Below are 136,500 nucleotides of genomic sequence, written 5' to 3'. Positions count from 1 at the left end.
TGCTTGCTCGTTCCAGTCGGCCCTGCTTGCTCAGTCCCTGCTCACTCCAGCCCAAAGATTTATTTATTATTATAAATAAGCACACTGTTGCTGTCTTCAGACGCACCAGAAAAGGGCATCAGATCTCATTATGGGTGGTTGTGAGCCACCATGTGGTTGCTGGGATTTGAACTCAGGACCTTCGGAAGAGCAGTCATTGCTCTTCCCCACTGAGCCATCTTGCCAGCCCTCGAGCACACTTTTAAAAGCACTTGGAAGGCAGAGGCGGGTGGATCTCTGAGATGGAGGCCAGCCTGGTCTACAGAGACCATTCCAGGACATCCAGGGCTGCACAGAGAAACCCTGTCAAGACAGAAAGACCAACAAATGGACAGACAGAGTAGGGAGGGTTGATTGTGTCATTCATATGTTCATCCCTCACTGTGACACACAACCAGGCTTGTTTGCTTGTCTTTTTCTTTCAGCTCAAAGTCTTCCCTCATTTCTCTAGAAGGTGCCTCTGAAGTAAATGAGTCCCTGCTCTTGGGGGAATTTCTTCAGCACGGTCTTTCTGGTTGCTTCTCCCCATCTCTCACATTTCCCTGCATTTCTTGTTAAGTGGTGAGTGAATCTGGGGGATTAATCAGGCTCACGGAAGTCAGCTTGCTCTCAGGTGCTCAGCATCAAAGCCCAGGAAGCACACAGCAGCTGTCTTGGATGGTGGAAGCCTTTCTCATTTATGTTGGAACACTATGGCAGAGAAACTCCCTCCCATAAGTCCTGGCAGAGCTGTGTGCAGGACAGTAAATGCTTTCCTTAAACTTATTAATATACCAATGAGTTGGTTCCTCAGAATCCTTGCAAGATGATCATCTCTGTATTTAAGACTATACAGCTTTTCGAGCTGGGCAGTGGTGGCACACATCTTTAATCCCAGCACTGTGAAGGCAGGGCAGGCAGATCTCTGTGAGTTTGAGGCCAGCCTGGTCTATAGAGCAGGTGCCAGGACAGCCAAGGCTACACAGAGAAACCCTGTCTTGAAAAAACAAGCAACCCCTCCCCCAAATATATATAGATAGCTTTCATTATATTGGGTGTGCTTCAGCTCTTTGATGGTCCCATCTCTGACTGGAGGCAGAGACTTCTGGAGTGACTCCTGGATCCTTTTGATCTTCAAGAGTCTTTTTTTTTGGTCTTCAAGAGTCTTAGGTGAATTTGTTGCTATTTAGTGTGACAAGATACCCAAGCTGGGCTTAGTGGCACAGGATTATAACTCCAGGACTCAAGAGGCTGAGTCAGAATGATCGTGAGTTCAAGGTTTGCTTGAGTTATACTTTCTTTCTAGCTTAGGCTTTCTGAGCTAGACTTTTTAAAAAATAAATCAGCATGCAGAATCAGTGGTGGGCTGGGGATACAGCACAGTGGTAGAATGCCTGTCTTTTATGTGTGAGGCCCTGGGTTCAGTTCCTAACACCCAGAGAGAAATCAGTGACCTGCCTGCCTGCCTGCCTGCCTTCCTTCCTTCCTTCCTTCCTTCCTTCCTTCCTTCCTTCCTTCTTTCCTTCCTTTCTTTGTTTTTCTTGTGTTACTGAGGACTGAACCTAGAGAGAGCCTCATGCCTACTAGGCAAGCACTCTACCACTCAGTTAACCTCTATACACTAATAACTATCTAAAAAAAGAAAAGAAGGGGGCTGGAGAGATGGCTCAGCAGATAAGAGCACTGACTGCTCTTCCAAAGGTCCTGAGTTCAAATCCCGAAGCCACATGGTGGCTCACGACCATCCGTAATGAGATCTGACGCCCTCTTCTGGTGAGTCTGAAGACAGCTAGAGTGTACTTATGTATAATAATAAATAAATCTTTCAAAAAAGAAAGAAAAGAAGCCATCTAGGCATGACGACTCTTACCTATATTCTCACTACTCAGGAAACAGGAAAGGAGACTGTTGTGACTCTGAGGCCAACCTGAGCTACAATGTGACACTGTCAAAACGAAACAAGCACACAACACAACAACAAGAAAAGAAAAGAAAAGGAGTCTGTTCCCAGTGTTGACAAAAGGAATGGAGAATAAACTTAACCAAGGAGATATACGTTTTTACATGGAAAAATAGAGAACAATAACAAAATAAACTTCAGAGTGCACACATAAATGGAAAGACACCCCATGTTTACAGGTGAAATATTGTTACAATGTCCAAAGTCAGACTCAGCACACCTAGAATCCCAGCTTTCCTTTGGAAAGCCGATACAGGAGGACCAGAAGTTACATATCATAGCTGGGCTTTTAATTCCAGCACTCTGAAGGCAGAGGAAGGCAGATCTCTGTGAAACCAAGGCTGGACTGGTCTGTAAAGTGACTGCCAGGACAGCCAGGGCTACACAGAGAAACTCGGTCTTGAAAAAAACCCACCAAAACCAAAACACAACAAAAAAGGAGAAGTTCCATATTAAGTTTGAGAGCAACCTGGGTCACTTGACATCCTGTCTCAACAGCAACAACAAAAAACCACCACCAAAAAGACCCCAAAAGGTGCTTGTGCGTACACTTGAATGTGTGTGTGTGCGTGTGTGTGTGTGTAGACGGTTACCAGGTAAAGGTGCTTGCTGCCAAACCTGACACCCTGAATTTGAGCCCCTGGAACCACATGGTAGAAGGAGAGAGCCAAATCCCAGTGATTGTCCTCTGACCTCCACATGCATGCTGTGGCACACACGCATTTGCAAGTGCTCACACATACGTTTAAATATATGTAAATGTGATTATAACAGACTAAGATCTTCCCACAGGAAGGAAACAATCAAATCAATTTAGGGAAAGCAGAAGCTACAGAATGTGAGAAAAACCACAAAAAAATATAAAGAACTTACTAAATAGTAAGAAAAGAACTCAATAAAAACATGGGCAAAGGTAGGGCTGGAAAGATAGCTTAGTGGTTGAGAACATTTGCTGCTCTTCAGAGGACCTGAGTTTGGTTTCTAGAACTCACATGGCAGATAATAACCACCTGTAATGCTAGTTCTGGGGAATCTCATGCCCTCTCCTGACTGACTTCTGAGGGCTCCTGCAGGTTTGTCACACACACACACACATATATACATATATTCACACACACACACTATATATATATATATATATATATATATATGCATATATATGTGTGTGTATATATATACACACACACTATACACACACACATATATACATACACACACATATATGTATATATATATATTCTCTCATATATCCTTACCACAGTTGTCCTTCCCTCCTCCCTCCTCTTCTCCCAGTCTCCCCCAACCTCCCCTCTCCCCGAGATCCACTCATCTTCCATTTCTCTTCAGAGAAGTGGCCTCCCTGGGACATCAGCAGAACACAGCCTAACAAGTTACAGTAAGAATAGGCACAAACCCTCATATCAAAGCTGATGAGACAGTAGGTGGAAAAGGATCCCAAGAGCAAGGAAGAGTCAGAGAGCCCCGTTCTCATGGTTACGAGTCTCATAAGTACACAAAGCTACATAACCATAACATAGATGCAGAGGACCTAGCTCAGACCCATACAAGCTCCCTGATTGCTGCTTCAGTCTCTGTGAGCTCCCATGAGTCCTGCTTAGTTAATCCTGTAGACCATGTTCTCCTGGTGTTCCCTCTGGTTTCTACAATCCTCCTCCCACCCCATGGTGTTCCCTGAGCTCTGCCTAATGTTTGGCTGTGGGTCTCTGCATCAGTTTCCACCCGTTGCTGGAGGAAGCCTCTCTGATGTCAACTGGCCTAGGCACCAACCTATGAGTATAGCAGACTATCATTAGGCATCCTTTCATTGACGTTTTTTAGCTAGTCATGTTTGGTTCTGTCCTAGCTCTCTGGGCTGTCCAGTCTCTGGTTCCCAGTCATCCAGTGTCAGGCATGGGCTCCTTCTTGTGCAGTGGACCCCAAGTTGGACCAGTCATTGGTTGGCCACCCCCACAAGTTTTGTGCCACATTACCACAGCATACCTTGAAGGCAGGATGAACTGTGGGTCGGAGGTTTTACAGTTGGGCTGGTGTACTGGTCCATCACTGGAAGCCTTGCCTCCGTCACTGGAAGCCTTGCCTGTCTACAGAAGAAGGCTGCTTTAGTTCCCTACCCTCCATTGCTAGGAATCTTCACTAAGGTCTCCCTTATGGCTTCCTGGGGGCTTCCACTCTGGTTGTGGGGGATCTGATGCCCTCTTCTGGTTCCTGAGGGTTTCTGCAGGCATGTGGTACACACAAAATTTAAAAGTTTGTGTGTGTGTGTGTGTGTTTGTGTGTGTGTGAGAGAGAGAGAGAGAGAGAAAGCTGTGGGTGTAGATCAGTGGTAGAGTGCTTTTCTAGTGTGCATCATGTATCATGGTCTAGGCTCTACCTCAACACTATTGAGAAGAAAAGGCAAGGGTCTTAAGCAGAAATTTCTCTAGAGACATACAGATCTTGTCCTAATTACACAGGAGACTGGTTGAGCAAGATAATCACTTGAGCCCACGAATTTGGGACTAGCCTGGGTGAAATAGTGAGACATTCATTCCCTCTCCCTCAACAGACAGTAAAAAATGGCCAACAGGTGTATTGTAGGCATCCGATGCTTAAAAGATGGCACCGGTCTCCGGTACACCGTCGCTGTAAACAACACCACTGCACAGGTGCTAGCCCAAATCTGGTGCCAACCCCTCCTGAGCAGGTGCATGCAAATTAAGGTGCCGGCAGCCTGACCAATCCCAGGAGGACACAAAGCTTTTCCCTGTGCTGGGGTGTATATAAGGAGTCCTCCCTGGGTGTCGAGGCGTTCCTGCAATAAAGCTGTTGAGAAGAATCCGACCGTGTTGCATTTTCCTTGCCGGACAAGGTGGGCACAACAAATTGGTGGCCAGCACGGGGACCCAAGGATCTCGTGGATTCAGAACTCTTCAGCTGAGGAACGGTGGTACCAGTAAGTCTCCCAAATTGATCCCTGGTTAAAAGGGGGGATATGTTTTTCTCGTCCGTAGACCCAGTGTGGGTAGCTCTTATCCTTGTTTCGTTTTTTGTAATTTCTGGCTTCTGCTTTTGTTTGATAGAAGCAGTTAAGGCAGGTCAGAAAATTCTCACAGAACAAGAAAGAGGAAGATAGGAAACACATAAGCAAAAGAAAGAAAAGGGGCGAAAAAGAGAGAGAAAAGGAGAAGGGAGAAAAGGCAAATTCAAAAGGAAAAGGAAATAATGAGAAAGAAAAGGAAATGGCAAAAAGATATCCCTCATTAAAAGACTTAACAATAAGTTCAGCAAGTTCTGACTCCAGTGACACAGAGCCTGATAAAGATGAGGAAGCTGACCTAGAAGAAGAGGCGGCTCGGTATGAGAAGGATAGGTATGATCCAGATTGGTCATACAAAACCAATCCTTTAAAAAGGGGGGGGGGGTCGGCTGGAAAAAGAGGAAAATCGAAAGTGCCGACCGCTCTACCTTTTAACCCTGAGTATACAGGAAAAAAGGAATCCACAAAAGCTGGTAAACAAGGTACCTCATTTTGCCAGAGGTTTGGAAGGAAGTTGGACTGACTTTCCCTGTCTTCTTAGATGGCCAGGGACGACAGTATCATGAGCCAATAGATTTTAAAACTATTAAGCAACTGGCTGAGTCAGTCCGTACCTACGGGGTGAGTGCAGCTTTTGTAGTTGCACAGGTCGGGGTGCTTGCTAGATATTGCCTCACCCCGGGGGACTGGAATAATATTACTCGGGTTTGTTTGTCAACCGGACAGTATTTAGACTGGAAGCCCTTGTCCTATGAATATGCAAACAGTCAGGCATCAGCAAATTTAGCTACAGGACAAGATCCTCAGAGACATTCGGATGCAGACATGCTTCTGGGTTTAGGACGTTTTGCTTTAGATCAAACAAATTATCCTGAAGTAGTCTATGCCCAAATAAATGAGGTAGCTACCAAAGCCTGGAAGGCATTGCCGAACAAAGGCGCAGTCTCAGGCAATCTTACAAAAATCTTGCAGGGTCCCTCAGAACCATTTTCAGATTTTGTAGCACACCTCGTTGAAGCAGCCACTAGAATTTTTGGAGACCCTGATTCAGCTATGCCTTTGGTGAAGCAGCTAGTATATGAGCAATGTACTAAAGAATGCAGAGCACCCATTACACCCTATAAACATAAAGGTTTAGAAGTATGGATGAAGGTTTACAGAGAACTAGGGGGCCCGTTAACCAATGCAGGCCTAGTGGCAGCGGTAGTGCAGTTGGGCAAGTTTAGCAATGATGCTTGTTATAAATGTGGCCAAAGAGGACATATTAGAAGAAACTGCCCTGAAATTGAAAAAATGGGCCGCATTAGATAAACCTAGACAGCCAGGCTTATGCCATAAATGTAGGAAGGGAAAACATTGGGCTAATGAATGCAGATCTACAAAGGATATAGAAGGCCGACCATTACAAGCAGGATATGGTGGCACCAGGCCAAAAAACGGACAGCAGGGCCCATGTTCCCAGGGCCCTCAAATATATGGGGCTCTTCAGAAAGACCAGAAGAAACCTTGGCCATCTCTCCATCATCCGAGAGACCACGGAGAGCCACTACTGGCTCCGCAGGATTGGATCTCCACTCCACCACCAGACTCGTATTAACCCCACAGATGGGGGTACAGCCCATAGATACAGATTTTAAAGGCCCCCTTCCCAAAGATACTGTAGGACTATTGCTTGGCCGCTCATCTTCTGCTTTAAAAGGATTACAAATTACCCCTGGAGTCTTGTGCGTGCCTGACTGGCCAGGAAGAACAACGCTGCAACAGGATCCTTCCGCACACGTTTATTGGGAGAGCTTGATTGCAGAGGCGAAGTGACCCCAAGCCCAGAACTGGTGCTGCTTATATAGACCTAGGAGAGGCGTTCTCTCTCATCTGATTGGTTAACTTGTCTCTCATCTGATTGGTTAACTTGTCTCTCATCTGATTGATTAACTTTGATTAATTCTCAAAACCTCATCTTGGCAAAAGAACCTTTACTGCCTATGTATGTGTGGTGGCCAGCAGTAGCCAACTGCCACTCTGCAACTGCCACTCTGCAACGGTTTCCCACACTGGAGTGATTGATCCAGATTATATGGGGGTTGTGAAAATCTTAGTGGCCTCCCCCAGTGGCATTTCAGCTATCTCCCCAGGAGATAGAATTGCTCAATTATTACTGTTGCCAAGTTTGCATAAATATTTTCCAGCAAATAATAAAATAAGAGGAGAGAGTGGACTAGGTTCTACAGGTTCTCGGTTCACTTTCTTATCAATGGAATTAGGAGATTGCCCCATGTTAACTTCGGAGGTTGAAGGACGATCCTTTCTGGGGTTGTTAGACACAGGTGCAGATCGCAGCATCATCTCCACTCATGATTGGCCGCCAAAATGGCGTTCGAAAATCTCATCTCAAAGCCTCCGTGGTCTAGGTTATGAGACTGCTCCCCTTATAAGTGCTAAGGAATTGACTTGGAAAAATGAGGAAGGTAAGTCAGGGAAATTTTTTCCTTATATTGTGGATATTCCTGTGACCCTATGGGGTAGGGATGTCTTAACCAAAATGGATATTAGACTAACTAATGAGTATTCCCCACAAGCCCGAGAAATTATGTCTAGTATGGACTACACTCCAGGAAAAGGGTTAGGAAAGTCATTACAAGGCATGGCTATGTCAGTGCCTGCAAAGTTCAAACAAGATAAAAAGGGATTGGGTTTTTCCTAGGGGCCGTTGAGGGTGGTATACCCATTACTTGGAAAACAGAGGAGCCTGTATGGGTTCCTCAATGGCCTCTTTCCTCTGAAAAATTAGTAGCTGCCAGAGAATTAGTAGAGGAACAATTGAAATTAGGACATATTAAACCTTCCCAGTCACCTTGGAATACACCCATATTTGTGATTAAGAAAAAATCAGGCAAATGGAGGCTCCTACATGATCTTCGAGCCATTAATAATCAAATGCAGATTATGGGCCCCATACAGAGGGGTCTGTCCCTACTTTCTAGTTTGCCCAAAGAGTGGCCTATTATAATCATTGATATTAAGGATTGTTTTTTCTCTATTCCCCTTACATCCTGTGATAGCGAGCGTTTTGCCTTTACTCTTCCTTCTGTGAATAATGAAGAGCCTGATAAACGGTATCAGTGGATAGTTTTACATCAAGGGATGGCAAACAGTCCTACTATGTGTCAACTTTTTGTAGGAGAAGCCCTACAACCTGTCCGTAATGCATTCCCAAAATTAAGGATAGTATATTATATAGATGATGTCCTTCTTGCCTCAAAGAATAAAGAAAGTTTAGATGAATCCTATATTAAGCTAGTAAAAGAATTAGAAATGAAACAATTATTTATAGTTCCTGATAAAGTTCAAATGGGAATTTAGGAGAGTTCTTGGGTGCTTGAATTACTCCACATTTTATTACACCTCAAAAGATAGAATTACGTAAAGATCATTTGAAAACATTGAATGATTTCCAGAAGTTGTTGGGAGATATAAATTGGATTCGTCCATATATGAGGCTATCAAATCTTGAATTAATCCCTCTTTTTGATATATTAAAGGGCCATCCACAGCTTTCGTTACCTCATGCTCTCACCCCTGAGGCCTGAGTAGCATTAGAAAAGGTAGAAAGGTGTTTAGAAAAGGCCAAGCTGTATAGATGGAAAGAAGGAGAGGACATCCTCCTATGCGTTTTGAAGACATTCCATCAACCAACAGGAGTGTTGTGGCAGTCAGGTCCTCTATTGTGGATTTATCCTCATGTGTCTCCCAGTAAAACCCTTGAATATTATCCCATTGCTGTAGCTCAATTAGTGATTTTGGGCATTAAATCGTGTATTCAACATTTTGGAGCATCCCCTCAGAAAATCATTACACCTTATAATGCTAATCAAATACAGATCCTAAGTTCTTTGATAGATGATTGGGCCCTATTGCACTGTAGTTTTGATGGGGAATTAGATAATCATTATCCCAAAGATCCTTTGCTACAATTTTTTAGTGAACATCCAGTGATTTTCCCCAAAGTCACAGCATCTAAACCCATATCGGGTGCATTGGATATTTATACAGATGGTTCTAAAACAGGTGTTGGTGCCTATGTAGTTAATTCTCAAAAACCCGTTCTTTTTCAATACAATCCTGACACCCCGCAACTTACTAAATGTAAAATTGTGTTGGAAGTATTCAAAGCTTTTAAGGAATCTTTTATTCTAGCCTCTGATTCGGCTTATGTAGTAAATGCAGTGTGTGCATTAGAAATTGCAGGACCCATTAGACCCACCATCCCTGTGTGCACCATCTTATTAGAATTACAAAAATTGATTTGGAAAAGAACACATAAATTCTTTATTCAACATATTTGAGCTCACTCTACCTTGCCAGTCCCTATGGCTGAAAGAAATGCCTTAGTGGACGCTAGCACTCGCATGGAATTTATTTTTCACACCACCCCATTGGAGCTTGCAAAAGATTTTCATCAATTGTATCATGTTCCTGCTGCCACACTTCAGCAGAAATTTGATATCTCTCAAGCCTCAGCACGAGATGTGGTGTTACAATGCCCACAGTGTGTACAATTTCACCACCCTCCTCATGTTGGTATTAACCCTCACGGATTGATCCCTTTAAAACTGTGGCAAATGGATGTTACTCATGTCTCAGCATTTGGAAGATTAAAATATGTTCATGTTTCAATTGACACCTGTTCAGGTGTCACTTATGCCTCTCCTATGTCCGGTGAGAAATCCCGCAACGTAGTTGGCCATTGCCTAGAAGCCTGGACAGCTTGGGGAAAGCCAGATAGTTTAAAAATTGATAATGGCCCTGCATATACATCAAAATCATTTCAAACCTTTTGCAAAATAATGCAGGTTAGTCACTCTACTGGCCTTCCCTACTATCCACAGGGCCAAGGCACTGTGGAAAGAGCACATCGAACCTTAAAAGAACTCTTACAAAAACAAAAAGGGGGAATTGCCGATGGCCAGCAACCCAAAGAACAATTATCTTTAGCCCTCTTTACTTTAAATTTTTAAATTCTAGACGAACATGGTTGTTCGGCTGCAGATAGGCATGCCATGACCTCGCCTATCCTTAAACAGGATGTCAAATGGAAAGATGTCCTAACCGGAAAATGGTATGGCCCAGATCCCGTTATTTCGAGATCCAGGGGAGCTGTTTGTGTTTTTCCACAGGGTCAAGAACACCCGATTTGGGTACCAAAGAGGCTGATGCGAAAATTGCTCCCTCCGAGAGAGATATAGATTGTAATAGTTCCAGAAGGACATGTTTTTTAGCAGAGTGTTGGCAGGGTATACTGCTGTGGTTGTGAAACTTCCCACCTTTGTGCCTATAGTAGATTTTGAAATATTTGCCACCTATGCCCATTGGTGCTACTCACTGAGTGGTCCAATTTGAACCTCTTTTCCTCAAATCTTTGCTTCTGTTTGAGAATGAGTTCATTCACCAAGAAATTAGGATAGAGATGGTCAATATTGTCCACAACATAATTACACTTGGGGCATCTATTATTGTCCTCCAAACTCTGATGAATACACTTGTAGCAAAAGCTGAGGCCACATTTTGTCATGTATGCCTCCTCAGTCATATCAAAGCAGATGGGACTCTTTCTTATTTAATAGACTTAGTTCAAGAACAGGTTGAAGAACTGTATAAAGTTGTACAAGCTAATTTCTCTCAGTCACTTGAAAAGAGTCGCCTCTTATCTGAGTACCTTAAAGGAAATTGGTCAGCTAAAGCGGAGTAGTTGTCCAGAAAGCTGCTCCTCCAGATTGCCAAACTCAACAGCACTCAACTGGACCCTGTCACCTTGGGGGACTTCACCTCCTGGATCACCAATGCCTTCTCATTCTTTAAGGAATGGGCGGGAATGTTGGCCTTGGGGGCAGTGGTCCTCCTGGGTTGTGTCTTTTGTATCTGGCTATGGTGTCGACTCAAATGAGAGCATGCTCAGTATAAGGCAGTGGTGTACCAAGCACTGATGGCGATTAAAGATGGCGCATCTCCTAATGTTTAGCTGGCCTCTTTAAAAAATTAAGAATTCGCCCTAGGTCATCTGGCAGTTGTAATCACACAGATCCATGGTATCCAGTGACGGGCAACTTTCCTTATGCACAGACCAACCTAAGACACGGGGCCTGGAGTCGATAGGGTAACCCTATGATGGGTAAGGCTGTGACATGAAAGGATTGACCTAAGACAGGAGCCGTGGCCGATGGACAGACTTGCCCAGACCTAGTCCAGCATCATATTATTAAACGAAAAAGGGGAAGATGTAGGCAACTGATGCCTAAAAGATGGCGCCGGTCTCTGGTACACTGTCGCCGTAAACAACACCACTGCGCAGGCGCTAGCCCGAATCTGGCACCAACCCCTCCTGAGCAGGTGCATGCAAATTAAGGTGCCGGCAGAATGACCAATCCCAGGAGGACACAAAGCTTTTCCCTGTGCTGGGGTGTATATAAGGAGTCCTCCCTGGGTGCCTGGGGTTCCCGTAGCATCGAGGCGTTCCTGTAATAAAGCTGTTGAGAAGAATCCGACCGTGTTGCATTTTCCTTGCCGGACGAGGTGGGCGCAACAGTGTATGAAAAAGTGCTCAGTATCTTTAAGAATTGGAAAATTGAAAACAAAGACTTCACAAGGCATGGGGGGGGGGCAAGGGTTAACGGTAGCCTGCTTGCCTACAAGTGGGAGGGAGGCCCTGGCCTGCCTCTCCAGCACCACCAACATAACCAAACAAAATGCACTGAGATTTCACCTCACATCTTATTAGAATGGCTATTATGGGGGAAAAATGTTCCAGGGGCTGGAGAGGTGGCCAAACAGTTAAGAGCACTGGCTGTTCTTCCAGAGGACTGGATTAAATTCTAAAACCCACGTGGCAGGTGACAACGGTCTGTAACTTCAGTCCCAGGGGGTCTGGAACACTCTCTTCTGGCTTCCTAAGATAGCAGGCAGGTCACACGTGGTGCACAGGAATGTATGCAGACAAAACATACATACACATAAACTAAACAATCATTTTACCCCATACCTGATCAAATGCAGGGGTGTAGAGCCTAGTCCCACTGATACAGCTATAGCACAACTACTATACATAAGTTGTATAGTACTCTTACTATACTACTCAGGGATCATGGAGGAACAGGAAGTTGAACGAATGTAAGATCTGGGACTGTAGGAGATTGTCTCTAGAAACAAAATGTCAGACGCTACACCCATGAGGTCTCACCAACATGGCTGCCTAGATAGGACCTGAACGAGGACAGCACCAATAGTCATACTAACATGCACGGGACAAAGTCTGTGAGGTATCAACCCCAGATAAAAAAAATTATACAGGGAACTAACTAAAGAACGCAAGAGGACTGGCGAGATGGCTCAGTGGTTAAGAGCGCCGACTGCTCTTCCAAAGGTCCTGAGTTCAAATCCCAGCAACCACATGGTGGCTCACAACCATCCATAACGAGACCTGATCACCTCTTCTGGAGTGTCTGACGACAGCTACAGTGTACTTACATATAATAAAAAAAAAAAAAAAAAAGAATGCAAGAGCAGGAGAAAGAGTCTTTCCTGGGGAAGCGCACACCAACTGGTTATCTAATACCAAATGGTCAGCCCTGAAAACATAAAAATACATCATGTGACCCACTGTATGCTAAATCAATGTATTAAGGAATACGTGTGTGTGTGTGTGTGTGTGTGTGTGTGTGTGTAAATAACTAAAAACAGGTCATGAATTTGAAAGAGAGTAAGGGAGGGTACATGGGAGGTTTGGAGAGAGGAAAGAGAATGGGGAAATTATGTACTTATGTTATAATCTCAAAAAAAAAAAAAAAGCCGGTGGTGGCGCACGCCTTTAATCCCAGCACTTGGGAGGCAGAGGCAGAGGCAGGAGGATTTCTGAGTTCGAGGCCAGCCTGGTCTACAGAGTGAGTTCCAGGACAGCCAGGGCTGTACAGAGAAACCCTGTCTCGAAAAACCAAAAGAACAAAAAACAAAACAAACAAACAAACAAACAAAAACCCCTCAAAAGATCAGGATAATGAGGCACCGAGGATGTGAAGGAAAAGGGACTATTTTCACACTTTTTTCTTTTCTTTTCAAGTTTTGTTTATTTATTATTTATATGAGTACACTGTTGCTGTCTTCAGACACACCAGAAGAGATCATCAGATTCCATTACAGATGGTTATGAGCCACCATTAGTTGCTGGGAATTGAATTCGGGACCTCTAGAAGAGCAGTCAGAGCCATCTCTCCAGTATCTTCCCACTTTTTTCAAGACAGGGTTTCTCTGTGTAGCTCTGGCTGTCTTGGAACTTGCTCCATAGACCAGGCTGGCCTCGAACTCACAGAGATCTGCCTGCCTCTGCCTCCCCAGTGCAGGGATTAAAGGCGTGCGTCACCACTGTCTAGCTTAATTTCATACTATTACTGGGAATACAAATGAGTAGAACCATTATGGGAGACAGTTGATATAACCATATAAAATTCCATGTATATAATATACATATATATATATTATATATAATATATACCATAATATATGTAACCATATAAAATACTATATATATGTTTTATATATGTATATATAATACATATATTATGAAAGTAGAAGTTTCTTTCTTTCTCTCTTTTTTCTTTCTCTCTCTCTCTCTCTTTTTTTTTTCCAGACAGGGTTTCTCTGTGCAGCCCTGGCTGTCCTGGAACTCACTCTGTAGGTCAGGCTGGCCTCGAACTCAGAAATCCACCTGCCTCTGCCTCCCAAGTGCTGGGATTAAAGGTGTGTGCCACCATGTCTGGCAGAAGTCTGTTTCTATTTTGTGTGTGGACTCTACTTCTGCTTTCCACCATGTGGATTCTAGGGTGGTGGCAACACACACACACACACACACACACACACACACACACACACACACACACACACACACAGAGTGTATCCAGTGGAGCAAAGCCTGATGGGATAGGGGAGAGTTGAGAAAATCAAGGGTAGAGAGGAACCAATGGGGAACAATCTGCTTAACACACAATATACAAGAAAAAAAATTAATTAAAAAATTTTAAACAGTATAGAGGTTCCTCAAACAAACTGAAAGTATAATTGTTAACCAGGCATGGGGTTTCATGCCTGCAATCACAGCAGTCAAGATGCTGCTGCTGGAGGAAAATAAAAAAATAAAATAAAAATAATAAAAGGGAGAGAATTCCTCCCTTCCTTTTTTTTTGTTTTGGTTTTATTTTTTTTGTTTTCGTTTTGTTTTTGAGACAGTATCTGAAGCTATGCCTTAGGCTGGCCTCAAATTCGAAACAACCATACTGCTTCAGTTTGCCAACGGTGCTGCAGAGAGCTATTCCAGATGGATTTTTGTTTGTTTTGTTTTTGCTTTCAAGTCCAAGTTTACATGTAGTTCGGGCAAGCCCTGAACTCTGGACCTGTGATCCTCCAGTCTCAGTCTTAGTGTTCTGAGTGCTGGGATTGTATGTGACCGGTACCATGCCTGGCTCTTTTTTTTTTTTTGTTTTTGTTTTTTGTTTTGTTTTTTGAGACAGGGTTTCTCTGTGTAGCCCTGGCTGTCCTGGAACTCACTCTGTAGACCAGACTGGCCTTGAACTCAGAGATCGCCTGCTTCTGCCTCCCGAGTGCTGGGATTAAAGGCATGCCCCACCATGCCTGGCTCTTAAAGGACACACACACACACACCACCCCCATATATATGTTTCCATGCGTTCAGGCACTCCTGTGCATGGGGACATCTGCCCATATGTTTGTATGTGTATGGATGCCCAAGGCTGATGGTGGGTGTCTTCTGTGTATATTGAAGCAAAGTCCCTTGCTGAACCAGATTGCCATTTTGACTCTTTGGGCTAGCCAGTTTACTCTAGGGAAGCCTTGTGTCTGTGTTCAGATTAAAAGTGGGCTGTCGTGCTCCAGCTTTCCCGTGAATCCTGAGGAGCTAAACTCTGGTGTTCAAGTTTATACAGCAACGATTTTACCTGCTCCACTCTCTCCCAAGCCCAGAACAGAACTTTTTTTTTTTTTTTTTTTCCCCTCCAAAGGGTTTCTCTGTTTACCCCTGGCTGTCCTGGAACTCAGTCAGAGATCTGCTTGCCTCTGCCGCTGAGTGCTAAAATAAAAGGTGTGTGCCCCCAGCCACACCCCCAGGCTTTTCCTTTTTCAGATAACTTTGAACATGAATGGCGAGAAGGAGCGCTTGGTAAAAGTGTTTGTCACCAGTGGGAAGACAGGAGTGCAGTTGTCAGAATCAACATGGTGGAGAACCAACTTCCATTAGCTGTCTCTGGCCTACACAAGCATCACTGTGCACACACCACATACTCTAAATAAATAAAATAAAGTATTTGAAACACACATAAGAAATATGTAGGCATAGTAACTATCCCCTCTGTGTTGAACACATTTCAAAGCATCATATATTTGTGTATCATAAATATAAACATTGCCAATTTAAGAGACACGTGGGGAACTGGAGAGATGGCTCAGCAGTTAAGAGCACCCACTGCTCTTTCAGATGCCCTGAGTTCAATTCCCAGCAACCACATGGTGGCTCACAACCATCGGTCATGGGATCTGATGCCCTCTTCTGGAGTGTCTAAAAACTTCAACAGTGTACTCATATACATAAAATAAGAGGCGAGGGAAGCCGTGTAAATCCTAGACCCCAGGAGTAGACGCAGGAGGATCAAGAATAATCCAGGTACAAGGTGACTCCAAGGCCAGCCTGGGCCTGTCTCAAATAAAACAAAGAAACAGGAGAAATAAGAAACAGTTCTGAGGGGGCTGGTGAGATGGCTCAGTGGGTAAGAGCACCCGACTGCTCTTCCGAAGGTCCAGAGTTCAAATCCCAGCAACCACATGGTGGCTCACAACCATCCGTAAAGAGATCTGGCACCCTCTTCTGGAGTGTATGAAGACAGCTACAGTGTACTTGCATATAATAAATAAATAAATCTTAAAAAAAAAAAAAAAGAAACAGTTCTGAGGGTATACTCAGCAGCATAGAGCTGACCTGGTATGTTCCCAGTCTTGGGTTTCCTTCCTGGAACCAGAAAACAAACAAACAAACAAACAAACAAACAAACAAACAACAAAACCCCAAGAAACCCATGACTTCAAGTTCAGAAGGCGGGAAGTGAAAACCATTGTTTGGGAAGGGCCGGTGATGCTTGCTTTTGTCCATTTCTCGAGGTTCCTGGACCACGTAGTAACCTGTGGCTGTGTCTCCGAACTTCAGGTCTTCTTAGGGTGGGGTGGGGAGGTGGACAAGTGCTATCTGCGGATGTGACACCTGGGATGGCATTTAGGGCCCACGTGGGACAATCTAGAATGATCCCATCTCAAGATCTGTCACTTAATCCCTGCTCAAAATGCTTTGTCTACCTGGTAGGAGTCACAAGTTCTGGAGACTTCATGCTTCTCAACCTGTGGGACACGACCCTTAGGGGTCACATATCAGGTATTTATAGCATAAATAAATATAGCATCATAGCAGTAGCAAAAAATACAGTTATGAAGCAGTAACAGAACAATTTCATGATGGGGAGGGGTCACCACAGCATGAGGAAACGAGCTGGATGGTGGTGGTGCACGCCTTTGATCCCCGTACTCCCAATGGGGGAGGGGGTGGGCAGATATCTGAGTTCGAGACTAGCCTATTCTACATAGTGAGTTCCAGGACAGTCTAGGCTACACAGAGAAACCCTGTCTTGAAAAACCAAAAGGAACCATATTAAAGGGTTGCAGCATTAGGGGGGTTGAGCACACGGTGCTAGAGAAGAGACAAGAGGCAGGGAGGGAGAGCTTGGTGCTCTCTGAGGACTTGACAGGAAGGACCTTTCTGGGGCTGCTTTTCAACTCCCCCCAAGGCTGTATCCCTAGCACCAGTATGCGCTAGCCCTCCTCGCACTAGTCATTTCTCCAAGGGCGTTTGGTTCCTTGGGTTGGAAATCACGATTCAAATCCACATGTAGAGGCTGAGTCCTATGACTTAGTGTGGACAGATGTGAGTCACTATCCCCAGCCTCATACCCCTCCCCTTGCTGTGTAGTCCAGGCTGGTATGACATTTGAGACCCTTCTACCTTAGCCTACTGAGTTCGAGGGTGACAGGTATAAGCCACCACATCTGACTTGATCTTCTCTTGAAGGTCCATTTCCACTCTGGCTGTGGTCACTGGGCATAGCATTGCTTTTGTTGACCTCCTGAATATTGTCCCCAGAACCTGTGTCCCTCCGGGGACCTTTTCCTGCCATCTCTAAACAGTCCCACAGTATGTATGGGAGGATAGCAGGGCTCAAGGTTCTGCTCACTCAAGGGGAGTGAATGTCAGGCAGGCCTTTCTGGGGGCTCCCGTTGCTGGAATTCTGTGGGGCCTGAAGGAAGGAAGGGAGCTTGGTTTCCTCTTGACCCCACTCCAGCCTTGTCACTCCCCTTGCTGTCTCTGCTGCTTACATGCTGGCTTCTCCTCTGGATCTTCTTATGCAGACAATGTTGGCAACAAAAACACAGCCCCTGGTTTCTGCTTATTTCCTCCCAGGGCTGCAAGGCCAAAGCTATTTTGATAGGATACTGAAAAACCACTATCAGCTCCCTTCAATCACAATGACGGAACTCCCTACATCAGCGGAGACAGTGACACGAACTTTGCTGGCCATGCTTTTTCAGTACTGTTCTCAGAGCTGAAACCGGGGTTGGGCAGATGGCTCAGTTTGTTAAAGTCTAGGATTGTGACCAAAAAATGCAAAGTGAAAAGGGCAGTTTTGTGTATGATGAAATTAAATAAATACTGCTGATAAGATCCTTAGGTATAGGTATTTAGCCTTTTGTGTGACAAAGTGAGAAATGTAGCCTGGTGAGGTAGGACATGCTGTAATCCCAGACTTGAGAAGCTGAGGCAGGAGGATTGCAGCAAGTTCAAGGCTAGCCTTACATAGTAACTTCCTGTCCAGCCTGTGCTGTCTCAAAACCAAACCAACCAACCAACCAACCAACCAACTCCAAAAATAACCAAGTAACACACATGCCTCCCCCAAACCACAAACAATCCCCCAATACAGATGTGTGGCCCATGTCTGTAATCCCAGCATTGGGGAGATGGAGATGGAAGATCAGAAGTTCAAAGCCATCTTTGGCTCCCTATGCTCAGAAAGGCCCAACATTGCTTTTCAGTGGATGGAATCTGGAGCCCTGCTATCTTGGGCCATGCACCCCCAGGCTTTTTTAGAGGTGACAGGTTTAAGATAGAATGTAGCCAAGGCCACACAAGACCCTGTCTCAGAAAAATAAAAAATAAAGAGGGAAAGGAAAAAAAAGAAATGACCCTCTGATACATTATACCATGGATGGATCGTGAAAAAAAAAAAAGAGGAAAAAGGAAGATTATAGAATAATTCAATTTCTATGAGGTGTCTAGAATTAAAGAAAGAAAGCAAGCAAGCAAGCAAGCAAGCAGAGTACAGGTTGCTAGGGACTAAGAAGGATTATTGTTTAAGGGATACAGGGCTTCTTTTGGGGGTATTGGGAAAGTTGTAGAAACAATGTCAAAAGATTATAGTTAAAGATACTTTGAGTGCTACAAAAATATATACTTAGGAATATCAGTGGCTCAGAGTCTGTCCTGCTCTTTCTGAGGATCCAAGTTCAGTTTCTAACACTCACACCTTGTGGCTCACAACTGTTAACTCCAGGGAATCTAATGGCTCTGTCAGCTATGCTCCTGTGTGCATACCCAGACATACATGTAAGTAAAAACAATAAACGTAAACCTTTAAAAATTGGTTAAGGGGGCTGGAGAGATGGCTCAGTGGTTAAGGGTACTGACTACTCTTCCAAAGGACCAGGGTTCAAATCCCAGCACTCACATGGCAGTTTACAACTGCCTGTAACTCCAAGGTCTGACACCCAAACATAGACACAGGCAGTCAAAACAGCCATGAACATTAAAGTAAAAAAAAAAAAAAAAAAGGAAATGGTTAAGGGGTCAAAGAGATGGTCTAGTCAGTAAAGTGCTTACCACTTAAGCACAGGGGCCTAATTCTGGATCCCCATAACCCATATACAAACACCAGGCACAGCTAGACATAGTGGCACTCACCTTTAATCCCAGTGCTTGAGAGGCAGAGGAGGGTGGATCTCTGAATGCAAGGCCAGCCTGGTCTACAGAGCAAGTTCCAGGACAGACAGGGCTACACAAAGAAACTCTGTTTCGAAGAAAAACAAACAAAAAACCCCCCCAAAACCAAACCAAACGCCAAAATGAAACATCAAACAAAAACGGGCATGATGGCACATGCCAACAACGCAGGTTTGGGGGATAATTAGACAGGAATGTCCTCGGGTTTGCTGGCCGGCTGGTGTAACTGAATCTGGAAGCCACTCTGGGAGAGGAAAAGGAAGAGGTGTGGACCAACAATAGAGCTGGGATAGAGGAAGCTGTGCTGCAAGATCTCAGGGAAGGAGGGAGCTGACAGCCCGGCCCTGGGAGACAGACTCTAGCCCGTGTCCTCTGCCCACAACAAGGCGAACGGTGACTGCATCCACCTTCTTTCTTCCATCCTAGGTCTAGCACCTCTGGGATATACATCCACCCCTATCTAGATTTATATCTATAACATAACCATCTCTACTTTTCCCCCTTTGTCCCTGTCATAACTCTGACCTTTCTGAAGACCAGAAGCAGGAGGTGGAGAGAGGGATGCATTCTGGAAAGTTCCCCTGGTCTTTGGGTTGTTCTAGTTTCATCTTCCTCCACCGGCCTCACAGCCCTCACTGTGCTGGTCTGCCGGGTTGTGCCACACCGCAGCTTCTTGTAACCAGGCCTTTTTGTTTATTTTATGGAGAACACTGAGCGACAAGGAGGGAGCCCATTTAGCCTGGTCAGTAACCAGTCTAGGCTGTGCCAGCTATCCTCAGGCCTCCTCAGAAGGAAAAACCACTAGTAAATGGGTATGTACAAATGGGGCCTTTATTGGTACAGTCTGAGGGGCAGGCAGGCAGTATCAAGGACCCACTTCCCCTGGCTCCTGTCCTCAGCAGGATTAGCTCCCCGCTCCAAAGTGGGGCTGGGTAGGAAGGAGCTCCAGACTCAGGCCTGTGCATCTATGGGTACACTGATTACAGTGTTTCAGGAGAAGTCCTGAGCTAGGCCGCAGGCCCACTTCTGGGTTGGTTCCAAGACAGTAGAAGGTGAGTAGCGAAGGATGTGGTTGGTGTAGAGGGATGAGCAGGGCTCTCAAAGGTGACACCCAGCATTCCTCGGGGGTGGCGTTCCAGTCTGCATCTGCTCTGGCAGGACTGGCTAAGGCACAGTGGCTGGGCTGTGTCACAATGTGTGCTGGGATCCCAGGGCTCTGACTTCATCATTAGGACACGTGGCCAGCTGATGGTAGCACATGATGCTATTTTTTCCGCCGTGGGGCCCAGGAGTCACTGCTGTTGCTGTTGGGGGCAGCCTGCTCAGAGGCGGCTCTGGAATCCTTCTTAGAGGTTTGCTTACGTTTTTCCTCTCTAGTCTGTTTTGAGGACTGGAGCGGGCGGGGGGCGAGTAGGGTCTGCACAACTCGGATAGCCACCACTGCCCCGAAGAGCCCCCAGAGCAGGATGGGAGGCTCCAGGGGAGACAGCTGTGTCCGCACCCAGTTCAGTGTCTGAACTAGGCCATTGCTGGGGCTGCGGGCCCGGGGTGGACTCTTATCCTATGGAGACAAAACCAAGAAAAGCCCATGGGGTTCACTCCTGCAACAGGCAAGCACCCTGCTACCTCTCACAGTTCAGCTGGCTCCTTCATACCTTTAGTCCAAACTGTTGGAGCAGGGTTTCCAGTGTTGGGTCCCCCAAGGATACAGATGGGAAGAATTCCTCTACCCACTGGCGGTGCCACCACCGGCTGTAACAGAACTGGAGAGTCAGCATGTGGCTATAGCCCAGGCCCTGGCCCCACATCCATCACTGCAGCTTTACCTCTGATCCCCAGGCTTTGAGAACCAGTACTTATAGCGCTGGGCCCGCAGGTAGGTGGGTGGCCGTTCATGAAAGGGGTAGTTGGCAACATGGCTCTGGACTAGTCGGATCACTGTGGCCGGGGAGGAGAGGTTAACATGGATTTGAACTTGTCTTTCCCTTCCTGGCCCCTCTCCTGGCCCAGCCCAGCCCGGCCCAGCCCTCACCTGGCTCCTTGCCCTGAAGGAGGCGCAGCACCAGGCCGGTGAACCAGGGGCTGTGTGTATGTGGGCCAAGGGCTGCGAACCACATCTGCCAATCAAGGCGCGGCTGGTGAGGAGTCAGGAAAGGGGGTGGTCGGCTCACATTCCCAGGTTTGTACATGAATTCGATCTCCTGACAGAGAGACACATGGTTAGCTGGGATGGCTGGACTTGGTCCCTTTACCCATATATCATCTGGGAGGGCTCACTGTCCAGTGCTGTCCGTCATAGCTGCCCTCTAGGACCACTTCCGGCCGCCCGCCCACGCCAGTCATCCGACGGAAAAGGCCGTAAGAGTTGGCCAGCTGTAGGTGCTCCACAGAACCGAACAGGCGATGAGCCCCAGTCCAGAGATGCCCGTGGGTCCCAGGTTCCACATAGGAGTAAGGTACCTGCAGGCAAATGGGCGATAGCTCAGTGCTGTCCTATCTTCCCCCAACCCCAGTCTTCACAGGGTCACCTACTAGGCTGATCAGGAACAAGGCCACTGTCGCAGTGCCCAGGATGGAGAGCTGGATACCCGCAGAGAACTTCCGTGACCATCCTTGTACCTGGATCCACCTGGGGACGAGAGGGACGGGTGTGGTCAGAGCTGATCTGAAAGTGGCTTCTGCCTGCGGTCTTCGGGTACATACATACCTCCAGAGGACAACAAGCAACTCCCAGGCCAGGGAGGCTGTCCCTAGCCACACAGTTGGCAGGGTTACCGTCTTCAGCCACTGGGAGAACTGATGGAAGGTGAAGGCTGCCAGGGAGGAGAGTGTGATCAGGGACCGAGCCAGCCCTTTCCCTTAGGTCCCCACATTGGCACTCACTGGTTTTCGAGAGGATGATGTGCTGTTGCCAGTCAACCTCCAGGCCAAAGTAGTAGACAGTGCCGTAGGCCAGCAGGCCATAGACAGTCAGTTCCAGCAGTAAGGACAGCGCGGTCAGCAGGGCTTTAGGCCAGGCTATGGGTCGGACAGACAGTCACAGATTGGCTAAGGGTCTGCAGCCAAGGGACAGGGGCTCTTTGGCAGATGACATGGGTTTGGTTGTCGTGACAGGATGACTGACACTCACAGGTGGGCATCTTCTTGTGGCCTCTGAGACCAGGCTCAGCAGACAGGTGACGGTCATCCAGGAGGGCAGTGGTGAGCACCAGGGTTAGCAGGTTGAAGAAATTGTAGTTGCCAGTGATGATAATCAGGACTTGCAATAATGCCTGAGAGGAAGACATGCAGTCAGAGCTATGGAGAGGATGCTCTTGGGCTCCCGCAGACCTAAAGACCGACACTTTCCCAAAGGCCACAGCCTCACGTGGCAGTAAACACCTAAACTGGCTAACACATCCTTCTGCCTGCGATGCTTTCCCCCACAGCACCCATCACCCGACCACTCCCCACCCAGCAAGCCTCACCAGCCAGTAAAGGCCACACTCTCTTCTACCCACCTGAGCGTAGAAGGCAGTCAATCGTAGGCGGCGAATGGGAGCAAAGAACAGGGGTGGCACTGCGATCTCAATGAGGAAGGTGGCCACCACGCTGAGCTTGTGTAGCCAGACCGGCAGATGATGAGCAAACCAGGCAGCGGGTGTGGGCAGGCATTGCGTCTCATAGTGGTAGGTCAGAGCTGCAGGAAGCGACTGGAGGTCAGGGCTGCTTAAGAGCTTCTAGATCATCCCCCAGCTTCAGGCCCCGGGCCCTCACCAGTGAGTCCCCACCACGTAGGGCAGCGGCTGGTCAGCTTGACCACACCAGAGGCGAACATGAGTCGGAACAGCAGCCAGCGCACGAGCCAGAATGGGAGGTCTTCATGTGGTAAAGTTCCTGCTAATCTACCCTGGACAATCTTGTGTTTGGAAGGCCCCCTTAGCGGGGCTACCAGTATAGCCAGGAAGCCAGTCTCCAGCAGCAGGGAATCCCTATAGGGAGGGAAATATCCTAAATTTCCTATTTAGGTTGCTTAATAGGAACCTCCCAGGGTCCTCCCAGGAGAGGCAAACAACCCTGCCCAGTGGCCTCAGGCAGATTGCCCACCCCCCACCAGTCACTCACCACTGGAAATAAAGGAACACTTGGCCCACCTGTAGGGAGAGAAGTGGTCAGGGAGCCACTGTGTGTCTGCTGCATCAGGTGAGGCAGAGAGAGAGAGAAGGCTGAAGTTTTAAGTGTCTCACTTGCCTGGTAGGCTGATAGGTAGGCAACCCAGAGCAGCAGGTAGACGAAGGGGTGTCTCAGGGAGTTCAGGAGCAGGGCGCCCAGGGCTAGCACGGTGCCCAATAAGGTCAGTAAATCCAGACCTTGGGCAGTATCCAGCCCCAGTCTTGGTGCCTCCCACAGCAGCGTTGGTGTTTCCCACAGCTGCTGCCACAGGCCCTTGCCTTGGGGCCGCAGTGTTCTTCGAGCAGGAAGGATGCCCTCTGGACCATAGAGGCCTGTGGGAGGGTATGTCAGGGCCAAGTCTTAGACATCTTCCCAGACGAACATGCACATGAACTTAGGCCCCGAAGATGCTCCACCACCAGCTCCTGGCATGCAGATGTCCCAAACCCCCAACTCCAGGTTGTGCTTGCAGATGTTCCCATCCCAGGTAGGGCTTGCTCTGTCTACCAGATGCTCGCTCTCTCACTTTGGAAATTGTTGACCCCCAACACCAGGTTCAGAAGACCTGATTCTGGGTCAGCACCTTCTGTCAAGAAGAGCGCATCCCTCTCTTACTTGTCCACAGAGTCCAGGTAGAAATCTGCCACCCACTCCCCTGGGGTTTTTCCCCTAACCCTAGATGGGACTAGTAATAGTTAAGGGAAATCGACCCTTGTACTCCTTTTTCCTCCACTTTTGTTGCCCGCAAACTACCACCCCTTAATCCCGCGCAGAGAGAGGCCTGGACTTCACACCCGCCTCAGAGGGCAGAGTGAAGGAAGGGATGCTACCACGTCCACGTGTGACGATTCAACCTCTCCGCGCCCTCACCTGGGATCTGGGTGTAGAGGGACGCAAAGGCGAACAAGTAGACAGCGGCCACACCCTGTAGGAAAAGCTGCTGTGGGACCCGGGAGCTCGCCATGTCCGCTACGCGGTCTTGCCGAAGTAGTGTCCTCTAGTCTCCTAGCCGCCCCCAGCCCCGCCTCTGGCCCACGCCGCAGCCGGAATCCGTCCGTCCGGTCGGGTCACAGAGCTCCACCCAGTGCCAAAGAACTCACCGCTAACCACCCAGAAACTTAAGTCTCCTCGGCTCCTCCAGACCCCTCCCGCTAGACGCGGAGCCCCGCCCCCGGTGTAGGCCCCGCCCCCGTCGGGCCCGCTTCTTTACCTCTTCGAAACTGGGCCCGCCTGACGTCATAGGTGTGCGCGCAGTGCCCTGGCTACGTACTTCCGGGGCGGGAGCACCAAAATGGCGCCAGAACCAGTAGCGGGTTGAGCCATGGTTCCGGGCTTCTAGTCCCGTTCTAGACATGGAGGATGTGGAGGTGCGCTTTGCTCACCTCTTGCAGCCCATCCGGGATCTCACTAAGAACTGGGAGGTGGACGTGGCGGCACAGCTGGGCGAGTATCTGGAGGAGGTGAGGGCGGCGGGGGAATGGCATCGGCCTGGGCGCTCAGGCGGCATTGCCACCCCCCGCCTCCGGGTCTGTAGCCGTCTGGTGTGTCATCTGCAGTCTTGTTTCTTTCCTCACCCCCCCTTCAAAATCCAGCCTGCCTCTCGAAACCTTCAGCTAGATTCTCCTGGAGCTGTCCTTTTAAGGCCTCTGGTTTTCTTTGGGGGGATACAATACATTAAGAAGCAAACTTTTTGTTTTCCCCTTTTGGGGGCGGATTTAACCTGGGGCTTTGGACAAGTTTGGCAGGCACTCTACCACCGAGCTTTTTTTTTTTTGGAACCTGTTTTTCTTATTGAGCCAGGCGCCAAGGCAGGTCTTAAGCCCAAAGTCTTCTGTCCCAGTCTCCCGATTATTTGCGACTACCAATCAACCCTACCACGCCAGAACTCTTACAGTAATGGAGAGAGATCTGGTTCCCGAAGGAAAAGGGATTTTGTATCTTAGACCTCAAGCCCCGCCCACACGATCTTCCCGCAGTGCGACGCACCCATACCCCAGGCTCTTAATTTGAACCAGTTTTGTCCAGAAGGATCCGCCCCCTCCCCACCCTGTTGGTGGCCCAGCCCCTCGCTGTAATCTAGCCTATCAGCATTCCAGTCCTCCGTTTTGTTTTTTTTTTAAGTCTATTCAGTCACTGTCTGCCCCGTTTCTGCATGTTCACACTTTGGCCCAACACAATCGGATTCGACTACTGAATAGTTACAGGTCTCGTCTCGAACTGTAGTGGTCTTCGTATTTAAAAATAAAAGAGACGCTCGAAATGCCCTGTTGGGGAGATTTCTCGGTCTGACAGCTTCCTTTTTGAAACAGTGCTCTTAGGATTTCTATTTGACTGCTTCTGTTTTCTCTCTTAAGTGTCGAGCTTTTCCGGGTGGAGTCTTTTTTCCCTTAAAAATAGAAAATCTTACTTGTGTGATTTTTTTTTTTTTTTTAAATACAAGTTTTCAACTCCATGTGGTGGGATACACCCATACCGCTCTTCTTTGTGAGCTGTCCCAGATCTATTTGTTCTAGCCACTCCCTTGGCATGTGCTGGGATGTTACATGGGATCTTGGATGTTATTTAAAGTGGAGCTTTTGGGTTGTGGTTCAAATTCTAGTCCTCTATTTTGGTAAAGTGTTTCACTGTTTAACTAAAGGTGAAAATTAAGAGATGTGATAAGGCCTCATGTCTCACACCAAGTTTACCATTGAATTGAGTCAGTTATTTGGCAGAATATACTTCCTTCCCCACTATATCTGGTCTAGGTGTATTAGACCTAGATATTTAAAACCTTCTCATCCAGGCTCTTAGATTGGACACCATCCAGTCTGAAGAATTAAAACTGGAGACAGGGATGGGGGCGCAGGGACCTGGAAAGCTGCCTCATCAATTCAGAGCACTGACTATTCTTTCAGAGGACCCAGGTTCAGTTCTAAGCACCCACAGGACAGCTGTCTGTAATCCCAGTTCCTGGGGATCCAGTGCCTTCATCTGGCCTCCACTGGCACCAAACATACAGGTGGCACACAGATATGGATGCAGGCAAAACACCTACATCATTTTTTGTTTTTAGAAAATTTAAATCAGGGCTAGAGAGATGACTGGTTAAGAGCACTTGCCGCTCTTGTAGAGGACCTGGGTTCAGTTCTCAGAACCAAAAAAAAAAAAAAAAAGGTAGCTCACAATGGCCTGTAACTCTACTTCCAGGGGTTCCAGGGCCATTTTCTGGATCCATGAACCCCTGCAAGCACATGGTGCACACACATCTTAGAAAAAAAAAGTTATAGCCAGTCCTCAACATGGCATAGTTGTTTGCTTGCTGGTTTGTGGTCTGTCTTTACAGTATAAATCCTAGAAGGGTAGCGATTATGTATATGCTTTCTTATACTTTGTAGAATGTCTGCACAGTAGGTGCAGGATAAATACTTGTTAAATGAACATTTTTTTTTTTAAGATTTATTTATTTTATATCTATGAGTATATGGTAGCTATCTTCAGACACACCAGAAGAGGGCATCAGATCCCATTACAGATCGTTGTGAGAGCCACCATGTGGTTGCTGGGAATTGAACTCAGGACCTCTGGAAGAGCAGTCAGTGCTCTTAACCACTGAGCCATCTCCCTGGGCCCTGATGATCAAGCTGCACTGCACAGTTGGCTGAGAAACACCAAGAACAGTATTAAGAGGTCATACTGTGGAATCAGGTTTTCATAAAAGGATCTGTGGGCACACTTGTTAAATTTGTTTCCTGGCTTGGTCAGCCCTTCTGCTTCAGATAAGGCTACTTTCCTGCCCTTGGGTCTGTTTACATGATGTCTTTAATCTCAGTACTTGGTAGGTAGGTCAGTTCAAGATCATTCTTGGCTCCAGAATCCATTTGAAGCTAGCCTGAGCTATAGGAGACCCTGTTTCAATTTTCAAATAACAACGAGAAGACTATGCCACATCTCCTGATGCTTTGCTGTCCTGGCCCTGATGCTGTATATGTTCTTTTTGTTTTCCACATAATTACCAGTGTTCTAACATGCCTTATGGTGTTACTTTCTTTTATTTGTTCATTGTTATTAAGTATTATGTGCCAAGAATCACTTAAAATTAAAAGAAAAAAGAAAACAGATGTCAAGCAAAGCAAAGATTAATTCATGCTTTGATAAAATGTCTGCTCTCCAGGGAGGATGGGTATCAGGGTGGGAACCACGTCATTATTGCTTCCTACCTAGACGTGTCTATTTGACCTAAGCACTGTCTCTTTATGTTTCATATAAGTCAATGTAGCCTTTACAACAAAGTCTGAAATGGTCACTAGTGAGATGAAATGATTTGCTGATAGTAGACAAAGCTTCTCAGTTCCCCATCCTCTGTATTTGTGTGTTATCACAAGCGCGTGATAAACTGGAAAGAAAAGGTTAGGAAGTCATGAAGACTTAGACTGAGGGACATGGTTGTATTTGAGGTAAAAGGAGTTGCCATGTCTGGTAAGCTGAAAATTTCTATGTAGTGGGAACATGGGGCTTGCCTCAGTGGAAGGCATGAAAGTTCACAGGGGAAGGCTGGTAGCTGGAAGAGACTGTGAGTTTACATACCTCCCTTGGGGGATTTTAGAATTTCAGGTTTTCCCTCTGAGTGGCAGAAAGCCTGTAACAAACATGCAGGAGAGGTTAGACTGGGCCAGGTCAGCTGACATTAGAGAGGAACTTGAGGTAGTAGGGGACTGATCCAGATTGAACTGCCAGGTGAACAAGAGGCGCTGAAATCCTTCATTTTGGGAGGATAAGTGTGGATGCTCAGAAGCCAGCATGGACTTGCTCACTGGACTCTTATTTATAAAAATCTGGGTAGTTGAATAGGACAGTTGGACATAGGGGTTCGGGCAGTAGTAAGAGTGTCTGCAAGACTTTAAGTTCAATCTCTAATACTTTGAAGAACAATTCTGGGCTGTGTCTTTATTTGTTTATTTATTTATTATTTATAGATCTTCAGTAGGTATCTGTAAATGGAACCCCAGAGCCTCAGGGAGAAAGCTGCTCTGCGGATGGGTTTGGCACTTGTTGACATGTGTGGTTGGTAATTTGTCCAGGGATAGCTAGGTGCACATGGCAGAAGGGAGAAGTGGGAAAAACCCAAACACTGGCTTAGAGCCAGGGCTGCCAGAGGCCATGGAGGGCTGTAGAGAGGAACTACTTATGGTACCTGGTTCCTGAGTTTTCCAATTAAAGGATAGGGTGTACTGCATTTGTTTCTGTCATTTCCCTTCTCAGAGGAAAGGGTCTTTTTGCTGTAGTTTGTCCCAGTTGGCTTTTGACCTGGGTGGGTACAGTTTGGAGTGCTGATGAGAGAGCTGGTATGTAGCTTTGGCCATCATGGTCAGTATCCTTTGGGGACCTCCCTCTTCCAAAGCCCTTGGTCTCACAGGACCCAGGAACTGGGGGGAGTCACAAAGATCTAGCTTTCCTCCAGAAACACCCAGAAGCAACTGCAAATTCAAGAGTAGACTTGGAGCTATTTACATTTGTGGGTGATTGGTTGAGCTACCCCGGAAGGAAGTGAGTATAGGCTCCTGCCACACTGGTATCTTACATTCTTTGAGACTGTCTTACTATGTAGCCTAGGCACACCTTGAATACTGCTTCAATCTCCCAACTGCTGGGGTCACAGGCATGCCCCCGCTTACCGAGCCCAGCTTACTAACGTTCTTTCTTGCAGCTGGACCAGATCTGCATTTCTTTTGATGAAGGCAAAACCACAATGAACTTCATTGAGGCAGCACTGTTGATCCAGGGCTCAGCCTGTGTCTACAGTAAGAAGGTGGGTTCCACAGATCACTGACAGTTGTGCTTAGTGTTGAGCTCCTGGTGCCGCAGCAACGTCCATTTCTCTGTAACCTGCCTACCCTTGGCCACAGCTATCAGTGCCAAAGGAAACCTGGAGTTTACTGATGGCTTTTATCTTGAGACACATCCTATACATCCCATGCTGATATCAAACACTGCATATATCCAAGGAAGATGACCTCGAGTTTCTGATCCCTTCGCCTCTGTATTCTGGAATGCTGGTGTGACAGGTGTAAACCACCATGTCCAGTGTTTGCAGTCCTGGGGGCAGGGTCAATGCTAGGGCTTCATGCATGCTAGGTTTTGTGCTTCACCAGTTGAACTATGTAGCCCCATCCTATTGTTTGTTTGTTTGTTTGTTTTTTGTTTTTTTGAGACAGGGTTTCTCTGTGTGGCCCTGGCTGTCCTGGAACTCAGTCTGTAGTCCAGGCTGACCTTGAACTCAGAAATCCGCCTGCCTCTGCTTCCCAAATGCTGGGATTAAAGGTATTCACTGCCACTGCCCATCCGCCCTATTGGTTTTTTTTTTTTTTTTTTTTTGAAGATTTATTTATTTGTTATATGTAAGTGTACTGTAGCTGTCTTCAGACACTCCAGAAGAGGGCGTCAGATCTCATTACGGATGGTTGTGAGCCACCATGTGGTTGCTGGGATTTGAACTCTGGACCTTCGGAAGAGCAGTCGGGTGCTCTTACCCACTGAGCCATCTCACCAGCACCCCCTATTGGTTTTTTGAGGCAAGATTTTATTAGCTCAGACTGTCGTTGAGCTTGCTCTGTAGCTGAGGCTTGCCTTGAACTCCTGATACTCTTACCTTTGCATCTCAAGTGTTTGGATAACAGGCGTGTTCTATAATGCCCAGGTAAACTTGAGTTAAAATGGCATGAACAGTAGATGGTTCCGTTGGCAGAAGTCTGCTGTGTAAGCCTAAGGACCCGAGTGTGGAGCCTCACCATCCAGATAAGGAGCCAGGTGTGATGGCATGCATCTGTAACTCTAGCACAGCAGTACGGAGACATGTGAGACCCTGAGCTCACTAGTCAGCCAGCCTAGCTGATGAGCACTCTCCTCAGGTTCACCCGGGAAGACAAGGTGGAGCGTAGTTAAGGAGGACACAGAGGTTAGCCTGTAGCTTCCATAAACATCTGTACAATGTACATGCACATCTGCACGTTTGTACACATACAAACACATACAACACGTACTTACAAAATGGTATGGCCAAGCTAGAGGTATAGTTCAGGTGTATAGCACTTCTCTAGCATACATAAGGCCTTGACTGATTCCCTAACACCACAATCAATAAGTAAAGTGGCCAGGAAAAGATAGAGGGCCAGGTGTCCTGTGAGCTCTGTTGCACCTCATGTACGTGGTTATCGGGTATAGAGTGGATGTTCTGCCTTTTTTACCTCCCACGTGCACTTTGCAGTTGTGCTACATCATCCCTTAGAAATCTCACCCTATGTGGGACCCCTGGTTCTGTGGAGGACACAAATAAGCAAGTGAAAAGCTGGGTGGCGATGGTACATATTTTTTATCCTAGCTCTTGAGAGGCAGAGGCAGATGGATCTCTGAATTTGAGGCCAATCTAGACTACAAAGTGAGTTTCAGGACAGCAAGGGCTACACAGAGAAACCCTCTCTCAAAAACAAACAAACAAAAAAAGTGAAAGGTCTCCCCAGGTAGGCCCATCATGGGTTCTGTGGTGACAGGGCCATCATTAGAGACTCACGGCACCCTCCTGTGAATGGGGTAGTGTAGCTAGGAGGAGAAAGAAGCTGCAGCTGGCCTAGGGGCAGTGGGCAAAAATACCAGTGGGTACCATGTGTGAGGGTTCAGGCCTGCCGGGCATGTGCTGCCTGAAACAGTGGGCACCCATCGTGACATGGCCATGACCTGTGTCAAGGAGGCCGTGCTGCTTGTGGCCTGTGGAATGTGGGACAGGCTGTCCAGGTCATTCTGATGGGGCTGCTGTGATTTGAGATGATTTTCTGTTTTGTTTTTTGTTTTTTTGAGACAGGGTTTCTCTGTGTAGCCCTGGCTGTCCTGGAATTCACTTTGTAGACCAGGCTGGCCTCGAACTCAGAAATCCACCTGCCTCTGCCTCCCGAGTGCTGCGCCACCACCGCCTGACTGAGATTATCATTGTTACTGTTGTTGTTGTATGTGTGCGCTCTGTGCATGTGTGTGTACATGATGTGGAATCTCAAGGTGGATGTCTTGTATCTTTATCTGCACTTTTGTTTTTTGAGACAGGGTCTGTCATTTAACCTGAAGTTCACTGGTTCCTTTGGCTGGCAGTGAACTTGAGAGTCCCTCCTACCCCCACTTCCCCAGCCTTCTCCAAGACTGGGCTTACAAGTGTAGGCTGCCATGTTTGGCTTTTTAGCATGGAATCTGAGGATCCAAACTCAGATCCTCATTTTTTGCATTTCAGGTGCTTAGGGGTGTGTGTGTGTGTGTCTGTGTGTGGTGTGTGTGTGTCCACATGAGTGCAGGTACTCTCTGAAGCCTGAGGCATCTAATTCCCCTGGAACTAGAGTAGTAAGTGGTTATGAGTAGCTGGTGTGGATGCTGGGAGGCAAACTCAGGTCCTCTGAAAGAACAGCAATACTTTAACTGCTGAGACATTTCTCCAGCCCCAGAGAGTTATTTTTATGTTTATATTTCAGTGTTTTTGTTTGTGTATGCCTGTGCTTTGTTTTAGGACAGTAGCTTGCATGTAGCCTGGGCTGGCTGTGAATCTAGGATTCTTTTGCCTCTGTGTTTGAGAGCTGGAGTGGCTTGTAAAGGTTTTGTTGTTGTTGACTTTAGTTTTGTTTTTGTTTTTTTCTTTTTTGAGACATGTCCCACTCTAATCCAGAACTTACTGTATGGCTTCAAACTCCTACTTCTCCTGTTTCAGCCTTGCCTGTGCTAAAGTTACAGGCACATGCCACCACGCTGGGGAGTGAGAATTACTTAACAGTTGGAAAACTGGCTTGGCTTGTATGGAGATTTGGAGGTGACAGCCAGATTTAGTGTGTAATAAGTGTCTAATAAGAAAGGTCCCCACCCTGGGATATCCCCAAGCAGCATTTCCCATAGGTCCCTCCTTTCCACATCCTTACTGTGTGTCTCTGGTTGCCAGGTGGAGTACCTCTACTCGCTGGTCTACCAGGCTCTCGATTTTATTTCTGGCAAGAGGTAAGTATTAGAGGTGAGCCAGAAGGAAGAGGCGTTCGTCGTCTTAGCTGTGCCCTGCTTGCAGCTTGGGGTCTCTTGAAGCCTCTCAGGATGCTCTTGGTATGTTTTTCTCTCTCAGGCGAGCCAAACAGCTCTCCTTAGTTCAGGAAGATGGGAGCAAGAAGACTGTCAACTCAGAGACTCCCTGTGAAACAGAGAATGAGGTTAGTTGGGGCATGTGAACTCTGCCCTGGGTGCTTGCCTGGCCCTGCTCTCATGAGTACTTGTTGTCTCCTGCAGTTCCTGTCACTGGACGACTTCCCTGACTCCCGGGCTAATGTGGATCTGAAAAATGATCAGGCATCCAGTGTGAGTGTTCTGGCCCTTGTCTGGTGGGGAGTAGTCTTAGTGCTGTACCGTGTAGAATTCAGAGCTCTCCCCTCCCTGCCCACAGGAGCTGCTTATCATACCCCTACTGCCCATGGCCCTGGTGGCCCCTGATGAAGTGGAAAAGAACAGCAGCCCCTTGTATAGGTACAACACTGAGCTAGCATGGGGGAGGGGAGGACACCTGCCTGGGAAGGGCCTGCCTAGCAAGTCTGCTTTTGCCAACACAGCTGTCAGGGTGACGTCTTGGCCAGCCGGAAGGATTTCAGGATGAACACGTGTATTCCTAACCCCAGAGGCTGCTTTATGTTAGATCCAGTGGGAATGTGTCCTGTGGAGCCTGTGGTGCCCGTGGAGCCATGCCCCATGTCGAGGAGCCAGAACGGTAAGGGTTTGGATGTGGGAGCTTAGTGGGAAGGAAGGTGGTGTCAGTCTCTCTTTTGGGAGACAGCTGTGAGGTACCTTATGCCTGCCATCTCTAGTCTTAGAAGCTATCTCGTGCCACGTTCCTTTTCCACGCTGAATAGGTTGGACAGAGCTGTTCTCCCTCATCTTTCCTTGTACCTTGATTGTCAGCCAACAAGCCACAAGGTCACAGCTCAGCTCAGTATTGGGATCTGGTACCTGGTGTCCTCCTTAGTCCCAAGTTAAGGCCTGCTGGAGCCTGTTTTTGGCTGACAATCTAGGGAGACTCACTGGGTACCAGTGGAACCCTTGTAGGGACGGAGCTGACTCTGTCTAGTGTCTGTCTCTCCCAGATCCTGAGGACGCTGAGGAGCAGCCCATGGAAGTGTCTAGGAACGGGAGTCCTGTTCCTGTACCCGACATCTCCCAAGAGCCAGGTGAGAAGAGGGCAGCAGGGAGACTGAGCTGGCTGGACTCTGACCCTGGATGCTCTCGGTTTCCCTAGCCTGTCTACTTCCTGGTCATTGGCTTTTCGGGAACAGGCCTAATGGTAGCAGATGCTGTCAGTGCTGGGGCTCAGTCAGCGAGACTTTTCTTCTTGGGTCTTTTCTGGGTGAATGTAAATGGCAGTAAGTAATATCTGGGCTGGAACTGTTGCTTGGTTGGAGCACTTTCATGACCATAGACAAAGCTAGGGTTCAGTTCTCAGTATAAGTGAGTAAGTAAATAAGCAAATATACAAATATTTGCCAAGAAGTAAGGTAAACCAACCAGAGCATGCCAGTGTGAAGAAGAGAGTATAAAGTTTAGTTCAGTTTTCCCAATGCTACAGTGTAACGGGAGGAGAGAGAATGAATGGCCTGTCTAGCTCCTCTGAGTTGGCCATGAGCCTCCTACATGGGAGCTCCATCTGCTGCCTGGCCTCCAGCCTCTTTGGGCTAACTGGTTTCTTGGTTCCTGCACCAACATTTTTCTAGATGGTCCAGCGCTCAGCGGCGGAGAGGAGGATGCAGAGGATGGAGCAGAGCCCCTGGAGGTTGCTCTAGAGCCTGCAGAGCCCAGGACCTCACAGCAGGTGGGACACCAATGAGGCTGCAGAGCCCAAGCTGTCAACAGAGCAAGCCCTGTCCTGTCCTGGGCAGAGTAACATTACACTGGGCAACAGTGCAGTGCCCTTGGCTCCTGTCTACCACCTTGGTGTTGTCCTCTCAGAGGAGGTGCCTGCCCAGGAGCCTGGCCATCCTCCAGGTTTAATGGTAGCTCCCATATCCCTTCCCTCTGTAAGTAGAACGGCAGCCTCCATATCCCTTCCCTCTGTAAGTGGAACGGCAGTTGCTCCCTGAGGAGGGACTGGCTGGCATTCAAGGCTCTGATTCTGGTGACCTGTGATGTCAGCTGAATCCAAGTGCCACTGCTGTTCAGGCTGGAAGCAGAAAATGGGTCTGGAGGATTTTGCCTCCAGGTACAACCTATCCAGAAATAATTAGGAAGTCTTTATTGAGCACAAACAACAAAGAAAAACACAAACAAAACCCGTGAGGTGAGGTGAGATGAGGCTGGGGCTGTAGTTGAGGGGTGGAATTCTTGACTGGCCCATGGAAGCCCTGCTTTGAATTCCTAGATCTTCTGTAATATGAATACATTAAAAAGTAGCGTGCTGTAGGGATGGCTCAGCAGTTAAGAATGTTACTGTTTCTGCAGAAAGTCAAGCACCATTCCCAGCATCTACATCAGAGCTGGTACCATCAGTCACTCGAGCTCCAATGGGGATTTAGTGCTGCCTTCACGGGTTGTGCAGTCATGGGCATAGACTGCCCCCCCAACCCCCACCCCAGCTAGGCAGGGTCACTAAAGCTTACAATCCCCATACCCTGGAGGCTGAGACAGGATTGTGAAGTTTTAGGCCAGCTTGGTCTACATACTGAGAGCCTGTCTTGAAAACGATTCTACTGGTGAGCTGGAAAGACTGCTCAGTGGTTAGAACACTTGCTGTGTAAGAATGAGGACCAGAGGACAGAGTTTAGATCATCGGCAGCCACATAAATGTTGGGTGGAGTGTTGGGTAGCCTGGGATTCCTGGAGGCTATAGAGATAGGCTACCAAGAGCAAGCTGGCTAGCAAGACTAAACATGGGGGTGAGCTTTGGGTTTGATTGAGAAACTACCTCAGTGAATGTGGGGAAGACAACTGGGATGTTTCCTAACACTTCAGCTTCCACAGGCACCCACACACGTGTACACCCACACCCGTGTACCCCACATGCACCCACATGTGTACACCCACATCCAAGCAAAAAAAAAGTAATGCACATTATACACAAAAAAGAGGAAATTATTTCTTCTAAAACTGATCTGATGTATTTAGGAGGAAATAGTAACATTAATTGCAGATGGATATTACAGTCTATTCATTTAGTTTGGTTTGGTTACTTTGTAGCCAGGCTAATCTTGAACATGTGTGATCCTTCTGCCTCAGCTTCCCAAGTGTTGGGACAGGTATGAGCCACCATGCCAGGCTACCGTGTTTTTCCTTATCTGTATCTATGGTGCTGGGTATTGCACATGCTGGGTGAGCATCCTCCTATGGAGTTGCATCCCCAGCAATACTGTGCTTTTAAAGGAAGAGTTCTCCTGACGAGTAGTTCTCCTTAAGATTCTGTTGGTGTGCATATGTATGTGTGTGAATAAACATACATGCATGCATGCATGCATATCTGTTGGATCCCTTAGAACAGGAACACATTCCACCATGGGACTCAACAGAGCCTCTAAATCCTCGTACACATTGCGAGGTCACTGTTGAATCAATCTTTTTTAAAACTTCCCTGTGAACATAGTTCTATGTGGCCTGGGGTTCGAACACAGCTGCTTTTAGTCCCAGTCCCTTAGTAGGTCTTACCCTTCTACTGTCTTCCATTCCCAGACATTGATGTGGATCTCAGACGGGGGTAACCAAGTTCTTAATGGTGATTTCCTCCATGTCTTGGGTTATGCAGCCTTTGACTCATTTTCTGCCAGTCAGACCAACCCACGCCCAATAGACTCACAGCCAGGCTGTGATGGACCGATTTATTTATTTATTTATTTATTATATGTAAGTACACTGTAGCTGTCTTCAGGCACACCAGAAGAGGGCATCTGATCCCATTACAGATGTTGAACTCAGGACCTTCAGAAGAGCAGTTAGTGCTCTTAACCGCTGAGCCATTTCTTCAGCCCCTGTGATGGACTCTTTGATTGCTTCTTTAAGCGGACTTCCCCACTTGTTTGAGTGCTGGTGACCATAGTGTCTTGTACTAGGCCACTGTTGATTCCATCTCAGACTAGATGACAGATTCTCTCTTTCTCTTCTACTACAGGTCAGACCCGAGCAAGGGGTCTCTTCTCTCACCTTCTGTCATGTTCTTTTCCTCACTCCTATCCCGTGGGTTCCAGGTTCCTAGCTCTCAGCAAGGGCTCTTGAATCTGATTTGTACTTATTTTGCTTTCAGCCTGCAGGCTCTAAGCAGTGGCAAGTCAGTGCCTCTGTCGGTCCTTTCGCTTATCTAACCTGCTTGCCAGATCAGAGGCAGTGCTGCCATTTCTCCTTATACAAACAAGTTCTTGCTTGGCTGCCTTCTCAGCCTCGGGTGCGTTTCTTACCTCACACAACAGTGACCAGGCAACCTCTGCTGCTGCTTGCCATTAATCTCAACGTGGTGAGCTGCAGACTGCAACATTTTCTCAGACCTTTTTAGCTATTTTCAGGACCTTCACATTCATGTGGTGGACTCCGCTCATCAAGCAGGCATCTCCCCCATGCTGTACATGACGAGTGTCATCTTGACATGCCCTTCACCAGTACTCTAAATTCTAATGAGTCAGCCCAAGATGCAGTCTTACCACCCACAGCAAGCACCATGCAGTTGCTGCCATAGCAAGAAGACACTGTCACAGCACATGGGAAGGGACAGCTGTATTGGAATCTTACCTCAGGTGCTTTACCTCTTGGGCTCCTCTGCTTCAGTTACACGACTCGCTGCCCTGTCTGTCCAGGATCATGCGCTTCTCTCCATGTTAATCCTTTGTTCTGCTGCGTCCCCCTTCAGGCGTCTCTTTTGTTGTGTGGCATTCTTTCTGTGGAGATGTGAACAGTCTACTCATCCTGTCTAGGGAACTAAAAGCTGGGAGCCTAGAGCCACTGAGCAGCCTGCAGGACGCTCACAGGTTGGAGAGTGTCGTTTTCTGCAGTTCTGTTGGTCTCAGCCTCTTCCAGGCAGCGCAGCTTGTCTCTGCTTCTAAGCCTTCTAAGTGGCTGGGCTGTTGGAGACCCTTCTCTCCACAGTCTTTCCTGTTCATATCCTCTTGGGGAGGTAGGGCGCTAGTGAATCGGGTCAGTTTTAGAAACTTTCTGAAGCTCTTCAGGGTTTTTCCTGAGTGTAAGGAGCTTCCTTGCACAATGCAGTATTTCACCTCCCTGTAGAACAGCAATTCTCAACCTGTGGGTTACAACCCCTTTTAGGTATTTACAATCCATAATGGCAAAATTATAGCTATGAAGTAGCAATAAAAATAATGTTATGGTTGGGGGCCACCACACCATTAGGGAGGCTGAGAGCCGCTGCCTTAACGCCATCATGTTTCGTTTCCCCTTCACATGCTGTGTGTTAGCTTGACTCTGGGAGGGGCTGAGTAGCACAAGTGAGCATCACCAGAGCGTGGCTGAGTGCGAGGGATCGAGCTCAGGCCCCAGGCCTGCAGGGCAAGCACTTGGTCAACGTTTCCCAGCCCCAGCTCAAGGTTTTACTTCTTAGTCTTAGTCTTAGTTAGGCACTAAGAGGGCCCTTGAACCAGGTATTTGATGTGAACTTAAGCAGAACTTCTGGGGTCTTGAGAGCCTGGGTGGGCAGGGGTTGGAAGAAGAGAACTTGTGGGTTGTTTCTTGCAGAGTGCCGTCTTGCCAAGGAGATACATGCTGCGGGAACGACAAGGGGCCCCGGAGCCTGCCTCCCGGCTGCAGGTGAGAAATGCGAGGTCCCTAGACCCTTTAGACCCTTGGCACGTCTTTCAAAAACTTAAGCCTTCCCTGTGTCGCTCTGAACTGTCCCCACTTGTGTCAGCTCTGGTAGGGAGACCTAATGCTTTCCCCTTCTCAGCTTCTGCTTGTGTTTCCTGCTCAGGAGACCCCAGACCCCTGGCAGAGCCTGGACCCTTTTGACTCCTTGGAATCTAAGGTCTTCCAGAAAGGTAAATAGGATTGGTGACACCTTGCTTGAGTTGCCTTGCCTAGTGCTCCTGAGGCAATGGACTGGAGGTGGGTTCTGGATCCCTTTCCCTTGGCTACTCTTGAGGCAGTCCCTCTCTGCCTCCAGGGAAACCCTATTCTGTGCCACCCGGTGTGGAGGAGGCTCCAGGACAGAAGCGTAAGAGGAAGGGTGCCACCAAGTTGCAGGACTTCCACAAGTGGTACCTGGATGCCTGTGAGTGAGTATATGGGCTGAGGTGACACACCCGTTTTCCTGGGTGTTGGGAGCAGACCCATCGGGAACACTGGGGTTTTGGCCTGGCACTTGCTAACTACTTTCTCCCAGATGCTGAACACCCTGACGGCAGGAGGGCTCGGCGGAAGGGCCCAACCTTTGCAGGTGAGGCTTGGGTCCTGTGCACATGCTCAGAGAACAGTCTTTCTCTTCCTTCCCCAGCTCTACCCCTATCCTCCTTACCGGGGTCTCTTGAAGGTCTCTGTGGACTAGTGTGAGCTTGGGCCGGATGGGGAGTCCCCTTATAAGGTCTTTGTCTGCAGACATGGAAGTCCTGTACTGGAAACATGTAAAAGAGCAGCTTGACACCCTCCAGAAGCTGCGGAGACGTAAGGCAAGTACCCACAGTTCTGAAACCCCACAGGTCTCGGGCATGGGATATATGAGTTTCCTTACAGATGTTCTCTGGACAGATCAAAGAGAGATGGCTACCTGGGGCCAAGCAGGATCTGTGGCCTACAGAGGAGGATCGCTTGGAAGAGTCCCTCGAGGACCTAGGGGTAGCAGGTGGGTGCCTTTTGTTGGAGTGTGCGCGTGTTGTGTGGTCAGGGTCGTGTTAGTACTCGCAGCACGTACGGCTGGCTGAGCAGCAGCCTTGGTCATTTCTCCCATGTCTCAGCAGATGACTTTCTAGAGCCCGAGGAGTATGTGGAGGAGCCTGCGGGGGTGATGCCCGAGGAAGCTGCTGACCTTGGTAGGTCTGGACGGGGAGTGGCAGGAGGGGAGAATGTAGCCCCAGAGCTCTAGCAGCTCATGGTTGGACCTTTCTAGATGCAGAGGCCATGCCAGAGACCCTGAGATATGAGGAGCTGGTCCGAAGAAATGTGGTAGGCCTGGGTCACCAAGGTGGGAGCAGTGGGGACATCCTGGGCCCATGTGTGCAAGGGAGAAACCACTGGTCCTTCTGTAGGAACTCTTCATTGCCACCTCCCAGAAGTTTATCCAGGAGACAGAGCTGAGCCAACGCATCAGGGACTGGGAAGATACCATCCAGCCCCTGCTCCAGGAGCAGGTGAGGCGTGCTACTTGGGAACTAGAGACTCCTCCCACCAGCCTGGGGTTTGCCCAGACCTGTCTCTCCACTTGAAGCTAACATGTCCTTTCCCTCTGCAGGAGCAGCATGTGCCCTTTGATATCCATATCTATGGGGACCAGTTGGCTTCACGGTTCCCCCAGCTCAATGAATGGTGTCCCTTTTCAGAGCTTGTAGCAGGGCAGCCTGCTTTTGAGGTGTGCCGTTCCATGCTGGCCTCCTTGCAACTGGTAAGTGGCCTGGGACACAAGGGATGGGGCAACGGCCCTGGACTCTGCTGACACCTTGTTTCCACAGGCTAATGACTACACAGTGGAGATCACTCAGCAGCCAGGACTGGAGGCAGCTGTGGACACAATGTCTCTGAGACTGCTCACACACCAGCGAGCCCACACCCGCTTCCAGACCTATGCTGCACCCTCCATGGCCCAGCCTTGAGTGGACAGCACTGAGGCAGGCCTGGAAAGACGTACACCTGGAGGTCTTTGCCCCTAATGTGCTATGGGGCCATTCACTCCAGTGTTGCTTCCTGGCTGGCCTAGCCTAATAAAGTGTTGCTACCCCACCTGTTCACCCGACAAACTATTTAAATGAGCTGCTGGTACAGAGCACATGCACAGATTAAGTACATTCATTTAATGACGGCCTAGGCAATAGGAATAGTTCAGGGCAGGACACTGTGGAAGGCAGCTATGTGCCGACGTATACTCTCTACAATCTGCTCTGCTGACCTGCTGCGACCATAGTAATCAGTGAAAAGACCATCTGGGTTGAGCAGATAGATGGCAATGGAGTGGTCCACAATATAGTCCTGGTCCTCATCCTTAGGCCCAGCACTGTAGTATACACGGTAGTTGCGACTAGCATGGGCCACCTGTTCTGTAGACCCGGTCAGACCTAGCAGTCTCGGGTGGAATTCTTGCACATAGCGGGCCATGGCTGCCACGTCATCTCGTTCTGGGTCCACAGTGATGAAGACAGGCTGCACCAGGGGCAGGTCAGGCTCCGCCTCTAGCTTCCGCACCACCTGCACCAGCTTTTCCAGCTCATCGGGGCAAATATCAGGGCAGTGAGTGAAACCGAAGTACATCAGCACCCACTGGCCTCGGAAGTCGGCTTTGCATCGAGGCTGGCCTTTGTGGTCTAGTAGGCTGAAGTCACCCTGGCCCACAGCAGCCTGGCGCAGGGCCTCTGTACGCTGCTGTTGGCGCCACTGTTCCTTCTCAGCCCTTGCGGCCAGCCAGGCCCAGCCTAGCCCAGTCCCAAACAGGGCTGTGATCAGCAATCTAGTTCTTAGCCCAGGGCCTTGGCGCTGGCCCTGCCCTGACCAATGCCGGGTATTTCTGTGCAGAGTTTCACCTCCTGAGATCCTGAGAAGGGGTTTGAACTGAGAGAGCTTGGGCCAAGCTTTGGGCCCTAGAGCCAGTAGCATCACGGACCTGAAGCTCCTGGGAAAGAACAGAGGTGGCAAAAGTCAGAAAAGAATGGACAAGGTGCCTAGGCCTCCGCTGCTGGACAAGCATCTGCCCCACATTCAAGCAGGTTAGCGAGCTGCCTGCACTGGCTCTTCTCAACTCAGAACTGCTCTGCCGTAAGCTGCATGCAGTCCAGGCAACACCAAATGTTCATAGCTGGTTTGCTCTAACCTACTTCTTTAACCAGGGAGTCTCAGCCTCATGACCCCAACCTCGAGAACCCACACCACAACTGCCAAGCCTCCCTGTGGATTCTTGGAAGCACTGCGAATATGCTTTGCCTGGGCACTGGGATGCATGTGTCTATTTACAATAAATTGTTCTTTATAGGGAGGCTGTTGATCCTCTGGCTGACCACCTTTAAGAGGTAATCCTTTCAAGCTTTAGGGTCACTTCAGGGTAATCTGGGGCTCAGCAGAAAACAAATGCCTGCAGCTTGTTTTCTGTAATGTAACACAGCTCAGCCCACTGTGCCTTGAACTGTCTGACCTTCACCTTCCTGGGCAGACAGACTCCTCTGCACTTAGCTGGATGCTGTACCCTGCCCCTCTGCAGTCCCTCAGCCCTGCCTTCTCCCTTCATCCTTTTCGGGCCAGTGACTCTCCCCAGGGAAGGTTGTTTCAACTAGCATTTAGAGCCACTTGCATCCAGCCTACTGGGCTCCCCCAGTATGTTGCCCCCGTGTGGCTACAACCTGGATCTCTTATGAGATGGTCCAGGGCACCATCAGCCCTGAGCTGGGACCACTCCGAGAAGATGGGACTGGCAAATATTCACACTATGTCCATTTTCTGGGCCTCAGAAAGTCTCTAGCTCATGTGATGAGCTAGATGAAGCAGTAGCAGCGAGTATGAGGCCACATGTTAACAGCGTCCTCACCCAGTCCCACCCCTTGGGGGGAGGACTTGCCCAACTGAACTCACCTGGCTGAGGTGGGTTCGAGACTTAGGGCTGTGCGGTGGTCGGTGGGAGGACAAGTTCAGCAAAGGGTGAAGGGACCTTGAAGGGTGCTCGATCTGATAGCACGAGCGCCCCCTGGAGAGTGCGTCGCTGCTGACTGCTGAGCGCAGGGCCGTCTAGGTGCACGCGGAGCCAGGGTGTCCCTGCGCGAGCGACAGAGGCGGTTACCTAGGTCACAGCGGGCGACCGGAAGGGTTGTTTATGGGTTCCAGACAGCGCTTACCTCGGGACAAACACTGGCCCACGTCGACCAGTACCTCGGCACCCACTCCCGGTCTGATCGGCTGCCCCGCTCGGCTGCGTCCGGCTCCGAGGTCGTGCAGCACACGGGCCAGCGGCAGCGCTCGGACGCACTCCACAATGCCTAAGGGAGAAGGTGGACACTGAGGACCTACGGAAGGAGGCACGTGCCAGAACCAGGAAAGATCGGGAGAGGAAGTGGGTGGGACCTGGTGCCGGAGATATCCGGTCTCACCGTCTGCCGGTGCGAGCAGCTCCTCTTGCTCTCGGGCGTGAGGCAGCAGCTGCCGGCGTTGCGTGGGGCTCCCGGAGCACAATGCTTTAGCTAGGTCGGGGTCCACGCCCTGCGCCGAAAGCATCAACTGGAAGCGGCGCCGCGCAGAGCCGTCATCCAACGCCGCGGCCACTCGGGCGGCGCCTTGGTCTTGTGTTTCCGCCTGTCCGCTAAGCCAAAGAATGGCGCCTCCTGCTGGCGGGCGGGGTGGAGCTCAGAAGCTGCAGGGATTGAGAGCTCCTGGCATACAGACTGGTGGTCTTAACTCCAGCCCTCTCACCTAGCCTAATGACCAGGTCCCGCAGATCGGGCGGCCCCGCACCATCCAGGCAAAGCAACGCTTCTTCCACTTCCAGGGTATGGCCCACGCTGCGGCCCAGAGGGTTATCCATGGCGGTCAGGGCTGCGGCGACCTTCAGCCCCAGGCTCACTCCCACTCTAACCTGGGGAGGCATTATTCAGTATCCAGCCGGCATTATCAAATCCCATACCTGCTGTCCCTGGGTTAGGGTGTCAGCAAAGGCTTAGGTTAGAGATCAGAAACCAACACTGCCAGGCCTCAGAGGGGATGGGGGTGTTCTGGTTGGTCGCCCTAAGTGGCGGGGCTCTGTGGAGGATTTCCCCAGGTCCGCAGTCAGGACAGCTTTGGATAGGGTAGGAGGGCTGGAAAGAGGAATTGCCGTTTTATTCTTCCAGGACTGTTGAGTGGGCAGAGGCAGGGATAGGACGGAATGTGAGGCTCATGTCCCTTCATAGAAAGGACACTGTGGCCTAGCACGGCTCACCAACATCTTTGCCAGTTCTCGGGCCTTCTCCTGGTCTGGGAAGACTGCAGCTCCCCCAAACTTAACATCTACCACCAGAGCAGACAGTCCCTCCACGGCCTTCTTACTGAGGATTGAAGCTGCGGAGACCAGAAACATCATCCCAGGGTGTACTTGGGCACAGTAAGAGTTGTTTCTCTGAGAAAAGCGGCAGTGCCTAGTGGACTGTCAGTCAGTCAGGGTTCCCCATTTCAGGTCACCTGTAATGAGCGGGACACTGTCCACAGTGGCTGTCACATCTCGTGCAGCATACAGGATCCCATCAGCAGGAACCAGCTTTGCACTCTGGCCGACAATGCAGCAGCCGACTTCCTCAAGGATGTGCAGCATCTGCTCAGACACCTTCATTGACTTCTAGGGACGGACCCACCCACTGGCCCTGACCACTGACCCAGCAGAAGTTCAAAACATGGCCAGCGAGAGTCAGTATGATTCTGATGGCTAACCGGCCAAGGATCCCGCTTAGTTATGACAGACACATTAATTTGTACCAGCTAATCAGTGGCTTCTCCCTGTTCCCAAGTAACGATCCCGATCAAAGTTCTCTCGATGACTCCAGGCCTATTTACAACCCATGACCTTTTGAATAGTCAATGTTCTCTCTCATTAGTGACCCAGATAAATAACCTGTCCATTGATCATCCTGTGATTCGGGCCAGTGACTCCCTCAACCCAGATCATTGATCAGTTAGTGGCCCACCTGTACCTGCTCTGGGCTCTGGGTGACACTGAACCCAGGAATCGATTCCAGCTTATCCAGTGTGCCCCCTGTGTGTCCCAGACTGCGGCCGCTGATCATTGGCACCTGGTGGAGAGGGATGCTGACTGCCCCCACACAGGCCCTTAACCTCATATCACCTATCCTCTAGTAAGAACCTATCCTATCCTCAGATGAAATTACTTTAAAAAAAAGCAGTTTATAATATTTTAGAGCCTTTTAAACAGTTAATGAGGGTGCCCAATTGGTGGAAAGGGAAATAAACTGTACTTGGTGGGAGCAGTTTGTCAGTAGGTCAGGAGTTGGCACACACTCATCTGGGGCCCAAGTCTGAAGGACAGGGAGAGGAAGGCCCTGCTCTTTCTTTGTGGGGCCTGCTAGCTCTTAGAGGGTCCTCTTGGGTACAGAGGCAGCTCTACTCCATGGTGGAACTTGTGCATCGAGCGATAGGACGGCCCTGGGTTTTGTCTTTGAGAGCTTTGAGCGAGGCTGGAGGGTTGGAGGCGCCTGTGAGTGGGTCAGAGGTCTGTAGAGGACGTGGTCACTAACCTTACAGCCGCATGCAGCCAGGGCAGGTGCCAGAACCAGGCTAACCTTGTCACCCACACCTCCTGTGGAGTGTTTGTCAACAAGCTGCTGGTGCCAGGCCTTGGGCCACTCCAGTTGCTGCCCAGACTCTGCGAGGGCCCGAGTCAGCACAGATGTCTCTTCTAGGTTCATGCCCTGCAGCCGAATGGCCATTAGCATGGCCCCTAAGTATGGATATAATGAGCGAGGTGTTCACGCAGCCTGAGTTTTCTGGGGCCGTGATGGTGGTAGGGTACTGTGGATCCTTGAGGTGCATATGGGGCAGTTGGGAGGGGTGTCGGGGTCTAGTTACCACACACCAATTTGTGTGTCCTGTGCTCTTCCATCTATCACCGCGTGCACGAAGTTTCTGATATCTGCTTCTCTTAGATGCCCTCCATCTCGCTTCAGGCGGATCAGCTCAGGCAGCTGCCTAGGCTCCCCACTCCCTCCCCCTGAGGCCAAGGGAGGTGGTGTCCCTGGAGCTGCCATTGCTCCAGTCTGTAAGGGATATTGAGACACCGCTGGAACTCCCCACCTCCTCCCCATCCAGGTCTTTGAATCCATGGTCACTTGTCCGAACCTTGCTCTTACAGGGTCTCTGGCGCCCACCAGTCTCATGTTTTTCTCAATATCCAGCACTGTCCCATTCCCAACCCCACCTGGCTTCCATTTCTCGACCTCACAAACCACTCCCCCCACCCCGCACTCCCCCGCCCCCCCACGTCTAGTACCTATTCAGTTCAGGGGCCTTTACCAGTTTTCTGGATCTGGCTCGGTTCCGGCCTGTTATCCCTCAGTCCAGCGTGGACTTAGGTACAGAGGAGACAGTTCACTGTCCGGGACTACCGTTAGGGATAGTGGAAAAATAGGGCTGTCCCAGTAGGCGGCACTTGTCCAGGTAAGGCCAATCACCACTTAAGCTGTTCCCCACCTGCTATCTGGCTAATTGGCATTGCCAGAACCTTTAAGGGTCGGGTTTACAGAGCTCCAGACCGGAGTTCGCTTTGCGCAGTTCCCTGGGGTCTTGGTATCTATGGGTCCCGAGCACTGCTTGTCCTGTCCGACTGATCTCTAGGTTCAGATACCACTGAGACAATCGATGTTCGAACTCACCTCGTCCTCTCCTCCCCCACCCCTCCTTGCCCGCTTCGGAGAAAGAAAGAGAGACAGACACAGCACTGACTTAGAAAGCTTTAAGTAAACAACCGAGAGCCTGTGTGCGCGTGCTTGCTGGCATCAGTCGTCCACGTGGTACTGTATCATGGGGGCTAGGTAGTCTGAGTGTCTGATCCCGAAGCTCCAGCCACGAGGCTTCCGGTGCTGCGGATCCGGGAGACGAGGCTTCATACAGGGATGCCATTTCCCCGGGAACTTTGACCCATGCCTTAGACCTCAGACCCTCATCCCCTGCCCCCTGACCCTCGACTCCAGACCACCTTGTCCACGCTGTAGGATGCAGGTCCTGGCTTCTTGGTGTTCTCTTGGGGTGGCAGAGTCCGCCCCAGCATCGTGAACTGCGGGGCTCGAGTCTTGTAGATCATAGGATTCACTACGTGGTAGGCACAAGGGCCTGGGGTCTAAGGAGGACAGGATGGGTGCTGGGTACAGCCTCCGTTCCTTGTGATCAGCTGATTTTTTTTTTTCTCAAGCTAAAATCTCACTATGTACCCCAGGCCAGCTTTGAACTCACAATCCTCCTGCCTCAGTTTCCTGAGTGGTGAGGTGGCTGGAGTTCTGCACCACCCCCAACTTCACAGACTCTCTTGATTACTAGGGACTGCATATGCAGCGGGCAGACCCTTCCCCACCTTGCTGAGGTCCTCGAAGCAGCTGCCCACAGGGCTGCGGCTGTAGATGGAGTAAGTTGGGGCTGAGACTTTGCTTATGACTCGTGAGCCCAAGAGCGAAGGCACGGTGTAGGACCCAGGACCTAAGGAGGAGTCAGCAAGAGGGTGCATTGGTCCAATCTCCTTGCCTTTATGGCAGACTGTGGGTTGGGGTAAGGGAAGGTCCCTAGTGCTGGATCCAGCCCTTGAGGCCTCACCTGGGGTTTCTTGCTTTGCGAGGATGCCCCAGTTTCGGGGAGCGATGGTATGCCGAGGAGCGCTGGGGTGCGTCACATTTCTCGCGCGTTCTGGGTAGTACCTGCCTATGGGATGGACCAAGAGTGTGGGCCAGAACTGGGGTGGGGTAAGTTACGGGAAGCCTAGCCTGGGGTCTTGGCACTAGGGAGAAATGGGAGCCACAGTGAGGTTCGGGTTTGGGTATGGGTAGGAGGTTCCCGGGGAATTTCCTGGTGGGCGTTCTTGGAGGCAGTTCCACGTTGGGGAGACCCGGGCCCCAGGGTGCTGACCCGGTCCCGGAGTGAGGACAGGCGCCGTGTGGCTTAGACGACCGTAGATGGAGAAGGCCGGGGAGCCAGCTGTGCCGCGCACAGTCATGCGAGCAGGCACCAGGTAACTCGGCCCTGGTCCGCAGGTTGCATGCCGCAAGGGTGGACGCGAGCCGAAGGAGAAGGCGGGGGCTCGCGGCCGAGACGGGTCGTGCAGTTTGTAACCTGGGGGCGCATTCCCACGTCACCTCCCGCAAGACCCAGAGGCTGCCAGCTCCGTTCCCTCTCCCATTTCACCAACGCAGCTCCCGCACAGAACCTCTAATCTTCTGCCCTCCCTTTTTGCTTCGGGCACAGTTCTCCAGTTCCTTGGCCTCCTGGCACCAGTGTAGACCGCCCACAGTCCCACCTTCCCCTGCATCCGCCCTTGCTACCGGTGTTCGTTGGCAGCTTGTATTTTGGCCCCGGGCCTCTGTAGAGCGCCGCGATGGGGCCGCGGGGCCGATGTGGCCGCCAAGTGCCGACCCAGACTTCTGAGCCCATAGCGCTGGTGGGGGCGCTTATGGCTTGCAGCACCTGTGGACGGAATTCCTAGGAGACACACTCCCCCAGCTCCACTGTGGACCAGCAGGACCGAGGACAAAACTAACGCGTATCCCAGGGCACCGGAAAACAAACAATAGTTTCCCAGGATGGGAGGCGGGTGCGCTAGGGCAGGAGCGAGCTTCAAAGCAATCCATGGCCGCCTATCCCAGGCGCTTAGGTACCAGTGTTTAAATACAGGCCAAGTTTGAACCCAGACCGTGGAAAGGGAACGTGGAAGGGGAGTTTTGGGTTGGAAGAGGGGTTTTAGAGGTGTTGGGAAAAGAGGCCCTGGGGAGGGCCCTTTTAGGGGCACAGGGTGCTCCGAGGGAAGGCCTGGAGATGTACTAACCTGCTGTGGTGGTTACCCTCTTGGGGAAGCAAAGCTGGGGAGTTTGATAACCCTCTTGTCAAACTCTCATACCCCATTATGTCCCAGCCGGCTTCCTGGCAACCAGCCCAAGGGCTTGGCCCCACCCTCCGGGGCCTTCAGTACTATCTCCTGCTACTGTGGTATGCGGAGGAGCTCTGGGGTACATCTCCCGTTACTGCGGAGACTGGGTGCTGGTTGGCCATTAGGCTGGGTCCTAAATCTGCAGACAAGCTTTAAGAATAAAGGAATAATACAGAAAGCACTAATTATGTATCCACGTAAGCCCATGTAACATTTGCAAAACTAATGTTTTGGGCCAGAAAAAGAATGCAAATTGATTAGAGAGACTACAGTGCAAGACTTGACCGCATTCCAAAACATTCTCAATGAACACATTTTTTTTAAAAAAGTAAATTAAAAAAAAACCTTTGGTATCAAAACTCAAACCTTGAGTCATGAATGATAAAAAATACTTCAGAGGAAAACGGTATAGGATGCATCTGAAGTAGAGAAAAATGTATAGCCCTAAGATAACAGTGCCAATGAAAATTTTAATGACGTTTAGAATTCATTTTGCAAGCTGAGGGGAAAAAACAGAAAAAAAACAAACAAAAAAAAGGAAGAAGATAGAAAGAAAAAAAGCAAGCAGAGTAAACAGGTAGTTCCAGTATTCAGAGCTAGGGCACCGGCATGAGGATCTCAAGTTCAGGACCAGCCTGAAATACACACCGTGATCCTGACTCAACAAAAGCAAAAGAAAGAGCAACAAAAAGATAAAAAATAGCAGAAATGATAAGTATCTATTTGCAAAAGCAGGGTCTTTCAGTGGGCTTGATCAAGGTGAAAGTAATAGTCAATAAAAGATTAGATACCAAGCCAGCTGTGGTGATGCACACCTGGTCTCTCTCCCTGTTCTCAGGCCACAGAGGCAGGTTGGCTGTGAGTTCAAGGGCAGGCTAGTCTACATAATGAGTCTTCAGGGTCTCTTATGTATAGAATCTGCAAACCTTTGTTTTCTATTCCTGAGTGGGCCCGTCTTTTTATTTTCTTTGTTTTGTTGCTATAGCTAAGACTTCAGGAAATATGCTGAATAAAAATGGAGAAACTAATTATTCTACCTTGTTCCTGGTTTTCATGAAAACCCTTTTCTGTGTTTTTCTCTTTAGTATAATGTTGGCTGTAGGTTTGGCATACTTAGTGTTTATTGTATTAAAATATGTTCCTTCTGTCCCTTTTTCTTTGGGGATTTGATCATAATTAGATTTTGTTGAAGCCTTTTTGGGATCTGGAGATGGCCATGTGATTTCTGTCTTTGAGGCCATTTATGCTACATTAATTTACATATGTTGAACCATCTTAGGATCTCTGGAAAGAACTAACGTCTATTTTTGTTTTGTTTTTCTGAGATAGTTTCTCAGTGTAGCCCTGGCTGTCCTGGAACTTGCTCTGTAGACCAGACTAGCCTCAAACTCCTTCTGCCCCCAAGTACTGGTATTAAATTGGCCTGTCTTTTCTCTCTTTTAGTTTAGCTAGTGGCTTGTTGATATCGTTTTTGATATTGATACTGTATTTGATACTGGTATTGCTGGCTATTTTGTTGATTCTTTGTGTTGTTCTTAACTTTCTTTTTAAAAATATTATTTGCATGAGTGTTTTGCCTGAGTGCATGTCTGGGTATCATCTGCATGCAGCCTCTGAGGAGGCCAGGAGAGAGTGAGGGGTGCTTTGGGACTTGAGTTAACAGATGGTTGTGAGCCACTATGTGGTTGCTGGGAATTGAACCCTGGTCTTCTGCAAGCCCGTGCTCCTAACTGCTGAGCCATTTCTCCAGCTTATCTTTAAAATGTCTATTTCATTAACTTTTGTTGTGACCGATTTTATTTCTTCCTATTTTCTTTTTCTTCTTTCTTTCTTTCTTTCTTTCTTTCTTTCTTTAAAGATTTATTTATTAATATATCTAAGTTCACTGTAGCTGTCTTCAGACACACCAGAAGAGGGCGTCAGATCTCATTACAGATGGTTGTGAGCCACCATGTGGTTGCTGGGATTTGAACTCAGGACCTTCGGAAGAGCAGTTGGTGCTCTTAACCACTGAGCTATCTCTCCAGCCCATTTTTTTTTTTCTTTCTTGAGACAGGGTCCTACTATATATCCCTGGCTGTCCTGGAGCTCACTATGTAGACCAGGCTAGCCAAAAACTCACATAGATTCCCCCTGCCTCTGCCTCCCGAGTGCTAGGATTAAAGGCACGTGCCACCACACTTGGCAGAGGTTAACATTTTCTAAGCCTTAAAATTAGTCTAGAGATGGGATTATAAATGTCGCAACAAGATGTCTCAATTATAGATAATTTTATGTAAGAAGTTTCAATAATGGAGACAATCTGTACATGATGGACTTTGATAGCCTGCAGAGTTTATGTGTCTTAGAGGTTCTTCTGTATTTAGCTGTACATCTGACATTATGCATGGGCTGTGCCGTGCCATCTCTGCAGAAACCTTAACACTGCAAACAGATGTCCCTCATTTCTCTTATGGAGAGGGGTTGTCTTTAGTGAGCCCTGAAAGAGAGGACTCCTGGGGAGAGGTTGCTAATGCTAATCAGATCTTCCTGGGGCTCCCCTCTCCTAATTTTTGTTGTTTTCTTTGTGCTACCTATGCCATTAAAGTCAACACAGACCAGTTGTGTGACTACACAATTTGTGTAACCTATCTAGCCGTGCTACTTTTTAAAATTTCGTCTGTTAAGTGGTGAGTGCCAATGGCTGCCCTTTTGTGGAGGCTGGCCACACCTCCTTAGCCAGTTTCCTCACAGAATCCCCCTAGATCAGTGGTTCTCAACCTGTGGGTCGTGACCCCTTGGAAGGGGGTGTACCATATCAGATATCCTGAATATCAGATATTTACGTTATGATTTATAGCAGTAGCAAAACTACAGTTATGAAGTAGCAATGAAAATAATTTTATGGTTGGGGGTCACCATGACATGAAGAACTGTATTAAAGGGTCTCAGCATTAGGAAAGCTGAGGACCACTGCTCTAGACACAATGAAGTTTTGCCCTCTGTCTGACTCTGGCAAAGGCAGGTGCTTCCTTTTTGACAATACTAAGCATACCCAGCTCATCTCCTGTGCCCCTGTCCCCAACGTGATAATCCCCCAATGTTCTCATTCCTTATGGGTTTGTGTTGATCCCTGTGATAACGCCCCCCCCATCTGAGGGTCCCCTATGGCCCTCCTCACTCTAACTGCCCTGGATCTTCAGAAGCTAACAAAACACTCACCAGTCCATAAAGAGCTACAGGGGAAGGAGCCACTCTATGCATTGCTGGTCCTGCATCTCCAAACTTAACTACAAAAGCAGACAGAGCCCGAGACCGGGACAGAGAATAAAGACAAGGAAGTCCTGTGCCGTCAAAGTCCACCTTAAGATGTGGGGCTCACCCCATCCTCTTACTGTCACTTAATAGTTCTGTGGGAAGCCGGGATGGGACCAGGCCAGATGAGATACTTGAGGCTCAGCAGGGCCCAGGCGATGTGCCAGGGACACTCTTGGCACCCCCTTGATGCCTGAGTCAAAGGAGTCCTTGGGTCCATTGTTTCAGAGGAAGAGAAGGTCTACTTCTCATTGGGAGAGCAACCTTTATTCTGAGGGATCCCAGTCTCTTTTAGGCGTCTGGGTCCTACCCGGTATATAAGTTGTTTTTTCTGTTTTTTTTTTTTTTTTGGTTTTTGTTTTTTTAAAGATTTGTTTATTGTTATTTCTAAGTACACTGTAGCTGTCTTCCAACACCCCAGAAGAGAGCATCAGATCTTATTACAGATGGTTGTGAGCCACCGTGTGGTTGCTGGGATTTGGACTAAAGGTCTTCAAAAGAGCAGTCAGTGCTCTTAACCCCTGAGCCATCTCTCCAGCCCTCCCCCCCCCCGACCCCCCACCCTGGGGTAAATAAATTAAGACTTACTCCCAATGTGGATTTAAAGACTTACTCCCGATGTGGATTCTGGGATGTGTGGGTAGAGAAGGTCCCTCCTTTAAACAAACAAAACAGGTACTTAGGCCAAGTGGAGGGTCCACGTTCCAGCCTGAGAGAAGAGAACTGGGTGAGGACGGAAGTGTGGTTTGACTCAGACAGGAAAGGCAGGGGATTGCGGGGAGGGGTGGGGTGTACCTTAGAACTGACCTGGTAGAACACCTGAGCCAGAAAGGGTCTCTGAAGGATCCGGGCACATGTTGATGAGTGAGTGACTACAGGAGAGGCAGGCTATGTCCTGAGCTTTTCAGAGGCACACTGGCTGGGGTGGTACCTGAGCAACCAAGAGGGAGAAAGGAGGCCAGAGGGCTCCAGCGTTAGATGTTAGGTTAGGGGTGGAATAAGACTGGCCACAGGGAGCCGGGCGTGGTGGCGCACGCCTTTAATCCCAGCACTCGGGAGGCAGAGGCAGGCGGATTTCTGAGTTCGAGGCCAGCCTGGTCTACAGAGTGAGTTCAGGACAGCCAGGGCTATACAGAGAAACCCTGTCTCGAAAAACCAAAAAAAAAAAAAAGACTGGCCACAGGGAGAGAGGGAGGTACAGTGTTTGGGTTTTCTTCAGCCTTCTTCACTTTCTTTTTTTTTTTTTTTTTTTTTGTTTTTCGAGACAGGGTTTCTCTGTATAGCCCTGGCTGTCCTGGAACTCACTTTGTAGACCAAGCTGGCCTCGAACTCAGAAATCTGCCTGCCTCTGCCTCCTGAGTGCTGGGATTAAAGGTGTGTGCCACCACGCCTGGCTAAAACACTAGTAGCCTTCCTCACTTCTATTTTACCCTCTTGACTTGAAAACTATGTCATCTCTAGTTTTCTTGGAGCAATGCTTGGTAGCTGCTGGACAGGGGAGGGTGAGAACGGTACGTGTCCCAGCCACACCCAGATGGTCACTCGCATGACCCTCATCCCAGGCTCTCGTGTTCAGCCTGAGAGCCCACCAGAATAACTACCCCTACCCCTGGTCCCTGGTGGCGATGGTGGAACTGGCCTCTCCGGTTTCTGGTAATTTCATCAGGGCCGCATCATGTTGCTAAGACTCGAGATAACATCTCCCTGTGTGATAACCCTTCCTTGCCAGCGCTCCTGTGTAGCTTATAGGGTGTAGGGTGAACTTAGGCTGACGGGGGTCTGTAGGGCAGAAGGTAATGGGGTGAGATGTTGGCAGAGTATACATGAGCAGTGCCATTTGTCCCTCATACCCCTGTGCAAAGAAGGAAGGGGCAGGAGCTGGGACCACAGGACAGGCTGCTGCAGACCACAGGCTCTGTTGACAAGTCCAACTGGGTTTACTGACAAGCCTGCAAGCCTGAATGCAGGCAGGTATCCCTCGAGGGCCTGGAGAGTCAGTCCACCTTAACAGGGCTGTCCTAGGTGAGCTGCTTGCAATGCCATCTGTATGCCTACCCAGCAGCTCAGGCTGGGTGTGGGGCATGTATAGCTGCCACGCAGAGCAGGCTCTTCACAGCTGATCTGTAGTCCTCGCCATGCTCCTGGGTGCTCTAGAGGCTGGCGGGCCCCTCTGGGGCTGGGATGGTGATGACGGAGATGATGACTGGGAGGCAGCTGTACTCACCTTGCTGGCACTAGCGGTGGTAGCTACCTTAGCACTGGCTTTGCACTGGTTTGGCTCCAGGGAGGATCAGGAGACAGCATCAGCTCCAGGTGTGCAACCTGCTCAGGCAGGAGGAGCCAGGCAGGCCCTGCACCCAAAGCCCAAGGACAGTGAGGGGCAGAGAAAGGGACAGCAGATGCCAGAGGCTTCTGGAGATGGCCAGAGGAGATCTGCTGCAGCTAGGACCCAGGACTCAGGGCCATCGATAGACAGAAGTATGGCTTCAGATGCCCGGCTGCTGCACAAGACAACTGGAGAGGTGTCCAGCAGAGGGACCACCCCATCAGCCCTGGGAAAGAAAAGAAAGGAGCCAGCCAGGCCAGAAACTTCCTCCCCGGGCTACCGCAAGGCAAAGGATATTCCTGTCCCCATCATGATCCACTTTACTCCTCGAAGTCTCGACAGCAAAACAGAGATGCAGCTGGAGGCATCTGGAACCTATGGTAAGGGGACAGCTGGGCTAGGCCCTGTCCATACGGAGCAACAGGACACCACCAGCCCCTGGCACCTGCCTGTGGGGCCTCTTGGCCCTCTGGGAAGAGGCCTGGGAAGCTTGCGCCGGCGCCGGCGGCCCGGTGCCAGCTCAGGAGACAGACCCTGCCGTCCTCTAAAGCTGGATCCTCTCCGCCTGGGCACCGTGGTGAGTGTGTGGGATGCTGTGGACATGGCCGGTTCCTCCGGCCAAGACATCCTCACCAGCAGTCCCCCTGTAGGCCCCTCATCGCACCACGCAGACAAGGGGCTCAAGGCTCCTCAGGAGATGGGCCTAGCTGATGCCATGGTCAGCCAGCCTCAGGCAGACTCCTTCAAGGATGTGTGTGGGAGAAGCAGCCTCCGTCTCCCGCCCACCAGCACTGCAGGGTCAGGGGCTAAGGGTGCAGAGAGCAAGGAGACTGAATCCCCCTCCCCTAGGGAGACTCGGAGCATCCTGGTTAGTGAGGAAGCCAGGTCCCGGGAGGGTGGGGCAGGGGTTGTCACCAGCAACGTCAGCCCCTCCCAAGGTGCCTTACCAGAAGAGCTGCACTCTGAGGCTTGTACAGTGGACCAAGTGGCTGGCCAGAGCAAGATGGAGAAACTAGGAGAGGGCCACCTCAATGGGAAAGGGAGAGGGTCATGCCAAGGCAAGGAAAGTAAGCACGTAGCTGCAGAACAGAGCTTTGTGCCTATCATGGATACAAGGAAGTCCACGCATGGTCTCAGCAGCACCCCCTCCGACACCCTTCCAGCCTCTGCTCCTACCCAGGACACTGAGATGGTCCCATCCTCCACCACAGCAGTGCATCCCAGCCCCAGGTTCCTTCACACAGTCTCTACCTCTGCTCCTTTAGACAATTTGCCCCTGGACGTTAGCCAGGGTCCTTCTGGTGGTGACAGTCTCAGGGCAGGGCCAGCCCCATTCCCAACCTCAACTTTAACCTCAGCAGGAGCCTCAACTTCAGCTCCCACAGTGATCCTAACATCTCCCCCAGTATCACCCCCAACCTCAACTGCAGCCTCACCCTTAACCTCCCCAGCCCCAGCAGCCCCAACCTCAACTTCAACAGCAACCCCATCTCTAACATTACCTGTCTGCCCAGCCCCAGTTACAGCCTTAACCACAACCTCGACACCAACCCCATCCCTAACATCACCCCCAACCCCATCCCCAGCTCCAGTCACAGCCTTAACCCTAATCTCATCAGCAAACCCACCCCCAACATCACCCCCAGCTCTAGCCTCTGCCCCAGTTGCAGCCCAAGATCCTGTAGCAGACACTGAACCAAGGCCTATGAATGCGGAATCTAACGTGGGCCTCCCTAAGAGTTCCCCAGAAAGACGAATCTCAAATAGCTGGGGCAATTTAATTACTATGGTTCTTAGAAGCCACCCCTTCCCCAGGCAAGAAAAGGCCCAAGGCAGTACCCCAAGGGCAGATCCGGAGAGTCCTGCAGGGCCCAGCCCATCCACATACTCTGAAGATATACAACCAGGGTCCTCCTCTGAAGGCGCCATCTCCAGCCTCCAGGACAAACACAGACCAGTCTTAGTCACAGCAGTAGGTTCAGGGAGCCTAGCTGAGACTAGATGTGAAACACAACCAGTGAGTTTAGAGACTAATGCATCTCCCACCCCGGACCGGAGAGGGAATGAAACCAAGCAGAAGAGTCTAGACTTGCTGCCCCCGGCTGCAGAGCCTGTGGCTGCCCCACAGGTCCCTGTTTCCGCACAGCCCGGTCCTGTACCGCCCACTTCTATGAGGCAGGATGCTCAGCCCACCCCTCAGCCTCGGCAACGGAGGAGGAAACGCAGCATAGCTCAGAGCTCTGAACACATACTGACCCAGGAAGTACCCCAGCAGCCCCAGGGGCAGGTGCGAAAGGAGGGAGCCAGACCTACAGACGGCAGGGACATCCTCACAGAGAAGCAGAAAGAGACCCAAAAGCTTATGGCTTTTCTGCAGAAGCCTGGGAGTTGGGGAGTGGTGGAGGGGCCTCATAAGTACTGCTCACAGACCTTGCAGCCTAGCACGACCGTGGCGCCGTGGCCCCCAAAGCTAGATCTAGGGAGCTGCCTGGAGGTTTTGGCCTTCGCCCAGCAGCACGGAGAACTGGGCTTAGCCCAGGAGACCTATGTCTTGATGAGCAACAACTTACTCCATGTTCTGGGAGACCCACACCTCTACCGACAGCTGAGTGGAGCCGACAGGGAGCGCATCCTGAACCTGCGGACGTGCCGGGGCCAGACAGTGCTGGGGGTCCTCGTGCTACCCAGCCTTTATCAGGTGAGCCGCTCGGGGCTCACGAGGGGCCCTCCCAGCGAGGAAGCTCCTGCAGCCAGGTCTGAGCACTTGCATCTTCACACATACCTCCATGTATTCAACCCACAAGAGAATGTGTGGTGGCCCCTGACTCAAGTACCAGAGGAAGTCCCCCTTCGGGGCTGTGGCCTCTGCACTATGCATAACTATCTGTTTCTAGCAGGCGGCATCAGGGGTTCTGGTGCCAAGGCTGTCTGCTCCAACAAGGTGTTCTGCTACAACCCTCTGACCAATATTTGGAGCCAGGTTCGGCCCATGCAGCAAGCCCGGGCCCAGCTCAAGCTGGTGGCCCTGGATGGAATGCTTTATGCCATTGGTGGCGAGTGCCTATACAGCATGGAGCGCTATGACCCACGCACAGATACCTGGACCTTGAGAGCATCCCTCCCTGAGGGCACCTTCCCCGTGGCCCACGAGGCTGTGGTCTGCCGAGGAGAGATCTATGTCACAGGGGGTCATCTCTTTTACCGCCTGCTCAGATACAGCCCCATGAAAGACTCATGGGATGAGTGTCCCTACAGCGCCAGTCACCGACGCTCCAGTGATATGGTAGCGCTAGGGGGCTTCCTATACCGTTTTGACTTGTTGCGGGGTGTGGGTGCTGCGGTGATGCGATACAACACAGTGACAGGCTCCTGGAGCCGGGCAGCCTCCCTGCCACTGCCTGATCCCGCCCCGCTCCACTGCACGGTATTGGGCAACACCATTTACTGTCTCAACCACCAGGTCACGGCTACCTTCACAGTTTCGGAGGGGACTGCCCTGTTTCAGGCCAAGGAGTTGCAGCCCTTCCCACTGGGAAGTAAGGGGGTCCTCTATCCATTCACTCTGACTCTACCCCCTAAGACCTGGTTGCAAACCACAATCTGAGCACCGGAAGGCAGCCGGAACCGTGTGGCTGCTCTGCAGGGACACCCTGCGCTGGGTGGAACTGAGTGGACCTGGGGCATGGGAAGAAGCCTAGGGTCAGAACTGTTCTTGTGCCTAAAGCTTTCCCTGTCAGGTTAAGGGCTGTTAATTATGTTTGAAGTGATATTCCTTCTCCTTCCCTCCCCTTAGACCTCTGGCTCCCTCAATCCCTCCTGGATCCCACTACACCTTGCTGGGTTTGGCCCAGGACCTCACCTGCTTAGGATGTCTTAGTTTTATCACAGCCACTTCTGTTTGTGGGACCCTTTGGTACTCGCTAGAAACCTATTTGAATTTCCTACGTTCTCCCAAGACGGAAGAAGAAGCAAAGAGCTCCTCAGGAAATGTCGTCATTCTGGAACTCTTGCTATCCTGAGGCCATCTGGGAGTCAGGTTTGACTCTGCTGCTGGGTCTGAATGCCACTTAAATATCCTATCTCCTGACTGGACAATCACTCTACGGCCCACAGTCCCAGCCCAGACTGGCCCAGGACCACTTGGTACCTTGTGAGGTTATCTTAAACTTGCTCCACTCCCATACCACTCTTACAGGCTCCCCTCTAGACGAGCCCCGTGTTCTACTCTAGTTTTTTGTTTACTCTACTTTTTGTTACTGGTATGAACCAAGACAAGGCATTTAACCCTGCCTGGACACCTGTCATTCAGAAGGTCCACGGGGACAGGATCACCAACGGCCATCTGGCTTGGTCCCTGGGGCAGCCATGTTGGAAGTGACATGCTTCATCCACCGAAAGCCCGCTTTAGGCAGGCAGACAAGTCTGAGTGCTGTTGCCTGACCTTCAACCTGATTTACCCTAAGTGGGCCATTTTTTTTCCTTAAAAAAAATTACTCAAAATACAAAAAGCAATTTAGGGGCTGACGAGATGACTCAGTGTTTTAGAGAACTGGTTACTCTTCCAGATGGCCCAGGTTTGATTCCTAGAATCCACACATTGGCTCACAAGTATCTGTAACTCCAGTCCTAGGGAATCTTACACCCTCTTCTGGCCTCTGTGGGCACTGTTTGCATGTGGTGCACAGACATACATTCAGGTGAAACACCCGTACACATAAAATAATAAAATATTTTAAAAAGAAATCATTTATGATTATTGTGAGGGGGAATGCATGTGTCATGGCAGGAGTGCCGAGATCAGAGAACAGCTTTGTGAGTTGTTTCTTTCCTGAACCCTCTATGTGGAACTAGGGACTGAACTCGGGTTATCAATCCTGAGTGGCAAGCATCCGTATCTATAACCTTGCCAGCCCCATTTTGTTTCCTTTTCTTCTATGCTTAGTACAGCTGATACGGACAGGCGTTTGGCTCACTGAAAGCATTCCTCACACACTTTTCATCTTCGCTTACAAAGGTTGCTGTGAAGTGGGGTCAACTGTTGTGCAAGACAGAAAGGGGTCCTTTGGTTTGCGTGAAAATAAGTTTATTGAGAAACAAGTACCATGCCCTCGGCTACACGTCTGGGCTTCTGGACCCATGTCCCTGGCTTCGGCCCACAGGCTGCTGACAGATGGTGGCTCACTGCTTGCGCTTGGTCTCAGTAAGCAGCTCTTGCCAGTTCTTCTCCATCTCCTCTTTGCAGTTGAGGAAGGCGTCTTCTAGCCGGCGCATGGACTCTGCTAGTGTGGGGTTCGTACGCATGACCACCATATCATAGGCCATCCAGGTTGCCTGCACTACAACGACCAAACAGGCCCAGTTAGGCGACAGGTGCTGATGCTGGGGGGGTGGGCCGCGGGGCGCACTGTGCTCAGCTTTAGGGGCAAGACCCGGGAGACACTGAGTATACCAAGGAGAGAAAGCTTATAAGGTGCTATAATCCCGCCCCCCACCATACAACTTCTTGCTACATTAGCAACAATGTCACCTGCTAATATTTTAGAAGTCTTAACTTCTCAGTATTTGAGTCAATAACAGTAACAAGCTGGATGCTGGTCTGATATGGAACGGGAGGAAAATCACAGCAAAACATGTACCCTTACCTGGATGTCGTTTACAGCTAATGGTCGCTGTAATTTACAGCTGCTGGCTGTAGGGACGTCTAAGTCATCATTTTACACTATCCAAGCTTACATGCTCAGGTACACAAGCCGTTTCTAGACCCACAATATCCAAATTATATGTTTTCTAGTACTCAGTGATTGGAGACACCTATCTACTGTCCCTGACACCAGTAAGACACAGGGGTCCTTCTCCTGGAAAGGCATGGCTGCCTCACTGTTAGGCATCCTTGAACATTCACCATCACACGAGAGGAGCATCTCTGCTTTTTCTCCTAACAACTTGAGGTCGGCATTTACTGGGCATCTAAGTAAACACACGGTCCCTATGCAGATGCAGTGAAGTGAGTGCGTGACTCATGCAGCAGCATCCACTTCTGGTTCTTCCCTCCAGAAATTTAGCAGAACGTGGTCTGCCCCTCTGCATGACAACATAGCACAGCAGACATGTCCCCTTAAAATTCCTCTACCAGGGTAAAAAAAAAATATTGAATATGTTGGGAAGTTATATCACCAAGGAAACTAACCAGTGAGACTATATAGGAAAATGATTAGTGAGAGATGTGCATGTGTGTATATATGTAAGCAACGTCACCTCATCACAGACTTGGAGTAGTGGAAAGAAGCGTATATTTAGTTATAGGAAAATTACTAGAAGGCCGGGCATGGTGTGCACGCCTTTAATCCCAGCACTTGGGAGGCAGAGGCAGGCGGATTTCTGAGTTCGAGGCCAGCCTGGTCTACAAAGTGAGTTCCAGGACAGCCAGGGCTATACAGAGAAACCCTGTCTCAAAAAACCAAAAACAAAACAAAACAAAAAAACCAAAAAAAAAAAATTACTAGAAAAGGTAATGAGATCATGCATGGTCTCAACAGAGTGCATACGGCTCTACCACTAGCACCATCTTGAAGTCTTGAGTGGCACTTGGGACACTTCCTACAATGTAGATCACCGGCCCATTCTACAACACACTGATTTTTTTTTGTGTGTGTCTAGCAGGTTGGGGATCATTCTAGACAACCAGTTGAGAAGAACTGCTTAAAACTGGAAACTTTTATTGTAAAGTAAATAATTTAGGTGCTCAGGGTAAAGACGTAAGGTAAGAAGAAAAATAACATTAGGGGTTAAAAAGCTCAAAGAATGAATATCGTATAGTACCCCACAGCACTACATATGAACTTCTCTGAGCTCCCTAGGCCAGGCATTCTTTTATAAGGTGCAGGGATGAGCACACCCTTTAGAGATGCGTGGTGAAGCTGTCTTAGTCTCTTCCATTGCTGTAAGGACACCATGACCAAGGCAGCTCCAAAAGGAAGTGTGTAACTGGGGCTTGCTTACAGTCTCAGAGGGTGACATCTGTATTCTAAATACAAGGAGGCCCCTTCATGCCTGTAGTTACTGAGAATCATTACTAAGGTTAGCTGACCATATGGTTCGAAGCACTGTAAGGAAAAAGAATCAGTAAGACAGCAAGGCACCCTGTCATTTGCATAGTCCTCTTGTCTTCTGAGCCAAGGGAAATATTTTAGAATTTATAGACTAGGAGGCATGTCTATCTTGTTTTGTTTTGTAAGATAGTGTTTCACGTAGTTCAAGTTGGCCTCAACATTGCTATGCAGCTGAGGATAACCTTGAACTCCAGTCCTCTCGCCCTCTACCTTGAAAGCGCTCTGTGTGTGTGTGTGTGTGTGTGTGTGTGAGAGAGAGAGACCACATTGCACTTCAGAAGTATCTCTTGAGGTTTCGATTAATTTACTATTTACTGATTGCCATTTCTTTTTTTTTTTTTTAAAGATTTATTTATTGGTTATATGTAAGCACACTGTAGTTGTCTTCAGACACTCCAGAAGAGGGAGTCAGATCTTGTTACGGATGGTTGTGAGCCACCATGTGGTTGCTGGGATTTGAACTCCAGACCTTTGGAAGAGCAGTCAGGTACTCTTACCCACTGAGCCACCTCACCAGCCCCTGATTGCCATTTCTTGCTGCCGTTTGCTAGGACATCTCTGGCACCATATAGCAGGGTATAGAGTGGACACATCTGTGTTTCTGAAGTGCCCCTGATAAGTTGCAGTAGGAGAAGACAGAGTATCAGGAAACAAGTCGTCAGAAGCTGTGAAACATGCTGAGAAGGAAGTAAGCAGTGCGTGTTGTGACAGAGAAATGGCAGGCAAAGTTAAGACCAGCCCTATGAGGAGGCCACACAGAAAAGCAAACTGCTAAGACCATAGCTCAGGGAGACTATGTGCATGGTATTTTTAAGATCCCAGCACTGCCACCATCAATGAGGGAGGAGGAGAAGAAGAAGAAAGAAGAAGAGAAAAGGAAGAGAAAGAAAGGGGAAACAAAAAGGAAGAGAAAGAAAGGGGAAACAAAATCTCCTGTCATCAGCTATATGAGTTTGGCAGCAGATTTTCCTGAACCAACTCAAGTGTTCTGAGACTGAAGCCATGGTTGGTTATTGTGACTGTGGTCTTAGGAGAAACAGCCAGAACCAGCAAGCTATGCCAAGTCCAGATTTATGACCTTGCAAAGTTGGGCCATAGCAAATGCGTTTGGTGTCCAGCCGCGTGGTGGACTGGCTGCAGCGGTAGACAGTGGATGCTGACTTGGATGCAGAGAATATGCTGCTTCCCCAGCCAATGCTAAGCTCTTGGGGTAGTTTTGTAAAAGGACAGTGAGTCTGAAAGCTGGGATGATTCTCAAGAGAGGATCAGCCAATGTGTACAGCTCCTTGGGTGCACTGATTCCAGAACTGCCAATAAAAACCTAGAGAGCTATTTCTGAAAACATAGTTACAGCATTCTTTTCTTTTCTTTTTCTAGGGTGGGGGGCAGGGAATGAGAAGAGGTAGCATTACTGCTGGGGAATGACCCAGAGCATTGGACACATGGTTACCACATTCTACTACCAATTGTCTCATTCATAAACAGTGATAATAACTATATATATTCCCCCTAAAATTGTTATAAGTAAAAGAGATAATGTATTTAGAGCGTATGGGAAAAGACATCAACTTGGTATATAATTACCATATGCTGTTATTTTCATCACTATCAATAACCCAGAAGAGTACCAAATAGCTAGATCTGTGCAGCCTTCCTGTGGTCTAGCATTAGTTAGCAAAGAGAGTGGTCAAGCATCCACTTCTAATAGGAACAAACCCACAGAAGTACACGCAGAGAAAACTATGTAAAAGCCAGGTGTGGTGGAGCATGCATCTAATCCCAGAACTATGAGGCAGGGGCAGGGGCAGGGGCGTTTGAGGTCAGGCTGGTTGGTCTACACAGTGAATGCTAGGACAATCAGAGCTATTGTAAAACCCAGAGAGGAGCCACAGTATTGTTAAGGAGCCACTTTGTTATACATTGTTACTAATGCTCCATGCTGTACAGAATGGGTTTCTGTTTCCTGAGCCTAATGAAGCCTGTAAACTATTTTCAACCTATGCTGAACTGGTAAGCCCATGAGGTAAGCCCACCTCTTCCTCTTCACCTTGCTAACTTCCTGAACACCCGTGATGGCTCCCCTTCCACAGGATGAATTCGCACACTTATCTACCCAACAGGCAGTCTTGAGCCCCGAGTCCCCCACTCTTCTATTCAGGTGCATTTAATCCCAGAACTATGAGTCTGGAAGAGGCAGGGACATGGGCAGGGACATGGGCAGGGGCAGGGGTGTTTGAGGTCAGGCTGGTTGGTCAGGTGCATTTAATCCCAGAATTATTTTGACAGTTGTTTTCTAGGAACCTTAGCCCTTCTCCATAAAAAGGACCTCAAAAGCCAGTGAGGGGCTGCTCTCTGAAATACCATCTTAGGGGGAGACAGTTGTCTGGCCAGTTCCTTGTACACTTCTAAATACAGCTTGCTTTAATCCGACAGTGGTGGAAATGTTCCCCTCCCCCCAGATCTAACACTATATAGCGATCCCGTCTCAAATAAGCAAACAAAAAGAAAGAAAATGGAAAAAGGAAAAAAAAATCTAGAAAAAATTGCAAAACGGAGACAACCTTAACCAGCACCCAAGCACTCTGAAGTGTCGCCTCTCTGCCCTGAGAATACTTCCTGCTAAAATAGCATCAGTTTTTCTGCAGGTGTGATGGTTCATCCCTGTAATCCCTGGCACTTGGGAGGCTGAAGCAGGAGGGTTACCAAGTATTAGGAGGCCAGCCTGAGCTAGGGAGTGAGACTTCTCAAAGGAACCCAAACAAACAAAACATGCTAATGAATCGGTGTAGATGAAGGACCATGGGACACTGCACTTGCTGCAGATGCCAGAGGCCCTGGGTTTAACCTCCAGCCCTGGAAACAAAGACCTGGCAAATACCAAGTATTTAGGCTTAACAAAAATCCAAACAGAATATTAAGTAAATGAAACTGTTACTGCCGTGAACGAAGAAACATTTGAGAAAAGCTTGAAACCATAAAATAAGACAGTCTGAGGAAGGACAACTTCCTGAATGGTAAAGGTGATGGCGACAATGCCAGTGCCAACAGCAGCTGTGGGACACTATAGTCTGTTAAAACCTGATGGATTATACATCAGAGTAGTCAAGTTATCTTATAAGAATAAGAATGTCATGGTGGCCTGGTGTGGTGGCACACCTTCAATCCCAGCACTCAGAAAGCAGAGGCATGCAGATTTCTATGAGTTGGAGGCCAGCCTAGGCTACATAGCGGGGGGCCTCTTCCCAATTTATGGAGGCTGGGGCCTAGGGAGATGGTTCAGGGAAAATGCTTTCTGTGTAAATAAATAAAAAAAAAATCCTGGAATGGCTATGTCTATGATCTGAGCACTTGGGAGGCAGACAGCTCTCTCTGTCCAAGTTTAAAGCCAGCCTAGTTTATAAATCAAGTTCCAAGCCTGCTTGGGCTACATAGTGAGACAGTATTTTTAAAAAAGAGAAGAGGAGGAGAAGGGGGAGAAGGAGGAGGAGGAAGAGGAGAAGGAGGAGAAGGAGGAGGAGGAAGAGAAGGGGGAGGAGGAGAAGGAAGAAGAGGAGGAAAAGAAGGAAGAGGAGGAGGAAGAGAAGGAAGAGGAGGAAGAAGAGAAGGAAGAGGAGGAAGAGGAAGAGAAGGAAGAGGAGGAGGAGGAAGAGGAGAAAGGAAGAGGAGGAAGAGAAGGAAGAGGAGGAGAAAAAAAAGATAAACTATTCAAAAATTTAAAACAATATTTAATTTATGGTTGTTTATATATTGATAACATACTCTCCAGAGATGATAAATGGATAAATAAAGCTCTAAAAGACTATATTACTCCTCAAATTAGACAATTTGTATAAACATTTGTGTGGTTATTTGAAAGACAAACGTAGGCGGGCATGGTGGCACACGCCTTTAATCCCAGCACTTGGGAGGCAGAGGTAGGCAGATTTCTGAGTTCGAGGCCAGCCTGGTCTACAGAGTGAGTTCCAGGAAAGCCAGGGCTACAGAGAAACCCTGTCTCGAAAAACCAAAAACCAAACCAAACCAAACCAAACCAAACCAAACCAAACCAAACCAAACCAAACCAAACCAAAAAAACCATCATGACAAAAATCTTCTTGAGAGGAAAGGGTTTGAAACCTTGAAGCTGCCCACCACCTAGAGGAGAATGGTCCTTGGTTTGGTTGTAGCCCTTGTCTTCTCAGCTGTGCATCTCTTTGGTTAAACAGTTGAGGAATTTGGCCCAGTAATGACCCCCTTGCACTTGCCTCAGCTGTCTTTGGAGTGCTCTTCATCTCCATTTTAACACCACCACTCCTGCTCACCCACAACTCCTTTTCTATGGCTATCCTCCCCAGCTCTTAAGGGCAAGGTCTGCTCCTTAGCACCTTCCACAGCCTAACCGCATTATACTCTTAGCCATTTTAATATAGCATGTACATATTTTTCATCTTAATTCATATTTTAAGATTACAAATAGTCATATTGATGTCTATCCCTGGCCCTTACCCACTTTCAAGAAAGGAATGATTTCCATTCCAGCTTCTATTCTTCACCCCCCCCCCCAAAAAAAAAAAAAAGGTTTCTTTGTGTAGCCCTGGCTGTCCTGGAACTGACTCTGTAGACCGAGGTTGGTTTCAAACTCAGAGATCTACCTGCCTCTGCCTCCCAAGGGCTGAGATTAAAGGCACGTGACAAGACTGCTCAGCTCAAGTTTTTATTCTTAAAATGGCACAGAGTAGACATATTCAATAAAAGGACAATTAGATTGGAATTACTTAGCTTTTTTGGCTTTCCTTTTTAATACTGTGTGCTTATGTATGATGCGCCTGTGTGTGAGTCTGCATGAGTTTAATGTGCATTGTGTGCATATAGGATCCTGCTGATACCTGTCTTGGTGTGCGCATGCTCATGTGCTATGTGCTATGGTGCATGTGTGGAGGTCAGAGGTTGACTACTTATAGGAGTCAACTCAGTCCCTAAACTGTGTGGGTTCCAGGGATTAAACTCAGGCTGTCAGGCTAAAAGTGCCTGTATGTACTCACAGCCAGCATGCTTGTTCTAAAATTGTTTTCATTTGAGTAAAGTATATATGCCCTATGCCCTGTAAGGTGCCTCCTCCCATTTTCTGTAGCAAAATTTGGGCTCATGGATTATAAGAATTATGATGTTTAGTTTTTTTTTTTTTTTAAGTATTTTGTTTCGTTTAAGACAGGGTTTCTCTGTGTAGCCCAGGCTGCCCTAGAACTCACTTTGTAGACAAACCTGGCCTAGAATTCAGAGATCTGCACATGCCTCTGGAATTATGCATATTTTGAGTAAAGAACATATAAAATTATGATGTTGTTGCTACTACTGCTTCATGGAAACATGTTGGATAAAATAACATTCCCTCCCAAGAATGAAGAATGCACCCATCCTGTTGCTGTTTTATTCCACAGTACTGTGCCTCCCGTTTCAGGAGCACACTAGTTGTGTCATTCCAACCTTTCTACTTACATAACTCACACAAGGACTATCCACACAACTGCAGTAATGACCCGCACTTGCCATTTGCTGTACATGTCAGTTAGTACCTGGTGCTATTCCAGGAATATGCCTCTGTACTCTGCCCTTAAGTCCAAAGGTAGAAGCTAGGTGTGGAAGATAATCACAAAATAACATTGTATCTGTCAACTGTTGTGTTGCTATAGTTACAAGCTGTAAAAGTTGGAAGGATGTCAGCAGAACCCTGGGTAGAGAAAGCATTTTATACAGGCTCAGATGTTTGCGGGACCAGTGAAGCCCCTGGAAAGAAGGGAGGTACTCTGCCTGGGAGGACATCCTACCTGAGATTTTTTCCATCTCTTCCAATAGCTTTTCCAGGTCCTTGTTCAGGTCAGACAGCATTTTCAGCATGTTGTCATAGCTTCTCTCCCCAGGATCGGAATCAGCCATCTAGGCAGGGAATACAAAGGGGCTGCATGAGACTTACTGACATTTTAGCTCCCACTCTACAGGTCACAGATGGGCAATCCTCAAACAACTGTTTCCCTATCTCTCAAGAGTTAGACATCACCACTTATGCCCTAGAGGTACTGTGAGGAAGGGTCTGCTCAGACTATAGCACGTATTAATTGTTCTTTTCTATCTTTTTTAAAAGTTTATTTATTATATATCTATAAGTACACTCTCACTGTCTTTAGACACACCCAGAAGAGAGTATGGTGTCCCATTTGACAGATGGCTGTGAGCCACCATGTGGTTGCTGGGAATTGAACTCAGGACCTCTGGAAGAGCAGTCAGTGCTCTTAACCTCTGAGCCATCTCTCCAGCCCCCATTCTTGTCTTTCTTTGACCCTTGTTATGTGTCAGTCGTCGTCAGTTGTCAACTTAAAACTGAGAGATGGAATGTCAGCCGAGAAACTGTCTTCATTGCATTGACCTGTAGGCATGCCGGTGGGAAATTTTCTTTTGTCTTTCTTTTTTCCCTCTTCTGGAGTGTCTGAAGATAGCTACAGTGTACTTACATATAATAAATAAAAATTATATATATATATATAAATCTTTTTAAAAAAGAAAGAAAGGAAGAAATTACGCAGGTGTTAACACAATTGAGGCACTTAAAAAGACAATATATTACAGTTATAATTAGATGAGTTTCAGTTTGTAAATGGAAGAACAAAAAACATTGCAAAAGGTACTACTAAAATCTGCTGCTAGACTTAGATAACGCTTTATCAACAACTCAAAGGGAGGCACCTTCTGCCTGGGACTGGGTCTTTCTTGCATGAACTCCTGGGGGAAGCATTATTGCACTTGCCAGCCCAGTAGTAGTGGTTCCCAGGCTTTACAGTAGAGTAGATTGGTTGATAATTTTTCTCCTTTGGCAGCTTATACATCACCTTTTGATGCTATGAAGCCTAACCCTTGAGGCAGGTGCTTCCAGAAGTGGGGTTAATTTCATTTGAAAATACTTTAGCATAAGCTTATAAAAAGCTTATAAAATAATTCCATGGTTTGTTTCCCAATGGCCTTCCCAAACATTCTTAGTGTCCTTCATCCCTCCTTCCTCTCCTCCTGTACCATCTTCCCTCCCACTCTCCATGCAGTCTTACCCTTTCCTTCCTTTCTAGCATCTGTCTCCTGCCACACCTCTCTCTAGAGCTCCCCCTCACCACCCCCAGCCCACAGTGGTTCCCTTCCCCTTTCTGGCTAGCTACTCCAAGTCAAACGTAAAGACTGAAATCTCCGAGACGCCCAAACAATATAGGTGATTGCTATTTTCTTGGTTGCTTGCCACAACATGAAGGCATGAATACCCTATTGCTGATGTCCCCATACAAATCTGTCACAGTGATGAAGGAATGAAACTGGTATTTGAAAGCACCTGTCCCAAGAGTTAGGTCTCATAGAATCAAAAGGTGATGTATAAGCTGCCAAAGGAGAAAAAAAAATCAACAAATCTATTCCACTGTTTATAAAACCTGAGACCCATGACTACTGGACTGGCAAGATATTCGAGATGGTGTAAAAGTGGAGGTAACCAAGAGCCACCTGTTTGGACCTAAAAAGCTTGCTTGACCTGGGGAAGCGCATGCCTGCCTGGTACTGTAACCTAGCCAGGAGCCTGTGGCTGAAGAGTTCATAGACGCCCCCTAGAGGATAACCTGCTACTAGCATGCTGTGGCTGAAGAGTTCATAGACGCCCCCTAGAGGATAACCTGCTACTAGCATGCTGTGGCTGAAGAGTTCATAGACGCCCCCTAGAGGATAACCTGTTACTAGCATGCTGCTAAGTAATCTTTTCCAACTGTCTTCTAAGTACTTACCTTTACATTCATAGATAAGTGCAGCTCTCATCCTCCATCAAAGAGCTTCTTTTTGTTGCAGATGGAGGCTATTACAGAGATTCTATTGCAGAGGCTACTTCAAATGGTCAAAATGCAGTCTAAGTGACCCTGGGGTGTTGAGCCCCAAGTGGGACATCTATCACATAACCCCTACACCTAAAGTTCAAGGAATATTACAGAAGAGGAGGTGGAAATATTGTAAGAGCCTGAGGACCAGAATGACTGCTGCACGACAGTTTCTTCTGGACACAACAGGGATATTGCGACCACAGAGACTTTGGCCTGCACAAGACCTGCAAACACCCTATCAGTCGACATGCCAACAACAGGAGTGGGGGTGGGGTGGGAGATACCACATAGCTATATTCTTAGATGAATATCTACAGGTATTCAGTCAATGCTGATGAAAGAAGAACCAGTTTTCTTCAGCGTCAAGTACCCAGATATAAGTGGTTGGTTTTAAACATAAGGGTAACACTAATTAGACTCAGTAAGTTCTCTCTCTCTCTCTCTCTCTCTCTCTCTCATTCTCTCTCATTCTCTCTCTCTCTCTCTCTCTCTCACACACACACACATGTTGATATCAAGAAGTGGTGGTGTATACTAGGGAAAAATTACACTAAATAAGGTTAAGCTTTTTTTAAAAGGTTTTTAAACTTTGATGAAATGCCAACGCATTGACTTTTTTTGCTTGTTTTTGAGACAAGGTCTCATGTAGCTCAGGCTACCTCAGACTTGCTTTGTAATTAAAGATACTCAGAGCTCCTGATCCTCCTTCCTCATCTTTCAAGTATGAGGACTATAAGTATGTACCACTGTCCTTTGCACTACTGTTTCTTTAAGAGTTGAAGTGTCTGGGCACGGTGACACATGCTGTATGTAATCCAGCATTTGGGAGTTAGAGGGAGAGGGAGCAAGAATTTAAGATTATCACATTGTCAGCTATGTAACAGGTCTGAGGCCAGCCCTAGCTACATAACATTTTGCCTTAAACAAATAAAACTAAAACATCACCTACCCTGGAAATCTGGAGAATTCTTAAAAAGCCAAAAATAAATCCTCTATATAGCTAGTTATACCACTGCTGGACATTTGCCTAAAGGTTTTGACATCCTACCCTATAGATATCATCTGCTCAGCACATTCAGTGCTATTCTATTTACAATATCTAGGATATGGAAACACACAAATGCCCTTCAACTGAAGAATGCATAATGAAAATGCGGTACATAAACAAAATGGAATACTATTTAGCTGTGAAATACAATCAGGAAATTTGCATGTAAGTGGATTATACCCAGTAAGGTGATCCAGACCCAGAAAGACAACAAATACCACATTTTCTCTATCTGTGAATACTAGCTCTGATCTTTCAGATATGAGTATCTCAGTGTTCCATTGCTGTGAAGAGACACTATGATCAAGGCAACTTTTATAAAAGAAGGCGTTTTATTTGGGGCTCATGGTTCCCAAAGGTAGTAGAGTCCATGATCTTCATGATGGGAAGCAGACAGGCATGGCACTAGAAAAGGAGCTGAGAGCTTTACATCCTGATTGGCAGGCAGCAGGCAGACACACACACACACACACACACACACACACACACACACACAGAGAGAGAGAGAGAGAGAGAGAGAGAGAGAGAACTTTTGAAACTTCAAAGTCTACCTCCCTTAGCACACTTCCTCCAACAAAGCCACACCTCCTCTAACAAGGCCACACCTCCTCTAACAAGGCCACACCTCCTCTAACAAGGCCACACCTCCTCTAACAAGGCCACACCTCCTCTAACAAGGCCACACCTTCTCCAACAATGCCACTCCTCCTAATTCTTCCCAAACAGTTTCACTAGGTGGGTAGCAAGCATCCAAACGTATGTGCCTATGGGGGCTAGTCACATTCAAACCACCACAGTAGGGGTAGAGCCAGAATAGCTACAGATACCAGGAAAGTAGAAACAATGACAACTCAGCACTGAGGAGGCAGAGACAGGTGGATCTGTATGAGTTTAAGGCCATCCTGGTCGACACAGAGTTACAGGCCGGTAAAGGCTACATAGTAAGGCCCTGTCTCAAAAGGGGGGGGGCAATATATGAAAGAGGGACAGGAGAAAGGAATAATAGGTTACAGTGGCTCTAACCTAAGGAGGGGCTGGGGAGGGCAACACAGAGGAAGAAGGGCAAATAACACTAAGGATATTTAAAATGCCATAGGGAATTATGTTTAGTTAAAATTACATAATATATATGTTTATATGTATATCCATCCATCCATCCATCCACCCATCCATCCATCTATACTTACACAGTTTAGTTGAGGTTATACCAACTGGGATGACAGTACTCCTCCCCCCAAAGTCCATAGACTATCATCTACCAGAAAACCCTTTGCTAGGCAAAGGAAACTTCCTTTCAGTTTTTGGTCAGGGCAATTCAAGAGACGCCCCCAAAACAACATAGGCTACAGCCACTGCCCTCGGTACCTTATGGAAAAAGAAGGTAAGTCCCTTTTGCGGATGATACCACACACTTTGGACACTGGACTTGAAAGAGCAAATGTGGATGTGACCCGGAAGCCTTGTCCCTGAGGACTGGCTCTCAGTACTGGAAGAGCCATGCAAGCTGCCAAGGAAAAAAGGGATCAAGAGTCCTATCCAGCTGTAATGCCTATGAACTACAATAGTGACCAGCACAACAAGGTATTCCAAAACATGCAATGGTGACACTTGTGGGTAACCAATAGCCACCTGATTGGGCAGGCTCACTCAGTAGGAGGGGATATCACGCTTGGCACCAGAAAACCAGTCACTAGGTAGTAGATAGTGAGGCCATGGGAACTAGAGGGGCACCCACTGCTGCCACTTTCCCAAACCTTGTACAGCTTCTAACTACTTTCTAAGTAGTTGTCCTTATACCCATAGAAAAGTGGTGACATGTGAAGCCATAGACTTAAGAGCTTTAAATAATTCATGCTTTGAGTGTCTAAACAAGCATGGATTTTATCCTCACTATGGTGCTGTATTAGGTTTATGTCAATTTGACGCAAATTAGGGTCATTTGGGAAGAGGGACTCTGAATTGAGAAAATGCCTCTATAGGTGAGTCTGTTGGGCATTTTCTTGATAAATAACAGATGCGGGAGGGCCCAGCCCACTGTGGGTGGTGGCACTACTAGGTGGGTGGTCCTGAGTTCTTGGAGAAAGCAGGCTGAAAAAGCCATGAGGAGCAAGCCAGTAAGCAGCACTCCTCCATGGTGTTTTTTGGTTCCTGCTTTGTTCCTGCCTTGCTTTTCCTCAGTGATGGACTGTGAAATGGAACTGTAAACTGAAATAATTATATTCCTTTTCAAGTTGCCTTTGTTCATGGTGTTTTATCAATAAAAACCCAAGATAAGTACTATTAAATACTATGATTCTCTCCATTGTACAATTTCTCCCCAAAATGTGGTGAGAGATATCATTCACAATGAGTTAGAAAGAAGAGAAAATGAGCAGGAGCTTGTATGGTAGAATGTGTGTAATCCTAGCTGTTTATAAGATTGAGACACGAGGATCAACAGTTTGAGGCTAGCCTGGACCCCAGCTCGAAGTAAAAAGCAAAAGGAATTCTACTTCCCCATTCTTAAATCTTTTATCTCTGATTTCTTTACAATCTGCTCTCAAAACAACCAAAAGAACCCCCCCCAAAAAAAAAAACTCCAAAAAAACTTTTAAAAGCAGAAGGAAACAGTCACATAAAACTGATTAGCGGTCAGAAATGTAGGAAGGCTAGGAGTACATACTTAAAGCCAATAAGAAGAGAGGACAGTGTAGCTAACTAATTCCTGCGTAGTCAACAAATATGTATTGGTTGCTGTGCACTTTAGGAACTTGGCTATCAGTGGACAAACTGTAACAGCCCCAGTCCCTGTGGAGTTTTCATGTCAGACAGAAGAGGCAGCCAGGAAACACACACACACATAAAATATCAGCTGATGAGAAGTGCTAAGGAGAAAAATGAAGTGAGCTCGGAGGTCCATGGAGTGGGAGGAACCACTTCATATAGTGTGGGCAGGGATTTGGTCCCTGATTGGTTAAAACTTGAAATAGATTAAGTACATGAGCCCAAGAGTTCAGTGGGTATCTTAGGGGAAGATCTCAGTGTTTAGTAGTGTCTAGGTAGACAACGGAGAAGCAATAGTAGTTCAGCAAATGCTGTGAAGACTGAAGGCCACTCAGCACCCTACAATGGCACAGAGAAACCGGATGGCGTGTAGGTAACACATGAGTATAAAACATAAGTGTGGTGGATGAACAAGATAAAGGCACTGAAGGGACAAGTACAACCGTTTAAGGGGCAGGCAAGATAGCTGGGGGAAATGAGGCAACAGCACCTATTTCTATAACCAGAGGATCAGAGCATGAAGCAGGTAGAAGGATAGGGGCTGTGGCTTTGTGACTTTGGATTGCAGAAACTGATGAAGTTGGGAAGTGGATCCAGGGAGAGAGTGCGAGAGCTGAGGTGGGTGAAGAATATCTCAGGGTTAGAATTCATGTATTGAGATTGGTGAGTGAGGCCCAGGGCATATGGGTAAGTCTAGCCATGCAGACTTCAGGACTTGGGATGGATCGTGTTTGGAGAAGGCGGCAGGGAGCAGGGTTTGGGGATGGGGAGACTGAGGGGGAAACATCTGAGATGTTAGACGTGTTAGACGTAGACACTGAAGGGGAGGACTTAGGATGGGGGATGAGAAGAGCCCCTGCTTCTTCTGTTTGGATGGAGAGAGTAAGGGTAGGAGTCTTGGGATATAAGTAAGAATTTTGGGTGCTTAGGGTGTGCAGAGAGGGGAATGATGCAGGGATTTTAAGGTCTGGGCTAAGAGACTACAGGAGGGGGCTGGTGAGATGGCTCAGTGGGTAAGAGCACCCGACTGCTCTTCCAAAGGTCCAGAGTTCAAATCCCAGCAACCACATGGTGGCTAACAACCATCCGTAACGAGATCTGGCGCCCTCTTCTGGAGTGTCTGAAGACAGCTACAGTGTACTTACATATAATAAATAAATCTTAAAAAAAAAAAAAAAGAGACTACAGGAGGAGGTCTTAGGGGATGAGGGTAGGGAGAATAAGAGGAGGAATGAGGGCTGAGGAGACTGACTTCAGGGGACCTAGGGTATAGGAGCCTGAGGAAGGGAGTGTTGGGGTTGGTCTGGCGCTACTATGTATTCAAATGCCAAATACTGTATCCCAAGATTTGGCTGCCCCAAGACAAGTGAATTCTCACATAAACCAGCTTTTGTTGTGTAAACCTTGTACCCCCCCCCCAATTATCCCTGATTGGTTAATTAAAGATGCCTACAGCCTAGGCTGGATAGAAGAGAGGGGGCAGAGGGAAGATTCCTGGGCTTGGGGTCTCAGGCAGGGACCATGATGAGGAGAGAAAGGAAGAAGGCGCCATGGGGTGGGTAGGTCGTGAGCATATGGCTGGTCTGTTGGGGCAGGAGCTGCCTAGGCGGAACATGGCATGCGATATCTCAGGGTTACTGACAGGAAAGTAGACAAAATAGCATAGAGGGATGATATCTGCCCAGCCCAGCTCTAATGCTTTAAGGCTTATTATAAAGGCTTATGTATCTTTTTCTCTTCTTTTTCTTTCTTTTCTTTTCTTCTTTTCTCCCCCCTCCCTTTCCCTTTCTTTCTTTCTTTTTTTTTTTTTTTTTTTTTTTTTGGTCTTTTCGAGACAGGGTTTCTCTGTGTAGCCCTGGCTGTCCTGGAACTCACTTTGTAGACCAGGCTGGCTTCAAACTCAGAAATCCGCTTGCCTCTGCCTCCCAAGTGCTAGGATTAAAGGTGTCTGCCACCATGCCTGGCCTTTCTTTCTTTGTGTTTTTGTTTTTGAACTCTATGGTCTAAGTGGAGTTTGGGGAGAAGAGATTGGGGGAAGGGTCCTAGGATGTAGGCTGTGAAGGTCAGGAGAGCAGGATTAGGCTGTGGGTTAAGAAACAGGTGAGAGGATTTAGGGTGTTGTCTTAGTCATTGTTCCATTGCTGTGAAGAGACATCATGACAAAGGTAACTCATAAAAGGAAGATGTAACTGGGGTTTGCCTGCACTTTCAGAGATTTAGTCCATTATCATCATGGCAGCAGGGAGAATGGCAGCATCCAGGCAGGTGCTAGAGCTGGAACTGAGAGCTACATACTGATCTACAGGCAGAGAGAACCTAGGCCTGGCATGGGCTTTGAAACCTCAAAGCCCACCCTCAGTGACACACTTCCTCTGACAAAGACACACCTACTCCAACCAGGCCACACCTCCTAATCCCTCTAATCCTTTCAGCGTTTCACTCCCTTTTGACCAAGCATTCGAATACATGAGCCTACGAGGGCCATTCTTATTCAAACCACCACATTCCATTCCCTGGCCCCCATTGGCTTGTGGCCATATCATAATGCAAAATTGCATTCACTTCAGCTTCAACAGTTCTGCCTATAGCCTACCACAGTTTCAACACTGTTTAAAAGTTCAAAGTCTCTTCTGAAACTCATGGCATTCTCTTAACTGCACGCCCCATGTGAAATAAAAATCAAAAAGCAGATCACATACTCCCAACGTATAATGGCACAGAATATACATCAACATCCCAAAATGGAGAAAAGGGAGCCATTTTGGGATGTTGATGTATATTCTGGAAGTATATTCAAGGAAATACCGAAGCAAAGCAAGACTGAAAACCAGAGGGGCAAACTTCAAATTCTGCATCTCCATGTCTGATGTCAAAGTGCTCTTCAGATCTCTTCAGCTTTGTTGACTGCACCAGTTCTCTCTCTTGGGCTGGTTACACACTGAGTCTGCAGCTCTCCTTGGCAGCGATCTCACAACTCTGGCACCTTTAACACCTTGAGATCTTCAACACAATCTAGGCTTCACCTTCACAGCTTCAAGTAATGGCCTCTCCAGGTCTCCAGATAGGGGCACCCCTGACACACATTTGACCTCATCGGCTTTCCTCAGCTGTGGAGGGACATTTCACAACCCCTTTCTTGTACCCTTGACTCTAAAGCCAGAACCATGTGGCTGAGGCTGCCAAGTTCTGCTGCGTTCTCAGACGGGAACATGGCATCCTCATTCAATCACACTCGCCTCAGCTTTCTATTGTTGATGGCTTCCTCCACTGCTTCAGCTTCCCTTTAACTCTTTTTCACATTTAGAAGCTTAGTTGGGAGCTCTTGCCCTTAGTTCACTATCTTTATTCCATTTAGCATCAGGCTTTTCTCTCTTTTTGAAGTTAATATTTCTTTTTATGTATTTTTTTTTCAGGCTTTTCCCTAAACTTATCTCCTTGAACACTGACCTTGACTCCCATAAAACATTCCCTGATGTTACTTTTCTCCTCACGCTGCATATTTTATATTTTTCCTTCCTCCTTTATACTGTAGATACTTATAAGAGCATCACTAATAACCATATGAAACAGTCAAATATTACGCTGTCTTGAAATCTCCTCTGCCAATGCCATTAGTCAAAAACAAAAAAGAAAAGAAAAGAAAACAAAACAAAACACCTTAAATTTAGTCTCAGACAGACTTTTTGAAGAGTAAAAACCAGTCACATTCTTTGCCAGACTATCACAAGAATTGTCTCTAGGCCACTTACTAATAGTCTTCCCCTCTAAAACTTCATGAGCTGAGCCATCAAAATTTAGTGGTGGCGCACACCTTTAATCCCAGCACTTGGGAGGCAGAGACAGGCCGATTTCTGAGTTCGAGGCCAGTCTGGTCTAGAGTGAGTTCCAGGACAGCCAGGGCTACACAGAGAAACCCTGTCTCGAAAAACTAATAAATAAATAAATAAATAAAAAATTAGATTGTCGGGCTGGTGAGATGGCTCAGTGGGTAAGAGCACCCGACTGCTCTTCCAAAGGTCCGGAGTTCAAATCCCAGCAACCACATGGTGGCTCACAACCATCCGTAACAAGATCTGACTCCCTCTTCTATGGAATGTTTGAAGACAACTACAGTGTACTTACATATAATAAATAAATAAATCTTTAAAAAAAAATAACCACTTGCTAACATTTAAAAAAAAAAATTAGATTGTCTCAGTACCATTGTCTTCCATGAGCCTACTAGTATGGCCTTCAACTGCTTTCCTAACCAAATTCCCAAAGTCCACATTCAACCAACAAGTCATATGGTTGGGTTTGTCACAGCAACACACTCTCCCTGGTACCAAGTTCTTTCTTAATCACTGTTGCATTGTTGTGAAGATACCATGACCAAGGGAAATCTTATAAAAGGAAGCATTTTATTAGGGGCTTGCTTACATCTCCAGAGGTATAGTCCATTATCATCACGGTAAGGGAGCAGGGTGGCATGCAGGCAGGTTGTGGAGGCATAGCTAAGAGCTACATCCTGATCAATAGGCAGAGAGAGCATGTCCTGATATGGACTTTTGAAACCTCAAAGCTGACCCAGAGTGACACAATTCCTTCAACAAGGCCACACCTATGCAGCAAGGCCATACATACCAATCCTTCTAATCCTTTTAAAGAGTTTTACTCCCTCATGACCAAGCATATGGGGAACATTCTTATTCAAACCACAACTATGAAGAGAAGAAGCTGAAGGGAGATGTTTGTGCTGAGGAGTAGGTGCTCTGGCTGTAGACGAGAAGCTTAAGAGCATGGTTTTTTGGATATAGGGTAAGGAGACTGAATGAAGAGACCTTTTAGATTTGAAGACTTGACCAGAGTCTTCGAGGAACAAGGAGATTGAGGGGAGGGGGTAAGGATATGAGTTGAAGAAGCTGATAGAAGGGATAAAGTGTAGAGTGAGGAGTTGAAGGAAGGCATCTAGGGTGTGAGCTGAGGAAGGTGAAAGGAAGTAAGGGTATAGGCGATGAGGGGAGAGAGATAAGGATGGGTGGTGTGGGTTGAAGATTCTAAGGGGAGGATAGTAAGAGTGTGGAATGAAGAGACGAGGAGAAGCATCTGGGCTGTGTCATGAGGAAGTTGAGGAGAGGTAAGAGTATGGGTTGAAGCCTCCGTGGGGAGGTTGCGGGCCTTTAATCCTAGCACTCAGGAGACAGAGGCAGGCAGACCTCTGTGACTTTGAGGCCATCCTGGTCTACAGAACTAGTTCCAGGCCAGCCAGGGCTACACAAAGAAACCCTGGCTTGAAAGCTCCCCCCTCCTCCCGCCCCCAACTCCCAACACCTTATCCACTGCCAAAACAGAACAGAACAAAACAAAACAAAACCTAAATAATGTGGGTTGAAGCTGGGCAGTGGTGGCACACGGCTTTAATCCTAGCACTTGGGAGGCCTAGGCAGGCGGATTTCTTGAGTTCGAGGCCAGCCTGGTCTAGAGTGAGTTCCAGGACAGCCAGGGGCTGTATAGAGAAACCCTGTCTCCAAAAAAAAAAAAAAAAAAAAAATGTGGGTTGAGATAAGAGGAAGCATCCTGGGGGTGTAGGCTGAGAAAGCTGAGGGGGGGTAGGTAAGGATGTGGAGTGAGATGAGGGTGGCATCAGGGGTATGGGCTGAGGAAGCTGAGGAGAAGATAAAGAGATGGGAGCTGAAGGGAGGGGAATGAGGGTGTAGATGAGGAGATCCGGGGAGCTACTTTTGCTGAGGTAAGAAGAGACTGAGGGGTCCATGGACTATGGGGAGGAGGAGACTGATATTAGGCTGTGGGGATAAGGACATGAAGGGAAGCGTCAGGTTTTGAGGGTGTAGGAACCAAAGGTGAAAGGTGTCAAGAGGCAGCTGCCACGTGAGGGACAGACGGAAGCAAGTGGCGCGTTATAGGGGTGAAGGTCTTCCTGTGGGGCGGTGAGTACCGCGGGGACCTCGCCCCAGACCCCAAGAACCCCCTAAGGTCTAGGCAAGCCGAGACAGTCGGACCCCAGAGCGCAGGCCTCGCTCACCTCTGGCTGGGCCCGCGCTCGCGCTCGGGTCCGCTCCACAGCCCACGCGGTGGCAGAGGAAGGAGGGACTCCTGGCAACGACGCCCCGCCCCTTTCCGTTACTAGCCCCGCCCACTGGGGCTGGCCTCTCGCCCTCATTGGCTCGCCTCCTAAGGACCGGACTTTCCAGGGGGCGGGGCCTGTTCTGAGGTCTTCGACTTGGCTTTACCTGGTCTTACCCTGGGGTTTGGGTGGCCGGAGGTTGCTTGAGGACAGCGTAGAGATGAGGAGGCCCTGGGCTGCCTCCTTCTTGTGTTCCCACCTTCCACCTCTCACTCTCCCCAGTCCCCAGTGCTTGACAATTATGTTCCTTTCTTACGTGCCTCGGGTACAGCCACGTGGGCAGGGCCTTGTCTGTCTGACTACTGTGCCCCTGGTGTTCAGGGCAGGACCCAGCTGGGAAGGTGCTATAAACATTTGTTAAATGTCCAGTATTGTGTGTGACAGACATTGGGGTACATGCCTTACAGGGGAAGTCAGTGCTTGTGGGTGACGGACGGGATGGGCGATGGGACTGGGTGGGGGCAGGGTGAGGGGAATGGATGAGACAGGGATGTTACCATACAGCACGCGCAGATGAAGTGCTGTGCATTTATTCTAGCCTAAATCTGCCCCGTAGTGGTCGTTTCTCCACAGAAACGATCCCTATATCACTAATCAAGGATGGGCAACAGAGCCACTCAGTACTTATGGGCTAAGAGCATGAAGTTCTACTTGGGGATGGAGGCTTGGTGTAGGGCTGGAGAGTTGCCGTTAAGAGCATTATTGTGGCTGGCTGCTGGTGGAACAGACCTTTCATGCCAGCGATTGGAAGGCAGATCTCTGAGTTTGAGGCCAGTCTGGTCTACAGAGGGAGTTTCAGGACAGCCAGGGCTATACAGAGAAACCCTGTCTCAAAACAAACAAAACAAAACCAATAACAAAACAAAACAGAACTCCCCCAAAACCTAACAAACAAAGCAACCCCAAAACAAAACAAAACACAACCAATCAAACAACCACAGGAGCACTATATGCTTACAGAGGACCAGGGTTTGGTTCTAAGCACAACTAGTTTTGAGTCCAGTTTCAAGGGCGCCTTACTCCATGGTGTGCATACAGACACACAGGCAAAATACTCATAAATACAATTAACAAATCTTAAGAAAAAGTAACAACCTAAATCTCTAGATGGGAGAAAGCTAATAGAAGTCTTGTCGAAACCAACCCTGTCTCACTCTGAGCATCAAACTCAGGTCCTCCTGCTTGAAAGGCAAATACTTTACTGTCTCCAGCTTCTGAGTGTGTGTGTGTGTGTATTTGCATACACATGCAAGTGTGTTTACACACTGGCAGAAGTCACAGGAGGACATTGGTTCTCCTGTTCTGTCACTCTCTGCCTTTTTTTTTGGGGGGGGGGGGAGGTTGAGACAGGGTTTCTCTGGCTGTCCTGGAACTCACTTTGTAGACTAGGCAGGCCTCGAACTCAGAAATCCGCCTGCGTCTGCCTCCCGAGTGCTGGAATTAAAGGCGTGCGCCACCACGCCCGGCCACTCTCTGCCTTATGTCCTCCTGACAGGGTGTGCCAATGATACTGAAGCTCACAGTTTCTGCAAGACTGGTTTGCCAGTGAATGCCTTGGTGTTTGCCTCTCTCCACTCTCCAATACTGGGGTTACAGACACGTGTGGCAATGCCTGGCTTTTACATGAGTGCTAGAGATTCCAACACAGATCCTCATGCAAGTGCTCTTCCTCCTGGAGTCATTGCCCTAACCCCAAATTGATCTTCATTCAGAGGCCATGGACATATTGTTTGGGGCATGCCATCAGTGGACCGAAATGGTTACAACAAAATTCTAACTGTTGGAGGCAGGATGGAGATAGAGTAGGTTTCAGTGATGATGGGAAAGTGAACGAAGGAAGGTGTGGTCACAGAGGAGGGATGTGGGGCGGAGTCAAAACCCAAGATGATTTGACAGGGTCTCATAGGGAGAAATAGGCAGTGGGTAGGAGGTGTGAAAAATAGGAGACAGGTGCTGAATACTGATGCAGATACAGCCAACCATCGAACTTAGGAACTGAGTCCTGGGACCCCAATGGAGGAGTTAGGGGAAGGAATGAAAGAGCTGAAGGGGATTGCAAGGCCTTAGAAAGAACAATATCAACTAACCACACTCCTCAGAGCTCCCAGGGACTAAACCCACAACCAAAGAGTACATATGGAGGGAGCCCCACATGTAGCAGAGGATGGCCTTGTCTGGCAGCAGTGGGAGGGGAGGGAGGCTTGATGCCCCAAGCATAGGGGGGATGCTAGAGTGGTGAGGCAGGAATAGGTGGGTGGGAGGAGCACTCCCTTGGAGGCAAAGGGGAGGGGGATGGGATGGGATGGGAGGTTTGGGGAGGGGAGAGACCTGGGAAGGGGGACAACATTTGAAATGTAAATAAATAAAAAAAAAAACAATTTTTGTTGTTGTTGTTTTGTTTTGTTTTTCGAGACAGGGTTTCTCTGTATAGCCCTGGCTGTCCTGGAACTCACTTTGTAGACCAGGCTGTCCTGGAACTCAGAAATCTGCCTGCCTCTGCCTCCCTAGTGCTGGGATTAAAGGCATGCGCCACCACACCCGGCTAAAATAACCAATTTTGAAAGAAAGGAAGAAAGAAAGAAAGAAAGAAAGAAAGAAAGAAAGAAAGAAAGAAAGAAAGAAAGGAAGGAAGGAAGGAAGGAAGGAAGGAAGGAAGGAAGGAAGGAAGGAAGGAAGGAAGGAGGCTGGAGAGATGGCTTGTCGGTTAAAAATCACTGAGTGCTCTTCCAAAGGTCCTGAGTTCAAATCCCAGCAACCACATGGTGGCTCACAACCATCTCTAATGAGATCTGATGCCCTTTTCTGGTGTGTCTGAAGTCAGCTACAGTGAGCTTATGTATAATAATAAAAATAAATCTTAGAAAAATGGGAAAATAGAAAGAAAGGACGGAAGGAAGGAAGGAAGGAAGGAAGGTAAGAAAGAAAGGAAAGTGGGAGACAGGTCAGTTTGGAACTAACTTTGTTTGAGAACACAAACTACCCAGGCCCCACAAAATTTTCTCTTTGGGATTCTTATCCTTTAGCAGACCGTGTAAAAGAAAAACAGCTGGGGTTGAGACAAATAGTTCCAGACATGCTGAGTCCTGGTGGGGGTGGAATGACATGGCACAGGCCTCCATGGGTGTCGAAGGCTGCTGTGGGTGTAAAGCTTGTTTGTATAGCAACTGTATATATTTTTACGTCCCTCCTTCAGGGAATGTCCTCCCTGCTAATGTCAATGATTCCATGAAAATCAGAGACAGCAGGGTCCAGGAGGCGAACGGGAGGCAAATGTCTCAGGAAAACAGCAGAAGTTGGGACCTTCAGAACAGCCCTTAAAGCTATGGGAAAGACCTCTAAAAACATGAGTTTGAAAATATATAATCTCTCAACTATGCAAAAAAAAATAAGGATACAATGTGAATTATATGAGGGCCTCAGGACTCTAAAGGAACAAAGGCAGCTGCATTAATGAGCCAGCTTGTCAGAAAGATGCTAAGGCAGGCAGACTCCTGACTTGAGAGTTGGCCTGAGACAGAGCAAGGTTAGGCCCAGGTGTGGTAGAGATGGTAAGTTCAGGGAAGGAGCCTAGGTCTTCCTCAGCTTTTAATTTATATTCTAAGAACCTACGAGACATTTTCAAACAATTTTCTCTTTTCTTTCCTCTTCTTCTTTCCCCTCCTCCTTTGTAAATAACTTCAGTGGCTTCAGACTATGCAGCCACAGGCACCATTGTATTAGTCGGGGTTCTCTAGAGTCACAGAACTTATAGGTAGTCTCTATATAGTAAAGGAATTTATTGATGACTTACAGTGGGCAGCCCAGTTCCCAACAATGGTTCAGTCGCAGCTGTGAATGGAAGTCCAAGGATCTAGCAGTTACTCAGTCTCACACGGCAAGCAGGCGAAGGAGCAAGAGTGAGACTCCCTACTTACAAAGTCCTTATATTGTCTCCAGCAGAAGGTGTAGCCCAGATTAAAGGTGTGTTCCACCACACCTTTAATCCCAAATGACCTTGAACTCGGAGATCTCCCTGTCTTAATCTTCTGGAATCCATAGCCACTATGCTTCAAGATCTCCATACCAAGATCCAGATCAGAACCTTCTATCTCCAAGCCTCCAGATAAGGGTCACTGGTGAGCCTTCCAATTCCGGATTGTAGTTCATTCCAGATACAGTCAAGTTGACAACCAGGTATAGCCACTACAACCATTATACTTGGTTTGCATGGTCTTGGGGACCAAAGCCAGAACTTCATATAGACTAGTCAAGCTCTCTTCCAGCTGAGCCACATTCCCAGCCCTTCACAGATATTTCTTGCAGGCATTAAATTTAACATTTTAATTTCTCATTTAATTGCCACATTACTCAAAAAATAATAATTTTAAAAAGTGGGGGTGTCTCTGAGAACGTGGCCCAGCCAGTAGAGGTACCTGCTGATAAGCTTGACTACCTGACTTCCATCCTTAGTGCCACGTGGTTGGAAGATAATCAGTTCCTATAAAGCATGCATATGCCCACACATACAGACAAACTAAAAATGTAATAACTTGGGGGCTGGAGAGATGACACACTGGTTACAAGCACTTGTCGATTTTTGTGGAGAACCTGGATTTGGTTCTTAGCACCCCAAGGGATCCGATACCCAGTTCTGAATCCCAGGGGCACCGGACACACATGTGGTATATGCACATGCATACCTGGCCATTGAACACTTGTATATATAAAATAAATACATCTAAAAAATTTTAATGTAATAATGTTTTTTAAAGTGGGGGGTGTCTCTGAGATCTTATCAGGCCTTGTTAGTCCTACCTTTGAGAGTCTCAGCCTCCTGGTTTTCTGGTCCTGTGTATGGCACTGCCTCGGTACAAGCCCAGACATTTCTTCCCTCTGACATCATGGCCACCACCTTTAGACAGGCCTCCTGATTCTCCCATGACGGCATGCTATTTGGTTATACCATCCTGGTCGGCCAGAAGAATCTCACTATTCCATCATTTGTAGAAGACAAAATCTGGCCTCCGGTCTTGGTCTGTCTGCCCTCCTGCTCTCTGCCTTTATACCAGCCATAGGCTGTCTGTCATGTTCTAATCCTTACAACAGCTATCTCTCTCTTTTTTTTTTTTTTTTTGTTTGTTTGTTTGTTTGTTTGGATTTTTCGAGACAGGGTTTCTCTGTGTAGCCCTGGCTGTCCTGGAACTCACTCTGTAGACCAGGCTGGCCTTGAACTCAGAAATCCGCCTGCCTCTGCCTCCCAAGTGCTGGGATCAAAGGCGTGCGCCACCACTGCCCGGCAACAGCTATCTCTTGACATACACCTTTGACTCTGGCTGTTTGTCCGGGGATGCTCTGCCTTCAAGTTTGAGACACGAAAGACAGGGAGAACATGGCTTACTCCTTTCTCCTGCTCTGTACACTGGCAGCCTCACTTTAAAAGACCTACTTCTACCAACATCTGAAGTCACCCCCTTGCATTTGTCTGTTCTGTCATTTTCCTTTGCCTGTTCACTAACTTATGTGTGGCTTGGTACGCTGCATGTGTACACTCTTGTTATCTGCGTCCCTTACTGAAGCCCTTGGGTGCCAAAGGGAGGGCGGTTTGCTAATTTTGTTCACTGCGAGTTCACTGGCCTTGCACACTACAGGCATCCAGCAAACACTTGCTAAGTGGGTCATTCTAAAAATAGCCTTGTATCCATCAGCTGCACTGTCCCTCACTCACACTAGCCTCTTCTAGGAGTGAATTCTGCATAGGCACCGAGAGTCTCCTGTTCATCCCTGAGTTTCCAGAACAGCATCATACCTGTGATCCACAAATGTGATCTCTAAATCTGATTTGCTAGTGGGTTCATACCTGGAGAGCGCAGAGTCGTAGCTCATTCAAGTCTGCAGCTGGAGTTATTGACTGCTACTTACGTTCTCACAAGAGATTATTATTGGTTTATTCTTTTTGTTTCTTTCTTTGACAGGATTTCAGTCTGCAGCTCAGACTATCCTTGAACTTTGGGCAGCCCTGCCTCATCCTGCCAAGTGCAAGGCACTATTATTTCAGAAGTATTGAAGGCAAGTCTAGATGGTATTGGGCCGTCATGTCCAACTTGGTTGGTTGTTATTTCAAAAAGAAAGTATATGAGACTGAAGTAGCTTGTCGCTGCTGCAGGGTGCCCTGTGTTCCCTCACAGATGTGATCACCTGACACTCTGGCCTCAGGCTTGGAAGGATGTCCTCTGCCTCTGTTAGGCTGCACTCTAGCCCAGATTGTGTACAGAAGACATGCCAGTGAATGAAGTGGACAGGTGGGTCCCACTCCCTGGCAGGCAAACAGAAGTAGTCCCATGGAGCAGGAAAAGGTTCTAAAGTAAGAATTTATTCCAAGTGCACATGAGAGGTTGGACAGCGCTCTCCAAGTCCGCATTATTCAAGAAGAGCATACATTTCAAAGCAGATAAGAAGCCCATTATGAACATTCTCCTACCCCTTCCATCGCCGCCATCCTAGGCTGAGCCAGGGCAGGAAAGGGCCTTATTGTTCTCTAACAAAAACATAGGCACCTAACAGTCAAGTAAGAATTATACAGCTTTATTTTTATTAGCATCTACCAAGCCAAAAAAAAAAAAAATCAAAATTCCCTTGTTGCTCCAATCCCACCTCCAGCGGGGGTCCCTAGAGGAGCAGTATCTGCCCTGGGAGCACTGCCTCCTCCGGGGAGCACTGCCTCAAGAGCTGTTCTCCGAACTGTGTGTGTGTGCACGCCACCCCTTATGCCTGTGAGCTGGCCACAGGCCTCTTCTTCCACCAGGTGGGGACCAGAGGGCAGCTGGGGTATCTCTTGTCCTCAGCTGTCCGTCTTGGAAATTTTGAAAAGTTCGGCGATGTCCAACAGTGCTTGGCGGATGTGGTTCCCAAAGCGCTGGGCGTTCTGTGGGAACTGAGGGCTTAGACACGCTTTCAGGACAGCCTCCCCCACCCCCACCCTTCCGTACTCACTGGGCCCCACAAGCAGACTCCTCCTGACCAGAGATGGAGCATGCTTCCGGGTGACCCCAGATGGCACTTCTTCTTGGGACAACCCCAAATGGGAATGGGGGTGAGGGGGAGGCTCACCGTCTCTGAACTTGAGTACTTGCTGGAGATATGGAAGAACATGGTGTTTTCTCCTGCAATCATGTAAGAGACCCCGTAGCCATCATCCGCCACCTGAGGACAAGAAGTAAAGGAGACCCAGAGCTGGCCTGATGCAGTTCTCTTCCCACAGACTCACAGGAAGAGGTCCCACGTGGGTTACTGCATTCTTGAGATCAGCACCCTCTCTCCCTTAATCTAGGAAATAGTAGGCAAACCAAAGGACTGTGTCTTTGGTTCCAAGACTGGGACTTCTACTTCATCTGAAAGATGCTGCCCACTGTGTTTGAGTCTAGGACTCACATCTCCTCAGGGGCTCACACTAGAGATCTGCCCCGCCCCCGCTCCCAGCCCTCTCTAGAACAGTCTCTGGCCTTCTGACAGTGTAGCTCATGTTCTGTGGTGGAGGAACTGTTTTACTCAGGTGAAGACACTTCTGAGAGGCCAGCACGTTTGCTTGTCCCCTGGAAGTGAGCCTTGGTCGCGGCAAAGCCTCCCTGGCAAGGCACACAGAATGGGTGGGTCCTTGTACCCGCCTGTTTTCACATTCTAAATAAAGTGCTCATTCCCGTGTAACCTGGTGCTGGTGGAGGCCCTGCACCCCCAAACTGAAACTCCAGGGTCCCAGTGCTGCCAACCGCCACCCCCCTGGGGGACTCACGGGACCAAAGCCACCTCCAGCACCCAGATGATTGGGATACTGTTTTGGGTCAAACATGCAGATCTGGAACTGGGGGATCTGGCTGGTGGAGAGGCTCCAGGGTTCAGAAAGTACCTGTAACAGGAAGGTAGAGCCTGTCAGACATGGGGCACTCTGTGTGCCCATCCTCCTGGTAGGGATGGAGAACTACTTTGATATAGGCACTCTCAGCCAGGCATGGTGGCAAGTGCCTCTGATCCCAATACTCAGGAGGCAGAGGTTAGGAGGATCATTTGTGTGTTCAAGGTCAGCCTGAATTCCGGCCCAGCCAAAACTACAGAACCAAACTCTGTCTTAAATAAACCAACAAGATGATACAAAACACAAACTGGCTGCGGGTGGCACACGCCTATAAGTCCCAGAGCTTGGTAGGAAGAGGCGGGTGGGTCTCTGAGTTTGAGGCCAGCCTGGTTTACAGAGTGAGTTCCAGGACGGCCACAGCTACACAGACAAACCCTGTCTCAAAAACCAACTAACCAGCAAACCAACCAAACAACCAAACAAACAAAACCAAAATACAAAAGGCACTACTTAAGAGCACAGAAATAGACAGGCGTGGTGCAGGGTTTAACTACTGCTGTTCCTTAGGCCTCTATGGTTGATCTGAAAACCCCAGCATCTGTATAAAGTTCTCCCAGGCTTCCTGAGTCCCATCTAACTTGCCCCTCCTTGGCCTTAGCCCGTTTTTGTTCTTCTCACAAGTACTGTCACCGTCTGGCAGAACACACGTTTGTCGTCTTTTCCTCATAAGAACATGAATTCCACAGAGCCCTATCGCAAGAAGGCCTTGGTCTGGGCCTAAAGGCAAGGGGACAGAGGTCACACCCAATGACTTCACTGACCTCAGCCAGGAAAGGAGAGCTAACTCCTAAGTACTTGGAGACGATGTAAAGGCAGAAGAGGTGCCTGTCGATCCCAGCCCCTGTCATGGCTAGGCGGTACATGTTTTGGTGCTTTTCGGAGGCTTTCCGGAAGAGATCTTGGAGGTCTTGTTTCTGGAGATCAAAAGCAGAGGGGTAAAGAGGCCTCGGCCCTTGAAGTAAACAGGGATGGAAGAGGAAGAGCAACTAGGTATGTGGGGCTCACCTTATGGGACCCCTTCATCATGGCCTGCACAAAGGCTGCGGACTCGTTGGTACAGGAACGCACGGTCTCAGTCCGCCCCTCTCGGAACATTCTTGTCATCGAGGCCTCGTAAGTCAGGCAGAACTTGCCTTTGTCCTGGGGTACACAGCGGGGTGAATCAAGCAGGTCGACCCTGAAGATGCCCTGCACACTCAGCAGCCCCGAGAGGCTCCTACCCGAAAATGAGCCAGCTGTAGGGCAATCTGCACAAAAGCGTCAGGGCTGGTCCTACACTTCTTGATAAGGCCTTTGCCAAAGGGTAAGAACTGGAAACAGTAGAGCTCCACGTCATCGGCCAGTGCCTTGGCTACTTGGTACGAGTTCTCGATGGCTTCCCGGCACTGCCAAGACATGGGGAGGGGTCAGTCGAGGGCAAAGCCCCCCAAGGAGGCCTCTAGATCTAAGAAGGTGTAAGGTTTAGGCGATGAAGAAAGGTAGAGTCAGCCCAATGGCTTCAGGACATGTAGTGGTCCAGCAGCCATGGATGAACTGGGACAAAGGATGGGTTAGGTCTGTGGGTTTTCCCTATATAAACACAGTGCTGAAAATTAAACTCTGAGCCTTGATCAGAAACGTTGACTTGGCTTCATCCTTCTCTTGCTCCCCCTGTCCTTTTCCATTTCCAACCTCCCTTTCAGGTACCCAGTTCATCCATGGCTGCTGGACAGCTACATGGACAGACAAATGACAGCTTGGGAGGACTGAGCATGAGGCTGCGCTGAGCCTGGTGGAGAGGAGAGAGGCACTATTGATCATGCACTATGAGCCATGGATCTCAGTCTTTCTCTCTAACCAGACAACCCTGGGGTCTCTACTTTCCCTGTGGCCCACGTGGCACCCTGAGAAGCTCTCGTCCCTTCATCCTGAGGGTGAGACCCAACCGGCCCATTTCTAGCCTGTATACCTGCTCGGGAATGTCCCACGGCAGCCGCTGAGGGGGTGGCAACGTGGTGTTTGGCTCACCCACACAGTGTCCTGTCTCCGTGTAGCCCAGGTGAAAGGTATCAGTGCCCAGGACAAACTGCAGGGATAAAACCGAACTCGAGAAACAAGCTTTGTCACAGGTACCGGCCCTGGAGGTGCCCTGTCCGGGACTTTACCTCCCAGAGGTGCCCAATGATTGGCGCATCTGCCCACGAGTGTTCGGTGTTGAGGCCTAACAGGCCATTCTTGCAGGAGATAAGAGTGAAAGATTTGTCAAACCACCTGCAGGAGTAGATCAGGATAGACCCAAATTAGCACAACTCTTCAGCCCGCTACCCTACCCCTATACTGCTAACACTCATGATCCAATTTCAAGGACTAACCCAGAACTTAACCTCAACTTCTATTGTTCTTTTTTTTTTTTTTAAGACTTATTTATTTATTATATCTAAGTACACTGTTGCTGTCTTCAGACACCCCAGAAGAGGGCATCAGATCTCATTATGATGGTTGTGAGCCACCATGTGGTTGCTGGGAATTGAACCCAGGTCCTCTGGAAGAACAATGCTCTTAACCTGCTGAGCCATCTCTCTAGCCCCCTAATCTCTATTCTTAACCTTCAACGTCCAGTCTTAACTATTACCACCCTACCTCTGAATAATGCTACCTACCCCTTAACTCGGGACCTGACTTTTCCCTTCATCGCCTGACCCTAACCACTAGGCTATAATTGCCATCACTAAACTTTAACCTCGGACCCGTGGGAGTCTAGGGCACTTACCTGTTATAGCAGTTACCATGCAGCAAGGCTTTGCCGTAGAGGCTAAGGCTGGTCTCATCGTCAGGGTTGTAGCAGTGAGAATCTTCATCCAGGGTCACAAAGAAAGCAGCACGCTCGATGGCGTCCAGAGACATCTTGTTCTTGCCAGAGCTGAAGAAGGTCTGACGTGCCTCTGCCCACTCTACCCTGGGGATACAAGGTCAGGAAAGCAGTAGAACTGATTTTATATATATGTTGTACCTTATATTTTATAAAAATTGTACCTCTTAGGATCAGGCTGAATGTGGGACCACAAGATGAGGTGGGACCACTTGGGTACCCTGAAAGGTGTCCTCTGCCCTTACTTACCACCAGTGCCCTTCACTATGTATTATGTGCCTAGCCTTGGTTATACCTCTGGCCCCCAGTTCCAGGATGGAGGTGGGACCAAGCTGGGCCTGGACAAACCCTCCCTCCAGAGCCTGGGTACCTTCCTCCTGCGGTGAGGGCTGCCAGCTTCTCCTCCCCGGGCTGAGGTGGGGAAGGGTCATCGAGGATTCTCTGGAACTGCATCTCCAGGTCTCGGGGCTTGAGCAGGCGCGAGCCCTCGTAGAGCCAGACCTTGAAGAAGCGACCTTTGTGGTAGACAGCCACGTGCCTGCTCTCTGAGAGGTGCTGTAGCAAGTCTGGGAGAGAGAGAAGCCGGCAAGCCCCTGAAGCAGGGCCTCAGAGAACACCCAGTTCCCCTCTCCATCCCAGAAAGGGGCCACTTTCTCCACCATGGGTGCTCCCTGTGGACCCTGATTTGCTTTTTTTGTTTGTTTTGTTTGTTTTGGTTTTGGTTGGGCCTTCCTTTGTCTAAGCCAGTCCCTGTTGCCCCAGTAAGTCTCTCCTGCCTCCTCTCCGGCTCCACAAGGGATGTGCTCTCTTCTTCTGAGTTCCACTACACCAGCAAAGCTCATCTCATTTCTCTTGATTCATGACTCTGTCCCTAGGCACTTGGAGACCCTACAAGGAGAGCCACTATTCTGAATCCTTGGGGGGGGGGGTTGTCCCAGCATCAGCACCTGTCTGTAAGTAATGGCCATCTAGAATCTCTAGCAAACTGACTTTCACAAATTCATGGTCCTGAGACACTGGAGTGCTTAGAGACAAATAGTAGTTGGGCACCTAGTTGCCATGGCTACTATGTCCTCATCATGGGTTCTGGGGAGGGTAGGCCTTCTCTTCACGGGTGCCTGGCTGTAGCCCAGTACCTGTCTCTTTGCCTGGGATGCGTGTAGTGTTGAACATCCTCTCCATCTGGTAGGAGCACATGGGCACCATACCCAGTGCCATGACCTGGGAGGAAGGCCCAGCGTGGCTTAGGTTCAAGCCTCTTTTCCTGACCTCCCGCCCCTCAGCCACGACGTAACTCACCGGCTTGATCTCTTCACGGTCCAGTTTGCGGCGATACATGATCATGGCGTGAACGGCATTGCCCAGACGGGCTGCTTGCACATTTGTGTTCTTAATAAGCACAAAATCCTATGGATGGAGCAGAGTCAGTAGGCTGGTTACCTCTGGCTGGGGGATGGGGGAGTCACCTGAGTCTCACTAGCCTAAGGAAACCTTTTCAGGGGCCCAAGGAGTTGCATCCCCTCTCTATGTTCCCACCAACATCACATCGGGGTGCTCTTCCAGAAACATAAACTAACAGGCTCCAGCTTCCACCAGAGCTGTTCGCTGCCCATTTACACTTTGCTTCAAAGGGGTTCTACCACAAAACAACAAGGAGAACAAATCTTTGGTTTGGATAGGATGTAAGTTGTTAGAAAGACAGAGTACATATGGTGGGACTCATGGCTCCAGCTGGATATGTAGCAGAGGATGGCCTAGTCAGTCATCAATGGGAGGAGAGGCCCTTGGTCATGTGAAGGTTCTATGCCCCAGTGTAGGGGAATGCCAGGGCCAGGAAGCAGGTGTAGGTGGGTTGGTGAGCAGGGAGAGGGGAAAGGGGAGAGGGAGAGACAGTTTGTGGGTGAGGGGAATTCCAGGAGGCTAGCAGGGTCATAGGGTATGCTTTGGATACTAAGAGAGACTTGGCTCCAGGCAGCAGGAAGATCAGTTACCGGTCCCCAGGTATATATGGTGGGGGACACCAGTCATGTGAAGTAAGGCAGACAGGGACTTCTTAAGTACCACAAGAAGCTGGCATTCTCCCTGTGGTCTGACTCCAAAAGGGACAAAAAAAAGCAAAGTACGTTTTAAAGAAGCTCTAGAAGTGGTGTCCACAAGAGAGTCAAGGACCTGTGCCTGAGAGTTCAGAGGGATCCACGGGCTAGGGAGCCATGGGGTGTGCTGTAGCTAGCCTGGGAAACTCAAGGGCAGCATCAGAATTCTGCCTCTTGTCAGGATCCCCATCTCCCCTGGGCTGGTTCCGGATGGTTTCTCCAGCATTCTTTCTTTCCCTCAGGCCTCGCTCCATAGCCCCCGCTTTGCATCCATGGATACGGGTGCAAAGGCTCTGGGATCCTTGTTGCAGAGCTTGGGGTCAGAGCTGGGCACACGGGAGCCCTAGAGGGTTCTGGTTCTTACCATGGCATAATAGTTGCTGTTCACCATGAGGGGGCTCCTGCTTCGGAGGTAGACGTATTCTTCCCACCAGTCACTCACCTGTGGATTAGACATGCCGGAGGTTAGAGCTGACGAGGGTGGATTGAGAACATGTGGGTAAGAAGAAGCCCAGCCCGACCAACTTACATAGTTAGTTGCCCACCATGACTTGAGCACCAGGTATTTCTGCAGCCTGGGGGCAGTCTTGTCCTGGAATTCCTTGGCCAATGTCTCCATGCGGTAATATGCTTCATCATCCAATAAGGGCCGCACAGAATCCAAGTACTATCCAGCCAAATGGTTATCATGAAGAGGGCGACCTCCACCCTAACCTTCTCACCACCTCTCCTCAACCAGACCCCTATTCTTCTTAAGCCAGTCCTTATCAGTTTGGACTGGTCCTCTACATCCAGGATTTGGGGGGCTCACTGGTCCTCGGGCTCTTACCCGGTGAATTGTGGCTGGCACGCTGGGGACAGGAAGCTTAGGCAGTGATGTTTGGAAGCTGTAGAGCATGGGCCGCCGGCTGGACAGGAGACGGACACAGATCTGAAGGTACAGAGCACAGCGTTGGGGTCGGGGGCCATCAGGAAGAATGGACACAAACTAGAAAACAACCGAGACCTTCAGAACCGTCCCAGCTTCTTGAAGACAAACCCAGGCGCCAAGCGCTGGTGATCCATCCTCCTCTCCCTTCCTGCTCAGAGCCCCAAGTGAGATTCCCCATGATTTCAAACCAGATGCCTGCACCCTCCCAGTGCCTCTGCTCACAGCCCAGATCTTGGTGGCATGGCTGGTCTTGCTGTGCATCTCAAACATCCACCCATGGTAGGAGAGCAGCAGCTTCAGGGTTTGTCGGAAGAAGAAAATGCCTGTCGCCCAGACTCCGGTGGAGAAGATGACCATGCTGAGAAGTGTCTCCGTCTGTGGGGTCCCAAAGTGGCCATACCTATTAGGGAAGGAGGACGACTTCAGGATATCCCTTTGAGACTACCCTTCAGGGAATTCTGACTGCAGTTGTTGGCTGGGAACTCCCTCTCTCGGGGAAGAAATGGGAAAAGAACCTCTCTGGTCTGAGTGTACCAAATACAAACTGTCTTGGAACTGAGAGATGATAGCCCTGTGAGAGAGACCCTTGGTCACCAATGTCTACTACAAGATCCCTGGCCTTGGGAACTGTCCTGGCTCTTCTCCCTGAAACTTGTGCCTTCCAGGTCCCTTACCTTTCTGGGAGGCATCTCTGAATGCAATCGACCAGTCCCATGGAGATGTCCACCTTGCAGTAGTTGGAACCAACTGTTGCCATGACAACAACCAGCCAGCTGGTGGGGCTGCCAGGGTACACACCCCTAAGGATGCCATTCTGTAGGGCAGAAACAAAGCATCGTACTGGAGTAGGAAAAGATCACTAGGCCCCTGGGTAGTCTTGAGGAAGGGCTCCTGGTCTTTGCCTCATCCGCTCACGGTGTTCTTCCTCCATACGCGAACACCTACATTATATTTCCCCACCACGTCTTCATTCTTCTGCCGTCTGCACCACTGGATAGAGGCTATCTACAACCACCAGCACTGCTTGCCCAAAGCAGAGACAGATGCTGACAATGAGACAGTTTCTGACAGCTGGCTTCTGCCTAGGCACCTGCTGGGAAAAAGAGGCCCCGGAGAACCAGCCGGAGAATCAACCCACACCTTGATTCGAATAAGGCGTTTCTTCCAGGAGTTGATTCCAGACAGGTAGATGTGTCTCAGAGCCTCCCGACTAAGCCGGAAGTCGAACCCATCTGGGGTCACAGTGAACTGGAAAGCTACTGCCTGGTGTGCTTCCGCCATCCTGGGGTTTAGTCAGCACCTAAGAGGGCCAGAAGGTGCTTAGTGTGCCCGGCCCAGCCCCGCCCCGCCCCCGCCCAGCCACCTCTAGCTGAGCCTCCGCCCCCCACCTCCCCATCTGGTCCTCGCTTCCCCCACCCCCTGCCCGGTCCCCTATGCGACCACCCTCCAAAACCCGCCCGTGCCCCAACGCTACGCGCCCTGCTGGGCCCTTCCAAGCCTGGCCAACCGCCGCTGCCACCGAACCCTCGTGGGGTTCCGGGCAGGCCGATCAGCAATGGTGCAGGAATCTGGCTCCAGGCGCCCCAAGGGCAGCGAAGGGCGGCTTGGGGGTCTGGGAAAGACGCCCAGGGAAGGGAGTGGCCCCAGCACTGTCCTCCCCCGGATAGCTTGGCTGAGAGTAAGGGTGAAGCGCTGTGGGACGGAATGGCTCTGGGTCCGGCTGGCCTCCCTGTGCTGGTCCCCAACTCACAGCTCAGGTTTGCTTCTGTCGGTGTATGGGTCTGGCCTCTCTGGCCCATGTCCCCATGTCCTTCAGGCCTGGCCACCCCTGCCAGGCCCCGCCCTGTCCTCACTGGGAACTTGACACCCACTCCCAAATTGGGGTGGAGAAAACAGATAGGGTTGAAACCAGAACACCCTCCTTTTGGGGGAGCGCCTAGGAAGGGTGGGTAGAGTGTTTTCCCACAAGGTTGCTGGAAGGTCTGGGACTGGGGAATGGAGGGTCTCACGTGAGCATGGTTGCATCAGTGCTAAAAATAGCTGAATGTAGGGAAAAGGTCACCAGGAGTCAGCTCCGCAGCCTCTTCCCTAATTCCAGGGCTCAAGGTTGGCAGTGGCCCTCAGGGACCACTGCTGCTCCAGCCCTCTTCCCCAAGTCCCCCTTTTGTTAGTGTATGAGCCCAATCTTCAGTAGTTGTTACTTCTAAACAGAAGCCAGGGAGTATTATGGGATAGGAGATCTCAATGAGCGGAATGGACCCCTCCCACTTTTAAGCCCAGTGCACGCAACAGAAAGTCACTTAAGTCTGTATTCCTCAGTTTATATTTGTGAAGTTCATTTATTTGAGTACACAGCCCCGGGGGGGCTCTCAGATGCCCACCTTGGGCAAGTACTAAGAAAAGGCTACAGCGGTTGGCTGTTTCAACAACAGTCTCACTTTGAGGCACAGCCCCATCTCTGGGGGTCTTCTGCTCTTTGCCCCTCCCTCCAAGGTCCTGCCCCGGAGGCTCCAGGAGAAATTTGAGGTGGGGTTGGATCCTCAGGATGATGGGGAACTCGTCAGCTGGCCCTTCTGCTGGAAGTAGAACTGGAACCGAGATTGGGCATACTCCTAAGGAAGGAAGTCCGAAATGCAGTGTGAGAAACCTTGAAAGCAGTATTCTGCCCAAAGCCACCAGGGCCTGCCCAGCTTTCCTGGAGGACGTGCCCAGAGCGACCGCAGCGATCACCCAACATGCCCACGGTAGGGCTTACTTACCAAGTAGCCGAACTCTATAGTGGACATCGAAGCCTGCAGGGTGGACCACAGACCCCAGAAAAAATGAGATGCCAGGGAGTACCTAGGGAATGAGGGTGGGAAGAGGAGGTGCACTCAAGAGCCCATTTCACACTGTCTGGCTTCCAGCCCAGGCTGCCCAGCCTCCCAACTTTCCACTGCTCTGCCAGTTCCCTAATCCTCATCCAGACTGAGACTCTTTCTCTGACAGCCTCTGGTGTGGTCTTCTACCTCTACCCTGACACCTTACCTGCAGGGCTCCTTTTTCTTTTTCTTTTTCTTTTCCTTTTTGTTTGTTTTGTTTTTTTGAGACAGGGTTTCTCTGTGTAGCCCTGGCTGTCCTGGAACTCACTCTGTAGACCAGGCTGGCCTTGAACTCAGAAATCCGCCTGCCTCTGCCTCCCAAGTGCTGGGATTAAGGGCGTGCGCCACCACGGCCCGGCCTCCTTTTTTCCTCTAAAGGGTTTTCCCCTCCCTCTCCCCCTCCTTTCTCACCGACTGATCTCTAGCAGCAATTCTTCTTCCCGTTTCTTCTGTTCCTCCTCGGAGACGACCTCACCCTTCTGCACCTCTGCCAGATAATGGCGAATAAAATGGAGCTGAGATCAATGGACAAGAGTCAGGGACTGGGGAGATTGGAACATCGCCCTCTGTAGCCTTTATTCCTCTTTTCGAATCAAACAGAACAGGAAGCCAGAAGGCTTTTTTCTTCCCAACCTCCAGACTATATACCTGCTGTTCTCTAGTGGGGTAGTCCGTGGGTCTTGCTTTGTAGAAAGGCCATTCTTCATAAGTATAATCATAAACCCACTCACAAAAATGATTCCCAATGTCAAAGCCCCTGGGAGGATAGAGCAAACACTCAGTCCATGGGCAGCGGGGCTGTGGAGTGTGAAGGCCTGCCCTGTTTTGCCAGGGACCCTGTAGGCACAGGACCCACAGGAGGCTGCCCTCCCACGCTTACCTGTAGTTATAACTACTGTACTCAAAATCAACCAACATGAGGTTATCATCACTGTCCGGCTCTGAGAGCAACAAGATGTTTCCTGGGGGAATGGGGATTTTGGTCACTTCAGGGCATGCTGCCCTCTTTCGGCATGGGCTCAAAGACTCACATACATTCTCCTACCTTCCTGGATGTCATTGTGGCAGAAGACCACTGGTGATGGGGTGGCGTCTAGTAACTTCCTGTAGAGGTAGAGAGGCGTAGGCTATAAGGCCTTGTGACTACAGGCCACCTTTATAGGCTAGGTCTTGGGTCTAGCCCTCAACAAATCCTGGAGAGGACACTGATAAATGCCAGAGCCACCCACCCACCCACTATGTCATCCGCCTTCACCTGAGGCTGTTCATCTCGTCCTTGAGGCTGTACATCTCTACCAGGTTCATCTGGGGAAGGCTGGTGGAAGGCAAGTCCTGGATCTGCTTCAGGTACCTGGAAGCCCCCCAAAAGGGAAACATTCAGTCTATCTCTCCCCACCCCCTTCTCCTATCGACATTTCAGGCCAAATTGTCCTGTCACTGGGCTTTGGCTGGGAAACAGAGTCCATGATACTGGGGCATATATCCACCCAACTAGAGGTTCAGTTTTAAGATGCAGGGATCCCAAACTGGACTCACCGCTCCATGGTCCCAAACAACCATCGGGGCTCCTTAGTGAAGGGCATCTCCATACCATGGAAACGGGCCATCCTCGTTGCAATGGCTCCCGACAACACTGGGTCCCGGAGCTCTTGAGTTTTCAACGGCCGGCTCTGTACCCAGTAACCTATCAGGGTGGTGAGGGGGCTGGGGCGGGAGGGGGAAGGGATACGGGATGGGAGGAGATCAAGGTCTTAGGGAAATTTCCCTACCTGGGATGTGAAGGCAGACATTGGGAAGGGTAAAGACTTGGGGTAAAAACAACAAAAACTGGGCTCTTACTGGGAGGTACTGTTCCAAGCGGCCCTCTGGAAACACTCCGTAAAGCTGGGGCCCTAGAGACCTCTCTGCGAGAATGGCGAACATCACGCTTTCTAATACCAAGGAGTCTACACCCTGAAGGAAGATGTTATGGCAAAGGGGCTCAAGTCAGAAAAAGCCAAAGAGGTACGTGGGTACTGGCGCAAATCGGCTTCATCTACGATAGCTTGGACTTCAGCTCTTACTGACTGGGAATTCCAGAGCTTCAGCATATTCAGCTACACAAATAAGACACCACTTTCTGCACCACTTGCTCCAGATGACCGAACTCCCAAGTTACGGTCCTCCTTTCCCCTCACCTGCAGGATGGCCCCGTAGAGTCGTAGCAGCACCTCCCGGGGCTCCCCGCCCACACTGGGCACGTGGTTCGGTAGTGAGCATCGGAAGAGCAGGTTGCTGAGGCCTCCGCTGCAGATCCATACAGGTCAGGCTCAACAAGGGTCGCCCCCCCATTGGTGGGACCCACTCTAGACACCCTTCCCGAGAGGACCTCCCATGTCCCGAAGGGGGACCCCGCCCCCCAGCAGGGCAGGTTGCAGACCTGCCCCACCCCACCCCCGCGTAGCACTGACGGCAACCGAACTGGGAGTGTCCCCAGGGTCCCCGAGGCTGACCCCTGACCTCACGGGACAAACGCTCAGCTCCTCCGGCCGCGCTCGGCGCCAGGCCCCGCCCAGGTACTCCCGGCACCACTGATAGGCTCGGCGCTGCGCGTCACGGGACAGCGAGGAAGCGCGCCGCCGATTGGGGATTGGCTCTGGGCACTTAGCATCCTGCAAACCGTCCTTGGGCAGGCCGCCGCCGCCAGCCCCTCCTCCGACTACCCCTGTCCCGTCTGCCGCCATGACGTAGGCTCCGTTGGGCTTAACGCCTGCCGGTGCTCAGCGAGCCTCAGGTGGGGTTGGCTCCTTCCGGGTAGGCTGGGTTCCGCTTCCCGGAAGCCGCAGAGTCTCTGGGCGTCCTCGGCTCTTCGCGACTGCCTTCGGCTTTCTTGGTGGCTCCAGTCCTGGGACCGTTTCCAAGCCAGATGCGATTCTCAGGACTGCGGCGCTCAAAGGCAAAGAGGGACGGCAGCTTTCCCTGAGTGGGACGCGCTCCGGCCACGCCCGATCCGCCTATCAGTCTCTGCAAAAACAAGTTACTGCGTGGACTGTGTCCGGAACCAAGGAAGTGACGTAGGCCAATCCCGAGCGCGGTGGGCGGTTGGACAGTAGCTCCGCAAAGCTTACGAGCCAGGCTCTGGCCAATGAATGGACGATGATAGTTTGCGGCTCCTTTATAACAGCTGCTGTGTGAGACACTCAGTAGCCGAGCCTATAGTGACAGTTGGGGTAAGTGAATGGAAGAATGAAAACTTAGATTCCAACGATTCCCCTTTCCACAAGGCAGCAGGTATAGTGATGTTGGGAGGCGTAATAAGAATCAGTCCGGCGTGTCCAGCGCTGCATGGACCGCATGAGCGCTATTAATGTGACCCAACACAATAACTTAAATAGTATTTTTCTTTCTCGAGAGAGTGTATGTGTCTCCTGTTAAATATCGGGAAGAGGGAGACATTAATGGTCAGCTTAGAAAGGAAGCTTACACAATCCATAATTCATCTGAAGGATGAGGTTTATTAGAATGAAAGGACCTCAAAGCTATGAGTTTCGGTGTAAGGGAGAGAGAATTAAACATGAGACCTTAGAGTTAAGAAAAGACTTTCCTTTAAAGTCTAGGGATGGGGCTGAAGAGGTGGCTAAGCGGTTAAGAGCACTGATCTCTCTTCCAGAGGTCCTGAGTTCAATTCCCGCCAACCATGTGGTAGCTCACAACAGTCTGTATGTAATGGGATCCGATGCCCTCTTCTGGTGTGTCTGAAGATAGCTACAGTGTACTCATACACATAAAAAATAAATAATTCTTTTTTAGAAAGCCTAGGAAGGGCTGGTGAGATGGCTCAGCGGTTAAGAGCACCGACTGCTCGTCCAAAGGTCCTGAGTTCAAATCCCAGCAACCACATGGTGGCTCACAACCATCCGTAACAAAAAATCTGATGCCCTCTTCTGGAGTATCTGAAGACAGCTACAGTGTACACACATAAAATAAATAAATCTTTAAAAAAAAAAAAAAAGAAAAAAAATGAAAAAGAAAGCCTAGGAAGTGGGGGCTGGCGAGATGGCTCAGTGGGTAAGAGCACTGACTGCTCTTCCGAAGGTCCTGAGTTCAAATCCCAGCAACCACAGGATGGCTCACAACCACCCGTAATGAGATCTGACGCCCTCTTCTGGTGCGTCTGAAGACAGCTACAGTGTACTTGCATATAATTATAAATAAATCTTAAAAAAAAAAAAAAAAAAAAGCCTAGGGAGGGAGTTCATTGTGCGGGTGCGGTGTGTGTGAGAGAGAGAGAACGCGGTGGTGCAAACCTTTACTTCCAGCATTCAGGAAACTGAAATCGGTGGTTTAATTACCTGTGAATTTGAGGACAGTCTAGTCTATATACTGGGTTCCCGGCCAGCCAGGCTACATAGTGAGAGAAGAGAGAAAGGTGCTAAGAGAATTAATGGGGTGGGCTGGGCAGAGGAGCCAATCAGAGAGCAGCCTTAAGAGCAATCTGTGAAGCAGACGGCTTGAGGTGTTTCCAGACCGATCCCCCCCCCCCAAAAAAAAAGGAGAGAGAAAATTGACTTCAAAACAAAACTTTTTAGAATTGTCAAAACCATGGGCAGTTTCCCTCCACGGCCCACTGAGAGCTGGAGAGAGGCATCCCCTGCTCCAGGCTGTGGGAGCTGGCCTAAAGATGTAGGCTATCTCCCCTTTAATCCCAGCACTGGAGAAGCAGAGGAGTACAGGGTCAGGACACAGACAGAGAAACAAACGCGCAGGTGGGTATTTTAACTTCCTCATTACTTTGGACCGTGAACTTTGTGGAGAATGAACTTTGTAGGCGGTAACATTGTTTTATGTTGCAATGTTAAAACTCTGGACCAGCCTGGAAATGTTAGGTGGTGGTTTTATTTTATTATTATTATTATTATTATTTTTTTTTTGGCTAGCTTTTGAGCCTGGGAAAGAGTTCTAAGCTCTGCTTTCTGGGCTGAGATTCTAGGTGAAAGTGGCCTTGATTCTATCTGACTAGAGCAGACCAGACGATATCTTTCCAGCCTGTTTTTTTTTTACATAACTACTCCTATCTGGAAGTCAGGCCTGGGTTGGCATAGCTTGTCCTTTGTGACTTACTAGAGGTCAGCTTCTTAGCCTGTGGGTCATGCATGACCCTGTGAAGTCGGCTGAATGTAGGGATTGGTGAAAGATTTGGCAACAGTAAAGGTTTCTGAACAAATAATAACCAGAAATTAATGTAAAGTAAATCAAGACAAAGGAAATCAAGATGTTTCTGAACACTAGATAACTGAATTGTAGCCTTGGTTTTGAGCACACAGCATGCATACTTCATGTGGCCACACCAACTTGGCTAGTATTTGAGACTGTGGTGTACTGTTGAAACAGTTGGTGACCCGCTGACATAGGTCTCCTGTCTCTGGCCAGGTTCTTGTCCATCCTTCCTTCAGGAATGGACTGGGAAGACAGCAAAGGAAAACATGAGCAACTTTATCTGCCTTGTGGACATAAAGAGTTCCAAGGGTCTCGGTGCCAAGAGGCATTTCTGAATGGCTCCAAACATATTTCTGCTATTTTGTACTTCATAAAGTAAGAATATCAATTTTGAAAAACTGTTAATGTTCTCTACCCCAGAGTATCAAACATTCAGTCAGAATTTAATGTTTTGGGGTTTTTGTTCGGTTTTTGGTTTTTGGAGACAGGGTTTCTCTGTGTCGCCATGGCTATCCTGGAAGTCATTGTACAGAGTGGTCAGGGTGGTCTTGAACTCAGAGGTCTGAGATGCCTCTATTTCCTGAGTTCTATGATTAAGAGGTATGAGCCACCAATGTCTGGCCAGAATTTAATGTTTTATTTAAACATAAGCGTGTACCTCATTTCAGAAGCAGTTTTCCCACCTTAACAAATGGCAAACACACACACACACACATATATTAGGCCTAAGAATATATATATATATTTCATATTCCTAAGAATTGTTTTTAAGTATTTTATGATTTATCACCAAATGTTTATTTGTATGTTTACTTTATATTACATATAGACCTGGGGCTCAGTGTAAATTTCTCAGGTTAACAAACTGAGCAGTGGGAAAAGTTGACAAATCTCTCTGTCAGGAGTAGGCACTCCTACTGTTGGCTTCTCTCTTACAGTGTACTTTTAATCAGTTTGTCTTAAAGGATAGAAAAACAAAAACAAGAGAATCTTCAGGAAATATGCAAAACAGAGACTTTTGTGCAAACCTGCAAGAGAGGGCAAATAGTCTTATAGCCTGCTAGTTCTTGCTTCAGTTTTTCCATCAAGTAAATAATTATAGGATAGAAAGTTTGAAGTCTATCACACACAAAGTTTATTGCAGCAAAAATAGCACACACAGAGAGTACAGTATACAAAGTCATAGCTCACTGAATAACACTGTGTGTGTGTGTTGGCAGAGCAGCATTTGCCTCTGGGAGTGTCCAGATGGTCTGCAGCTCCTTTCTCGGGCCAAACTCTGACCTATATGCAATTGTGGAAAACTCAGGCACACGAGTAAGGCCTAGAAGGAATGTCCTGCAAAGCAAAACAAGACCACGGGAACAGGGAAGTAGAGAAGGGGGGACACAAAGGGGCCAAAGAGTCCACTTGCTCAAGTTCTGCTTGCAGAGCTGCCTTTAGTAGCTAGCTAAATGATACATAAACAGCAGGGGAAGAATACAAATTGTTCATTCCTGAGGTGAACCTAGAGCCCCATATCTCTGTCTACCATTACCTTCTTTCCCAGCCCCTGTGCTGCCCACCGCTAGACCAGCTGGGGTAGACTTTTTTTTATGTTTTTAGTAGGGTGTTGGACAGGGCTTGAATTGGACCTGGCAGGATACACTTTGTGGGTTGGGTCATTTTGAATGACAGCAGGAACCTGATTGGGTGAGATAAGGTTGAGGGGCGGGGGGCCGAGGGGGGGGGACCTTTACCGTTTCTTCTGGGGTTGGGTTGGCCTGGGTTTAGTGAGAGAGAGTTAGCCCGCCCATCTTACCAGAGAGGGAAACAAAACAAAACAAAACACCTGAAAACCCTCAAGTAGGGTTTCTTTTGACGAAGAACCTGGAAATAAGCCATCTCAGTTCAAAAAATAATTGGAGCCAGGTATAATGGCACACACCTTTGTTCTCAGCAATTGGAAGGCAGAGGCAGGTGGATTTCTGTGAGTTTGAGGGCAGCCTGCTTTACATAGTGAGTTCTAGGACAGCCAGGATGCATAATGAAATCCTGTCTCAAAAAAAAAAAAAAAAAAAAAAAAAAAAGTAGGGCTGGAAGGGAGACTGCTGTGGTGTTTTGAAGAAGAATGGCCCTCATAGGGGCTGGAGAGATGGCTCAGAGGTTAAGAGCACTGACTGCTCTTCTGAAAGTCCTGAGTTCAATTCCCAGCAACCACATGGCACAACCATCCGTAATGAGATCTGATGCCCTCTTCTGGAGTATCTGAAGACAGCTATAGTGTACTTACATATAATAAATAAATAAATCTTAAAAAAGAAAGAAAAAAGAATGGCCCTCATAGGCTCATAGATTTGAATACTTGGTTACCAGGGAGGGGCACTTGTAGACATAATCTATGCACTGTGTAAAAGCATTCACCTGTCAATAAAAAGCTACTGGCCAATGAGCTGAGACAGGATTAGATGGTTATATATTTGGTGGAGCCAAAGCAGGTGGCAACAGGCTGCAGCCCAAACCAACAGAGGCAGTCTGCTGCTACAGGCCCAAAGTAGGTGGAGGGCAGAGGTGCTGGCCCTAAAGGGGTGGAGTCAACCACCACAGCCAGGGGCTAGCATCTCCAAAAACAAGCTGAGAAGAAGCTCCAGAGACGGCATGCAGAGGAAAGCCCAGACACAAGCCCCTGACCAGGTAAATATCTTTGAAATTGTGCTAAATGATAAAGAAAAAAATATAAATAATGAATATATAAATACATAAACATATACACATATATATTATACAATATTATATATAATTAATAAAATGCAAAAATAAAATAGTCATAGGGAGAAAGTTTCTGAAGGAAGGAAAGAATTAGAGATTAAAAAAGAAAAATAGGGGCTGGTGAGATGGCTCAGTGGGTAAGAGCACCCGACTGCTCTTCCGAAGGTCCAGAGTTCAAATCCCAGCAACCACATGGTGGCTCACAACCATCCGCAACGAGATCTGGCGCCCTCTTCTGGAGTGTCTGAAGACAGCTACAGTGTACTTACATATAATAAATAAATAAATCTTTAAAAAAAAAAAAAAAGAAAAGAAAAATATTTTCTATGTTAAAAATGGACAGAACGTGCACCTGGATCTCATTTGATTGGTTTCACTCATCAGCACACAAGTGATTATTTTCAATAATGATTACAATTTTATATATTATCTTTTTTTTTAAAATAAGAGGGAGTCAGGTGTGGTGATATACATCTTTAAAGATTTGTTTATTATATGTAAGCACACTATAGCTGTCTTCAGACACACCACAAGAGGGCGTCAGATCTCATTATGGATGGTTGCGAGCCACCATGTGGCTGCTGGGATTTGAACTCACGACCTTCAGAAGAGCAGTCAGCACTCTTAACCGCTGAGCTATCTCTCCAGCCCTATATATCATCTTTAAAGGAGCTCACAATCAGGCAGACTTAGAGAATGAAAGGACTGAGAAATGCATTGCTGTATTAAAGGCCACAGAACAGAGGTTAGAGGGTCCTTTACAACAGAATAAGAAACCTTCAGAAGAATCCAATCTGGAACCTACATTAACAGCAAAAAGAGTAATTCCAGATAAGAGAAGATCCACAATGGCTTAAGGAGATTACAGAATGGCAGCCTATGGAGATGTAAGATTAACAAGCTTCAGCTACAAGCCCGCACAGTCAGGTCAGGTCAGGTAGCCTCAAGGGTCAGTTGCTGGATGAAGATCTATATGCGGAGTTAAAAATACAAATTCTGTTCATTGAAATCACCTTAGAGCAATGTCATACAATAGATTATATGTTTCATTTTGTAGAGTTTGGAGAATTAAGATACATACATGTGTTAATACATCACACTACTGATACATATTCAGAATTCCAATAGGCTTTGCCTTGAATTCTGAAGGTGAATCTGAGATTGCACATTTATTGGAAATGATGGCTATTGGGGTCCAGGCGTCTCCCCACGAACCTCATGTACACCCATCTCAGATAGGGATAGATTCTTGAGCATTAACCCCAGGACTTCTCGATCAGGGCTTCAGACCAGACTTGGGAGCTGACCTCGACCATGAATGTTTCCCAGGGCCAGTTTATAAAGGCACGCAGTGACCTCATGTGCAGGTGCAGGCCCAGTGGTTAGCTCTGACTCAAGCTATTTGGCTGGATAGACAGCAGTTCTAACTGGCCTTTATTCTGATTGGTCCTAAGTGGAGCTTACAATAGTGGAATTTCTTAGGGTTAACAAAATACAGAACATTACAGGGTGTGTGGTCAGCATGACCCTGCTCTGAGTCAAGCTGTTTCCTGTGTTAGCAACACTATGAAATGAGTGGCAGGCATGGAACAGAATGGCTACATGGATGCCGATGCTGGGGAGCAGGCTTCACCAATGGCTATGTTGGAAATGCCTTTACACATGGAAGCCGATGATACTCCAGCATATATGTCCATTATAATACAATGCAACGCTTTAGACATTGTGGCATGAAGCATGTTACGGAAATACCTTACAGTCCTACAGGCCAGGCTATTGTCGAGGGATCTAATAAGACTTTAAAAGAAGGGGCTCAGGCGGTGGTGGCCCACACCTTTAATCCCAGCACTCGGGAGGCAGAGGCCGGTAGATTTCTGAGTTCGAGGCCAGCCTGGTCTACAAAGTGAGTTCCAGGACAGCCAGGGCTACACAGAGAAACCCTGTCTCGAAAAACCAAAAAGAAAAAGAAAAAGAACACAAGGGAGATCTGAGATCTCCCAGAGTTATATTAAATAATGCTTTATTGACTTTGAGTTTTTAAAATGTCAATGAGGTAAATAACATAAATGCTAAAATAAACTAAAATTTATCAAGGACCACTGGATTAGGTCAGCATAAATATATGAGGTTCTAAATATATAGTCTCAGAATAGAAAGAAGGAAATGCGTTCCTTTGGGGGAGAGATTTTACATTTGTTTTCACAGGGAAAGAAAAAGATCCGTTCCAAACTGGTAATCAGATTTGAAGATACTGACTGGAAACAGAAATCATGAAGACCAACAAAACAGGTAAAGTATATGTTCCCTGCATGAGAACAGCTTTGAGACCAGCTGAGACATGAAAATGTCTCCAGGAGGCAGAGGCAGGCGGATTTCAGAGTTCGAGGCCAGCCTGGTCTACAGAATGAAAATGTCTCTAGCCAGAAAGTCAGCTATGCATAGCCAATAACTGTGAGCTACAGAATAATTGTGATTTATCATGCCATCCTTTCAAGTGGCATAGAAATTTATATTTCAGTTTGGTTATACGATCCAAACTAACTTGTAAAGAAAGAGGTGCCTGACCTGCTTAAGCAGAGCAGGGGATCATCTTTAACTGAGGTGTGTGTACTGCACATTCTATGCATATCTTATTTCAGAAATGTATATTACAAGCTGTTATGATCTTGGACAAGAAGGAATCAAAATGAGGGAGGTTAGATTCAGGATTTCTTTTTCTTTCTTCTATCCCTTCTCTCCTATCTAGTATTAGGGGGAGGCTTGGGGGGAGGGGAATGAAGAGAGAAAGGGGAATATAGGAATAATAAGATTAAAGGGTAGATTATTGAATCTACTCTTAAACTATAGAGCTACTACTAGCCAAAAATCTTATATTGGTATAGATCTTTGTATATCGATACAAAATTCAAAATTAAGATTATATTTGGTTACATTTGTATAGCTCTTTGTATATTGGTACAGATTAGGATAATATTTTGCTACAACATTACTATGTATGTATGTTTCAACTCTTGTTTAAGGTATTGTACCTCTATGAAATGTCAAGTTCTAGTCCTCTTGAAAGCTGCTATTACAACTCTTTAGGATAATTAAATGCAATTTTATTACAGAAATGTGTTTGCAAGGTTGAACAGATAGGAAATAGCCAGAAACAAGCAGTGTTTATTTCTTCATTAATACTATAGATAGATGGTCTTCAAAAACGTCAAAGAGGGCTGGTGAGATGGCTCAGTGGGTAACAGCACCCGACTGCTCTTCTGAAGGTCCAGAGTTCAAATCCCAGCAACCACATGGTGGCTCACAACCATCCGCAACGAGATCTGGCGCCCTCTTCTGGACTGCTGAAGACAGCTACGGTGTACTTACATATAATAAATAAATAAAAAAAAAAAAAAAAAAGTCAAAGATCCACAGTACTGCATTTAAAAATGTGTTATCATTAAAAGGCTTTTATGACAATGAGACAGTTCTCCTCTTGGCAGATGATGAGCACTGAAGAATCTCCTCATGTAGTTTGCTTCATATGTAGCAAGCTAGCCACTGGGCAAGAAACTGCTCTTGCTTCAACTGCTGACAGAATGCTGTCCAAAATGGACAAATGGATGCAGAGAAGTCAGCTGCTGAGCTTTGCCAAGATAGGGTAAGCAGTCCTTCATAATTCCTGCTTCACCCAAATGTCTGTCAGACATTCTGGGCCAGAAGGCTGAAGATGATGCTCCAAAGACAGGGAAATTGCGGGGGACTCTCTAGGCATCCAGCTGTCTCTATAGTTTTAGAAGTGACTTGCCTGTACCTCCTGCATACTCAGGTGGTATTAACTTTGATGGAGTTGAAGACTGGGTAGTTATAATCTCACAGTTAAGCTTTTTTTTGTTTTGTTTTTTGAGACAGGGTTTCTTTGTATAGCTCTGGCTGTCCTGGAACTCACTTTGTAGACCAGGCTGGCCTTGAACTCAGAAATCCGCCTACCTCTGCTGGGATTAAAGGCGTGCGCCACCACGCCCAGCTAAGCTTTTTTTTTTTTTTTTTTAAAGCTGTTTAAAAAAGTTGTTTGCTTTGTTAACAGAATATACAAAGGATCTAGTCATGAGATAACAACATATCAAACTAAATTCACCAGCTTTTCAGTAGATAGCTGAAAATATAGTTCCTATTTTTGTACAAGTTTTTATATAGACTTTATGAATGCTTCTTTCACATTTTTCCTCTCTTTGGTCTCATATGAATCTAAGAATAACAAAAGATTAGGATTTTTTTAGGATTTAGGAAAATGTTCTTAAGGTCTAAGATGTTTTTAGATTGGTAATGTAAGTTATGATAGAAATTGATTTAAGTACAGAACTCTGAACTCACCAAGATGATATAGATAATAGAATACTTTCTCCAAGGTTGCCAAATACATATGAACTGGACACTGGGAATGTAAATCTTACTTGATAGTTTACATAGTTATTATTGTATATAGTCTATTATTATAAGAGAATTTATTAGACTAAAGGGGGAAATATAGAGATAGTTTCTTGTATACTATGTAAAAGCATTCACCTGTCAATAAAAAGATATTGGCCAATGAGCTGAGGCAGGTTTAGGAGGAGAGAGAGAGAGAGAGAGAGAGAGAGAGAGAGAGAGAGAGAGAGAGAGAGAGAAGAGACGAGACGAGTAGGGGAGGGAAGGGGAGGGGAGGGGGAGAGAGGGAGAGGGAGAGAGGAGAGGAGAGGAGAAAAGAGAAGAGAAGAGAAGAGAAGAGAAGAGAAGAGAAGAGAAGAGAAGAGAAGAGAAGAGAAGAGAGATTGAGGAATTCTGGATTTGAGTCAGGCTGGAGAGATTCGCCTGGACACAGAGGAAGACGGCTACATGAAAGTGAGGACCAGGTAGCCAGGCACATAGCGAGACTATGTAGACACTTAGACTAGAATAAACCAGATAATTGAGTTTATGAGCTAGCCAGGGAACAGGCCCAAGCTTATGGCCTGTGCATTTATTCATAAGTATAATTAAGTCTCCGAGTTGTTATTTCAGGGAACTTATGTGCAGGTAGGAAAGCCTGTAGTTACAAATGGCACCCAAGAGGGGGCACTGAATCAAGGCTGAGCCTGAAAGTTCCTGGTAGGAGGCGTGAACAAGCACTCCCTGGAAACAAAGCAGGCTCCTAGGTAGATATGGGGAACTGAAGGCAGCTCTCTGATGTGAGCCTCAGCTAGCAGTGGGAGCCTGGCTAGGCAGTTGGGTCCAAGATCCAACAGTGAGTGCTTCCAGGCAGAGAGCCTTCCCCCAAGCGTTACAGCTCAGTAAATGCAGCCAGACCCAGATGATCCTTGCTGAAATATCTTTTTTTTTTTTTTTTTGGTTTTTCGAGACAGGGTTTCTCTGTGTAGCCCTGGCTGTCCTGGAACTCACTTTGTAGACTAGGCTGGCCTCGAACTCAGAAATCCGCCTGCCTCTGCCTCCCCAGTGCTGGGATTAAAGGCGTGTGCCACCACACCCGGCTTCTTGCTGAAATATCTTGTGTGCTTTATTCCAGGTCAACAGGGATTAGCTGAGTCTCGGGGAGTGGGGTGGGATTCTGTGGGTAAGTGCACTCTATTGGCTGAGGCTGTGACACTCATGGTGCTCTATTTGCTTGGGGAAGAATTCCAGGTGCTGTGCTAAATAACTGATGCTTGTGATCACCCAGTTGGAGGTAGTGGCTATGGGCCTCGAAGCAGGCCTGGGGACAAGGGGGAAGTTAGCTCTACTCCTGCAGTCTCAGACGCTGAGCTCTCCAGGGCCTGAGCAGGCTCCACCTCATAATCCCATGCCCATTCCTCTGATGGAAGGCCCATGTGCCCTACAGATGGGCTCAGGAAGTGTGGAGTGAGGTGGCTGGAGCTAAGACTAATAGTAGAGAGCCAGAAGAACCACAACCCCAGAAGTCAGCACAGTTACCATTTGCTATGAAGGTTGCTGCATGGAGACAGTATTTCTTTTATAGAGAGCTGCTTTTAAGCAAGAATGTTAAAGTAGCAATAAACCATATTGGAGGCCTGAGTGTATATGTCCTTAGGTGTGGCTCACACCTCTCCACGTAGTTGCTGGGCCTCAGAAATACAACTTCTGTTTTGTATTGTTAGCTTTTGTTTCTAGTAAAGATATCCTAACTTCCTGTTTCTCTGTGATCTGGGGTTTGCCTTATCAACTGTAGTCTTGCCATGGATACAGTGGTCACCATCCTGTGACTTCATTTAAGTTGCTTAGCAACCTCTCAAGTGAAGAATCTCATAACTCACAAAAACTCTTCATATGGCTAGTGTTAAGATAAATGAAATGAATAAACTCTTGTTTAAGAAGCTCACTTTGGGGCTGGCAAGATGGCTCAGTGGTTAAGAGCACCGACTGTTCTTCTGAAGGTCCTGAGTTCAAATCCCAGCAACCATCTGTAATGAGATCTGATGCCCTCTTTTGGTGTGTCTGAAGTCAGGCTACAGTGTACTTACATATAATAAATACATGTTAAAAGAAGAAGAAGAAGCAGCTCCCTTTGAGAAGTCCTGTTTGGTTTTATTTTTTTCTGTTTGCTGAATTAATTTGTTTCTGTCAACTTGACACAAGCTAGTCACCTGAGAAGGGAGAGCCTCAGCTGAGAGAACCCTTATATCACATTGGCCTGTAAGCAAGCCATGAGCCATTTTCTTCCATCAGTTATTGATGTGGAAGAAGCCAGCCCATTGTGGGTGGTGTCCCCACTGGAGAGGGGGTCCTGGGTCGTATAAGCAAACTGAGGAGCAAGCCAGTAAGCAGCATCCCTCCATGGCTCTGCTTCAGTTCTGTCTCCAGGTTCTTTCTCTGACTTGCTTTGATGATGGGCTGTGACATGTAAGCCAAATAAACCCTTTCCTTCCAAGTTGCTTTTGGCCATGGTGTTTTATCACAGCAATAGAATCACTAAGTCACGCACACTCGTGTTCTTGGATGTGCCTCACTCCTTTCCTGAGTACCTTTCTGTGACTAAATCTGTACTTCACATGTCTTTCTAACATACTGACTCGTCATGAAAATTCCTTTCTTCAGTGAGGCCAAGAACCCAGTTTTACTTGAGTGGACATCTCTGAAAAGAGTTCCTTTGGTTGCTGGGCAAGGTACCAGGGAGTAGCGTGGAGCTGTGTCTCTACCCCAGTTGCCGCTGTCTATGAGAACAGGTTTGGAGGTTGGCATGGATTGGATAATGGCATAGAATGAAATGTCTTCATGTTACATAGCAAAGATACATAAGTTCTTTATCTACTATGTGGGACCAGAGCAGCAAAGTAAGTGTAAGCATCCCACACATATGGGATGGCAGGGCACAGGGAAGCTTACAGGGACGACAGACAAAAGCATGGACCGCAGGGGCTAAGGAAAGCATTAACAGCTCACAATCCCATCACTTATACTGCTTTACAGAGAAGAGCAAGATGGACAGCTTCTGAACAGGGAAACTATTTTGCTCTCTGAAATACACAGTTCTTTCAGCTACATTTTATGGCATGCCAGCATGATAAAAATCCCGTCATATTTCTTCTGCAGCATATGTTTGGCTTTCTGGTTTGGCCCTTATCTATTTCCATCTTGGAACAATTCTTAGGACAAAGCCCCATCTTTGGTTCAAAGATGTTCTACTCCTAATTTCCTTTTCATCTCTTCATCCTCTTACGGGGATATTTTTACCCTGTTTGCTTTGTTAACAAAATATCCAAAAGATCTAGTTATGAGACAATAACATATCAAACTAAATTCACCAACTTTTCAATAGATAGCTGAATCCAAACTGGATTTATAACAGAATGAAACAAACTACATCATTTATCCATATGTAGCTGAACTACAAGCTCCTATTTTTGTTCAAGTTTACTAATGATTGAGGTTTTGAAAAGTCCCTTTACATTTTTCCCCTCTTTGATCCCACGTAAATCTAAGATTATCTGTAGCCATGGCTGACCATAATAACAACATTTTAACCCATTTTTAGTAGCAAAACTATTTTAGAATAAGGGGGGAAAGGGCAGAAACAACAACAACAACAAAAACACAGAAAGCAGCTGATGTTAGAAAACAGAAGGTGCTGGAGAGATGGCTCAGAAGTTAAGAGCACTGGCTGATCTTCTGGAGGTTCTGAGTTCAAATCCCAGCAACCACATGGTGGCTCACAACCATCTATAGTGAGATAAGTAATAACATCTATAATAATCTTCTGGACTTCAGGCATACATGCAGTCAGAGTGCTGTATACATAATAAATAGATCTTTAAAAAACAGAAGGCAGGAAGAGGAATGCTTACAGAGTGTGGAATGGAGTAGCCTCTTTCTGAGCAGGGTTCTTCTCTACCATCTTTTAATGGTCCTTAAGAAATAATATCAGGGGCTGGAGAGATGGCTCAGTGGGTAAGAGCACCGACTGCTCTTCCAAAGGTCCTGAGTTCAAATCCCAGCAACCACATGGTGGCTCACAACCATCCCTAATGAGATCTGACTCCTTCTTCTGGTGTGTCTGAGGACAGCAACAGTGTACTTACATATAATAATAAATAAATCTTAAAAAAAAAAAAGAGATAATATCAGACCAAGGAAGGGGTCTTAGTGGTTCTTGGTCAGAGAAAGACTTCAATGACAGAGACAGCCGCAGAGGTTTAATGAGAAGTCATTTATCTGAGCAAAGTAAAGTGTACTACCATCATTTTTCTGATGAGAAAGATGTGTATTTCCAGTGTGTATTTGGAAAACCTGATTAATTTTGAAGATTTTCTCTTAGTCACAGATTTTCAGCAATTTTATGTTTTGTGGGATATGTTGAGTGTTTCAGATCTATGGATGCATTAATTATTTGACTATAAAAGGTCCCGACAGGCTCATGAGCTAAACCCTTGGCTCCAACCTGGTGGTGCTGTTTTGGCAGTTTCTGTGAACTATTAAGTTGCTGTGTTGTGGGAGGATGTAAGCCGCTGAGGGTGCGCACTGAAGGTTCGCCTAGCCCCGTGTCCTTCCTGTGTTCTTCCTGTCTATGAAGAGTGAATAATCTATTCCTCTATGTGTTCTCACTGCCACGAGTTCTGTGCACAGGATCAAGCAACCTCTGATAAACCATGAGCCACAGTGAAAATTTTCCTTTTTAAATTATGCTCCATTTATGTAGCTGAGTGGATTACAGGCCTTAAACAAGCAAACATAACTCAAATTTGTGTGTGTGTGTGTGTGTGTGTGTGTGTGTGTGTAAGCCAGAGGGTGACCTTGGCTGTTAATTAGCTCATCTTCAGTCCCTTGTTCAGTGTTGCCTGTGTCAGGCTAGCTGGCCTTTCAGCTTCCAGGAATTCTCTTATCTCTGCCTCTTGTCTCTCATTAGAGGCATGCTGAGATCCAAACCAAAGGCACACTCACATCTGACATTTATGAGGATTCCACGGATCCAATCTCCAATTGGCAGGCTGGTGCAGCAAGTGCTTCAGCCACTTTATGAGTGCTTTTGGTTTTTCAACTTTATGAGAGCTTTAACCACTTATAAAAGGAAAGCATGGGGCTGGAGAGATGATGGCTCAGCAGTTAAGAGCACTGACTGCTCTTTCGAAGGTCCTGAGTTCAAATCCCAGCAACCACATGGTGGCTCAAAACCATCCCGTAACAAGATCTGATGCCCTCTTCTGTTGTGTCTGAAGACAGCTACAGAGTACTTACATAAAACTTTGGGCTGGAGTGAGTGGGGCTGGAGCGAGCAGAGGTCTTGAGTTCAATTTCCAGCAATCACATGATGGCTCAGAACCATCTGTACAGCTACAGCATACTCATATGCATAAAATAAACAAATCTTAAAAAAATGAAAGGAAAGCTTGAGCCCTCTTCTGTCACAGCTTACATTAAAAAAACTCATTATTTTTCATTACGAATACTTGTATATATCTGGGGGTAGGTTATGTGTAAGTGCAGGTGTCTTCTCCAGCACTTTTAAGATTTATTTTTATTAATTTTTAAACCCACAAACAAGTTCTGCTTGTTTCTTCTTTATGACTCCATTTGCTGGTCATTATGTCCATGTTTTTTTTTTTTATTATATACATGACTATAAAAGCTATTTATTCTAAAGTCCGTGTCTGCTCGTTCTGTCCTGTGTGGGTCAGTTTGGAGTAAGTTTTTCCTCTGAAGTTTCCACTGCTTTATTGCAGGTCTAGCATGTTTTTGTTTTTTGTTTTTGTTTTTAAATATGTATTTCTTTAGTTTTTCATTATATGGTGTTTCTAAAGATTTATTTATATTACGTGTATGAGAGTTTTGCCTTCTTGTGTGTCTGAACACCACACATGCTGGTGCCAGAGGAGGTGTTGAGCCTCCATGTGGATGCTGGGAATCGAACCCAGGTCCTATGTACTGTTCACACCGCCTGCAAACTGCCCATATAAGAGAACTTTGCCTGTGTGTCAGTACTTAAATCTCGCTAAACCTGACTCTTAGTTTACAAATGTAATTAAGAGACAAATTCAACTCAGTAGTAAAGTGCTTGCTTAGTGTGGACAGGCATTGGATTTGACTTTTAGAACACATATGAACATACATGGACATACACGCATGATACAAAATCAACCAAACAAAAAAAAACGCACTTCAGTTTTTATTCCTTTTTTGTTTTGTTTTGGTTTGTTTTGGTTTTTTGGTTGTTTTGGGACAGGGTTTTTCTGTTTAGCCTTGGCTGTCCTGGAACTCACTCTGTAAACCAGGCTGGCCTTGAACCCAGAAATCTCCCTGCCTCTGCCTCCCAAGTGCTGGGATGAAAGGCATGCGCCACCACTGCCCCACACTGCAGTTTTAAGCCAGGTACAGGGGCCCATGCTTGTAGACTTAGTACTCGGGAGGCTGAGGCAAGTGGATCTCTGAGTTTAAGGCCAGCCTGGTCTACATAGGACATCCAGGCCTACATAGACAGACTTTTTGTTGTTGTTGCTATTCTTTTGTCTTTTTTGAGACAGGATTTCTCTGTGTAGTCCTCTGTCCTGGAACTCACTCTGTAGACCAGGCTGTCCTTGAACTCAGAGATCCATCTGCCTCTGTCCCCCAAGTTTTGGGAGCCACCACTGCCTGTCCAGAGACCGTATCTTTTTCTTTAATTAGTATACCCCAAATCTTTTATATAAGCGAGGCTATACTATATGCAATCCTATATCATGCTTTTTTATTTGACATCATATATTCATAATTGTCCTATAATTTTATATAGTCTTCGAAAACATAGTTTTAATGAGTTATATACCATTGGCTCATATACCCTCAGATAATAAATTCTTAAAATTTCTTATTTTTCAGGACTAGATTGTTCAGATTGGCTTTACATTTTTCCCATTAATTTATTTATTCAATTAACATTCCAGTCTCAGTTCCCCCCGACCCCCACCCACAGTCTCCCTCTCTGTACTGGCTAGTTTTGTGTGTCAACCTGACACAAGCTGGAGTTATCACAGAGAAAGAGCCTCCTTGAGGAAATGCCTCCATGAGATCCAGCTGTAAGGCATTTTCTCAATTGGTGATCAAGGGTGGGAGGGCCCATTATGGGTGGTGCCATCCCTGGTGTGGTAGTCCTGGGCTCTATAAGAAAGCAAGCAATCTGGTAAGCTGCACCCTCTAAGGCTTCTACATCAGCTCCTGCCTCCCAAGTTCTTGCCCTGTGTGAGTTCCAGTCCCGACTTCCTTGATGATGAACAGCAGTGTGGAAGTGTAAGCTGAATAAACCCTTTCCTTCCCAACTTGCTTCTTGGTCATGATGTTTTGTGCAGGAATACAAATCCCAAGACACACAAATCTCTCCTCCTATCCCCATTTCTGTTCTCCTTTGAGGAGGGGGAGACCCATCCTGGACGGCACTTGATCACTGCAGGACTGGGCAAACCCTCTCCCACTGAGGCCAGACAAGGCAGCCCAGTCAGAGGAACAAGATCCACAGAGGCAACAGCGCCAGGGACAGCCTCCCTGCTTCATGTGGGTGAACCACATGAAGATCAAACTGCACATCTGCTACATATGTGAGGGGAGACCTAGGTCCAGCCCATAATTGCTTTTTTTGGTTGGTGGTTCTGTCTCTGGGAGTCCCAAGGGTCCAGGTTAGTTGACTCTTGGTCTTCCTGTGGAGTTCCTGTCCCTTCCAGGTTCCCCACCTTCACCCAATGCTTCCACAAGATTCCCCAAGTTCTGTCTAATTTTTGGCTATGGGTCTCTGCATCTGTTTTGGTCAGCTGCTGGGTGGAGCCTCCCAGAGAATTATGCTATGCTCCTGTCTGCAAGCATAACACAGTATCATTAATACTGTCAGGGATTGGTTCTTAACCATTGGATGGGTTTCAAGTTGGGCCAGTCATTGCTTGGCCATTCTCTCAGTCTCTGCTCCATCTTTGTCTCAACACTTCTTTAGGCAGAACAAATTTGGGGGCAAAGATTTTGTGAGTGTGTTGGTGTCCTTATCCCTCCACTGGGAGTCCTGCCTGGCCATGGCAGGTGGCTGCTTCAGGCTCCATATCCCCCACTGCTAGGAGTCTCAGAGTCTCATAGACTCCCTGGAGCCTCAGACAATTGGAAATCGTTCTACCTCAAGACCCAGCTATGCCACTCCTGGGCCTGCACCCAAAAGAGGCTCCACTGTAATAGCAAGGACACTTGCTCAACTATGTTCATAGCAGCTTTATTCATAATAGCCCAAAACTGGAAACAACCCAGATGTCCCTGTACTGAGGAATGGGTAAAGAAAATGTGGTTCACTTACACAATGAAATATTACTCAGCTATTAAAAATGAGCACATCATGAAATTTCCAGGCAAATGGATGGAAATAGAAAATATCCTGAGTGAGGCCGCCCACACCCAAAAGGACATGCATGGTACAGACTCACTTATAAGTGGCTATTAGCCATAAAATACAGGATAACCATGATACAGCCCACAGACCCAAAGAAATAGATAACAAGGAGGGCTCAAGGAAGGATGCTTGAATCTCACTCAGAAGGGGAAATAAAATGGTCATCAGAGGTGGATGGAGGGAGAGAACTGGGTGAGAGGGCATAGGGAAGGGAGAGGTAAGGATCAGGTATGAGAGAGCTGAGGAAAGAAGGCTGGGTGAGTGAATGGAAATTGGAGGCCGGCAGGGGTGGAGGAGCATCTCTAGGTTATGCCAGAGACCTGGGATGGGGGAGTCTATGGCTTCACATTTCTGCTTTTCCATAGACCCAAGGAACACATATTTGAACAATAAATCTGTATTTTTAGTTGTGATGGTTAGTTAGTCTTGTCGACAGACTCTAGAATTGCTGGAGAGAGGGGCCTCTGGGGGGGGGGGATTGTCATTTTACTGTGGATAAGGCCTGAGCTGTGTGTGTGGAATACTGATCTAAGTGGGCTCGTTGTTCTCTTCCTAACTGTGGATTTGATGTGGCCCAGTTGCTTCAAGTTCTTGCTACCTAGATTGCCTTGCCATGGTGAACTGTAATCTGAAACCACGAAACCATGTGTCAAATAAAATCCTTTCTCCTTTAAATTGCTTTTTGTTGGGAGGTTTGTCACAGCAATCAAGGTCAGACTTCTTTGTGGACAACTAGACTTGGACATGGTCTAGCCTTTTTTTTTTTTTTTTTTTAACTGCATCTCCAAATCCAGATTTTCATCGGTGAAGACAGGGCCTGGGGTGGGTAAGGGGGCAGACCTTTGCAGTTAGGGGGGCAGACCTTTGCAGTTAGTAGGGCAGACCTTTGCAGGAAAGTTTTCCTGAGCTCACAAAGCTACTTAAAACTGACAGATTTGATGTAATTGTGAGAGGTGGAGAATCTGAGTTGGACCTGAGCAGGAGCGTGACCCTTCCAGGTAAGGATCCAACAGCTATTCTCTGCTTGGTTCTTCCCCGGGCACCAGATGACTGGCAGACTGCAGAGACGGCAAAAGCCTACAGGTTCACCAGTGTGTGAACCCAAGCCCAAGAAAACCAAGAAATCATATCTTTAAAAAAAATTACTAAATGCCCATGGTTTGGGAGGATAGCTTAATCAGTGAAGTACTGAGTTTGATCCCCAGAACCCGTGCAAAAATGCCAGGTATGATGGCATATATGTCTTGTCCCAGGCTTGTGGAGGCAGAGATAGGAGCACGTCTGGGACTCACTGGCCAGCTTAACTGGTGTGTACAGCTTTATCCACAGATGATAAATGGTTGAAAAGAAAATGAACTAAAATATAAATGTGAATAGAGTATTAAAAAATCATCCAGAAAGACATAGATATGAAAAACATAAGAGGTTAAGAAGTCCTGGAGGCTAGAGACAAAAAAAAAAAAAAAAACATCATGAGATTAGTGGGAGTGCTGGAAGAAAAGAAGGGCCGGGCATGGTGGCACACGCCTTTAATCCCAGCACTCGGGAGGCAGAGGCAGGTGGATTTCTGAGTTCGATGCCAGCCTGGTCTACAAAGTGAGTTCCAGGACAGCCAGGGCTATCAGAGAAACCCTGTCTCGAAAAACCAAAAAAGCTGGGCGTGGTGGCGCACGCCTTTAATCCCAGCACTCAGGAGGCAGAGGCAGGCGGATTTCTGAGTTCGAGGCCAGCCTGGTCTACAAAGTGAGTTCCAGGACAGCCAGGCCTACACAGGGAAACCCTGTCTCGAAAAACCAAAAAAAAAAAAAAAAAAAAAGAAAAAGAAAAAGAAAAAGAAAAGAAGGGATGGAGCAGAGTCCATATTTTGCTGTTTGCATTTTTTTTTTGAGACAAGAGGTTCACTGTGTAGCTCAGGCTAGCCTGAAACTTAGCTTTCCCCGCCTCAGCATAGTAAGAGCTGGGATTACAGGCAATGTACCACTGTAGTTGGTTCTGAGACAGTATTTAAAGAGATAACGGGAAAGTATGTGTGTGTGTGTGTGTGTGTGTGTGTGTGTGTGTGTGTGTTTTGAGACAGGGTTTCTCTGTATAGCCCTGGCTATCCTGGAACTCACTTTGTAGACCAGGCTAGCCTCGAACTCAGAAATCCGCCTGCCTCTGCCTCCCGGGTGCTGGGATTAAAGGCATGTGCCACCACGCCCGGTGGGAAAGTATATTTTTAAGAGGTAATGTTTGTCAGATTTTTTTCACTAATGAAATAGAGATTCATGTAATTAAGACCAGTGAGCCTCAGGCAGAGAAGACATGTTAAATAAATCTACACGAAGATACACGGGATCGAAGCCTCAGAACACCAACAATGGAGATGTTCTGCATGCAGCTGAAAAAGACAGGGACTTGTCAATGTTGCAGTAGCAATGGATGTTGAGGCAAGAGGGAACGTTAACATTAAAACAGTGAAGTTGGGAAACATTGAGCATGATAGATAAGAGGGCTCCAAGCCAATGTCAGCAGGTCAGAAGGCTCTCTCAAAGTCTGCTCTGGTAAGAAAGGTATGCGAGTCACTGCTACCCTCTCATACATCATTTCTCTCTCTCTCTCTCTCTCTCTCTCTCTCTCTCTCTCTCTCTCTCTCTCTCTCTGTGTGTGTGTGTGTGTGTGTGTGTGTGTGTGTGTGTGTGTGTGTTCACTCTGCAGCCCTGGCTGGCCTTGAACTCACTATGTAGTCTAAGCTTACAGAGAACCACTTGCTTCTGCTTTCTGCATGCCAGGATTAAAGACGGGAGCCACTGTGCCCAACTGTGCATTTAGAAGGATAGATATTAAGTGACTGTTAATAAATCACTGTGCCCAGGGTTTATGTGTGTCACAGGACCTTTATTCAGATGGAAAAACTGAGCTCTGGTGCATTGAATAATTGCCTCATGTTCGGAACGTTGGTGGCTAAATGAAGGTGGGTAACCACTCTTAGATCTTAAGTCTGGAGAATCTGTGCTCTTGGAGCCAAAGAGAAACCCCACAGGAGAAGTGGGAGGTAACCCCTCCCGGGGTTGTCTATGCTTTTGGAATCTGGGTGTGATCATTTGATAAGAGGGAGGCTTGTGTGGGGTTATAGTCTGAGATGAGTTCAGGGTTGTACAATTCCAGTGAATCCCGAGAAAGCCGGGAGACTTCACGGAGAAGTCACACTTGTTGGCCATTCAGAAATTAAGAAACTGGTTGAGCAGGGTGTCTCACCTGACTATCTGAGTCCCTTCTGCTCTGTGATTTCCAGCCTTAACACTCTAGTGTCTCTTTCTTCCTTCAAAACTTAATTCCAGTGTGAGGCTCCCTACCCCTTCTTCTCTAGCTTGTCCATCACCACTTTGATCTTCTGTCTCACTTCACAATTGGCTCCATTTCTGCCCCGTCTCTCTACACAGAACTTCTTAGTAAGCCTATGCCTCAACTTGGAGGTTTTTCCATACTCAAAACAGAGCCGAGAGCATAGGTGGCCCCAAGAAACAGCTGCTCAGTTGATGAACATAGCCTCAACTTCTAGTGCCCACCGCTATCTCTGCCCAGGATCTTCAAGTCTGTACCACACAGAGAAAGTTCAATGTTGGCCTCTGAATGCTGGACTCTGATTCCAGACCTCTTCACATCCTTTGAGACAGAGTCACTGTCCCTGTTCCATTAGCAGGATAATGACCTCTCTAGCTGGAGTCAGCAAATCTTAAGGAGAAGTTTCTTTTGACCTCATCAGCACCCAGTGGAGAACAGCTCCGACAAGCTCTGATCAGCACCCTCGGGTGGACAGCTCCCTCGGCCACCCGTTAGGAGGTCTAGCGGGTTAGTAGGTCTAGCGCGGGTTAGGAGGTCTGGGTGGGTTAGGAGGTCTGGTGGATTAGGAGGTCTGGTGGGTTAGGAGGTCTGGTGGGTTCCTGACCAACTCTGCTTTTCGAATTTGCCGGGGCATGAACGCTGTTCCTAAGTCCTCGCCCATCACCCCTCCACGAGCCGTCCATCTCCCAGGAGCACTGCACACCGCTGTAACCAGAGGCTCGCATTCCCGGGTCGCGTTGGTCCTGGCTCCTGGGTCTACCGCACCCATTTCCCCCGCATCTCTCTTGGCTCTTGCAGAAACCTTTGGTCTACCAGCGTGTCTCTGCTTCCACCTATCCCTTCTCGCCTATTCCTCGCTAGGACCACGCAAGCCGCCCGCCAGCTCTCCCGACCAGAATCTCACCACCACCGCTACCACCACCACCTCGCATCCCGCATCCCCTCTCGGCTCGACCCCCATTCCTCCGCCCCCACCTCAGGCCCCGCCCTGCGCCACTCCCTCCCCTTACCCCTGCGGCGCGGCTTACTGCCGCGGTGTCCTGGCAGGGCGCTGAGGTGTGTCGCCGACGGGTGTCGCAGGGCGTGTCACGAGGTGAGTGGGGAGACAGAGGCCGCGAGCCTGAGCACCAAGGGCGCGCGGTGCTCCTCACCCCTCCCCCTCGCTGCCGGCCGGCGGTTCCAGGGAAGATGGCGGATCGCGCGGAGATGTTTTCTCTCTCCACCTTTCACTCGCTGTCGCCTCCCGGCTGCAGGTACGCATTCGGCGGGTCTCATCTTCCCGTAGGTCTCTTCGGCCTGCCACTCCACCCCATCGACTTCAACTACCCAGGCCAGGGCGCCTCCTTGGTTTGCAGGCCTCTGACTGATGCTCCCATCCCCCACCCTGGGCTCTGGGTCCCTCGGTGTTTGCTCCTTGTCGCGCAAACCCAATGGCACCCCCCCCTTACCCACCCACACACAGAGATACACATTCACTTTTCTTGTTGGGATACCGAACCGCACCCAGCCAGGACCGATGACCTAGCAAGGGTGCGGTCTCTCGATTGACCCTTTGAGGGATTTTAGGCAGGGTGTTCAGCACCTAGTCTGTTCCTGCCAGTGTCCTTTTGGCCTTGTTATGCCTCCTTCCATAAAGGCTAGGGCCTTGCCCTTAGCCCTCTTCCCTCCCAACCCCCTCCCCCCCCAGGACGGCAGAGAGTGAAATCAAGCTTGAAGCTCTGGGGGTGAGATGGGGAAGTTGGGATTGGAGGGGGCTGGATCTTTGGATGTAGGCCTGTTTCTGTAGGAGTGGATGGGGAACAGCTGGACCCCTCCCTCTCTTGTTGTCGCAGCCCCCCCCTCCCCCTGTTGGTTCAAGGTGTCTCCCCTGAGGCTGAAGCTGTGACCCACAGGGGCTGGGAGCTGAGCTGAAAAGGAGTGGGAGGGGTTTGTGGAGGGGTGCCTCCTCTGGGCTCATTCTCTGTGGTGGAGGAGGGGACCCAGGGGAGAGCAGTGCCTGGGGTCAAAAAACGACAAGGCTTTAGCCTGGGAGCTGGGGACCCTAGGAGCTGGACCTTTCCCACCAATGTCCTCAGGATCAGCTCTCAGGCCAGGAGCCTAGGTCAGGTGGTCCTCTGACCCTGGCATCCTCTTCAGGCCTCCCCAGGACATAAGCCTGGAAGAATTTGATGATGAAGACCTGTCTGAGATCACGGACGACTGTGGCCTGGGCCTTAGCTACGACTCGGACCACTGTGAGAAGGTGGGGAAAGGGGCTGGGTGTGTAGGGTCTGAGTAAGGAGGAGGTTCACACAGGCTCAGCCTCCCTAGCATGCTTGTGGGTTTAGGGAGTCTTGAGTTCAGCTGCCGTGCAAAAAAATCCTCTGCTCTTGCTGATAGCCCCTTGGTGCTGGTCTTCTTTCCTAACACGCCGAAGGCCCTTCAGAGGCTCTTATTTGGCAGATCTACCCAGCATAGTGCCACAAGAGGAGGTGTGCACCTTTGCCTGGGTGCTCCTGTCTTCAGATCACTCCCCACGAAAGCTCTAAACCCTCCATTTTCTCCCAAAACTCAACCTCTGTGGCCTGTCTAGCTCATCTCCCTTTCAGCCCTTCTGTCTATATGTTTCCATTTCTGCTCGTTTTGAGGAAATGCCGTGTGTCAAGGGCGGCGGGAGGGGGGGGTGCTTTACAGGCATTGAGCAGAGCCAGATAGCAGCCCCACCCCACCAACTCTCAGTTTAGGGGGGAGGGAGGGAGGGGGGCGGGAAGGTGAATACAAGTGAGAGATAGTGATCACCAGTATGCCAGTGGCCCGGTTCCAACTGGACACAGAGTGTGATGATGGGGAAGGGAATCCAATCCAGACGGAGGGAACCAGGAAGACTTCCCAGAGGAAATTTTAAGTCATAGAACCCGAGGTTAGCAGGAACCAGGCAGATGGGTTTAGGTAGGAGGGTGTGGAAGAGAGGAATTGCTGGCAGAAGGACTGGCTATGCCAGAGACCCTGGGGTTGGTACAGACTTGGTGAATCACCAGAGTGAAGGCGCTCCATGTTGATGCATTCTTCTGTTACATCTTATTGATGATGTTCCCATGGGAGTCAGCCAGTGCAGTGTGGATGCGGCCCTGTTCTGGTGGTCTTACAGTTTGGTGTGTAAGCCAGGAGCTGTGAACTGATAAAATGCTACAAAGGCAGCAGGCTGGCGGTGTACACATGATGGGGTTTGGGGGTGAATAAAACTGGGAGGTTAGTTGGGGTTACTCTGAGAACGTCTCCAAAATTTGGGCCCTTCCCAGAAGTGCAGTGATCAACCTGTGTCTTAAGCAGCTTTTTTGTTTATTTGTTTTTGTTTTTGTCTTTGTTTTTAATCAAACAAACCTCGCTCTGATGATGGGGTACAGTGAACTGGAAGGAACTCTTGAGTTTCCTGCTTCCTCCTCTTCTAGTGCCAGGGACTCCAGGTGATTGCTGTACTCTGGCCCAGCCCTGTCTTGTCCCCTCCTTCCTGCAGGACAGTCTCTCTCTGGGTCGCTCGGAGCAGCCACACCCTATCTGTTCCTTCCAAGATGATTTCCAGGAGTTTGAGATGATCGATGACAATGAGGAGGAGGAAGATGAGGAAGATGAGGAAGAGGAGGAAGAGGAGGAAGATGGAGACAGGCAGGGCAAAGCAGGGGGAGGGCCTGGTTCACAGGCACTTGCTGGAGAGTCCCTTATTCCCTCTCCTTCCCTAGAGGAGTCCCACAAGCTCCGACCCACCACTCTCCATCTGACTACACTTGGAGCACAGGTGAGCTTCCTGAGACATATAATACTCCAGTTGAGTTTGGAGCCTCTGTAGCAGGTTCTTCCTTCTCTCTGTTGATGGAGTGGTCCTCAGCTATACTGATTTGTCATCCTACCTAGGACTCTCTGAATAACAACAACGGAGGCTTTACCTCTGCACCCCCATCCTCCTGGCAGGAGACTGTGCTGCGTTCGCCAGCCCAGGAGCCCCTTAAAGGTGAGGCCTGGAGGCTGTTAGGAGCCCAGTGGAAGAGGGAGGGAAGGGAGGAATTGCTGCTTGCTTGAAGGAGGCCTGCTTTCTGGAGGCAGTAACCCAACTCCCTGCTCTGCAGAGCTACCAGCCCCTCTCCTGCCAGCAGAAGAGGAGCGCCATGAAGTACAGTCCCTTGCACACCCTGGTTGTGACTGTGAAGGGAACCAGCCCCCAGAGCCACCAGCATCATCAGGTGGGGCCTCCCCTTCCTCGGATCCTGGAATTGAGGCCGACTTGAGAAGCCACTCTAGTGGAGGCCACGAGGGTCGGCGAAGCAGTCAGGAGCTCTCATCACCAGGCTCGGACTCTGAGGATGCAGGCGGCGCTCGCCTAGGGCGCATGATCTCGTCCATTTCGGAGACAGAGCTGGAACTTAGCAGCGACGGTGGCAGCAGCAGTGGCCGCTCATCACATCTCACCAACTCCATCGAGGAGGCTTCTTCCCCAGCCTCGGAGCCTGAGCCGGAGCCCGAGCCACTACATGAACCTCCCCGCCGCCCTGCCTTCCTGCCTGTGGGCCAGGATGACACCAACAGCGAATATGAGTCGGGCTCTGAGTCTGAGCCTGACCTGAGCGAGGATGCTGACTCGCCCTGGCTGCTCAGCAACCTGGTGAGCCGCATGATCTCTGAGGGCTCCTCGCCCATTCGTTGCCCTGGCCAGTGCTTATCTCCTGCCCCACGCCTGCCAGAAGAGGCTGCGTCACAGGCCAACTCGGTACCCCAGGACTGCCAAGACCCTGAGGCAGTATCAGGGCCCCACGTGGAGTTGGTGGACATGGACACTCTTTGCGGGCCACCTCCGCCGGCGCCTGCCGCACCTCGGCTTGGTCCGGCGCAGCCTGGGCCATGCCTTTTCCTTAGTAACCCAACACGGGATACCATCACCCCGCTTTGGGCCACACCGGGACGCACTGCCCGTCCTGGCCGCTCCTGCTCTGCTGCCTGCTCGGAGGAGGAGGAGGAGGAGGAGGATGAGGAAGAGGACGAGGAGGATGAGGAGGATGCGGAGGACAGCGTGGTTCCCCCTGGCTCCAGGACTACAGGCTCTACTGCGCCGCTGGATGCCTCGCTGGTATACGACGCAGTTAAATACACACTAGTGGTGGATGAGCACACGCAGCTAGAGCTGGTGAGCCTGCGGCGCTGCGCAGGCCTGGGCAACGACAGTGAAGAGGACAGCAGTTGCGAGGCCAGTGAGGAAGAGGCGGGAGCTACGTTACTAGGCAGCGACCAGGTGCCAGAGGATGCTTCTCCTGACAGTCCCGACCTCACCTTCTCCAAGAAGTTCCTCAATGTCTTTGTCAACAGCACATCTCGATCCTCCAGTGAGTGGGGAGTGGGGAGACGTGGGGTGACCCCAGAGGAAGAAGTGCCATCCTGGCCTCAGGCCCTATCTGGTCCCCCAAAGTGTGTGTGTGTGTGCAGGGGGGGGGGTTAAATTTTAGAGATGGTCAAGGCTGGACCATTCTTTTTTTTCCCCCTAGAACAATGGGCAGTGTTTATCTCCGAGTGGCAGGGAGTCAGCTTCTAGTGGGTTGTTCTTCCTTTCTTCCTTGACTTAGGATGCCCAAGTTGCAAGGAGGGGATTTGGCTCTAGCCCACGGCCAGAGCCTTCAGTCCTTTTCTTTCTCCATGGTATTCCTTACTCTCTGCATCTCCGTCTCTCTTGTCTGTCTCTCAGGCACTGAGTCCTTTGGTCTTTTTTCCTGTGTGGTGAATGGGGAGGAGAGAGAGCAAACGCACCGGGCTGTCTTCAGGTACATTCACTCTCTTGGCCAAGATGACCCTTAGGACACTCCTGTAAGTGACCTGTCTCGGCCAGCATGGTTTCAATCAACCCTCTCACCTGACCTCAGGTTCATCCCTCGACACCCGGATGAGCTAGAACTAGATGTGGATGACCCCGTGCTGGTGGAGGCAGAAGAGGATGACTTTTGGTTTCGTGGCTTCAACATGCGCACCGGCGAGCGTGGAGTGTTCCCTGCCTTCTATGCCCATGCGGTACCTGGTCCTGCCAAGGACCTGCTGGGTAAGGTCCCACCTATAAGAGGTAGCTTGCCACCACAGACTTCCCCCTATATCACCCTTGGACTATGTGACTTCCTGTCCCTACCTCCCGCAGGGAGCAAGCGGAGCCCGTGCTGGGTGGATCGCTTCGATGTGCAGTTCTTGGGCTCCGTGGAGGTACCGTGTCACCAGGGCAATGGTATCCTGTGTGCAGCCATGCAAAAGGTCAGTGTGGAGATGGTGGCAGGCACAGGCTGGAGGCCCAGCTGAATGTCACTCCAGTCTCACAGGGTGTCACAGCTCCCGTGGCTCCAAGCCTTGAAGGGAGATGTTATATATAGGGCTGGCTCTCAGACCTGATTCAGAAGCCCAATCAGAAAGATCCAGAGAGAGCCAGGCGTTGGTGGCACACGCCTTTAATCCCAGCACTCGGGAGGCAGAGGCAGGCGGATTTCTGAGTTCGAGGCCAGCCTGGTCTACAGAGTGAGTTCCAGGACAGCCAGGGCTATACAGAGAAACCCTGTCTCGAAAGCCAAAAAAAAAAAAAAGAAAAAGAAAGAAAGAAAGACCCAGAGCAGAGTGAAGCAGCTGTCTCTTTGGGTCTATTGGTCAGTTTAAGTAAAGCTCTCTCCTCTCTGCCGATTCCTCCTCCCTTAAGCCACCATCCTTCTGTCTGAAATTAAAGTCAACGCTCATGTCCTCTTCCCAGGAAATCCCTTGTCCACTCAGTGGACAGTTATCAGTACCTGCTGATCTGACTGGCAGAAACTGAGCCCGATGAGCCCTGGGTAGCAGGACAGAGCAGATCTAGATCAAAGAGCTCCGGCCAGGTTATGGGGATCACTCAGTGAGTGAGGTGGCTGGAAGTGTGGGCAGGACGAGTTCTTGGCACCTGGACCAAGCAAAGCTGCCTGGTCGGAACAGAAGGGAGGCGAGCTAGGTGCAGGGTGCAAAGTGATGACTGGCTTGTTCCGAGAGCAAACGTGCCCAAGGTCATCCTTCTGTCTTCCAGAATTGTCCCTGGGGCCTTATAGGTGCCAAGAGTACGAAGACAATCTAAAAATGAACAGAGGCAGAGAGAGAGAGAGAGAGAGAGAGAGAGAACCCATGATGGGTTCCTCATGGCCCCCTCCCCCACCTTCTTCTCTGACTTCTCCCTCAGATTGCCACAGCCCGGAAACTAACAGTCCACCTGCGCCCTCCTGCCTCTTGTGACCTTGAGATCTCTCTGCGGGGGGTCAAGCTGAGTCTCAGTGGAGGAGGACCTGAGGTGGGAGCGTGACAGACTGGGAACCAGAGGGAGGCCTGGAGGCGGTGGGAGTGTGGGGGTGGTTCAAGCCAGGGAAAACTGTGGGGCAGAGGCATCAAGGAGGCGTGGCATAGGGGCGGCCACAGGCTTTCCCTAGCCAATCTGGGATGGCTCACTTCCAGTTCCAGCGCTGCAGCCATTTCTTCCAGATGAAGAACATCTCATTCTGTGGCTGTCATCCCCGAAACAGCTGGTAAGCACTTACCTGGTCCCCCTGCATGCCTTCAAATGCCGCCGAGGGGGCCCGCCTGTTCCAATCCCTGCCCACCCTTAGGGCTCCACCCATACCGATTCGGTGCCCAATCCGTGCCAGTCAGGCTAGCTGCTGGTCCAGCTGCAGTCCTACAGAGATGCATTAGAATCCACCCCAGTTCTACTACCAGTCCTAAGGAAAGCTGTGATGGGTGCATGGTTACTTTGCTTTACTATGAAGTAGGCAGAGGCTGAGGAGTATCTGCGCCGCGCCTGGATACGGTTAGGGATACATGGTGTTAGGTATTAAGGGACTGCCTCCCTTAGCTGCCACAGACTGTGCCCTTCGGCAAGACACTAATGCTCTCTATGCTTAGTCTCCATCGATACATCCACCTCAGAGGGCTATTATGAAATGTGTGAATTAATATAAGTGCTTTAGATGGGGCCTTAATAATACTTACACATAACACCTGTTAGGTACGGGGCAGTGGATCTGATTGGCCGCAGTTTGAGGGTGGAGTAGGATCTGGAGTCTCAAGGTGCTCATCTGGACAACAGTTAGTATTAGTATTAATGGGGTGCCCAAGGCTAGGTCAGCGCTCTGACACCCACTTTGTCAATGTCCCCACAGCTATTTTGGCTTCATCACCAAACACCCGCTGCTAAGCCGCTTTGCCTGCCACGTCTTTGTGTCCCAGGAGTCTATGAGACCAGTGGCGCGGAGCGTGGGGTGAGTAGGAAGATGGAGCAGGAGCCCAGGGAGGATACAGGGCTCGGAAAGGCTCAGGCGCACGAAAGGGCGGGGCCTGGCTACCGGTTGCTAGAAAGGGTGCTGTGTGGACGTAGTTGCTACTCAAGTGCACAGCTGGGAAGAGCCCGGGCTAAGCACTGCCATCTCCTCTTTGCAGCCGGGCCTTCCTGGAGTACTACCAGGAGCACCTGGCGTTTGCCTGCCCTACAGAGGATATCTACCTGGAGTAGCAGCCACCTCCCTCAGCTCCCGTCTACACAGCTCTGAGTATCTCAAGGCCACTGTGGCTTGAGCAAGGACTGGATCGGGGACATTTGGAACCTTACGTTGTGGGAGTCTCTGGGCTGGGAACTTTTCTCCTTTATCCCCAGGTCATGGCTTTTGGGAGCTGTTTGGGGAGAGGAGCCTCAGCAGCCATATTTTTCTTCCGATGCATCTTTTCCTCTCCTGTCCTCATTTGTCCCGTTCCCCCCGACGGCCTTTCCTCTGTCTCTCGCCCCCTCTCTGTGCCTGTAGACCTTGCTCTTTGCTCTCTCTTTGGGAGGCAGAACTTTGAGGGAGGGGAGTAGGCTCAAGGTAACCGATGAAGTCAGGTTCCCTCCAGTGGTTCCCTCCTGCCCTTCTCTTGTGATTTATAAATGAATTTTAATTTTTATAGTGAATCTCAAGGGATCATCCCACCTTTGATCACAGGAAGGGATCCTAGCCCCCAAACTCACAAAGAGCTCGGGAAGGAGGGGGAGAGGGGTTTCTAAGAGAACCTTAGGGTAACTAGGTGGTTCTTGATGCTCACCCAAAGCCCCCAATGCTGCTAGGAGGAGGGCACCCCCAAAGGGTGCTCCCCACAGGTCATCTGCTTTTGCCGCTAACACCCCTTCAGTCCAGCGAGTGAGTATCTGCCCTGCGTGCTGCCACCTGCTGTGTACGTGGGCCCCGCCCCCACGGCATCAATAAACTCTGCTTGGTGTGACCCTGGCTGTTTTTAAGGTGGTGCCCAAGTGGGCTCCAGGTCTCAGGTACTGCCTGTGGTAATGGAAAGGGAGGACCCAGGGTGAGGGGGTTATGGGAGGAGTCTTCAGTGCTTTCTGAAGTCCTGTTGAGGGTGGATCACTGCATGCTGTGCTAGAAGAGCCATGCTAAAGGTGGTGTGGCCCTCACAGACATTTATTGCAAACACACTTGAGTTTCTGCAGAGATAGCCCAGGAAAGAAGGCACTGGCCACAGACCCTGTGTCTTTCCCATTTGGAGTATGGGGAGAGGCGTGGCTCAGATCTTGGTGGAGGTGGTGGTGGTGGTGGTGATGTGTGTGCCACAAACAACTTGAGAAACAATGTTTGTGGGTCTCAAAAATTAGTATTTTTTAAAAGTCTTACACAGTAAGAAAATTGACCGTTTTTTGGGTTTGTTTTGTCTTGTTAAACAACAACAACAAAAAGGTGACTTTAGATCCTCACCAAGATTCTCTCCTGGGACCCCTGAGTGACTCCAACCTCAGGGGAATGATCCTTATGACAGTAGGTGGTCCCTGACCTTAAGCAGAACTACAGAAAGAGAAGGGGTGGTGGTTGTGAGCGACACAGTGTACAAAGGGATGTTTCGACAGTTTGCTACATTAAAAAAAAAAAAAAAAAAAAAAAAGCCCTTGTCATAGCCTGGCATGGTAGCACATACTTAACATCCAAGAACACTGAATGCTGAGACAGGATGACTGTGAACTTAAGGCCAACCTAGGCTATATGATGTGATCCTGTCCCTCGTCCCCTCCCCCTGAAAAAAGAGTAGTAACTATAAAAGTCATCTTTACTTAAAGGTTACTTCAGTGTGCCAACAAACAAAAAAAAATATTCACAGTGTATGTGAATATCAGGGACGAAGACCAGTTGCTGTGGAATTGTCAATTTTTAGCTCATGTGCCGGGGAACATCCCATGTGTCCAGGAAAACCTGTAAATATCTTTTTCTGCTACTTAGTGATGCTGTAGTGAGACAGAGAGCCACTTGGGGGCGGTATGAAACCTGTTCCCCTGTGCTGGATGATGGAGTCGTGGCCTCCAGACCTGCGCAGCTTTGCAGCAGAGACCATTCCACCTCACCTCCAGTTCCTTATCCTTTCTGTCCTGTTTCCCTCCCAGGGCCCAGTCTTCCTCCCTTGACCCTCTATGTCTCTTTTGTTTTGTTTTTGTTTTGTTTTTGTTTTTTTTCATATGGTTAGCATTTTTTCCTCCTGTCTGGCAATTAGGACAGCTGTGGGACATGCTTGGTGGCCTTTCCTTGCTGCTTTCCTCCTACCTCTCTGGTTGCCCCACAAGCCTTGTCCTGTCCTGGGTTCTTCCTTACTGGCTTCAAAGCAGGCAAGCATAGGGAATAGTTTAGTAAACTGGGACTCCACTTGGTCTAGGCTACACCCCTTTTCTAATGATGCACTTGGCAGCCTGACATCCTTGCCTGCATGCACTATGCACATGCACCCCTCTCCATGTACCCAGCATCCTATTGGTAAACCAGGACCCCCCACCTACCCTGAGATGCACAGGTAGTCCACTCTGGAAAGTCAGATCAGCTTCTCCTTCCCTTAAGGATTACTAAACTTAAGATCCTATTCTGTCATAGTACAGTTATGTCTAGTATCAGGATGAGGAGACTGGTTTGGTGTGAACTGGATTGGGGTGCATGTGCATTAAGGCAAAATATTCTGTAGATGAACTTTTAGGGAGACTTCCCTATCTACCATTTAAGACCTATGCATAGTTGGGCATGCAGACGATTAAAGCAAGATGCATTATGGGAGGGGAACTGTGCACTGGACAGAGGGTTTCTGTATTCCAAGCCTGCCTTCCAAAATAGAGAACCACCCAAACTATGCCAATAGCATCTCCTCCTTCCTTTAGTCTCCGTAATAGAAGTCTCCAGGCAACAACCTCGAGCCCTCGAGCGTAGTGTCTTCTTCACTCATGTGGCCCTCGGTCACTCTTGACAGCATATTTGACCTGTACTATCGCTTTGCTTTGAATAAAACTAACCTGGCTTATAAGGTGTGTTGCTTATCTCGGTCTCTCACATCAGATGCCAAGAGCCCGAAAATACCCAGTCCACACCAAGACCACCTCCCACAGCACCGACCACGAGGACAGATGTGTTGTGTTGCCCACTAACTCCCTGCTCCAGTTGACAGCACAATAGCTCCCATAGAGCCAAACAGTTGCTCACTGGGCTAGTGCTGAGAAGGATCACTTACTTGTAGAGGACCCTGTGTCTGCTCCGGGGATACCACACACACTTTGAACTAAAGATTGAATTTATAAGAGACTATTCCCCCCACCCCCAGCCCCACTATATCCAATTGTCTTCTTTCTGTGTTTTACCTTTTTTTTTTTCTTCTCAGTTACCCGAACCTCACGGCTAAGGATAAACCTGATTCCTCTTGCCACCCTCACCTCCATCTTGACATCCTTCAATCTGTCTATGGTCCCCACCTTCTTGACTTGGATCAAATTGCTTGAGTTTCCTCCCTGACCTTTGTACAAAACAAAAACAAAAACCAACCAACCAACCAAACAAACAAACCAAAACAGACTCCTTGGGGCTCCCCATTTCCCTAAGCACCTGCAACCACCTGGGTAGATCACTGTCCTTAAATGCTGCAGCAATTCCTTTTAGATCTCAGCCTGATCTACCCACACTCCTCTCCAGCTCCCTTCCCCTCCCCCTGCTACTACCAGTGTTCCATGAATACCTGCTGCCAGTGCCTGTTTGTTGCCTGGCAACCATCCCCCTGGGCATTAGGAGCCTGGATCCTTGGGTCACCTGCTTTATTCCTTGTTGCTGTAATACCCTAGATCCTCCAGGCAGTGCAGCATCTGGTTTGATGCAAAAACCTCAGAGCTCTGTGGAATACTTCTAACTCTGTCTTAGTTAGGGTTTTACTGCTGTGACCAAGGCACCTCTCATAAGGACAACATTTAATTGAGGCTGGCTTACAGGTTCAGAGGTTCAGTCCATTATCATCTAGGCAGGCATGGTGCAGGAGGAGCTGAGAGTTCTACATCTTCATCGGAAGGCTGCTAGAAGAAGACTGGCTTCCAGGCATCTAGGATAAGGGTCTTAAAGCTCACACCCACAGTGACACATCTACTTCAACAGGGTCACACCTCCTAATAGTGCCACTCCCTGGGCCAAGCATATACAAACCATCACACTCTGGTACTCTTAACTTGTGGAAACCTAGCTCAAGAGAAGCACCCTAAAGACAACATTTTCTACAAAGCACAAGGTATGTTGGTTTATATTCTAATTTAAGTTACTGAAGGTAGGATAGAGCATGGCTCATGGTGAAATATGTGCCTCCCTGAATGAAGCCTTGGGTTCAGCTCCAAGCAACACACAAATGGAAACAACAAAACAAAAGAAAGCGTACAAGAAATGAACTATTGAGCAACAGTTTACTAAATCGAGGTATAGCTACACAATTGGAATATTACGATGATATGAAAAATTTGCTTATAAATATTTTTAATAAAATAATAAGAAATATGGAGAATTATACTCACTATGTTAGAGATTGTGAGTTGAAAACTACTGAGAAGAAACTTTAAAAGCAGTTGAAGCGGGCTGGAGAGATGGCTCATCGGGTAAGAGCACTGACTGCTCTTCTAGAGGTCCTGAGTTCAATTCCCAGCAACCACATGGTGGCTCACAACCATCTGTAATGAGATCTGATGCCCTCTTCTGGTGTGTCTGAAGACAGCTACAGTGTACTTATACAAATAAATCTTAAAAAAAAAAAAAAAAAAGAAAAGAAAACAGCTGAAGCCAAGGGAAAACCTGAAAAATACATTGATTTCACTCATGAAAAATAGGACAGTTGTGGTGCACACCTTCAATCCCAGCACTCAGGAGGCAGAGGCAGGTGGATCTCTGAGTTCAAGGCCAGCCTGGTCTACAGAGTGAATTTCAGGACAGTCAGGGCTATTAAGAGAAACCCTGTCTTGGAAAATGAAAAAACAAAATGTCTTTTTAGAGATTAGTCGGCTGGGTAGTATATGAAGTCAGGGCGGGAACTCAAGGCAGGAACTGAAGCAGAACCCCGGAAGGGTGCTACTTACTGGCTTGCTCCTCTGCTTCCTTATACAGCCCAGAGCCACCTGCCCAGGGCGGCACTGTCCACCTCTGTGGGCTGGGTCCATATCAGTCATTAACCAAGAAAATGCATATAGACTTGCCTCCAGGTCAAACTGGTGGAAGCATTTTCTCAATTGAGATTCCCTCTTTCCCAGTGACTCTAACTGTTGTTGATTAAAACAACAACAACAACAACAACAAAAACCCTAGCCAGGACACCTTGTAAATAAAGAATCGTGACTCTCCCCTCCTCTTCCACCATGGAATATTAGGACCTATCCTTTGAGAATCTCAACTCACGCAGGTAATTGGGAACTGCTCTGATTTTGAGAGGGGAATGGCCTTGTCTTGCCAGGAAGACAGAGCCTTACACCAGCTCACACTGGGATCCTTTCAGGTAAGGCTTGTTCAATTTGGAGTACTACAAAAGGAATCATACTGTCAGGATATTGCTCCTTCCTCAGAAGGGCCCTTCTTCCAAGATAAGGTAACAGGTTCCTAAGGCCTTTGTCCCTCCATCCTGACTATGTCACTTACCTCTGAACCTTCTGTGACTATTGTACTGCTGGGCTTGGCTCCTCTAGTCTCTTCTACCAGGCACAGGGGTACAATATTAACAGATGGTCAAGCGTTTGCTGGGGGTAGGAGGCCCGAGTGTATTTAATTTCCTTCTGGGTCAGCGAATATTCTATGACCACAACCAACCAGTAGAAATATCTAAAAGGGAATTTACTGGGAGGATACTGGGGTCAAAGGAATGAAAAGCAAAAGCCACTAAAAAGGGTTTGGCCCTCTGAGGAATTAGTGGGTACTATCTGGCTCTTCTAGGGAACAGTTGAGGCGTGGGGGAGCAGAGATACACTTTCTGCAATGGGCTGAAGTCCACACAGGGAATCAGGAGCTCTTGAGGTGGGCAGGCTCTAGACACTCAATGGCTAATAGACTTCATGGTCCATTTGTTGCAGTGTGTGCAGAGTGGCAAGAACTGTAGAATCATGAGTCCAATCACTTGGAAATTTTCCTTCTCTGGGCCTGGGAGTGTAGCAGCTTAGATGACCCCAGAGTCTTTCTCCCTCATGTTCATGCCTCCTGAGGAGGCTGTCTAAGAGGGAGGACCCAGGTCTCTCCTAGAAGTGTGCTTACAAGACTGCTTCATGATTATGTTTATGTACGATCTAGCAGCACCTGTGATTAACAAGTGGTACCTTGGACCCACATGGTATCATCCATACACTTTTCCTCCCGAAAAGGGTCAGAGGGAGTCTGAAGGGACACAACTTCATGTACGCTTCCTTTGTTACTGGTGGTTAGGCAGGGCTTTTTGACTCCTAAGGGGAGTGTTCATGGTGACCCAAGGGTAAGTGCTGAATGAAACTATTTATTAAATATTTTAACACCACAGAGAATAACGTTTGAGTATGGCAGGACTGTGTACCCAGACTAAGGTTACAGGAGTGTCTGCCTGGTCTGATGATACATTGTTACTCGCAAAAGTATCTAGTTCTAGAAGTACCAACAGACTGGGCCCCCCATCCCAAAACACCAATTTAAAAGAGGTGAGTATAGAAGGATATAATCACTTGTAGCCATGTTGCGCAGAGCAGAGGGATTCTATAATCTTGAGGTGACCTTCAAAAGGCTAACAGGAACTTGAGATTTCATAGAAAAGGGCAATGAACGGGCGTGGGGGCTGAGAGTTTACACAACAGAGAGGAGAGACGATCTTGGTCAGGTCATTCTTTCAGTTTTTTGTTCTGCAAGGGATTCTGGAGAAGTGGCCACCGTCATTATTTGAGGAGAACCATCTGGTTTCCAAAAGATTCTCCAGGGGCAACCTTGCCATCAGAGCTCGTCGCCATCATTTGAGCGGTGATCTGTCTTGCAAGGCTTATCTGTTTGGGGGATGGTTTGAATCCCTTGATGTAAAGATGCTTATTAAACAGTTTTCATCAGTCCTGTCTCTCCAGCACAAAGTAACAGAGGGAGGCACTGACTCAGGAGGGAAAAAAGTTAAAGATTAAAAAAAAAAATAGAGCCAGAGAAGGAAAAAATGGAGTTAGCCCAGTGACTTGTGCCCTCTTTGAAAACCACTTTTGGGGCTGGTGAGATGGCTTAGTGGGTAAGAGCACCCGACTGCTCTTCCGAAGGTCTGGAGTTCTAATCTCAGCAACCACATGGTGGCTCACAACCATCCGTAACGAGATCTGACTCCCTCTTCTGGAGTGTCTGAAGACAGCTACAGTGTACTTACATATAATAAATAAATAAATCTAAAATAAATAAAAAAGAAAATTAAAAAAAAAAGAAAACCACTTTTGTAATTAAGAACATTCAGAAAAAGAGGTGAATTGAATGAAACATCCTTCCATGAAACCTTCCCTTCTACTCCCCCTTCTGGTCACTTGGGGAAAATGCATGAAAAAGGACAGTTTGGGCTCCTAGGGAAAGGTGCTGGCTCCCCCACCCTCCACCCCCACCTCAGCACAGAAATGATAAAGGAGGATGTCCTTTGATGGCTCCTTGCTTCAGAACTGCACAGAAAACATGGTGAAATCAGAATCTTGTTAAGGCAGAATCTGGGAGCTATAATAACTGAGCACCTAGATGAATGAATGTGTGTATATATTCAGGTGCATGTGTGTTTGTGTGCATATGCCTGTGTCATACATGTGTGAGCACACCTGTATCTGTATGCATGTATCTGCATGAATATCCATGTTATGCCTGTGTGAATTTGTGCACACAGGTAGCATGTGTGTGTGTATAGATATGCCTGCGTATTTGTGTAGGCGCATGTAAGTACACACAAGTGTGCCTATGTGAGACTATGTTGCAGTAGGCTAAAATGATGAGAAACAAGCACTTATGTATGCATTTTTTATGGTTTTAGAGCTTTATTGGAGAAAGGGAGAAGATAGAAAGAGGGAGAGAGGCCAGCCATGGACACGTGTGTGTGTGTGTGTGTGTGTGTGTGTGTGTGTGTGTGTGGGGAGAGAGAGAGAGAGAGAGAGAGAGAGAGAGAGAGGAGAGTAAGAAAGGCGAGAGCTTACAGAGCCATTTATCCATGTATATGCATCATAGCAAAGACACACTGGCAGCTAAACTGCCTGGCCAATTCCTACTCTGTGATTATGCTCTCAAATGTCCAAGATTGTCACTTTGAAGGGCTGCTACATATCTTATTAAAGTGTAAACCACAGAACAATATAAGAAAATATGGAAATTCTGACTGTATAGATTGCCTTATTTGCACACATGCTTCATGTCACCCCCCTATTCAGACCGTAGCACCCCCAGGTTCCCTATTGTCTGTCTAGGCAATACCCACACACCACACTCTGCAAGATTCCATGGTTTCTATGGCACTGAAGTCTCCCGTGCACCTCACATCCCTGTGTTAAGCTCATGTCTGTCCTTTGAGAACACCTTGCTCCAGCACTACAGTATAAGTAAATATGATGGGATCAACATTTAAACATAGCCTATGCCAAGTGCTGATATTTACTGGTTTTGATAGAGGAGTGGCTATTGTTTTATCTGTATTGTTGTCGTCGTTTTGAATGTGACATATGGGTAATCCATCTGTTTCAATTCTATCTTCACCTTGAACTGAGGTACCAATCATCTGGGACCAGTCCTCCGCTTAGATACATGATGAAGGAGCTCTTGAAGCCAGCATCAGTTCCTGCTGGACAGCCCCCAAGACACCTATACCTGTGTGCAGAGCCTGGGACACAGCAGACCCTGGAGTGTGCTCAGTGT

The 136,500-nt window shown here is 48.3% G+C and overlaps 10 protein-coding genes and 1 long non-coding RNA gene across 23 annotated transcripts; 4 read left to right on the top strand and 7 right to left on the bottom strand.

Moving 5' to 3' along the window:
• Positions 1 to 19,980: 19,980 nt before the first annotated feature.
• Positions 19,981 to 24,483, bottom strand: Lmf2 (lipase maturation factor 2). 2 transcript variants are annotated; one of them, XM_085831566.1, is made up of 15 exons: positions 24,420 to 24,467; positions 24,190 to 24,244; positions 23,398 to 23,651; positions 23,272 to 23,300; positions 22,924 to 23,138; positions 22,668 to 22,846; positions 22,298 to 22,439; positions 22,051 to 22,185; positions 21,875 to 21,980; positions 21,700 to 21,796; positions 21,445 to 21,627; positions 21,200 to 21,368; positions 20,994 to 21,105; positions 20,823 to 20,919; positions 19,981 to 20,728 (listed from the first exon to the last, which is right to left on the bottom strand). In XM_085831566.1, the coding sequence occupies exons 5-15, from the start codon at positions 22,982 to 22,984 to the stop codon at positions 20,432 to 20,434; spliced, it is 1,578 nt and encodes a 525-aa protein (XP_085687692.1). In that variant the 5' UTR covers positions 22,985 to 23,138; positions 23,272 to 23,300; positions 23,398 to 23,651; positions 24,190 to 24,244; positions 24,420 to 24,467; the 3' UTR covers positions 19,981 to 20,431. The 2 variants fall into 2 exon arrangements, with proteins under 2 accessions (XP_085687692.1, XP_021039569.1); XM_021183910.2 differs by having other exon boundaries at positions 24,190 to 24,483.
• A 112-nt stretch (positions 24,484 to 24,595) lies between these two features.
• Positions 24,596 to 40,206, top strand: Ncaph2 (non-SMC condensin II complex subunit H2). 5 transcript variants are annotated; one of them, XM_029469663.2, is made up of 20 exons: positions 24,596 to 24,686; positions 29,006 to 29,107; positions 32,264 to 32,319; positions 32,438 to 32,522; positions 32,599 to 32,667; positions 32,753 to 32,832; positions 32,916 to 33,070; positions 33,444 to 33,527; positions 34,068 to 34,165; positions 38,017 to 38,088; positions 38,249 to 38,315; positions 38,441 to 38,548; positions 38,660 to 38,713; positions 38,872 to 38,942; positions 39,022 to 39,115; positions 39,231 to 39,302; positions 39,380 to 39,435; positions 39,519 to 39,620; positions 39,722 to 39,871; positions 39,939 to 40,206. In XM_029469663.2, exons 1-20 carry the CDS (start codon positions 24,672 to 24,674, stop codon positions 40,077 to 40,079), a joined length of 1,731 nt encoding a protein of 576 aa, XP_029325523.1. In that variant the 5' UTR covers positions 24,596 to 24,671; the 3' UTR covers positions 40,080 to 40,206. The 5 variants fall into 5 exon arrangements, with proteins under 5 accessions (XP_029325523.1, XP_029325522.1, XP_021038380.1 ...); XM_029469662.2 differs by having other exon boundaries at positions 39,228 to 39,302; XM_021182721.2 differs by having other exon boundaries at positions 24,596 to 24,762; positions 39,228 to 39,302.
• A 50-nt stretch (positions 40,207 to 40,256) lies between these two features.
• Positions 40,257 to 41,073, bottom strand: Sco2 (synthesis of cytochrome C oxidase 2). Its single transcript, XM_085831771.1, has one exon. The coding sequence runs from the start codon at positions 41,071 to 41,073 to the stop codon at positions 40,306 to 40,308; it is 768 nt and encodes a 255-aa protein (XP_085687897.1). The 3' UTR covers positions 40,257 to 40,305.
• Positions 41,074 to 42,040: 967 nt separating this feature from the next.
• Tymp (thymidine phosphorylase) lies at positions 42,041 to 45,558 on the bottom strand. Its single transcript, XM_021182723.3, has 10 exons — positions 45,434 to 45,558; positions 45,020 to 45,200; positions 44,682 to 44,884; positions 44,121 to 44,219; positions 43,615 to 43,744; positions 43,376 to 43,494; positions 42,871 to 43,033; positions 42,552 to 42,782; positions 42,300 to 42,440; positions 42,041 to 42,219 (listed from the first exon to the last, which is right to left on the bottom strand). The coding sequence occupies exons 2-10, from the start codon at positions 45,189 to 45,191 to the stop codon at positions 42,062 to 42,064; spliced, it is 1,416 nt and encodes a 471-aa protein (XP_021038382.1). The 5' UTR covers positions 45,192 to 45,200; positions 45,434 to 45,558; the 3' UTR covers positions 42,041 to 42,061.
• Positions 45,559 to 45,881: 323 nt separating this feature from the next.
• Cimap1b (ciliary microtubule associated protein 1B) lies at positions 45,882 to 47,689 on the bottom strand. The gene is made up of 6 exons (XM_021183651.2): positions 47,469 to 47,689; positions 47,056 to 47,259; positions 46,747 to 46,851; positions 46,511 to 46,632; positions 46,139 to 46,279; positions 45,882 to 46,022 (listed from the first exon to the last, which is right to left on the bottom strand). The coding sequence occupies exons 1-6, from the start codon at positions 47,575 to 47,577 to the stop codon at positions 45,939 to 45,941; spliced, it is 765 nt and encodes a 254-aa protein (XP_021039310.1). The 5' UTR covers positions 47,578 to 47,689; the 3' UTR covers positions 45,882 to 45,938.
• A 5,810-nt stretch (positions 47,690 to 53,499) lies between these two features.
• Klhdc7b (kelch domain containing 7B) lies at positions 53,500 to 57,294 on the top strand. The gene has a single exon (XM_021182733.2). It carries the CDS (start codon positions 53,500 to 53,502, stop codon positions 57,292 to 57,294), a length of 3,795 nt encoding a protein of 1,264 aa, XP_021038392.2.
• Positions 57,295 to 58,763: 1,469 nt separating this feature from the next.
• Syce3 (synaptonemal complex central element protein 3) lies at positions 58,764 to 78,815 on the bottom strand. Of its 4 annotated transcripts, none has more exons than XM_021184147.2 (3): positions 78,718 to 78,815; positions 66,604 to 66,712; positions 58,764 to 59,026 (listed from the first exon to the last, which is right to left on the bottom strand). In XM_021184147.2, exons 2-3 carry the CDS (start codon positions 66,710 to 66,712, stop codon positions 58,869 to 58,871), a joined length of 267 nt encoding a protein of 88 aa, XP_021039806.1. In that variant the 5' UTR covers positions 78,718 to 78,815; the 3' UTR covers positions 58,764 to 58,868. The 4 variants fall into 4 exon arrangements, with proteins under 4 accessions (XP_021039806.1, XP_021039804.1, XP_021039803.2 ...); XM_021184145.2 differs by having other exon boundaries at positions 78,728 to 78,815; XM_021184144.2 differs by lacking the exon at positions 78,718 to 78,815 and adding an exon at positions 78,510 to 78,647.
• Positions 78,816 to 85,151: 6,336 nt separating this feature from the next.
• On the bottom strand, positions 85,152 to 94,395 carry Cpt1b (carnitine palmitoyltransferase 1B). Its single transcript, XM_021184295.3, has 19 exons — positions 94,119 to 94,395; positions 93,509 to 93,668; positions 93,043 to 93,182; positions 92,591 to 92,768; positions 92,267 to 92,368; positions 91,967 to 92,104; positions 91,802 to 91,879; positions 90,644 to 90,751; positions 90,481 to 90,565; positions 89,715 to 89,910; positions 89,246 to 89,431; positions 88,641 to 88,746; positions 88,445 to 88,561; positions 87,717 to 87,881; positions 87,502 to 87,636; positions 87,258 to 87,410; positions 86,377 to 86,490; positions 85,698 to 85,790; positions 85,152 to 85,512 (listed from the first exon to the last, which is right to left on the bottom strand). Exons 2-19 carry the CDS (start codon positions 93,647 to 93,649, stop codon positions 85,429 to 85,431), a joined length of 2,319 nt encoding a protein of 772 aa, XP_021039954.1. The 5' UTR covers positions 93,650 to 93,668; positions 94,119 to 94,395; the 3' UTR covers positions 85,152 to 85,428.
• Positions 94,396 to 94,687: 292 nt separating this feature from the next.
• Positions 94,688 to 98,262, bottom strand: Chkb (choline kinase beta). Of its 3 annotated transcripts, none has more exons than XR_015045598.1 (11): positions 97,729 to 98,259; positions 97,407 to 97,515; positions 97,069 to 97,182; positions 96,766 to 96,899; positions 96,485 to 96,580; positions 96,275 to 96,333; positions 96,110 to 96,191; positions 95,878 to 95,986; positions 95,641 to 95,716; positions 95,128 to 95,209; positions 94,688 to 94,980 (listed from the first exon to the last, which is right to left on the bottom strand). XR_015045598.1 is itself a non-coding variant. In XM_085831758.1 (11 exons), exons 1-11 carry the CDS (start codon positions 97,950 to 97,952, stop codon positions 94,909 to 94,911), a joined length of 1,242 nt encoding a protein of 413 aa, XP_085687884.1. In that variant the 5' UTR covers positions 97,953 to 98,262; the 3' UTR covers positions 94,688 to 94,908. The 3 variants fall into 3 exon arrangements, 2 of the variants coding, with proteins under 2 accessions (XP_085687884.1, XP_021039957.1); XM_085831758.1 differs by having other exon boundaries at positions 95,641 to 95,744; positions 96,766 to 96,913; positions 97,686 to 98,262; XM_021184298.3 differs by having other exon boundaries at positions 95,641 to 95,744; positions 97,729 to 98,257.
• Positions 98,178 to 113,248, top strand: LOC110311069 (uncharacterized). Of its 3 annotated transcripts, XR_003834965.2 has the most exons (5): positions 98,270 to 98,438; positions 100,639 to 100,800; positions 105,379 to 105,462; positions 106,359 to 106,813; positions 112,526 to 113,248. It is a non-coding gene; the product is annotated as an uncharacterized LOC110311069 (long non-coding RNA). The 3 variants fall into 3 exon arrangements; XR_015045599.1 differs by lacking the exon at positions 100,639 to 100,800 and having other exon boundaries at positions 98,178 to 98,438; XR_015045600.1 differs by lacking the exons at positions 98,270 to 98,438; positions 100,639 to 100,800 and adding an exon at positions 102,172 to 103,098.
• A 7,078-nt stretch (positions 113,249 to 120,326) lies between these two features.
• Positions 120,327 to 129,259, top strand: Mapk8ip2 (mitogen-activated protein kinase 8 interacting protein 2). The gene is made up of 12 exons (XM_021183315.3): positions 120,327 to 120,588; positions 121,472 to 121,577; positions 122,829 to 123,107; positions 123,224 to 123,320; positions 123,436 to 124,683; positions 125,040 to 125,115; positions 125,215 to 125,387; positions 125,481 to 125,590; positions 126,528 to 126,635; positions 126,797 to 126,867; positions 127,501 to 127,599; positions 127,778 to 129,259. Exons 1-12 carry the CDS (start codon positions 120,524 to 120,526, stop codon positions 127,848 to 127,850), a joined length of 2,505 nt encoding a protein of 834 aa, XP_021038974.1. The 5' UTR covers positions 120,327 to 120,523; the 3' UTR covers positions 127,851 to 129,259.
• Positions 129,260 to 136,500: the final 7,241 nt, after the last annotated feature.

Source organism: Mus caroli, unplaced genomic scaffold, assembly GCF_978045245.1.
Source record: "Mus caroli unplaced genomic scaffold, Mus_caroli_1 scaffold_16, whole genome shotgun sequence".
Lineage (NCBI taxonomy): Eukaryota > Metazoa > Chordata > Mammalia > Rodentia > Muridae > Mus > Mus caroli.
The sequence above is the reverse complement of the archived record's forward strand: the minus strand, read 5'-3'. Positions and strand labels throughout refer to the sequence as shown.

Excerpts from the sequence above, each read along its gene's own strand:
- Cpt1b (XM_021184295.3), bottom strand. The coding sequence starts at position 93,649 with ATGGCGGAAGCACACCAGGCAGTAGCTTTCCAGTTCACTGTGACCCCA. Across the intron at positions 88,747-89,245 it reads CATGGTAACTGCTATAACAG|GTGGTTTGACAAATCTTTCA; the intron begins GTAAGTGCCCTA and ends CTACTCCTGCAG. Across the intron at positions 88,562-88,640 it reads TCATTGGGCACCTCTGGGAG|TTTGTCCTGGGCACTGATAC; the intron begins GTAAAGTCCCGG and ends TTATCCCTGCAG.
- Cimap1b (XM_021183651.2), bottom strand. The coding sequence starts at position 47,577 with ATGGGCTCAGAAGTCTGGGTCGGCACTTGGCGGCCACATCGGCCCCGC. Across the intron at positions 47,260-47,468 it reads CAAGCTGCCAACGAACACCG|GTTACAAACTGCACGACCCG; the intron begins GTAGCAAGGGCG and ends ATGCGCCCCCAG. Across the intron at positions 46,023-46,138 it reads CATCCTACAGCGTGGACAAG|CACCGGAAGCCTCGTGGCTG; the intron begins GTGGTCTGGAGT and ends CCGGATCCGCAG.
- Mapk8ip2 (XM_021183315.3), top strand. The coding sequence starts at position 120,524 with ATGGCGGATCGCGCGGAGATGTTTTCTCTCTCCACCTTTCACTCGCTG. Across the intron at positions 125,388-125,480 it reads TCCTGCCAAGGACCTGCTGG|GGAGCAAGCGGAGCCCGTGC; the intron begins GTAAGGTCCCAC and ends TACCTCCCGCAG. Across the intron at positions 126,868-127,500 it reads TGTCATCCCCGAAACAGCTG|CTATTTTGGCTTCATCACCA; the intron begins GTAAGCACTTAC and ends ATGTCCCCACAG.
- Chkb (XM_085831758.1), bottom strand. The coding sequence starts at position 97,952 with ATGGCGGCAGACGGGACAGGGGTAGTCGGAGGAGGGGCTGGCGGCGGC. Across the intron at positions 96,334-96,484 it reads GACGAGATGAACAGCCTCAG|GAAGTTACTAGACGCCACCC; the intron begins GTGAAGGCGGAT and ends CTACCTCTACAG. Across the intron at positions 96,192-96,274 it reads CCACAATGACATCCAGGAAG|GAAACATCTTGTTGCTCTCA; the intron begins GTAGGAGAATGT and ends CCATTCCCCCAG.
- Klhdc7b (XM_021182733.2), top strand. The coding sequence starts at position 53,500 with ATGCTCCTGGGTGCTCTAGAGGCTGGCGGGCCCCTCTGGGGCTGGGAT.
- Tymp (XM_021182723.3), bottom strand. The coding sequence starts at position 45,191 with ATGGCAGCTCCAGGGACACCACCTCCCTTGGCCTCAGGGGGAGGGAGT. Across the intron at positions 44,885-45,019 it reads AGCACAGGACACACAAATTG|GGGCCATGCTAATGGCCATT; the intron begins GTGTGTGGTAAC and ends ATCCATACTTAG. Across the intron at positions 42,220-42,299 it reads GGGCCAGTGTTTGTCCCGAG|GGACACCCTGGCTCCGCGTG; the intron begins GTAAGCGCTGTC and ends TCGCTCGCGCAG.
- Ncaph2 (XM_021182719.2), top strand. The coding sequence starts at position 24,672 with ATGGAGGATGTGGAGGTGCGCTTTGCTCACCTCTTGCAGCCCATCCGG. Across the intron at positions 24,780-29,005 it reads TGGGCGAGTATCTGGAGGAG|CTGGACCAGATCTGCATTTC; the intron begins GTGAGGGCGGCG and ends TCTTTCTTGCAG. Across the intron at positions 34,166-38,016 it reads AGCCCAGGACCTCACAGCAG|AGTGCCGTCTTGCCAAGGAG; the intron begins GTGGGACACCAA and ends TGTTTCTTGCAG.
- Syce3 (XM_021184144.2), bottom strand. The coding sequence starts at position 78,647 with ATGAGGGCGAGAGGCCAGCCCCAGTGGGCGGGGCTAGTAACGGAAAGG. Across the intron at positions 66,713-78,509 it reads GAGCGCGGGCCCAGCCAGAG|ATGGCTGATTCCGATCCTGG; the intron begins GTGAGCGAGGCC and ends TTCCCTGCCTAG. Across the intron at positions 59,027-66,603 it reads AGAGATGGAAAAAATCTCAG|TGCAGGCAACCTGGATGGCC; the intron begins GTAGGATGTCCT and ends TGGTCGTTGTAG.
- Lmf2 (XM_021183910.2), bottom strand. The coding sequence starts at position 24,283 with ATGGCGAGCTCCCGGGTCCCACAGCAGCTTTTCCTACAGGGTGTGGCC. Across the intron at positions 21,797-21,874 it reads TTGCTTGTTGTCCTCTGGAG|GTGGATCCAGGTACAAGGAT; the intron begins GTATGTATGTAC and ends TCTCGTCCCCAG. Across the intron at positions 20,729-20,822 it reads TCCAACAGTTTGGACTAAAG|GATAAGAGTCCACCCCGGGC; the intron begins GTATGAAGGAGC and ends TTGTCTCCATAG.
- Sco2 (XM_085831771.1), bottom strand. The coding sequence starts at position 41,073 with ATGCTACTGGCTCTAGGGCCCAAAGCTTGGCCCAAGCTCTCTCAGTTC.